At 37.0% G+C, this 127,169-nt stretch overlaps 2 protein-coding genes across 3 annotated transcripts; one reads left to right on the top strand and one right to left on the bottom strand.

The window, feature by feature from the left end:
* Nucleotides 1–14,033: 14,033 nt before the first annotated feature.
* Nucleotides 14,034–90,056, top strand: LOC121429627 (collagen alpha-5(IV) chain-like). Of its 2 annotated transcripts, none has more exons than XM_041626764.1 (38): nucleotides 14,034–14,409; nucleotides 18,605–18,661; nucleotides 30,680–30,769; nucleotides 31,192–31,344; nucleotides 31,956–32,033; nucleotides 35,647–35,724; nucleotides 37,754–37,816; nucleotides 40,484–40,561; nucleotides 45,940–46,038; nucleotides 51,214–51,267; nucleotides 52,888–52,950; nucleotides 54,611–54,709; nucleotides 56,491–56,544; nucleotides 58,907–59,015; nucleotides 59,965–60,069; nucleotides 60,474–60,650; nucleotides 61,541–61,672; nucleotides 61,836–62,014; nucleotides 62,337–62,519; nucleotides 63,368–63,536; nucleotides 65,227–65,331; nucleotides 67,390–67,601; nucleotides 68,870–69,023; nucleotides 69,380–69,493; nucleotides 70,719–70,889; nucleotides 71,484–71,573; nucleotides 71,873–72,034; nucleotides 72,691–72,879; nucleotides 75,361–75,494; nucleotides 76,657–76,774; nucleotides 78,979–79,158; nucleotides 79,756–79,809; nucleotides 80,607–80,792; nucleotides 81,438–81,740; nucleotides 82,703–82,909; nucleotides 83,936–84,148; nucleotides 85,599–85,891; nucleotides 87,325–90,056. In XM_041626764.1, exons 1-38 carry the CDS (start codon nucleotides 14,323–14,325, stop codon nucleotides 87,577–87,579), a joined length of 5,247 nt encoding a protein of 1,748 aa, XP_041482698.1. In that variant the 5' UTR covers nucleotides 14,034–14,322; the 3' UTR covers nucleotides 87,580–90,056. The 2 variants fall into 2 exon arrangements, with proteins under 2 accessions (XP_041482698.1, XP_041482697.1); XM_041626763.1 differs by lacking the exon at nucleotides 45,940–46,038 and adding an exon at nucleotides 46,186–46,287 and having other exon boundaries at nucleotides 14,035–14,409.
* A 4,050-nt stretch (nucleotides 90,057–94,106) lies between these two features.
* LOC121429992 (laccase-2-like) lies at nucleotides 94,107–123,241 on the bottom strand. Its single transcript, XM_041627261.1, has 10 exons — nucleotides 123,127–123,241; nucleotides 108,777–109,009; nucleotides 108,302–108,488; nucleotides 105,559–105,795; nucleotides 102,910–103,223; nucleotides 101,131–101,278; nucleotides 99,009–99,334; nucleotides 97,064–97,202; nucleotides 95,074–95,213; nucleotides 94,107–94,618 (listed from the first exon to the last, which is right to left on the bottom strand). The coding sequence occupies exons 1-10, from the start codon at nucleotides 123,176–123,178 to the stop codon at nucleotides 94,544–94,546; spliced, it is 1,851 nt and encodes a 616-aa protein (XP_041483195.1). The 5' UTR covers nucleotides 123,179–123,241; the 3' UTR covers nucleotides 94,107–94,543.
* Nucleotides 123,242–127,169: the final 3,928 nt, after the last annotated feature.

The raw sequence follows: 127,169 nt of genomic DNA, 5'->3' as shown, positions 1-127,169 counted from the left end.
TTTAGATTACGAAGAAAAAAACAATATGAACGATGGAGAGAAGCAAGTCCAAAGACCTGTCGAGAATGACCCCATCCCCATGTACACCCCCATATGCATGTCTACATCATGACAACCAAATGGTTATGATAAAAAAAAACTTTTTTTAAAAGAAATTCTTAAGAACTGCGTGCTGAAAACTTAATATTCAAACCATGAAAGGGAGAAGAGCACTTTTAGAGATCATGAAAGAGATGCGAATGTCACTAAATAAAATGATGAAATCTCGAAGAACTAGCTCAAAATGTTAGGCGCCATATATTGACTTGAAAACGGTGTGTTTTCAGCGTCGTTCGATCCTTTTGAACGGGACAACGAAAGTCGATGCGAGCGCAAGGAGCGTTAAACACAACAGGCCCGATATAAGCAAATGAATAATTATTAAGAAAATTATTTTTATTTTCCTTTTTTTCTTTCCACACTATGCTTCTCTTCCTTTCTCCCTCTTTCTATCCTTCCGCCGTTTTTGTTTTGATCAGTTGTTTTCCAGTCTCTTCGGAGGCACGTGCCCCCCCCCCCCGCCCGGAGTTTCGCCACTGGGAGGGCAGCAAGGGCGTCAAAAAATTCTATCCCTTTCCAAGGGTTACGAAAGAAGAAATTGTTTGCTCCAATATACAGCAAAAACTGTGATGATACTGGTGTACATGGAGACCATATTTACCAGTCATTTTACTACACTCTAAAAAAATATTGGGCAAAAATGCTCCATGAGGGTAATTAAGTGTCCAACCAACCAGTATTGGGCATTTCTATTTATCCAGTGTGGTGAAAATTTTCCCGTTCTTAAGTAATTGCTGCTTGTTTTGAAACCTTACAGGACAATATGCTTCCCGCATTGGGTAAAATACTGCCACAAATTGGTTGGACACAATAATTACCCTCGTGCTGGTTAAAATTTTACCAAATATTTTTTTTACAGTGTAGGCCTATGATGTTTAATGGACAGTGGAATTTTAAACCTATATAGGCCTAGCTTTGCTGTCATATTACACCCTTGTTGTTACTGTTACACGCTTTGGTGCACTGGCGGATGCAGGGGGCACAGCCGGCCCGTCCCCCCCCCCCTAGATAGGCACAATTAAAATTTATATTGTAAAAATGCCGTTAAAACAGAAGTGTTCCACCCCCCTCAGAGGTGAAGACCTATTTTGTTGACGAAATCCCCTTAATTTTTGGTTGAAACCCCTTTTTTTTTGCTTTTCAAATTTTTCCTCGGGAAAATGTGCCCCCCCCCTTTCAAAAAATCGTTCATCCGCCCCTCCTTTAAGGTATGTTTAATCTGTAGGACGTAATTTGATCAAATGGAGACGTGGTCCTCTAAGTTTATTTTCATTTGGTCCAATACCAGTTTGTCCAATTGCCAACTCGTCTAATATTATTTGGTCTACCATTAGTTCGTCCAATATCCACATCGTCCACTCACCATTTCGTGTTATAACAAGTCGGTCCAATAGCCATTTACGAGTAATCCATATACCATTTGGTCTAAATCAGACTACGTGTTAATTGGGCAAAGTGAATGAAAATAAAACGAATATAAGACCAACTGGTTATGAGACGAAATGGTCGTAGACGAACTGGTGGTTATATACGTATATGATCGGACCATATGGTAATTGGACCAAATCAGGGTTTGTAGGCGAAATCTTGATGGACGGAATGGCATTAGACTAAATGAGGGTAGACCATGTGGTGAGCGGACGAGTTGTCAGTGGTCAATTTGACAATATATCGTCCTCTAGGACACCATTTTTTGGTGTCAGTTTTACACCTCAGTTCATACTGTCTGCAAATTCGATAATTATGATTTTGGACAAAAAAAAAACATTCTGCCCTTTTTTGTTTTGCTTTAAAATAAAATTTATAGAAAAAATAACAGGATAGAGGGGAGAGAAATAGGGAGAAAGAAAGAAAAATAAATAAAAAGAAGAAACAAAAAATTTGCTCGTTTATTAACTCAGGTCTCAACGATGTTCCCATTCCTTTAAAGGACAAGACCACATTCGAAAAATGTTGATTTGAATAAATAGAGAAAAATCAAACAAACATAATGCTAAAAAAATCATCAAAATCGGATGTAAAATAAGAAAGTTATGACATAGTTTTGCTTAACTTCACAATATAGTTATATGTACATCCCGGTCGGTATGCAAATGAGGGAACTGATGACATCACTCACTATTTTCTTTGTATTTTATTATATGAAATATTCTAATTTTCTCCCCATTGTCCTGTGAAACAAAGTTTTATTTTTGTCCCTGAACATGTGGAATTACTACTGTCTAACATTCTATGGATCAGTCAAGTTGGTCCTTATTGTCAAATCTGTAAAAATTGCAATATTGTATAATTCAAACAATAAAAAAAAAGAAATAGTGAGTGAGGGACATCATCGACTCTCTCATTTGCGTGTTGACTAATTGTGCATGTACAAGCGAAACTTTAAGATGTCACAACTTTCTTATTTTACATCCGATTTTGATGGAATTTTCAGTTTTGTGCCTGTCTGATTTTTCTCTATTGATTCCAACCAACATTTTTGTGAGGTGGACTTGACCTTTGATAAAGTAATGTATTTGAATAATCAATTACTGGTATGGAGGTATGGCGAGCCAGACAACAATGCCAATTCAGGACAAGGAATTGGGACCTATGTACATTTCAGAATAGACAGGAATAATTGTTTCTGGGATTCAGTGGAACAACCAATGTAGATTGGTCTTATTTTAGAGGTGCATGCAGTCACGGTAGAGTAAAGAGCAAAAATATTTTAGGGGTCCAGACACGCCGTATGGGAAAACATTTCTAAAAATAAAAATAAAACTAAGAGTGAGCGAAGCGAGTGAACATTTTTTTTTTGCTTGGCTTTTTAATACAAAAATGTAATGCTGTGATAGATTTTGATATAATATTCAGGAAATAATATCACAGTACACTTTCCTTTTTGTCTACCCCCTTGTTTGGGGGGGGGGGGTGGGAAGGTGTGATTTTTTTTGGGGGGTAGAGGTTCATGGCCCCCTAAGCCCCCCCCCCCACACACACACATACCATCTGTACGCCAGTGCAGAGGTGAAATATTAAAGCAGATTTTTTTTAGACACTATAGGAAGCGAAAGTGTTGTCTGATTGAGTTCCCATCTTGGATGGTCTCGTGTTACTATCAATCTAGATTTCCCACGATCATATTAGATGGAGTGAAAATGAAGAGAAAGAGATGGAGAGGGGAAGGAGTAGAGAGATATATGTGAAGAGAGAGGAGGGGGAAGATAATTTTCAACTATTTATGAGATGGAGATGAAGAAGGGGGGAAAGTGATGGAGAGGGGGGGGGGAGGATTAAAGAGATATATGGGGAGGGGGAGATTATTTTCAACTATCGATGAGATGGAAAGATGGAGAAAAAGAAGAATAAGAAGGAAAAGAGTTGGAGAGGGGGAAGAGAGTCTAGAGAGAGAGAAAAGACCGCAAAAAAAAAGAAGATTAATTTGTAGAACTTGGCGGGGGAAGTTACTAACCCCAAAAGAGTTCCACAATCAAGGAGAAAAGAAAGATGGAAATGAAAGGGTGAGAAATGAAATATGAAATTATATTTTGGATATTATGATAGAATATGTAAAAAAAATCATAATTTAATTTCAAAAGGACTCCGTAGAAAATACATTATGTTCTATAATCTTTAAATGATTGACAGTTAGATCACTGTTTTGTTGATTAATTCTTACATTTCACTTTTCAATATGAACATGGGATGAATTTTCTCCAAATTTATGTGACACATTTTAATATGAATTTAAATAGTCTATGAAGACAATCCCGTCTACGATTATACCCCCCCCCCGGCTCGCGCTCCCTAAATTTGATCTCTTTCTTTCCTTGTCAATGGCATTTTCATACTCCTCCTATTAAGCTTGTATTCATAATCCGGAGTTTTCAATATCTATTGATTACAAAATAAGGCACTATAAGGAAGTGATTAAAACAGCAATTTGTAGTTCTGAGATTACAATATCTATTCAATTCAATGTAAACACTTCAGTCCTCAAAGCAAAGTATAATACCAGTGATTGCGTAACTCTCAACTTAAAGGTCAAGTCCACCCCGGATAAATGTTGCTTTTAATCAATAGAGAAAAAAAATCAAACAAGCATAACGCTAAAAATTTCATCAAAATCGTACGTTGAATAAGAAAGGTATATGACATATTAAAGTTTCGCTTATTTTCCAAAAACAGATGTATGCATAGTTTAGTGATAATTATTATGCAAATGACAGTCAGTGATGTCCCTCACTCACTTTTTTTTATTGTTTGAAAATTGAATTATAAAATATTTCATTTTTTACAGATTTGACAATAATGACCAACTTGACTGAACCATACAATGTTAAAACAGTAATTTCACATATTCAGGGGGCTTAAACTTTGTTTCACATGGCAAAGAGGAGAAAATAAAAATATTTCACATAATGAAAAACAAAAGAAATGGTGTGTGGATGATGCCATGTGTTGCCACATTTGCATACCGACCAGAATGTGCATATAACTGTTTTGTAAAATTAAGCAAAACTTTAAAATGTCATAACTTTCTTGTTTTACATCTGATTTTGATGAAATTTTGAGTGGTATGCTTGTTGGATTTTTCTCTTTTTATGTAAGTTGACTTTTTGTTGGGGTGAACTTGCTCTTTAAGTCAATAATTTCCCAGAGGAAAAAAAATTACATCAAATTACCTTTTTTTTGGTCGGGTTTGGTTTTTTAGCTTGTTCTTACTGTACTGTTTTTATTTGCAATCACTGAAATATTTTATTCAGTTTATTGTAAACGCTTTTGGGACTTCCATAACGCTTAAGACATTTCCAACTGTAAACAAAAAGAATAAAAAGGTAAGCGAACTTTATGTATTTCGTTGTTGTTATTACTGTTTTTTATGTTGTAACCATCTCTTTGTGTACGCCCAGAAAGAAAATTGCACAGAAGTTTGTACGATATAAAATTCTTTCTCTTGTCAAGTTACACATTTCTCTTTCCATAACCTCACAAAGGACCATTTTCTAAATCGATCTTATTAATAGCATCTATTCAACTTTTGTTTCCACTTCCTTTTTGCCCCTATTGTCATCATCCAGCTTTTGACATCTCCCGGAAGTGTTTCATTTCCGACTCCATTTTCTTTTTTTTTCTTTTTTAATTCTTAGCGTATTCCCGTGACGGTTTCTCCTCCGCACACGCCGCCGTCGTTCTCTTACAAATTCCATTGCCTCAATTTTCGGTTACTATTTCGTCATATACCACTGGGCGTAGTTAGCACATACTATAACCAAACGATAATCTGGTTTTGATATTGATACTCGCCATGGTCTCCCCTAAAATATGACGCGGCTTGATTTTTTTCCCAATTTTTTTCTCCCCCAAAACCATCTGGATAAAATTGAACCAAGTCAAGGGCAAGTCAGGTGTAACACCACTTTGACCTGTTCAAGCGTAGCCAAGAATGACATCAATATAGCCTAGGTTATGTGTACTGTGGTATAAGGGGGAGGGGTGGGCTTGGGGCTCTGGACCCCAAAGTTTCACGACCTAGAACAAAATTTTTAAAAAGGGGAAAAGAAGAAGTGTGCATGAAATATGCTATTTTCTGAACATATATTGTCAAAATCTTTCAAAAAATTATATTTGCATTTTCAAATGGATGGTAAAAAAAATCCATTGCTCGCGACTCTTTAGAATATTTACCTCTTTCTCTCTGCTGCGCCCCATCACTTATTTCTTTCATTGCGCTGCTGATATATAGAGGGGATGTAATAATAACAATAATAATAATAGCCAATTTTTATAACGCGCTTTTCCCAGAATGGCCCAAAGCGCGGTACAGCATATATACCCCGGTCATTGGATTCATTTCAATCAAGCACGACAAGTGCACACTTTCCACTCCCTGGGGAGCATATTCCTTGCATTCGTCGCAGCCACATTATATGGCAGTGGCAAAATCAAACATTCAGTATCTTTCACTTCCTACCGGGTACCCATTTAGCATCTGGGTCGAGAGTGGCAAAGTGTGGATTAACGCCTTGCCAAAGGACGCTAGACCGCAATGGGATTTGAACACACGACCTTCTATTTACAAGGCGAGAGTCAGAACCACTACACCACGGCTCTTCCATGTAGTTTGTTAAATCATGTTAAACATTTTTTTTGAAGGGGTGAGAAGGATCTAGTGATTTGTTTTTATGAATGCAATTAAAGGTGGACTGACCACCATGACAAGGAATCAAAATGTCCATTAAATGCCCATGCCGTAAACCAGATAAATGGGGCCGGCTACAGACACGGGCAGATCTTAGTATAAAGGGGATTTTACTTAAAATTAAATAATAATAACACACAGTTCTTGTATAGCGCATATCACAATTATCCATCTTCTATCTTTCTATCTATCTATCTATATATCTATCTATCTATCCATCCATCCATCCAGCCAGCCAGCCAGCGAGCCATCTATCTATCTATCTATCTACCCCCTTTCTTTCATTTTATTGTGCGTTTGTGTGCATGTGTAAATGTGTGCGTGAAGTCTGCCTCCCCCTTCCCGACCCCTCAGAGGCTGCGGAAACGCTTTCGAAGTGGGGGGGGGGGGGGCGGATCATGCCAAAAAATCACAATCATATGGTCATTTTTACGTTTTTGTATGGTTTTGGAAAAAAAATGAGGGGGGGCTTCAGGCCCCCCCCCCCCCCCTCTTCCGCGGCCCCTGCCCCTGGCTCTCCTCTTAAGATTCGGAGATTGCTGTCAAGACTCTCTGATCGTAATCAGGATAACATTCTTGTTACATTCCAACATGATCAGCCTAGGCAGAATATGAAAGTCATTACATAAATCAAAACTTACTTGGAACATTTCTGAGGAGTATTATTTTACACAAACAGAACGTCTAGACCTGCAATCACGTTTAGGAGCAATAACAATTATATAGGAGGCAACGGGACAGCCATTTCCCGTTCGTTACAACATAAAAATTTGACAAAAGACAAAAAGAGGAAAACATCATGAAAAAGAAAATTGATCGTGTTCCTTCTCAATACTATATCCTCGGATAATAATCTTAATCTCCTGACTTTTCCCCCAACACACAATTCAAAAATCCTCATATCACATATAGATCATGGTACATAGACAGCGTATATAATAACGTGGATAAGGTGAGCCATCAATGTTTCCTAATAAAAGCAAACTCTCAAATATAGTAGTTTTACCTATGTGCAAAACCCAGTTTCTTGTCAGGCGTATTTTCCAGGGGGGGGCTTCTCGGAGCTTAGACCCTTCTAAGATAAAATTACCCCATCATAAGGGGTTAAATAGTACATGCCAACTGAAAAACATGACTCCGTCTAGTCCAATACCTGACGAAAACCACCTGATTAGGAAATTACGAGCGAGCGGCGCGAGGGGGGACCTTTCTTTTTAGTGTTACATGTACAAGTTTGGTCATTATCATGATTATGGAATGGACACAAGTATGTTTTGCCACTTGAATTGTATTTCTTTTTTAAATTTGCTTTCTGTCAATTTTCTGCTTATGGCATTCGATGCGATTGGACGCAACGATCGAGGAAAATAGCACTTTACGTTTTTAAGGGAAAAATGATCACCATAAAAATACACGAAGTTCTTAAAACAAATCGATCACTTTGCTGAATTTGTTTGATTTGCATAATACCATGCATCTTCACTGATCTAGAAAACGCAGCGAGAGAGAGAGAGATAGAGAGAGAGGGGGGCAAAGTATACAGCAATTATTGTATGAAAAATGCTATTTAAGAATAAAATACGTAGGCCTCAGATTCAAGAATCGATTCGGGAACTTAATGTTTCTGAAAATTTGTTGAATAATTGCGTATGATTTGATCATTATTTTTTTAATAACATCTGTGGTTTTAACCTTTAAAAGGGAAAGTTCACCCTGACAAAAAGTTTATTGTAAAATAGCAGGAAAAATAACAAAAATATAGCCGAAGATTTGAAGAAAATCTATCAAAAAAAATCTAAAAAAGTTATTAGAATTTCAATTATTTGATTTGTGACGTCATATGCGAGCAGCTTAAAAAATCAATGAAATGTCATTTTCTCAGAAAATTGAAAATTGTTTTTATTGTATCTTTAGTATAGAAATACACAAATGATTTCACACCCTCTCCTAAAAAGAAAATAAAAAACAAGTCATCACGAACCATTAAAAAAAAATATGTATTTGATATTACATAACGTATCCGGGCGTTGTGGCGTGCGCCTTTAATCCAAGCTATGTGGGGAAGTTACAAATTGATGCAGAGGTTCGAGTTCGAGCCCTGGTCACGTCTTTCGGATGGTGACGTTAAAGGTCAGTCCCAGACGTACATAATCATATCTGATTGAAAAACGTCAAACAAAACTCAAATACACACCCACACGGGCAGCTGCTCGTTTATGACGCTACATATCAAAAACTTGAAATTATGATAACTTTCTTAATCGTCACTGGATTTTCCTCAAATCTTCACCAATATTTGTTTTAGTTCTACTTTTTAATTTTTTTATAACGTTTCCGTCAGGGTGAACTTCCCCTTAAATAATTATTATTGTTAAGTACACCAACATCCTTCAATGTCGTAGCAATTAAGATGTTTGTTGTTATTTTGGTCGAGAGTGGTTAGTATAGAGAATATAGAAATGTGTTAAAGTTGTAGTGACTTTGAAATGATGAAAGGCGAAAAAGAACCCATTCAGCTAAAAAGGAATAAAATAATAAATACTGTTATTTGATTTAACCTCGATCATCGATTCCATGGCTTCCTATACCAATTACTTTCTTCCCTATTTTATTTGGTTAGGCTAAACAAAATAATGAGCAATTGAATATTGAAAAACATTTCCACAGGTTACGAATAGTCTTTAAAAAAAATAGTAGAAATTACCAGATCATGTTATCCTTGTAAGCAAGCCAATTCTTTTGTTTCAGTATTGACCTACACAGTTAAAAAACCCTGATTTTACAGAAAAAAGAAGATTTTGCAGAAAGCAATAACAGTCAGAATCATTCTGTAAATTCATAAAACAGGAATTTTTCTGCAATATAACAGAACAGGTCTGTTTAAAAAGGGGAAAAGGGTGTTTTATTTAAGGAAATTTGTGAGATTCCATACACCAAATACCAATTTCCTGTAATTTTACATGATATAATTTAAGATTACGCAATCTGGTAAGATTACAGGTGTTCTCGAGACTCTGCTGCATGCAGGAACTTCTTGTATTTTTATGATACACTCTTCTAACAGTGTAGTAGTGGGTCCGTGGTCTCAGTAACTCTTGACCAATGCCATGCATGTTAGGCTCATTTAAATTTACACATTAGATTGACTAACTTCTTCTGGTAATTTGAAATGCCTTGTGTGTATGGGGGTCACTTGGGTTTCTTTACCCAACATCGGATGATTCCTGTCTGCCCATTGTAGAACACGGGTTACTAGCTTGTCGCATATAATCTCGTTGGGTAATAAATTTTATATCGCGAGGCGAATTCATTTTTCGCCATTATTATACTTTACCTCTGCGTAATATTTTCCTTTAAAGTGTCGTAATAAAATCAATAGATGAAAGTTAATTTGTGATTGAAACTAACAATTAACAGGTGTCTATGCCAGACGGGAAGCCGGGTTTCCTGCGGTGGGTTTTTTTTTATTTTCACGTCCAACAATTAACTCAGATGTTTCCAATCGACCTACAGCCATGTATTTGCCGCGCGGACAGGTCAAGTGAAAATAAACATTCCCGAATTCCTCTCACACAAACGGCCTACTTTGGTCAATATCAATGAAGCAAGGTATTAATTTAGGTAAATTTTAATTATTTAATTGTAACCTATTCATAAATCGTGTTGAAATAGGGAATTTTGGAGATGCTACTTAGGAGACAAGTTATTTAACTGCATAATTTAACAAGCACAACCGCGGATTTATCCCTGTCTGGCGCTAAATTTGCCACTTACGACCAGCTGTATGTAGAGCCACTTATGTAATAAAGGCTTCCATGTAACACAAAATCTAAATTGACATTTATTTTTGAATTGTTCATACTGATTGATATATTTTTTCATCAATCATTACAATGTCTTGATCCTTATTATTATTATACCATCAGCATCGCCATCTCCATCCTATTTATTATCATGAACTCTAAAAATTCGAATGTTAAATCAACACTTGAAAGGTTGGAAGAGTGACAACCTTTTGCAAATGTTACATCCAACCTTGTATAAGCTGAATCCAACATTTAAGTGTTGGGTAGAACCATTTTAAGTGGTAAATGCAACATTTAGAAAATGTTGTCACTCCTCCAACCTTTCAAATGTTAAGTTAACATTTCTTGTTTTTAGAGCGTGTTGTCCCGCCCCCTGATTAGTGCACACAAGTTTTTTAAAAGTTGCCTGGTTTTATAATATCGAAGCAAAATGTTCACTCGACAACTTTCTGAAGAAATGGCATTTGGTTATACTGCATTACCTTGATGCTCGTATGATAATGATACGTCATAATAATATCAAACCAGTTTTATACAAATCAATAAACTCTGCATTCTTCTTCTAAACGAATTTTCGCCATCGATACATTAATATCCAATTTTCTACTTTCCACTGGCGTAAAAATGGGAAGGGGGGGGGGCTGGGGGCCATGCCATAAAAAAAGTTCAGGATCAAGAACTAGAAGGAGAAAAGGGAAGAAAATTAGAAAAAGGAAAGAGTGAAATAGTATCTCATTTTCTGAAATAATATCTAAATCAAATTGTATTCTCAAAAGGAGCAATTGATTAAGGAAAAGCGGATAGTACAGTTTTTGAATAATTTCCGTTTTCCCCTGGGCCTTGACACCTTCCACTATTGCACATACCAAAGGACGTGGTTGGAAATTAATTATTGTCTTATGGGTGAAGGAAACAATATGGAAAAACAGAGACGAGACTACTAGAGGCCACTCTAAATAAATCGAGGTCAGCTGTAAAATGGTTTAATGATTCTCGTATGTTTGGTTGAAAAAGGTGGAAATTATAAGAGCTTTGATCGAGACTGCCAAGGCAAGTGTCAAGCAAATGACATTCCTTTTCAATTAAAATTTTATTCATTCATTACTTACACAGTAAGAACTGAAACAAGAAAATAAAATTCCCAGAACTTATTTGGAAAAAAGAGAAGAAATTAGCAACCTGGGTCAACATTGTCATGCTCGAAAGACATTATTTCTCGAAACCTTAGCCATTACTTGCCCTTTACCATAATAATAGTTATGTTAGAAAATCTAATCCTGAAAATACAAGAAGTTCCTGCAGCAGAGTCTCGAGAACACCTGTAATCTTACCAGATTGCGTAATCTTACAAGAAATTAGCAGTTGGTGTATTTGGAATCTTACAAATTTCCTTAAAGAAAACACCCTTTCCCCCTTTTTAAACAGACCTGTTCTGTTAAATTGCAGAAAAATCCTAATTTATGAATTTACAGAATGATTCTGTTATTGCTTCCTGCAAAATCTCCCTTTTTTCTGTAAAATCAGTGTTTTTTTTAACAGTGTATTTGCAAATCATTAGCTATAACATACCTATGTTTTTGCAAATTCCGTTTAAAACGCGTTCACTCTATAAAAAAAAAAGAGAGTAGAAATTTAACCAATATTGGGTATAAAGGGAACATGCATTTTTGCTGGGTTACCCCCCCCCCATGTTGGGCAAAATGCATGTTTGAAGGGTTGAAGAAGAAAAAGAAGTTCAGGAAGAAGAAGACGAAGAAGAACTAGAAGGAGGAGGAGAGGTAGAAGAATGAGAGGAAGATGAATAAAAAGTTGAAGAAGAAGAAGAAGGAGGAGAAGGAGAGGAAGAAAAAGGAGAGGAATATTAATAATGATAATAATAATAATAGCTGGATTTATAAAGTGCTTTTTGCCTGAAGGTACAAAGCGCTGCTATTATTACCCCGGCTTTAGCTCGAGCTACCATCACCGGCGCTCAGTGCATGCAAGGAATTACTTCTGCCGGGTACCCATTCACCTCACCTGGGTCGAGTGCAGCACAGTGTGGATAAATTTCTTGCTGAAGGAAAACACGCCATGGCTAGGATTCGAACCCACGACCCTCTGTGTCTAAGGCGAGAGTCAGAACCACTAGACCACGACGCACCCACAGAACAGAAGGAGAGGAAGAAGAAGGAGAGGAAGAAGAAGAAGAAGAGAAAGAAGAAGAAGAGGTACTATTTTCGCTAGTTTCATACTTGTGGGTACAACACCCTGAGAGATAGATTTGTTAAAAATATTACAAAGAGGGTTCACAATTAGATGAATAATATCTTTCACAACAACAGATGCGATGTCATCGTGCCCACATGATTTAGACGATTTTAACACATGAGTAAACTTAAGAATTTCAGAGGCAGAGGTGGGTCGAAGGAAAAGTGAAGCATTACCATGATTTCCATTTAGAAATCTAGAAAAGGAAAAATCAGTTTCAGGAATCTTCTCATTTATTTTTTTACCTATTCCAGCAAAATATTGATTGAACTTCTCAGCTATATGAAGGTCTGTGGTAAGATTTACATTTTCATAGTGCATATGATGTGGTATGGTAGGTTTTTTAGCTTTACCTAAAATATCATTAATATGGTTCCATGTCTTTTTTATGTCACCTTTTGCACATTGAAAAATATCAGAATAATGCTTTTGTTTTGAGCAACGTATCACATAAGTGAGTTTGTTTTTATAATTAGTATACTTCACTTTATTCCTTGGACTAGAACATTTTAAATATTTACAATATAATACATGTTTTCTTTTAATAGATTTAAGAATACCTTTAGTGATCCAAGGTTTCTTCACTCTTTGTTTTGAAGAATACTTTTCCAAAGGGAAGTGTGTATTGTATAATTTTGATATTGAATCAATAAAGATATCATAAGAAATGTTGGCATCATCTGTTTTATAAACTTCACTCCAATCTATGTCTCTGATATTATCTTTAAATAATATTATCTTTAAATAAGATATACTTCATATTATCTATTATGTTTTTTGTACAAATAAATGACAATTTATTTATTGATGTCAAGATTAGCCAACTTACAATCTCCATGAACAAAAGTCATTTCGTAATTGAATACTAATTAATAAAAAAATGGGAGGCTATATACTGTCTTTCATGGATATGGGGAGCATATTTTTTTTCTTAAAATTATTACCTGGATACGCAGTCTTAATATAGTATTCAATATTCGGAATTATTGTGGAGCATTTCAACTTAATGCATGTCATTAAGAAATGAATGAAAACAAACCAAATCATGTCTGGTTCACTGGCAGAAATATTGTCTATTTTTTAAAAACAGACAATAATAACGAGACACTAGACAGATTAAGCATAATCTATCAGACTAAATTATTTTCCTCTCTCTTTCCAAAACAGACATGACAGAGAGAGAGTATTTGTTTAACAATCCCACGCAATTTGTGACAGAAACAACACACTTAGAGTAGTCCGTCTATTTATTTTGTCCGCTTTTATTGCAATCCTTGTCGAAAATGAATTCATTTTGAAACGGAAAAAACGAACAATGTCGGACCAACTTCCTATTAAAAATTGACGCTACCGCTGTGCTGGGAACAAGAAGCTACCGATTGCTCTTAAAATTCTCCCAACGTTCCCTTCAAAACTTTTCTCAAATCGCCGTGTCAGATTGCAGATTGTTTGAATATTCATGAGGGTGATTCGACGCAGTAAATCCGCAGATATAAATTAACTCTCACATAAATGAGAAATATACTTATATGATATGATCATTGTGAAATGTTTGGCAGTTATACATCTTAAATGTATTTGAAAGCAAATAAGTAGTGCTAAATCATTGTTTTTTGGAGACGTTTGTTTATACTGGTAGATTTTGAAAAATAGTTCCGTCATCGGCACAGCGAGCTGAAAGCGTTCCTCGATTATCTCTCCACCCACCGGTATCTTGACTCTACATTGAGCTTACGACTCCGTCAATTTGTGCCTGGGAGATTTGCCCAACAGACGCCCGTGTAGTGAACAATGGGACGAGCGGTGTGTTAGCGGAATTCGCTTGAGTGGATACCCCGACACTGCAGGCTTGGAGTCTGAGAGCGTGCCGGAGCAGAGTGTTTGACTTCGGCGGGCAGAAGAGCCTTGCCAGTTTCATTTTATCCTCCTTTCTTGTCTGAAAGGACTATATTCTAGACTTGTGTAGATATTCATTTTTGAACTATGAAATACAGAGAAGTACTGGAAAGGCACGTTTTCGTGTGTCTCTCGCTACTATTAATTTTCTTCGCTTACTGGGCAGATGCTGCGGTGAGTTTTGTCAAATATCGAACTGTCATACTTTTATCATTGAAGTTTGAGGTTAAATTATTTATAACTTGCTTACAACAAATTTTCAGATGGTATGCTCGCATATACGACGCTTTGTTATGTTTAAATGGTATACCGTTTAATCTTTCTTGTACGAGTATTTGAAGATAACTATGTTCAGTTTTTCATAGATTTTTTTTGCTGATGAACGGACGCGGTGAAGAAAAGTCATTGCGTTGCATCGCAGGTTGGATGATTTGGGGAGGTTGCTGTTTTCATCACAAAACTCCCGCTGTTAGGGTTGGATTTTGACATGTTTGACAACCTTTTTTTCCCAAAAGAAAGGAATTCACAACTTTTCTAACGAACAATAGATGACTTTGGACCAGCCTGGAAAATCTTCAAAATTTGAATTGATTTACTTAGGCCTATGCAATGGTGGTATTATGATTGAGGAATTACTATTTTGACAAACTTTTTGTTGATATTTGAGGATTTGATTTCCTGCATATGCATTAATTATTATGATTTTTTTTATTCTTTAGTGTTTTTGTGGAAGTGTAATGATTGATATTATTCAATTCAGTAGATGAATAGTAAAAATTGAAAGTAACATTTATATTTGAGAAAGTTAAAAAAATGATTGTTTTACTCATTTTTGTCATGTTCAAGGTCAAGTTTGTTTTGACAGAAATTATGTCATTTTCCCCCATGTGTTTTTTTTAATTGTTTACATTCTGAAAATTGAAATAGATCGTCGTTATTTTCAGTGTTAGAATGGCCTCTGAATCAAAATGTCTCTGAACTGCTTAGAAGTGGAAAATAGATCTATGGGGTCTGCGAGCGGCAACTAGCGGCTCATGCATATTATGCAAATAGGCGGAGCCAGATCTGCATTGTTCCCGCCCACTTGGGCCTTTGAACTGCGATAGAGGTCATGGCGATGCCTCCAGCTGACTGGCTGGCTCACTCGCTGTTGAAATAGACTGATGGGTATAGTAACGTACTTGGGATTTTTTTTACTTCACACCACACAGGAAACTGTTGATTATGTGAAATTATTTTATGATTAGTTAATGGTTTCTCAATTTTCACAGGAGTTGATTGACTTGTTTGTCAGAAACAAACCTTGAAAAGGATATAAACAAAACCTTTCACTTTTTTTTGAATGATTGAGTTTTAGGCCCATTGCATTTTGTTGTTCTGTGTATGAGTAAAATATATCATTAGATTAATACTTGGATTGTTTAAGTACTTCATTCTTCATACCAGATTGAAAAATAAAATGTTCATTTAGATCATGATTTGAATAAAAAACAGTACAGTGAAATAGGCCCCATATTGAAAATCTGAATATATTATAATAACTTTATTTTATTTCACATATTATACCTATATCATTGTGAGTAGCCTACATATATTTTAACAATATGTACTTGTACTACATAGCACTATTACTTCACACATGTAATAAATATTTGGTCATTTGGAAAGATACATATTGTTTATTTTATCCCCAAAATGATTGTATTCCCACAGGCCTCGAGATATATATCTTTTGTAGGCCTAAAGTATAACACATGAAATAGGATGTAAACGTCTGGCTCAGGTGCAACCAACAACTTTTCACATCCTCTGAACCTGTGGACTAGTATTTAAAAAAAAAAATCTGATCCCCTAGTTAGTTGCATTCTGGGAACTGTGACCAGATGGTCCTGATTTTCCGAGGCTTTGGTAGTTGGCCCCTCTTGTCAGTTCCATCATGCAAATGGGGCATTTGATGGAACAGAGCCAAGGCATATTTTACCCAAAACAGGTTTCCTATTACTCCACATTACAAATCATTATTGGAGAGCCTGCCTTTCAAACTTGAACCCCTTGGGTCGAGGGCAGGATGATCCCATCTGTTTCTCATTTTCATCCCCCATTTCATCTCGGGTCGTTTTCAGTCATCCTCCCGAGTCCCTCCATTAGGAGAAGGGTGTATACTGTTCAGTGTCAGGGTGTTGAATTGTTAAGGGAAATTAATGTTCATGTGTGGCATGGATGTGATATTCTCCTTCAGGGACTACTAAAAAAATGAAAATGTCTCAATTATCTGGTGTCATGATGGATGAATGAGGGATGGTGCAGTCTTCTTTGTTCTAGAAAGTAAAAAAAAAGAACCCTCCATTCCATAGCTGTTTGTGGAGGGACTACTTTTGATCTGGTTTGAAGGCTTTTGAACAGTACCTGGCCTACCTGTATTTTGTTTATAAAACACCAGTAGAAAATTTGTACAAGTTTCTGCCTAAATATTGCCAAAATACAGAGGCCTTCAGAGTTTACCAATTATAATAATTTCATGTTGAAAAAATGTATTATTTGAATATCGCTGGTGCATACACGTATTGCCTTAATCACTTCGTCTCACGCACCACGAACCGTCCTCTCTGCGCACTTTGATGCGAAAGTTACTTTTGCAGAAAACGCATTTAAAGAAAAGTTTTTTTTTTAAACCAGCAATAAGTGCACCTACAAGGAGAGCAAATTATTTACCAGTGTCTTTGTTAAAAAGTTCAGGTTCCAAAGTTTCATCCCGTATCTTTATATTTTCTTGAAGTTAATTATTTATGCCACAGTTGGCAACGCAACAGAGAGGACGGTTCATGAAATAGATACAGTGCGCTTAACTTTCGCATCGAAGTGCGCAGAGAGGACGGTTCGTGGTGCGTGCGACGGCTTGCTTGTTTTAATTGCAGTTACAACTTCAAACAAAATTGACTTAACTGAAAAATAATTGAATATATATGATTTGAAAAAAAAGAAAATATAAATTTGTATACTATTTTTATTTCTTATATTGATTGTTATGGTGGAAAATTGCATTTATATTAATGTAGATCAATGTCTTCCACACATGCGGTGGTAATATGTTGTTATAATTTACAAAATTTGATCATTCCCTTTAAGATATAGGAGGGCAATATTAAAACTAATGCCTGGCAAAGTGGTTTTATGGGTCAGGGCAAGGGGCCTATCTGGTAGAGGCCTATATGTATAGCATGCATTCCTTTGGGGGTATATAGTTTATACTGGAAGCTTGGGAATGTCCTCTATCAGTCATCCAGCAGATGGTGTCTTCTATTTCAATGATATGAAAATATACCCAGGCCTGTTATCAGCTTTCTGTTGACAATTTAGTAATGTCTGAACTACAGACTACACTGTAAAAATATACCATTTGGCGCAAATCTTCATAGCTGAACAATATTCCTGTATAAGCTTAGCTACAACACAACAGCATCAATAAACAGGCTGGTTATGGGCTTACTGTTGACAAGGTAGTAGTGTCTGAACTGCAGACTACATAAAATATACATTGTAGGGCATATCAGGGTTGTCATCAGATATCTCTTGATAATTTGGTAATGTCTGGACTGTAGACTACACAACCTCATATAATTTTTTCATGGCTTTATCATAGATATATTTATAGGCCCTATTAAAATGTACCTTGCTTGTTATCTCAGTTGATTATTCAATAGGGACTGAACTACAGACTACTTCCTGTACACATTTTTCAATGTAAGCATAATTATAGGGCGTGGCCTGCTAGAGGCCTATTCCATGTTACATGGAGACACTATATTCTTAAAGGGGGTACTCCAGGCTGAAAAATAATATGGTCTGAACAGAGAAAGAAAATTTGACATTAACTGAGAATTTTATCAAAATTGGACAGAGAATAATCCCAGCCATGGCGTAATTTCCTTCAGCAAGAAACTGATCCATAATGTGCTGCACTCTACCCAGGTGAGGTAAATGGGTACCGGTAGGAAGTAATTCCTTAAAAAGCTGTGTGCGCTATGAACGCCTAGCTTAGCCGGGTAATATAGGAGCGCCTTGAGCACCTAATAAGGTGGATATGTGCGCAATATAAATACCCTATATTATTATTGGACAGAATAACAAATTATGACATTTTAAAGATTTGCATTATTTGATGAAAGAGTTCATGTCTGCATGTATTCATTGATTGGAAATTAGGCCTGTATGGCCTCCTTCATTTTCACTTGTTCATTTGTGTACATGCATATAGGGGCTATTCAAGTTAAGTTCAGGTGGCAATGGACTTAACTAGAAGTAATATATATAGACCAATGTGATGTTTGTACTAAAATACTGTTGATTTCTTTTCAATCTAATATTACAGGCCTGCGTAGGATGTCTATCAGCAACTTGTATATGCAATGGCACAAAAGGAGAAAGGGTAAGTTCTTTTCTGATCATAATATTTTTGTATAATTTTCCCAGAGAGAGGAGAAAAGGAAGATGTCCATTATGAATAATGATATCAATGATATATTTTAACAGCTATGTATCAAAATGATAGGTGTTACAGGGAAATTAAAATGAAAGGAAATTTAAAATGCTAAGATTGCTGATCTTGTAAATATCAAGAAATTATTTTTTTTTATAATGTTTCAGAATGATATAATAAAATGTTTTTTTAACAATCCTATTCTAAAGTTTTATTATTTGTTGCATTCATTGAAATGTGTGACAATAATATGGAAATATTAAAAAATCCATATTCCAATATAGATTTGTTGAAAATATATTTATTCCTTGTATGCCTATAACAACCTTTGCTGAACATAAAAATGTCTTAGGAATATAATATTTTGTTAATATTATGGAATACCATTGTGAGGCATTTTAGAAAGAATTATGGGCCTACATCTTGTACTTTCTGTATTTCAGCACAGGTCAGGAAACAAACAAAAACTTCAAAATTACATTTTTTATACTGTAATTCATGCAATTAATGCAATTTTTTTTAATATAAAAATACACGGCATGCAAAATGACACACAGCGAGGCAGATTGGTAATAAAGAGAGATGCTTCTCCACTTGATTTTGTATTACCAGGAAGCTAATATTGTCTTTGGAGACTACAAACAAAATTGAATTTATTTGTCAAATTCCATGCAACATATATTGTTCATGAACCCCTGAATCCTTAAACATTGAGGAAGGTCTAGCTAAGCGAAACACACAGAGTAGCTAAAATGTATTGCGGAACTTATGAGGGAGGCATGGGGAGATGGCCACTGTGTTCCAACAAGGAGGGAATTACAGGACCGGTCAGGGGCGCAGAGATTGGGTGTCGGATCGCAAGGTGGCGACCAAATTCACTTAACACTTCCAGTCTGGCTCTTCTGGTGTGTATAAGAATGTGTTTACAGTTAAGCCATTGTCTCCTGGAACGAGGTGGACTATGAGCAATGCATATGGGAGTAACAGAGTGGCGTCAGTCAAAGGGTTAATCGTGACTGGTATATGGGTTGTGGTTGGGATGGGTGGCTATCCCAGGATGGTTCCAATTAAGATGTCTGAAGTTCATGAAAGTTGGGTTGGGGTTGGTGGGGGGGGGGGGGGGAAGTGTTTCACATCTTTCCTTTTATGTTGTAATATTAAACCAAAATCATGTTCTGTTCCAAGGTGAGGTACATTGTATCAAGGTCACAAGTTAGCTATTGTGTAGCAACCAGCATTTACAGGCAACTGGAAAAATTGTCATGGGAAATATTAAAAAGAGATTGGTTGTGAGATACCTTTTGATGAACTCTCATGAGAATGGAGTGGGGAAGGAAGGGGGTTGATGTATGACCATTGAGATTGAAAGGGTTTGAATTTGATTGAGCAAGATGATATAGCTAGGTCATTGAAGGATTTTTGTCATAACTATGTAGGCAGGCCTACATGTGATTTTCTAGGCTTACCGCAACTGGTTCAAATATAGTTTATCCCTGGTTTTTATATCCATGGAGTTGCATGTGAGTAGAGAAACACCTGTTTGCGTGCTGCAGAATGTGATCCTCCAAACCCTTCGGAGGCCACACCCATCCTAAGGCTAAGTTCAGAGCTATAACAAGGCTACAGTCTTGACCCAACATTTGCCTACTAGCACAACGGGATGCCACATACCAAATGGTTTAAAGCTCAACCAATCATCAAAAAAGTAGGATTCGAAAATAATGTTGCGCATTGTTGTTTATTATTTTTATTACAGAATGATGCTAATTCTGATGTTTTCTTCGATTCATTTAAATAATCAGAGATAGAAAATTAAATTATACTTATAATGGATTGGCAATGAAAAAACATTAGAAAAAAATAAAGGGGCTCTGGGCCAATTTCCTCCAAGTACCTCCAGAGACCCTAAAAACTGACATACTATCCATCGCAACTGTAACACAAGCATTGGCTGTTGGGCTCAAAAGGTAGCCTTAGAATTTTTTTTGAATGATTTTTCAAACCTTAATTTTGATGTTGATTTTTTCCCCCAATAATCCCTCATTGGAGATTATGGGATATAATTGTAAAGAATCCAAAGAAAAACAACTACAAATTCTGAATGAAGGGCGTGGTTGGAATCTTATTTTTTGGTGAGGTGGGGTTGGGCATGAAATATCAGAATTCTCAGGCAAAGTAGATTTGCTGCTTGACCAACATAAGAAAGCTACATGTAGGTACCTCTTATGCCCCTAGATTGTACTATCTACATATACTTTCCCTTTAAGGACACTCTACGTGAACCTCAACGAAAATATTCCCAATCTTAGAAAAACATGCCTGATATCTCACTGGAATGCACCAACCCTTATCATGACAGGATGGGCTCTACTACAGTGTAGTAGGTGCTTTTTACTTTTTGAGAGTGAAGTTGCCTCAATTGGTAAAGCTTCTTCCTGTCAAACCAAAGATCGTGGGTTCGAGTCCACCCCGGGTGGATGATTGAAGCTACGCTGTATTGCGTTATGTGTAAAACGTCTCTCCCTTGTTCCATAGATGTAGGCTATGTAACAGTGGAAAACCTCCATCCCTAGGATAGGATGTTAAATGGAGGCCCCGTGTAGAGGAGAATCTCTACCTTTGCACGTTGAGAACCCGCTGCCGTCTAAGAGTAGGGGAAACCCTGGTGTAGTGGTCCACCTGCACTCCCCCAATCAGTTATAAAGTATTGGGAGGAGGGACCTGTGGGTCATAGCGATTCAGTTCGCTTTTTGCCTTCTACTGTAGGCACCAGTGATGCCAAACAAATAACAATAATAAGAATAATACTTGCTCGTTAGATACAAATAATGCCTGTAAATTACCAAAACACGTTCACACCTCAAAAGTCTTGATAATTTATTTTGTGCATTCACAATTACATGTATTTTATCCAGATAAAGTTCATGTAGATCCAATTTAGCAAAAAAGACTTTTGAATTCCTACACAGTTGTGAGCATCTTGCCATGCCAGCAATTACTTTACACATTTTAAATGGATATCACAAAGCTATGGACAGAAACTCGATCCTGAAATTTTCAGCCCATTCCATTCTTGGGAAGGGGGTTCATAAACTCTATTTTATTTTGACTAGGCACCCAATCAAATTGAATTTATCTAAAAATTGTTGGCTATTTATCCAATGAACAGATTCATATTTTGTAATATTCACATCATCACTGTCATATGGCACATGTATTAAATTGGTTTAGTGGCATCCACTTTTGAGGGATTTTAAATCAAAGATACTGTATGTTACAATGTCAAGTACTCTGCAGTAATGCAGTCTAAATTATGTTGGGCTTAATAGCAGCACAGCTGTATTATGTAACCAGGGGCCCGTTTCTTAAAGCTGTTAGTAAGTTAAGAACAACTTAAAGAACGACTGGTGATCCTTTCTTGTGGTAAATGATATTCACCATTAAATGTTCATTGACCAGTGATTATTTAGAGCGTAAGAAAGGTTTACCAGTTTTTAACTTACGAACAGCTTTTTGAAACATCCACCGGGAGCTCTAAACTGTCAAACTTCTCTCTTGCACATGTATGCTCTACTCTTCAGTGAATCTTTGTTGCATAATGTTACTTAAAAATAACCTGTTCATATCTACTCAAGATTAGATGATTTTAATTACTATTTGATGTGGGGAAACTGAGGGATGCATTAGATTTGCGCTCTTACTCTATATGCCTTTGAGCTATAAACAAAAGTAGGCCTTCGTAACTTTGCCATTGGGCTACAAACTACTTATCTACTTATAGTTGTATCCAGTTTGATAGAATTTCTTTTCCCCACGAGCTATCAAAATGTGTTTCGGAGTGAGGTCTACAAACATGTTTCCAAAGGTTGCATTTACCATACTCTTCTTACTGAGTCAGGAATTTAATCTGGATAAAATCGCCTCCCTGGTCAAGTAATGTAAAAGGGGCAGGATATTAAGGCCTAAGCAATGATAAAAGATGGACATCCATTTGTGTTAAAGGTTAATAATGTCATCAAGATATCTATTTCCTTTTTGTCAGAAGATGTGGGGCCTTTATGTGTGACTGTTCTCTCGATTAAACTTAACGTGTCAAACCTGTAAGGCCAGCTAGCAGTCCAGCACTAGTTTAGGTGCACAGCCAATCCTACCTCTTTTATTTTAGAACTACAAATCACAATGTGCTGGGTTTCCTACATTTTAGGGTTTATCCGTTTTTAGTTTATGGCCTAGTTTGTGAACACAGAGGCAGTTAGTAAAGGTTTCTAAAAGAAAAGTATATTTATTTGATTGTTGTAGAATATTCTGACATGTAAAATTGGCGATAACTTCTCGGTGGGAAATTGCCCTCCATCCTGACCCAAAATTTTATATGGGGGGGGGGGGGGGGGTGTTACTACCTTTGGACAGAGAACAGCATCTGTGAAAAAAAACCTGTAAAAAGTTATTTTTCCGCGGGTAGACTCTGAACGTGCGAAACTGAAAAGTCTGGTTACATAGAATGTAAAAAATTAAAAAAATGAGAATGAAGCCCCCGAAAAGGGAATAGGGCATAATTTGGAATTCTGGAGCCGCTGCAGAAAGAAAATTAGAGTGTGCAAATACAGCGGCCGGTCTTTAGATCCTCTTTTAGGGTGCTTTTTCTAGGAGGATTCTCGACTGATACTGTCCACTCTTCAATGGCAGTGATTCCCCCCTTATCCGATTATAATTATCCTTATTCTTCCTCCAAATAATCTGCCCCTAAGTTTATTATAACAAAGGATTACCAGGATTTGGAATTACTTTATAAAGTTGACCACTGGAAAAGAAGATTTATCAATTTTGTGCCCTCTTTTGTAGGTAAAAGAACAACCATGATGCACTTGACAAATTGAGAGGTTCAGAAAGTAACTTTGCATTTAGAAGTTTAGCTTGCATTCAAAGTCTAACTAGTCTAAAAATGGTGGAAATTTCCAAAATTTTATTGAACATTTGTTACCAGCACAGTACAGGGTGGTTAGAAGGCCGTCCCATTATGTCAGTAACATTTCCCCTATGGCTTTTTTCATTTTTATTCAAACTACCTATATGTAGCTGGTACAAAAAAATGTTGAAACGGCTATTTTGACTCGCTGTACGGCCTCCAAAGATAATCAATAATTTTCTTATGTGTTTTGCTATTTTTATATCCATGCTTTAAAAACGATTTTGTTTTTCCTGGATGAATATTAATGACTATAACCATTTATGGAACATATCCACACTCCATGCAGAAATACATATTCTTCTTATATGATTCAGTATTCAGAAAAATTAGTCCCAACTTTTTTCTTGTCATTTGATTTTTATGAAAAAGGGCAAGCATGATTCTGGGTTTTTCAGACTCATATTCCAATCGCCAAGGGAGTTGTAAACATGATTTACATTCTCCATAATATGACAGAAAAGTTCTCATGACAGAAAGAAACTTTTAAAAATAGTTCAGGGTTTTTATGACCTCTCATAATTGGATCTGTTCTTGAATTACATTCTCGTTGGATACATTGTAAACCTACATCAAAAGGAGGTTGCTAAAGATGTCACAACTATTTTTAAAAGCTTGTGTATGCATAATCATAATAGCTATTGCTCTACTGGTTCATTAAGGGTGTGTTTATGCTTCCATTGCGAGGACAGAATCAGCGATTTCAAACGTCGATTCAAAACTCCGATCGTAAACGTGGTTCTGGGAGTGCTGTTTATGCTTAACTTTTCAGAGCAAATCATGATCTCCAGCTGGCTTCGCATCGTAAAGCGAGGTCAAATTGGGCGCGCCTTTTTTCGAAAGTTTTTTTTTCCGATTGTTGTTATTACGTGGAGATAACATGGAGCAATACGACTGTATTTGCCCGCGGATTTTCATCTCACCGGAAGCATTTACCACATGACGTCATTTAAACACGTTTACGATCGTGGTTCTGTTTATACTTCCCTAGAAAGCCTGATTCTGGTCAAACGACGTTTACAAACGCACCTTTTTGTGAGTTTACGATTGGCGTTTTGAAACAGCGTTTAAATGAAAGTAAGCATGGACGTAACCGTGTTTTGGACTAATCACGTTTGGAAACGCTGATTCTGGCCTGAAAAGTGGAAGCATAAACACGGCCTAAATTAGCTTGCAATTTGACCCATGATTTGTTTTCCCTGCTATATGTTGAGATTCCCAAGCTCTGAATGAAAAAAACAAATAGATGCAGAAAATTGAGCAGTATTGATAGCTGCTACATTGTAAATAGACTTAATTAAAGACAAGTCCACCACAACAAAAAGTTGATTTGAATAAAAAGAGAACAAAAAAACAAGCATAACACTGAAAATTTATCAAAATCTGATGTAAGATAAGAAAGTTATAACATTTTAAAGTTTCGCTTAATTTTACAAAACAGGTGATTGTGCACATTCTGGTCGGTATGCAAATGAGGGAACTGATGACGTCATCCACTCACTATTTATTTTGTATTTTATTACATGAAATATTCTAATTTTCTCCTCATTGTCAAGTGAAAAAACAATTAATTCCTCCCAGACCATTTGGAATTAGCATTGTTTAATACTATATGGTTCAGTCAAGTTGGTCCTTGTCAAATCTTTAAAAAATAACTATTCAAACAATAAAAAACAAAAGAAATAGTGAGTGATAGACATCATTGACTGTCTCATTTGCATAACTGTTTTGTGCAAAATAAGCGAAACTTTAAAATGTCATAACTTTCTTATTTTAAATCCGATTTTGATGAAATTTTCAGCATTATGCTAGTTTGATTTTCCTCTATTCAAATCAACATTTTTCTGGGGTGGATTTGACCTTTAATGAAAAATAAGGAAGACCATTTGAAGTGGTGATCAAAATATGAAGTTGGAGCTTGTGACTTATTATTTGATCATTCAACCTTCTGCCCCTCTCTTTTCCTCAATTGGGTTTTATTTCCCTTCAAGCTTAAAGGTCAAGTCCACCTCAGAAAAATGTTGATTTGAATCAATAGAGAAAAATCAGACAAGCACAATGCTGAAAATTTCATCAAAATCGGATGTAAAATAAGAAAATTATGACATTTCAAAGTTTGCTTATTTTCAACAAAATAGTTATATGAACGAGCCAGTTACATCCAAATGAGAGAGTCGATGATGTCACTCACTCACTATTTCTTTTGTTTTTTATTGTTTGAATTATACAATATTTCAATTTTTACGAATTTGACGATTAGGACCTCCTTGCCTGAAGCACAAAATGTTAAAATAATCGAATTCCACGTGTTCAGGGAGGAATGAAACTTCATTTCACATGACAATGACGAGAAAATAAAAATATTTCATATTTCATATAATGAAATACAAAAGAAATAGTGAGTGAGTGATGTCATCAACTCTCTCATTTGGATGTAACTGGCTCATTCATATAACTATTTTGTTGAAAATAAGCGAAACTTTGAAATGTCATAACTTTCTTATTTTACATCCGATTTTGATGAAATTTTCAGTGTTATGCTTGTTGAATTTTTCTGTTTTTATTCAAATCAAGTTTTTGTTGGGGTGGACTTGTCCTTTAAGTAGAAAAAAATTCATAGACTTGAAATGAAACAGTGATTATTCAAGCAAGATAATAAGCACTTGTTCATTGTAAATGGTTATTCATACTCATTATGTAACTCAAGCAATTACTCATTGCAAAATAAGTGATATATAGTAGTGTACTTTTGATATGACAAGTCTGGACTGTCTGCTTAACCCTCTCAGGTTAAAGTACTAATGCATTAGACAAAGAAAAATAAAGAGCTAGCTACCTTTATTTACACAAACTCCATAAAAATGTCTACTGGTTAACTCTGTATAGACAAAAATTTCGCTTTCATCAACAAACCCTTCCTGAAAAACAAGTTTGTTTTTCAGCGTGCTGTGTAGGTTTTCTTTGGTAGGTCAGCATTATGTTTTCATCACTTAATCCAAACAAAACTTGTGAAGAACCTTCATTTAATATTGAGGCAACAAGAAATAGACAAAGTTATGTTAACTAAAATAAAGTGGACATTTAATGTAAATGGCCACCATGATGTATCCAAAGTCTCCAATTATTATTGAGACAAATATATGAGCTAGATTTTTCATTGGATTTTGTTTGTATTTTTTAAAGAATTTATTTATCTGTTTTATTCATTGTTTATTTATTTACTTTTTAAATTGATTTATTAATTTGTTAATTCTTGTTATTATTTTTAAGTAATTAATATCATTATTATCATTATCATTTTTTGGGGGGAATGGGATGTTTCCAGAGGGAGAGGGAAAAGATATTTACTTTTGACCTCATAAATCTTTTTGAAAGATATGAGGTCAACAGATCAGGTCCCTTACATGTACAGGGCCTTGGGGTGACATTGTGGCTCACAACGTTGGCTTGGAAGATCAAAGCAAATGTTTATAGGTGATGAATGGTTTTGATATTTTTACATGATTGCTGTGAAAGCATGAATGCTGTAAGCAAGCAACTAGAGGACCAACAGCATAAAGTCCTCTCCAAGGGACTGGGTAATTGGGATAAATGCCTTACCAAAGGGCACTAGCAAGTAGCACGCCAAGTGGGAAACGAACCTGCGTCACTGGAATCCGAATCCCTGACTCTTACCGACATTTATTAGCAAACTGGATATGCAATGATTTCATACCCATTCCTAAAAGGACAATAAAAAATAAGTCATCATGAACCATTAAAAAATGAAATTTATGCTTTTTGAAATTATATAACATATGGGACAGCTGCTCGTTTATGACAAACGAAAATCTTAATATTCTAATAATTTGTAATCTTTAATTGATTTTCTCCAAACCTTCAAATTTGTTAAAATTATTTTTTTTGCTATTTTTACAACACAGTTTTCATCAGGGTGAAATTCCCCTTTAAACTCATATTCTGGCGCTGCATTGTGCACTGCAAAATTAGATTAAGACTTGCCCATGGCCCAAACCTCATGTTTCATCTCATATTTAGCTTGTCATATGTCCTGCCATAGTTGGTAAGCTGTTGGACATATCTCTGGTCATATGTCAGATATGGATGTAGGACCTTGACCAGATAGAAGGAACTCGCTAATATATCCACAGAAACAGGAACTAGGGTCAGTCTCCATCAGACCCAGTTTATCAAGCCTGATCAGCCCTCATTTTAAAAGTTATGGTAATAGTCTATATTTTTACCAATAGGCATGATTTTTTTGCAGGGCGATAGTAAAAATTATTGCCCTTCCAAAGAAATAATTGGTAGGCCTAATATATTAAACAAACATTGACTGCTGTTCTATTCGGCTAATTGTAAAAAAAAATATAAATACCCCACAATGATCATAATAGTTGCAAGATCATTGAGGGGCAATGATTTTTACTAGTGCCCTCATAAGCAGTCAATATATGTATACTATTTTGAAAACAGGGCCAATGGTGACGGGTCGTGCAGGGCCCCCGGCCTAGCTGTGGGGATGGACAGCGTGGGAAAAACAGAAATGGATAATGACCCATGGCAATGGTTGCCAGTATGAAAATAAATGATCGGGCATCATATGTCATATCCCATCGTCACCTCTGCCATACCCTTGGCCGGGATCAGAGTTCCATTCACCGTGCCCAGCCCAATGTCGAATACCATCTTGGGACGCTTGTAGCTCTAAGATGTAATTAATGCATTCTCATGTCATAAGATATTTAGATCACATTCTAGAGATAGGAGTGGAGTCATCGGGTGTATGCGGAGTGGCTGTCTTGCAAGAAAGTTTGCATATTTTAATCTTCGTCTAGGGTACATTTCATGAACCTAAAGTCTAACAAAAAAATCTGGACCTATGATACGGTAGGCCTATATTTAAGCTATTTCAATTGCATAACATATGTTTAGGGAAATGCATAATGATTTGTAAGAAACTTGTTTGAACAATCTATTCCCCTCACTATTCCACTGATATAGAATAGATCTTGACAAAAATGAAATGAAGTCATTGTGAACGTAAAAAGCCCTATATCATCGGATTCCCTTTTGAAATATTCTTGTAGGAAAGGGTTGTAAATAGGGCCTATAATACTTTTTTTAAATCATCAAAGCCACCCCCAAGAAGGGTACTTGATGGGTTTTAGAACTGAAACTTCTCATTTTTTATATCAGTCTAGACACAAAGTGAAGTCTAGACATGCTCATTGAGTTTTCTCTGCGATCATCGGCCACCTCCAACAAGTTTCAATCCATCGCTACTTCTGCTACTACGGAAACCAAAAGATGTTTCGGCAAATTTACCGCATAAATGGGACGACTTTTGGGCAACACCCCGGTTTGCAACTTAACACTGATGTCCATCTGTTGATCCCATTTTATTTCCCAGCATAATAAAGAAAGTGGGTTCAACATAAAAATGACTGACTGGGGAAATACTGTAAATTTAGCCCTAAATAGTATAGCATCTGCTCTCTCTCTCTCTGTATCTGCAATGCCATTTGTTGTTGAGTACAGTTAACATGTCGGTCAATTAATTCAATTGGGATCTGTAGCAAGAAATGGTTCAGTTTGATTTTGAGAAAATTACTAGATTGGTCTCAAGTGGCTAAAGGTTAAGAATAGGCCTATTATTCTCCACTACAGCAAATGGACAAACTTAAAATGTTGATTTGAAATCATAGTCATCGAATGCAGTGTCTATATGAATAGCCTTTACCTCTAACACCCATTTTCTTAAATGATTTTTTCTATAAATTCAAATGAATCAAATCAATTTGAATGACAGAACAGCTCCAACAAGGTTTCATGAATTTGATAAAGCCTCCATGTGTAGGCCGAAACAGAAGGACAACGGATATTGTTCACCTAAGTTCAATTTCGGTCATGATTGTACAGTTCATGCGGTTCGTTTTGGCCCGCATTCCAGGCATACCAAACGTTACCTGTCTTTCACAGTTTACATGAAAACAGAAAAAATACTTTTTATACTCATACTGATATCTCACATATAATTGATACAAACATTTGTAACCAACATGGATGTAACCCTTGAAGTTTGGTTTCCGACTGAAATGAAACAAAGGATGTTGATGTTACCGATAAGGTATTACATGATGGCATCTCTCCTCTGGGCATGCCAATTATATTATACTCTGAATGAGAGCTCTGTGTAGTATTTTTGTACCTTTTATTTACCAAAGAAGTTTTGTCAGGCTAAAATCTGGTCAAGAAAATAAACAATGTCTGGATTTTGGAAGGTCAAAGGTCAAGAGATGTCTATATAGCCAAGCCTGGAAGTAATAAAGACATGGGGGAGATATCCAGAGGTGATGTGATCAATCTGGTTCGCTTTCAACTCCAGTTAACTATGGAATGGAAATATGTCGGATCGACCAGACCTCCCAAATTCTTGGCCTGAAAATGAGTTGCCAAAAAGGGAAGTTATGATAGCTCATTTAATGTAAATATACCTGAAGATCATATTTGTCTGGAAATCTTTATTAAGTATATGTTGTCAACAGAATCATGTTTCACAAAAGATGGCTCCCAATTGACTTGTACCATATTGGTAACGATTAGGAATTGTAACAGATTGTGATGTAGTCTTTTCTCCACATCAGACCCTTAACAGCCTACCTTGACAAAAGCTCTTTTCAAACCTTACTACCTGAAATTTCATGTTTACATCTGAAAGTTCTTATTATTTGCCGAACTTTTTTGTTATTAGTATTTCTTGATATTTTTCTTGTTATTATTAATCATGAATATAATTGTTATCTTTATTATGATTATTTTTATTGTTATTATTATTATTATCATTATTATTATTGTTAATGTTATTATTTTGTATTATTATTTTTATCATTGTTCTTGATATTGTTATCATAATTATCATCATCATCATATTACCTTAATTAATTAAAAAAAAGATAATTTTTTAACTTCTCAAGCAATTCTCTGTTTTATTCTTTCAGGGTGACAGGGGATTTATAGGTTTTCCTGGACCACCAGGCCCCCCTGGATTCCCAGGAGTAGAAGGCCCACCAGGATATAAAGGACAAAAGGTAAGTAACATCTATAGGGAATAATTGTCCTGGTATTGTGTCACAAATTACTCTTAGTCTAAGTTTCATAATAATCATAATAATATGTCCATTTATATAGTGCATTAATAATATAATTGACCCGGCTGTAGCTAAGCCGCCATATTAATACATGTAGGCGCCAAAGCGTTTAAGGAATAAATCCAACCAGGTACCGATTCACCTCACCTGGGTCGAGTGCAGCACAATGTGGATTAATTTCTTGCTGAAAAAATTTACGCCATGGCTGAGATTCGAACCCACGAACCTCTGTTTCAAAGTTCGGAAGCTAATCCATTGGGCCACAACGCTCTTCCCTATAAACTCTAGAGTACCTTTCTGATTTATACTTTTCCCTCTTCGAGATTCCTTAATACGGACCTCTTCTTCTTTAACTTCCGCAGGGAAATCTAGGAATTGCAGGATCTACAGGACCTAAAGGATTCAGAGGGAGCTTGGGTAATCCCGGTATTCCAGGGATCCCAGGAATTCCAGGAGAGCCAGGACAAGAAGGACCGCCTGGAGAACCTGGTATTCCTGGTTGCAATGGAACAAAGGTTTGTCAAAATACCCTTGTAAGAAAGTACCATACAGTACAATGATATTGCTATGGCATATTGCTGTGTAATTACTAGGGTACATTATGGTGCTTCTGTTTTTTTTTCAAATCGTACTTTCTGATTCTGTATGGTACTTCTGTGGTAGTACTATAGTACTAATGAATTTACCATGGTAATACTATGGTAAATTCTTACTTTTTACAAGGGATATCCAAGTCCTTTGGAAGTGTGGAGAGATGTTAATGGTACGTGATAAGTAATTTGCAATTACCAAATATTAATAGCTATGATTACTGTTAAATATTCATGATATTTCTCAAATCCATCTGCCCATTTAATGAATGACTGAATACTGCATTGTTATTGATATTCTCAATTAGCTGATTTTTATGGCAAATTATAATCCTAAAGTGTATTTAAGATTCATTCCCTGTCTTCCTTTATGTATTGTTTTCATTTGAATTTCTGAAACATAGACACAGGAAATGAGCTCAGAATTCAAAATTTTGGTATACTTAAACTGTTGGCCTTGCTACTTATAGACATCAGATTGTCTGCGTGTGGTCCAGGGGAGTAGTCTCAATTTTTTTCCTTTTTCATTTTTCCAGGGAGAAAGGGGTCCATCTGGACCAACAGGATTTGGACAACAAGGACCACCAGGACCAAGGGGAGATCCAGGACCACAGGTAGGCTTGTCCTATATTTAGGGCTACAATTTGGTCTTATTTGCGGTAGAACTGCCTTCAACCCAAGGTTGTGTTCTTCAAACTGGCATAGAGGATTTTCTATTCAATGGATGTAATCTTGTGTCTTATCTTGTCGAATGGTGTGTTTCTTCCTTTGTAATGATATTCTCTCTACTGTCTTCACCTTTTTTGTTAATCATTCTCTCTTTATCCTTGGATACCACCAGTTTCCACTTTAACTCTATATCTCTTTATTTTTCTCTCTCTTTTCCATCACCTTTTTTGTTACGATCTTTACGGTCCCCACTAGGCATGTATATATCTTGATATATGTGGCTATGTTTGTTCTCCCTATGGTGTAAATAGGAATGTGGGTGCGCTCAAAATGGAGTGCTGTACCCGCAACCTCAATACCAGACATGTTTTCAGCTAATAGAGCTATCACAGATATGAATCATCACCCACCAAAGGACCATGGCCTTATGTCACAAAACTAACAAATGCTACAGTTGAAGCGCTCAACCAATCAAACTGCAATCTTTCTGTACCTTATGAGCAGTGTCGTGCAACCTATAGTTCACAACAAGTCTTGTGACATGGGGTCCCTGAATGCTGCAGGTCATATGAAAATAGGTTTTCATCTCTTTTCCCTTGGGGTGCTGCCGAACAAAGCCTCATTTGTAGAGGAGATGGTTTGATCGCATCAACCTGTTCCTACATCCTATTGGTGAGGTCACGCAGGGAACCTTGAAAAACAGGCTTGTTTCTGTATCACTCACCCCCCTCACAAACTGATCATTGTTAATCCCCTCACTTCAGCCGAGGTGTATCTCATCACAGACAGGGTCCAAGGGAAAGCTTGTTTGGTATGAACACAGTGAAATAATTTGGTCACTGAAAGGTTAGAGCTGAAGAAAAAAAAATCTTCATTATTTCAATGTTCATCTCTGAAATTCCAAACCTTAACAATGTTAACCTGTAGTGACTGATTGGGTAAATTACTGGCGATTTCAAGACAGTTTGAAATGATTACAAATATCATCTTATGATGAAGCTATTTAACCTTAAATTAATTTTGCTCTAGTTTAAACTCTACATTAAAAAAAAATGGGGACACAATATCCTACTTGCAAATGTCGACTTGAGATCAGAAGAGTGAAGGAAAAATGTCAGCTGTTCTGAATCCATATTCATTCATTTTCTCCCAAATGTTGTCAAGGTGGGTCCTTTAATACAAGATTACGTTGATATTTGGTTGGAGTCAGGGTTGAAAGTAGTTAACCTATTTGATGAATATCAATCTGCTTCTAAATTGAATACACTTAGAATTGGAATGTATGGAACCAAAATATCAGTCTCTAGGAAGAGAGGTGGAGTGTCGAACAGAAGTACAAGTTGCCTAAGGCATAGAACAAAACTCCCATAGTTTAGCAAATCGTGTGTAGTTGTATCATTTTCTGATTGAAAGAAAAAAAATGTTAATGTAATTAGTTTATATAAAAGTGCTAGAGTTGAGGCTCATTGAATAGATGGGCCTTATAACTAGACCGATGTTCATGTGGACTAATGATTAGCATCATGTTGTGTGACCTATTTTGAAGGTTTCTATTGGTATTATTAAAAATATAAATCCAAGAGCAGGGTCTTTTTACGAAAAAAATAGCCCAGAAAACTTCAAATATTAGGCATGCACGTTTAGAAATGTGCAATATCAATTATATTGGGTGATAATAGGATACTTGTATAGGGGGCTCAGGGCCATAGGATATTCAGTGTAAACTGAAAAAAAATGTAGAAAAGTTGGGTTGGTGGGCTACAAAGTAACCCCTGGAAAAAAAGAGAGATTTTCCCCCTGGTTTATACCATTTAATCTCATTAATCATTGTTTATTTGCAATCTTCCTGTTTAGGACTATGCTGTCCAATTTGAATATATGTATGATGGCCTTTACCATATTCTGACCAAATAGATGCAGTTTCTTATATCAAGAATCAGGTTGAAACAAGCACTTTCTCTTTCACCTGTGGTGGCATTTATGATTCAATCAATTGTCCTCTTAATTCATTTTACCGTGACATGCAGGAATACAGGAAACAATTAACTTTAGATTCAGGAAGGTGCTCAAGATCACTGTATTTTTGTTTTTATACTTATTTTTGTTCTGGATGAGTGCCATTATCAATGTTGATGTAAGAGTCTGGTGGATTTAGAGACCTGTTCTTGTTGTTGTTATGACTGGGACAATGCTTAAAGAGATTTTCAAAATTTGTATATAGGAACCATAAAAAAACAGATATAGCAGGATAGATCTTTAAAGGACAATTAAAAAAAATTGTAAAGAAATTATAACTTCGTTTAAGATTATTGAACAAAAATAAATCTGGGACCCTCTGCATTAAAATTACTATTATAGTAACTTTGCCATCTGATGGTAACATCCCTGAAATCCTTGATTCTGATTGGCTGTTAAGCATCATTGCCTTGGTAGTTACCATTGTATGGCAAAGTTATTATAATATTAATTTTTATGCAATGTGGCCCTGATGGTGTGGTTACAGATACAATATTGTAATGTTCTTGTTTGTTCTTATCTAATTTGACAATCTACCAACTCGGTATGCTAATCAATAAGCCCATTCTTAATTATGATCAGAAGATTCTGCGCATGATCAGAGGAAGGTCATTGGTACTAAAGTGACATGGTGGTTTAAAATCTAATGAGATAAGCTCCAACTTTTGATGTTTTGATTATTCATATATTCTTTTGAATTGTGTTTTTCATTTACATCCACAAAATCCAACAATGCGTCCTCGAACGACTGGTAGGGCCATTTTTACAGTTTGCCAAAATACACTGTGCAACATGCTATAATATGCGTTCAAAGTAGGAATGCAACAAATACCTTCATAAAGTGTTCATTTGTGTGCTATTCTAGTCACCTGGTCTATTCAATTTCTTCATCCTGCTTTGTAAAGCATGCTTACCTAATACCTTGCGTTAAAACCTGCCTATCATAATGAAAGAAATGAAAGGTCATTTTACCAAATTGTCCATGAAGAAGCAGATCTTCACTAATATCTCTCAAAATTTAAAATTACCAAAAATTCTCTACATTGTAGAGGAATCAAGCTGTGGAATTATTTAAATAATGATATTAATAAAGTAAAACTCTAAATAAATTAAAAAAAACTTCTGAAAGTTGAATTTTTCTCCCAGTATGAAAACTCCTGCCAATAGCACACTGTAGGTCACTATGATTTATGATTATTACTTCTTATTTGTTTGTTTATTTCCCCTACATTTATAGACCATTGTTTCTTTTTTCTCTCTTCAAATTGTATTCCAATTTAATTTGTTGTTCACTCTTTATGTATGTCTTATATTTATTTGTATTTACTTGTATCATGGTCGTATCCCATCCACAATTTTTTTTATTGAAAACTTCCAAGGGCTCCAAATCCCATGTTATGTAATTTGTATATACCTGTATTTTTATGATTGATTGATTGAAATAAATTTTGAATTGAATTGAAGTAACTATGAACTGGTCTACTGTTGGTGAAATGCTCATGAATTAATTTCATTTTGATTTGGAATCTTTGTTTCGTGCAGGGACCGCCCGGTGAAACAACCTTCGGAGTCAAAGGAATCAAAGGAGAACCAGGAAGACCCGGCCGAGATGGTCATGACGTGAGCATTCTCTTTGCCATAGTTCATTCATTTTATTTGATAATAATAATAATATACAAAATTTATAAAGTGCTTTTCACAAAAGTTTCAAAGGACTAAGAAAGCATGGGGGAAAAAACACAATGTATCTCATACCCCTTTCATAAACCCAATTATGTGGCTTATGTGGGGAGGACCAGAGTTATCCGCATTATTTTGATGCTGCAATTATCCGCATTATAGCGGCATCGGAACCAGATTTTGACTTTATGAACGCATTTCCAAATAATGAGGATAATTGCCATGGTGCGGTCACAAGGTCACCCTTTTCCAGCGTAACCGCATCGGAGGGGGCGTGTGCAGTTGTCATGATGATTATCCGCCTTTTTCAGGACGGGCGCTCGTAAAAATAGTGCGGATTCTTTTCGGAGTTTGTGAACGCAATTTTTATTGAACTATCCACATTACTCTTAGGCAGCTAATTGGAGGATGGGTTTATGAAAGGGGTATCCGTAAAAGAACAACAAAGAAACAAAGTGAAAACACCATTATGAAAAATTAATTTTACGTACAAATAAAGAGATAACCGGCGAATATAAAACTTTCAAATATTCCTTTACTATGATACTCTTTAAAGCAGATATGAACTAATAGCACCATCTCGAGTCCTCAACTGCTCATACCTTGCCAGTTTCCTGACCCATAATGCTAGTGTAGTCTAGTATATAGCCTCACTTGAATGATAACATGTTAATTAACTACTCAATACATTTATACCGCAATGATAATGTTACCAAGTAGCAAAACAATTACATTTCCGCTCAGAACATTTAAGTATCTCTATGCTAATACAATTATAGGTCAATTTATTCTTTGTAGTATATTATTTATTTTATTTTATTTTTTTATTTCTGTTAAAAAACAAATAACAATACATATAAAATGATACATATGAATTGATAAAATAAAAAACGGGAGGATGGCCTTACTCAGCAGCGTCAATCATGGTGCTGCTGGTCTACCGAGGGGTCCTCATATAGCATAAAAGAAAATTACACAAATATAAATTATACACAATATAAAAATAACATACCAAAACAATAAGAAATAAAACTAATCGGTCATAACATCTACCCCCCACCCTCCTCTTACGTTAACACACCCTACATTCCAATGCTTAGGAATTTGAACAACAGAGAATAATGTACAGTCGGAGCCAATTAAAGATGTGGTCATTAACTACGTTATTAAATGAACTTTAAGACAGAACATTTAACATCACTTGGCAATTCATCGTGGTATTGGTATATCACGATCACATTATGTCAAACAGCTCTCGATCTTCAAAATACGGCTAAAATCAAGCAAAGTTAGCTCACCAAACAATCGGATGAACACAATATGTGAACTTCAGAGTACATTCCAGTAGTTAGCCAGACAGATTACAAAGATTTTAGCAAAAAATAAAGTCAAATTCGGGAGGTCAGGAACAGACATAACAGTTGTAGTGTCCATACGCCCTCTTAATGGAGATATCTCCTTGGCAGTATTAGATATTAGTAGATATTTGAAAACGTATATTTTAAGACTATGGCCCGTATTCTGAAATCAGGTTTAACTTAGACCAGAGTTTAACTCTGTACTAAAATTATGGGAAGCCAAAAGTGTCAATATTTTTATTAAGTTGTGTGTTTCTTATGTTCACCGTGTTCTTTCCTGATTCATCGATGGTGAAGACAGTCATCTATTTATACTTCCTACACAATTATGAATAATTTTGAGAGCCAAATGAGCTGAAATATGATATCTCTATTGTTGGCGATTTATGTAACAATTGGCCATCCATACTTAAACCACAACTTTAAACCTGACTTTAAGTTAAACCCGACTTCAGAATACGGGCCTATGTATTTATAACACACAGTCAGTGAGATACCTCCCACAGTTCACTCCCCTTTAAGAAAAAGCTTGTTTTCTCATTCATCTTTGTATGCTATCATTGTAATTGGAGATGTTTAGTTGATTTGTATATGGATTTATTTTGATATAGGGATTTGTTGGAGACCCGGGACCAACTGGTCCTAGAGGACCCACTGGAGATCCTGGTTTATTGGTAAGTATCTCAACTTTCCATTCCTGATCTATTATTCAGTCCATTAGTTAACATGTAGACACAATGTTAACCGCTTGTGAATACCGGTAAGTTGTATAGGGTATTAAAGTAAAGCTGCATTACCTTGCATCTTGCTGGATTATATGTAAGTTTGTTTGTTGGTCTAATGATAATAATGGTGGCTACTTATATAGCGCACAGGTCCACCTTTCGGTGCTCATGGCGCTTGGAAAAGGCACTGCTATTATTATTATTACCCCGGCTAAGCTAGGCAACCGATTAAGAGGCGAACACAGCTTCTTTACGAATTCCTTCCTGCCGGTACCCATTTACATCACCTGGGTCGAGTGCAGTACATTGTGGATGAATTTCTTGCTGAAAGAAATTACGCCATGGCTGGGATTTGAACCCACGACCCGCTGTTTCATAGTTCGGAGGCTAATCCAATGGGCCACATTAACGCTCCACAGAAAGTCTAGAAAGTTGGATGATGGGGATCATAATGAAACAAATGCATCCAGTAGGTAAAAGAAGGTGATAGACAAGAAAAGAAATGGAGTGAGATCAGGCAACAGATGAGAAAGAAGGGAGAGATTTAATAGAAGATAGTTGGGATGAGAGTTTGAAATTTGATAAGATGGGGGAATTCAGAATAAGTTGGAGAAAGACGGAGATGCAGGGATACGGGGAAGAAACATCAAAATTATTGGATATTATGAAACTATGGATTTGGATTAGGCTTAAAGGGGTGGTCCAGGCTGAAAGCATTTACAGCTTAATAAATAGAGTAGAATTCACTGAGCAAAATGCCGAAAATTTCGTCAAAATCGGACAACAAATAGCAAAGTTATTGAATTTTAAAGTTTAGTAATATTTTGTAAAAACAGTCGTCATGAATATTCATTAGGTGGGCTGATGATGTCACATCTCCACTTGTTCTTTTTTTTATTATATGAAATTAGGTTTATTCAAATTTTTTCCTCCAAGAACTAGAAAAATTGGATTGACAACTGATTTAGTGCATTAGATATTTATCGCTGCAACTTATTTCATTATAAGGGAGACATATTATTCACACAAGTATGAAATAATGAAAAAAATATGATTTTATGTAATAACATAAGAAAACGGAAAGTGGAGATGTGACATCATCAGCTTGCCTAATGAATATTCATTACAACTGTTTTCACAAAATATTGCTAAACTTTAAACTTCAATAACTTTATCATTTGTTATCCGATTTTGATGAAATTTTCAGCGTTTTGCTCAGTGAATTCTACTCTGTGTATTCAGACATAAATATTTTCAGCCTGGACCACCCCTTAAAGCATCAAAAGTAATACAGGAGAGTGAGAATGAGATTGGATAGGAAGAGAGAGAGAGATAGAGATAGAAAGAGCAGATGAAAAAAGGGTAGAAGTGAAGAGTAGAAGATAGATTGGGATGTGAGCTGTAACTTTGTTAAGAGATCTGTATAGGGGGAACACCATCTATGACCTGTCGCTAGCCATGTCAGATTCCAAACATTCCTCCAAATTGAAGTTCCATATGTGCCATATTTACTCATGTAATGCGATTACGAAGGTGATGAGTTTTGCACATGAACTCTTGGAAGATACTCAACCAACTGCGTGTACATCAGGGACAGGCGGACAACCATGAGTGGTCATTTATTCTGTCAATATTAACCCGCTTGCTTTCTCGATATTTTTTGTTCAAGAACCCTCTGCAATCCATCTGTTGAGAGCCCGAAGATCCTACCTCTGATCTCTCCAGACAGAGTTAACATCATCCTGTTTTAAAAGTTGCAAGAAACCAAAGTGCCACTCAAATTCATGTATCATGCCAAAATGAAGCCCCCAGAGCGTTTTAAGTGACAAAAACTGTTTAATCAAAGTCATTTGATTAAACGCCAATTTTGTTTGCGTTCAGTTGCAATTTGTCTTTCCCTCAATGCCCGTTTATGCTTGATTTTGGGAATTCTGTTTGATTTGCAATCCAATGTAAGTTCTTGTAACCCTCCCATCTATGTCATTCTGGCGAAGAATGGGAATGGTCAGTGAACCAGACCTTAAATTTCAATAATTTTTCGGGCAAGGCCTCTTTCTGTAGGATATGGGGGAAATAGGGCACTTTTATCCATGACCATAGCCTTTGATGGCATTGGATTAATTGAAGCTCCAGTGAACCACCAATTTTTTTTTGTTTGTTTGCAAAGTGATCAGTCGGTGTCAAATTCACTTCTGTTGAATGTCAGTGATGAAATTCTTCTTCTTCATCTTCTCCTCCATGGAGGAGCCGTGGTGTAGTGGTTCTGACTCTCGCCTTGTAAACAGAGGGTCGTGTGTTCGAATCCCACCACAGTCTGTCGTCCTTTGGCAAGGCGTTAATCCACAGTTTGCCACTCTCTACCCAGGTGCTAAATGGGTATCGTGTAGGATGAGAAAGACATTGTAGCTTGTCCAGTACTGTGTGCGCCTCACGGGCAACTGATTGGAATACTCCGCAGGGAGTTAAGGATGTGCACACATTGTATGCGGGAATGACTGATTGAATCTGATGAGCGGGGTAATAACATATCTGTAAAGCGCTTAGACACATCATTTCGATGTATTAAGCGCTATTTAAAAGCGGAGAATTATTATTATTATTTTTTTTAATCTTTAGGGCTCAAAAGGATCCAGAGGTTTTAAAGGAGAACCGGGTAAACATGAAGTCAGTTTTCGAGGGCCTAAAGGAGAAAAGGTAAGTCATTTCTTTGTGTACATCAAAAACAAATCCATCTTTACCGTAGGAACTTATATGTTAAATAAATTTGATAAGATGAAGTGAATATGAGACAAGATCAAATTGTATAATGCAAGATAAAGTTGTATTAAATATTTGAATATATTTCATAGGCTATGTAGATTTGAATCAGTGATAGGTCAATATGCCATCACGTGACCATAGCTGCAAAGATCCCATTCGTTATATTATAGGTTTTGACGTTGCCTCAGAATATATCTCTGTTATATTGTAAACTGCTGCATTATATTCACCAAGGCGGCGTCACTCGCTGCGTAATCATTCGTTTACTTAACGTACATGGTGGTGTTTACGCGTCGATTGCATGAAGAACGCGCTTGCTATATTTTTCCAAAATTATTCTATTATGACGGAGATGGATCAGAGCTGTAGCGAGCATTTCTAGTTAATCAGAGAACCAGATGATAAATGCAGTCTCAGATAGCAAATCTACATTGACTCTGTAATATAAGAAATATTGCCTGATTTATATTTTTAATAAATAGCATTTCAACTCTGAAGCTATACTTTCCCTCAGGAAAATACAAGCCCTTGGGGGAAAATATAACTCATTGGGGAAATGAAATGTTATATTCAAACTTGAGGTAGGCAATATCAGTATGATAATCTGCAGTGCAATGAATTTGAATGATCTTCATAAATTTGAGAGGGCTGATCCCAAAATCGTTTGTGAAAGATAGAAAAGGTAAAACTAACAAAAGGAAGTTAAATTATTATACAAATAATGCATGCAGCCAAGTGCGTTAGTGGAAATCCAGAGCACGCAAGGTTTCTTTAGATAGATGCCGCACTGTGCACGAGCCGCTTGCGGCGAGTGCCCAGTGTGCATCATCTGAAGAACCCGAGCTTTCTCTGCATTTACTTTAACGCACGACAGAGTGAGTGCATTATTTGTTTTATAAAATAGCAACACAGAAACAAATTTTTTAAAAGTTACAGTACAGTTTAGTTGGACTTCTACCGCACTGGTTTGCTCGTGCGTGCAATATCAATTTTCGTTGTGCACCTTTTGCACTGCCGTGCAGTGCACCAAAAAAGTTGGATGTCATGTGACGCATATTGGCCAATCACGATGCTTAAAAATACAGAGCTATTTTATAAATGTGTTCAGTAAACATGAATCGGCTACACTTAAAGAAATGGATTGAGTTTTAGATGAAAGTCACAGAAGTTACAAACCTAATATCGTAGACTTTCTTGTCATGAAATGGAGCTGTGGTCTCTTTAGACCTTTCATTAGTAAGTTATCCTATTGGATGTACATGTCGTAGGTCTTGCTGTAAAAAACCCATTTAATGCACAAGAAAAAAATATAGATTTGCTGGCAAACGGATATGAATCGTTAAATTGATAAAATCAAAATTAAGAAACAAAAGTACGAGGATTGAAGCAACCTGAAATTATGAACAGGGAGAAGTTTTGTTTAATTAACTTCCAGCAGTTAATTCTTGATTGAAAAAAGATTGGAATTTGCTATCAAAATATTCCTGATATTTGTCGGTCCCATTGCAGAAGTTTGGGCAATTGAGGAACTGTTCACTACCTGTTGTTTTTAAAGGTCAAATCCACCCCAATGAAATGTTGATTTGTAAGAATAGAGAAAAATCAAACTAGCATAATGCTGAAAATTTTATCAAAATCGGATGTAAAATAAGAAAGTTATGACATTTTAAAGTTTTGCTTACTTCTCACAAAACAGTGATATGCACATTCCAGTGACATGCAAATGAGACAGTCCATGATGTCCTCCACTATTTCTTTTGTTTTCTGTTGTTTGAATTATACAATATTTCATTTTTTACAGATTTGACAATACAGACTAACTTGACTGAACCATATACTATTAAACAATGCTAATTCCACATGGTCATGGAGAAAAAAACCTGTTGTTTCACTTGACAATGAGGAGAAAATTAGAATATTTCATATTTCATATTATAAAATACAAAGGAAATAGTGAGTGGATGACGTCATCAGTCTCCTCAATTGCATACCCACCAGGACGTGAATATAACTGTTTTGTTAAATTAAGCAAAACTTTAAAATGTCATAATTAACTTTCTTATTTCACATCCGATTTTGATAAAATTTTCAGTAGTGTTTTGCTTGTTGGATTCTTCTATTTTTTTATTCAAAACAACTTTATGTTGGGGTGGACCTGTCCTTTTATGATTTCGAATTATAATCGTAGCGATTCATTGGTGGCAGTAAGGGAGGAGACGGAATCGAAGGGGCAACGGCATGCCCCTTCAAGTGTTCTGTCTCCGAGGCTCCCAGGGGAATCAGATTTATCTTGCTAGACAACTTCGTTTGTTTTGTATCTTAATCATTTTGTTTTTGCTCATTTCTATACATGTTCTATAAGCAGTAAACATTCTTGTTTATGATCGTAGGATTTCTAACTAACAGACTATTTTCATTTCCAAGATAGCTCTGACCACTGTTTTAATCTCATGGTGAGACCAGGTAATTACTCATGCATCACCCCTTACCATCAGTTCCTCCCCCTCTCCTTGTCTGAGGTACCTCCTATAAAGCACTTCCTAGATATTTCCATTAAAATGTCTCTATACATAAAGCATCTGAAAATACATAATGATAAAAAAATTCAATGGAATATGGGGAACGCATTAAAATGTTTTTTAGACCTAATTCGGAATGATTATTTGACTATCGCAAAATTTGTTTAAACCAGTGGTGAATTTTTTTTCTTCATTTAACAAAATAAACCTGCTTGAACAATAAAGTAATCCATTGCAAATCCATAGTGAACAACACCCCATCTATTTTACAGTGGTGTTATTTTAAAGCCTTTGGAAAAAATCCTAAGAATTTAGATACTCTTTTTCTGTGATAGTCAGTATCCCTAGAAATAATTGAGAACAAATACCACGGTCACATTTGCTCTACGGCGGCCGTATGGCGAGGAGAAAACAGCCGTTTTAACAATTTTTTTTGGCCGGGGAGGGGGGGGGCAGTCAAATGTATTGCTATACAAATGCATGACCAAATTATTTCCAAATGCCCCTCTAAACGAGTTTTTCTTTGTGTGTCAAATAACCCTCTAAACAAGTTTTTTCGCGGGCTGATTTTAGATGTTTTGGCCGCAAAAAAGATTTGTACAATCTGGAAGAACTTTTCAGGAACGAGGAGGAAAAAGCCCCAGGGAAAAAGCTTGGGGAAAAAGCTAGCATACATTAAACTCATTTGGTTAGTCTTTAAAAGAAAAGCTTTGGAAAAAGAAAACGTAACCGAAATACGTTTGACCCCACAATTGACCATTTACCAGTCTTTCAAAGCCACCTCTTTTTAAAATCAGTGTTTTTGATACCCCTAACTAGTGCGCGTGGTCCGCGTCTAAAACAGGATAAACACCCCTTTAAACACGTTTTCTTCATCACACATGTGTACAGCAATATATTTGATTGGTTCCCCCCCCCGTTCGTGTCTCGCCCACCAGAGGTGAAGGCGAGACTTAGGGATCCAAATGTCGTGCGGCGTCCGTTGTCCGTCCGGCGTCTGTCGTCCGTCCGTCACAAACATGTAATGACACATAACTCCCAAACCGTAAGTTGCTTTTCAACCAAACTTGGGTGGTAGATGGACTTGGGGATCCTGCATGTTATGCTGCAGTCTGAAGTCACATGGTAAGGTCAAAGGTCAATTTCTGGTCAAGGTTAAAGTTTACATGCAAGACTCTCTTATGACACCTAACTCCACAACTGTTAGTCGTTTTTCAACCAAACTTGGATGGTAGATGGACTTGGGGGACCTGCATGTTATGCTGCAGTCTGAGGTCATATGGTAAGGTCAAAGGTCTTTTTCAGGTCAACGTTAAAGTTTACATGCAAGACTCTTATGACGCTTAACTCCGCAACCGTATGCCGTTTTTCAACCAAACTTGGATGGTAGATGGACTTGGGGGACCTGCATGTTATGCTGCAGTCTGAGGTCATATGGTAAGGTCAAAGGTCTTTTTCAGGTCAACGTTAAAGTTTACATGCAAGACTCTTATGACGCTTAACTCCGCAACCGTATGCCGTTTTTCAACCAAACTTGGTTGGTAGATGGACTTGGGGGACCTGTATGTTATGCTGCAGTCGGAGGTCACATAGGGCAAAGGTCATTTTCAGGTCAATGTTAAAGTTTACATGCAAGACTCTTATGACAACTAACTCCGCAACTGTATATTGCATTTCCACCAAACTTGGATGGTAGATTGACTTGGGGGACCTGTATGTTATGCTGCAGTCGGAGGTCACATGGTAAGGTCAAAGGTCATTTTAAGATCAACGTTATAGTTTACATGCAAGACTCTCTGATGACACCTCTCCAACCGCAACTGTAAGATGCATTTCCACCAAACTTGTGTGGTAGATGGACTTGGGGGACCTGCGTGTTGTGCTGCAGTAGGAGGTCACATGATAAGGTCAAAGGTCATTTTCAGGTCAACGTTAAAGTTTACTTGCAAGACTCTTATGACACCTAACTCGGCAACCGTAAGTCACATTTCCACCAAACTTGGATTTTAGATAGACCTGGGGGACGTGCATGTTATGCTGCAGTCAGAGGTCACATGGTAATTCAAAGGTCATTTCAGGTCAACATTAAAGTTTACATGCAAGACTCTCTTATGACACCTAACTCCACAACCTTAAGTTACTTTTCAACAAAACTTGGATGGTAGATGTACTTAGGCGACCTGCATTGTATGCTGCAGTTGGAGGTCACATGGTAAGGTCAAAGGTCATTTTCAGGTCAACATTAAAGTTTACGTGCAAGGCTCTTATGACAAGTGTTATTCCATCCCAGTCATTTCACAATGAAGTTTCAATATAATTCTCTTACGTGCCCTCGCAAATCACAATATTTCTGGTTATTTTCATAAGTGGGCGAGACACAAAATTTCTTTTGCCTTGTTTTTGTACCAGCTACATATAAGGATGGATTGGATTAAGACTATAAACAAAAGGGCTGTTTTTGACTCGCAGTACGGCCGCAGTAGAGCAAATGTGACAGAGGTACACATCATTCAAGGAAACAATAAAAGCTCCATGTATGATACAGGATGATTGTTCAAATTTTTACAGTCTTAATACTTTTCTGGCATGGGAATTCTTTTTTAATCTCCTAGTTTTCTCCAAACTTCATCAGAAAACATTCAGAAATTATGACAAAATGAACATTTTATTTAGATTCTGCATTTGCAATCCTGCTGTGAAAGTCCATTCACTCCATACTTTCTTCTGAGATGCATTTTCTTTGCAGCAGTTCGGAGTTGTCCATATATGGCATGATATTGTTTTTCCACACAGGGCGCTGAAGGACTTCAAGGCCCACCAGGTCACTGCCCTGAGAATCCAGCTGGTGGCCCAAACACTACCATTGCGGTGCCCGGGGACCGGGGCATAAAGGTACTGCTTCTCTGCTCGCTTAGCTAGATGCTTAGTTAGAGTGAGCTTGGAATGCGTTGGCTTGCCCAAAGGTCATGCACCAAGAGAAAGCCATGCATGTCATTTTGTTGTTGCACAATTTTCTTTTTCTTCTGATGAACACTGTAGGGTGATGTAGGTCTTCCAGGAAGAGCTGGTGAGTCCTGCAAGGGTCAGCCGTTCTCTGGGAACACTACCTTCGAGGGGCCAAAGGGGTCGGCAGGAGAAAAGGTAACCCTTCTATACCACCACCACCACCACGCTACCACTACCACGCCATCACCACCTTCACCACCACCATCATCTTCTCATCAATTTTATGTGTCCTCTCCTGCATGGTTTTAAGGTACCCTAACACAGGTTGCATCCATTGCTCTTGCTGCTCAGAGGCATTCTCTGAAGAGAATTTGCAAGATTGTTGCTTTAATCCACAGTGAAAAGTGGGTCGGACTTTTGTTATGGTACCTGAACCCACTTATCATTTTATGATGGGTGTAGCCTTTGAAACTGTTACTTTATTTCCAAACCCATCTTGTTGTACTGCCATAGAGTTACTTTCCCAACAGTATTCCTTCATCCAGATTATCTCCTTGGTTTAACCCTAACTTACCAGGGGGATTCCTTAAGAAGATGTGGATGAATCCTGACTATTCACTTATTAATCCTAACTTGATACCGACATTTAAGAAAATACATCACTGTGTAAATATTTTTTGACAGCGCTGACTTTATACTTTCAAATCTGGCGCAACTTTTGTGACCCCGGACATGCAGTAACAAAATTATGTAACATAAAGTAAATGCTTGTCAGACCTAAATTGCTCGAAAAAGTACATATCATGTACAAAGCTATCGCAAAATCTGTTTCATCTAAAATTCACAATTGAGGGATTATTCTCACTTTATTGACAATGGTCATTTTATTTGATGCTATTTATGCCAGAAATAATCTTCCCGATGATTATTTGGGAAAAACAATATTAAACATGCAGATATAAAACAGAGAATCATAAAAGAAATTAAACGAACAATGAAATACATAAGATATTAATTTTGGTACCTTATTTTTTTCTTTGCAGTCGTTAGGAATGCCACAAAGAATATTTTCACCAAAAATTAGCATTCTTGGAGCTTAAGTGAATTAGAGCAAAAAAGATGATTTCATGAATGAATAAGCAGAATTAATTCATGTAAACAAATCTAAGAATTTTGTGCATTTATCTTTGCAATGGCGTAGGTTATGTCATTCTCTCCTTTCTTGTGATTTTTTTTCACAATCGCACAATCCGAGGCCAAGATCAGGGGGGGGGGGTCTGATAAGCCCCCAAGGATTTTGAGCCCACAAAATAGCCCAGGTAAGTTAGGGTTAACACTCCAGAAGTGTAATTTTCTTTGTTTTTTTTTCTCCCACCAAGTAAAAGCAGATTTTGATAAACAATAGAGTCCTACTAAATATGGTACACTTTGTTGTAGAGTTTTTGGTTTTAACTTTTAAAACTGGTTTTAATTCTCCATAGAAGGCGTATATCCTCTGCAGTGGAGTTTCTTAACCATTAGTTCTTAAAACCTCTACAACTTTATGTTGGTCGGATAAGTTTTTATCATTTGTTAGGTCTTTGTAAAGTATTTGTGAGTTGATCCCAAACTTTTAAAAGTATCTGGTATTTTTGTTATCAAAAGCAGGAAATTTATGAGCAGAACTCATTGCCAATCAGTTCTACGTATTCTTCAGCTTGCTATGACATGTGTCGTGAATCAGACGTTGTACTTGTTTAATTATAGTTTTATATACATGTAAGGCAAGGTCCCTTCACTATGAAATCACGCTGTGATCTTTATGTAACATTTACTGCAAGTAATCTTATTCTAAAATATCTTTTGAACCACGAATGAATCCCGAAAATGATATTGAAATACTAATACACTTAAATTACTGGATATTTGTACTTTTTGTTGTAAATGACAGGCTTTATCATCATATGTTTTACATATTTTTTTTGAATTTTCAGTTTCACATTATACGATTGTATAGTTTATTTTTGTAGCAGATTATTCCATTTCCATTCATTTAGTTCTGTACTCTACATCGTATCTATACACATTCATATTTTGGGTGACTGTTTAATTTTGTCATAATGTAAAATCTACGTCCATACATTTATATGTTCATTATCATTGTGTGACAGTGTTTAATTTTGTCAAAATGTCACTTTATGTTATTCGTTGTAACATCAATGTAATACTGTTTATGTCATGTGTTATTTTCTGTTTCCATGTCATTTCTTTTTGTTTTGTCTTTCACTGTATATATATCATTGTTTTCATGTTAATTGATTTCAATCATTACATCAATATGATTTTCAATTTACAGCATTTCGGACTTGGGGGCATTAGAAAATAATTTTCTCCGATCAAGCTAAGCTAATCCTATCGGCATAGTGAATATAGACCAGATATGTATTTCTTTAAGATATTTACCGGTAGTTTATTTCAAGCAGTAATAAAAAAAATTAATGTTTGAATCAAATGCAAATGTATGTATTTTTTAAATAATAATAATTCTTACAGGAAGTAATGATCAAGCTTATGATATTCTAAACTTATGCTTGTTTTTTTTGATTCTCTGGAAATATATAGGCCTACTATTGATGCTAAGAAATAGCATTCTGTACATTGTAATCCTATGTACAATTGAAGAATTTCATGTATACACAAAAATAATATGAAACTATAGATCAATATCACATGGACCCTATGTAAAATTTCTTTTTAATACAAATGATTAGATGTTAAGATTTATGTTTCGAGTGATTTGTTTAAACTTCATGTCCAGCTTACAGTATATTTCATTTCATTTGTTCATACACTCTACAAACAAATCAGTCAAAAATGACCAGGTAATAGGGTCAGCTTGGTGCAACTGTTCTTTGAGTCATATTCGACTATTTTGTAGTCTTATTTTCCTAGAACAGAGTTATTTCTGACTAGAATATATGTCAGAAATGTGACTGTCAGTGATTGTCATATCAGTTGCACCCAACTGACTACTGGTCTAGTCAATTTGACTGATTTGATCTTATTTTTGTTCATATCATGTGATTTCTCTCCCACATATTTAATACTCATTTTTATTTTAATGATATTTCTATTATGTATCTTACAGTGTTTATTTTCTCCCTTCTCTTCCTTATAACAGTTATTTGTATTTTCCATTTCATGATATTTATATAGTGTTGGTTTGTTTTCATTCCTGTGTGTGTGTGCGTGTGCTTGTGATTTAATTATCATTTGCTTTATTTGGTCATTTGTATTTGTAAAGTTGCTTTATTTGATCATTCATATTTGTGAAGTAACTCATTAGAAGGTTTCATAATACTGACATATGTCAAATTATCATTGACATTGTCAATGATAAAAGATATACCTAGGAAGAAAAAACACTATGTAATGTTTGATAACATTTCAGTGATATCCACTACCTTTGACCTGTGTTGATGTTGTGAACCTAGACCATGATTAATTTGCATTTGTAAAATGATATTTTGAGATCCTTATCAAATCTCTAAATCAATATTTATTTCATTGCAAAATATAGTGAAAAGAAAATATCACAAGTCAGAAGTATAAGATTTTTTTTAATCATAAAAAAATAAAATAAAAATTGTTATGGTTTCAGGGCCTAATTATTTTATCGATAGAAATTGCAATGAAAGAAATCAAATGTTTCTGAAAGATAGAAATAAGGAAACGTACAACAAAGTTTGCAGATGTTAACTGTCATCTCATGAAGTGTGTTTGGGTTTATGTATGTGTATGCTACATCCTATCGTATACATTCGTAATTCCGAAGCTTCGTTATTCCAAAGGTTCGTTAATCTGAAAGCGAAATGAGGTTTGTTGTTCCGAAGGTTTGACAATCTGAAAATGAAATGAGATTCGTTGTTCCGAAGGTTCGTTGATCTGAAAGCGAAATGAGGTTCGTTTATCTGAAAACGAAATGACGTTCGTTGTTAATTTCGTTTTCGGACAAACAAGCCTTTGGAATTATGAACCTCATTTCGTTTTCGGATTAACGAACCTTTGGAATTACGAACATCATTTCGTTTTCGGACTAACGAACCTTCGGAATTATGACTCTCATTTCCTTTTCGGATTAACGAAGTTTCGGAATTACGAACCTTCGGAATTACGAAGTGTAACCACATCCTATATCCTATATACAGAGAGTTTGCTGGAACAAAGCATGGTAAAAAGCTCAGTCTGAGAATGAGGAGGCTGTTTGTCTCTTTGTCCTTGCTTTGCAACCTTTTTTTCTTGATTGTTGATCTGATAAGGATAAAGCATACTTTGGCAGTACCATTCAAAATGATAAATGATATCTCTGTATCTCTGGATGTTGAATTCACTCATTTTTTTGCCTTGTAATTACTGTGCCAGTCCGTTGATGTGTTTGTATTGCATGTGGTCGTGGGTGTGCGAGTGACTGAGTGGATTTTGTGCAGTTTTTATGTTCAGTAATTTGTGTGTCTCTATATCTGCATGCATCTTGTAATAATATTTTGTGTTTTGTCATATTTGCATAGATTATTTTATTTGAATTGCTTAATATTTGTACCCTGTATGTATAAATATATAGAAATTGTATAAATTTATATGTAAGACTAAAATTATTCTGTGAAATTTGATGTTTTTTCAGACATTCTGAAAAAGAAAATATCGCAAAATTCATTTTTAACATTTGGCAAGGAGTAAGAAATAAATTTTGGACATTAACCATACTACTTTAATGTTTGCTTAAAATTATTCTGATGAAATCTGAAATACAGTCCGAACACTGAATTATACAGCTATGGGGAATAATGTTTTCTTTAGTAGCCTGATGTAAAATTCATTGAGAAATCATCACCCCAATTTGGTTTTCAATTTTTAAATTAAAAATGCAAGTTTGGACTTGGAAAGCAAACATTGCATCAGCATCAATCAATTCGCTTTGTTGGAATAGTAAGAATTAATTTATTCCACTTATTTTGTGTCCCTTAATCTGTTGATTGCTGAAATGTTTGCTTCCCTTTGGCTTTGTGCTGGGATTAGCCAGTTCACCAGTGGGTTAATTTCTTTTTTCACTGAGTGATTTTTATTAATTTCCTTGTATTACAGGGAGAGCCGGGACAACCAGGACCTAGAGGATACAAAGGGGAAGTTGGAATGAAGGTTAGTCATGTAAAAATAATAATGATAATAATAATAATGATTATAATAATAATAATAATGATAATAATGATAATAATAATAATAATAATAATAATAATAATAATGGTATTTTATTCAAAGACTGTTCGCAGCAAGAGGTGAATTCAACATAAAACATAACAGTATCAAAATAGAATTATAAAAATACAAATCATGAAAAAATATACTATCATTAATACTTTGGGGGTTAATATGAATCAACAGAATATTTTCAAATATAAGTAAATGCAGAAGTTAATAATAATAATAATGATAATGATAATAATGATAGTAATGATAATAATAATCATAATAACAATAATAATAAAATAATAATAATAATAATAATAATAATAATAATAATAATATAGGATTTGTATAGTGCACGTATCCACTTACTACATGTAGGTGCTTAAGGCGCTCCTATGCAGGTCTACCGATTCTGGTGCGCACAGCTTTTTGAGGAATTGCTTCCTGCCGGTACCCATTGACCTCACCTGGGTCGAGTGCAGCACAGTTTGGTGAAATTTTTTGCTGAAGGAAAACATGCCATGGCTAGGATTTAAACCCATGACCCTCTGTTTGAAAGGCGAGTTTCAGAATCACTAGACAATGACGCAACCACACGGCGCGCATGTTATAAAATTATGTTTTCTAGATATAAGTAAAATCACCAACATATGATGGTAATGCTATTTGTGTGTCCTTCATTTGTTGAAAGGGGAATGAAACCTTTGAAACAAGTAGGCTTGTGTCAAAACATAAAAATCAAAGAATAAGAACAAAGAAAGTTTGAGAAAAATCGGACAAATAACAAGAAAGTTATGAGCATTTGAATATTGCAATCACTAATGCTATGGAGATCCTCATATTGGCAATAGGACAAGGATGTGTGATGTCACATGTGAACAACTTTCCCTGTGATGGACTATAAAATACCCTCAAAATGTCTCTTTTTGCTTTTTCTTATAGTTATACAAACTCTTTATCCATGATGTATTCTTTAAAAATCTGTACTACATGCCCTCATATAGAAAGAACACATGATCTATGGATGTGATAAAAGAGGCAATTTGAATGAAATATATACTAAAGTAATGGGGAGAGTTGTTCACAAGTGACATCACACATCTTTGTCGCATTGCCAATTTGCTATCTCCATAGCATTAGTGATCAAAATATTCAAATGCCCATAACTTTCTCATTATTTTTCTGATTTTTCTCAAACTTTCATCGATCTGTTTCTTTGATTTTTTCTGTTTTCACACAAGCTATCTTCTTCCAAGGGTTTCATTCTCCTTTAAACTTTCTTTGCTTTATATGATACTACTCTATGTGGGGATACAAAACATCAACACAGAATTTTGAAACTCATTAGATATGCTACAAAATTCATTCATAAATCACAAAAATGCTTGTTCTATGTCATTTCTTCATCAATTTCAATCCTGTTTCTGAAATTAAGAATAGTGTAAAATTTCATCGCGAGATGCCGGATGAGCTCCACATCATTGATGTGCTAGTTGTATTTTACATTTTGTGATGGAATATTGAAAGCCCGAGCTTGCTTGTTAAATCTTAAATATTTTGTTTGTATTTCAGGGTCCCCAAGGGCTTTCTGGTGAAAAAGGACAGAAGGGATCACCCGGTCCTCAGGGTGTTAGGGTAAGTGCTTATACATGTACTCCAAAGGGAGCGGAGAAAGTGCTGTATGTGTGTGTGTAGGTGATGGAATGTGTATGTGTGTTTTATATTTATCCAGTTAAAGTAAATTGTGCTTGAATTGAACAATTCAATCGAACAATTGAATTCATACCTTGTAATCCTGTGGAACTACATTCTTGAAATTTTTACTTGATGTCCTAACTGTATAAATACCAATGACTCTGTTAATAATTTTCAGGCTGAGGATGAGGTGCGACACCTCGAAACATGTTCCGTTCATTAAAATGTTATGTTCTATTCTTTACATTTGTGTTAAATTGTGCTTACACGTTACAGTATTTGAAAACTGTCTTTAGAATTGTGTAAATTTTGTGTATATGAAAAACTATGTATACCGTGTGATTGAAGGGATGCTGTGGGCTGAGAATATTTACCTCATACCTCAATAAATAGAGCAAAATTTCATCAAAATTGGATAACAAATAACAAAGTTATTGAATTTTAAAGTTTTGAATTTTAAAATTTTAAAGTCTAAAACAGTTATATTGCACGTCATTATGAATATTCATTTGGCGGCCTGATGATGTCACATTCCCACATTCCTTTTTCTTATGTTATTACATGAAATCATAAATGTTTCATTTTTTCATGCATGTGTAAATGATGTGTCTCCATCATGATGATATGAGTTGTGGCAATAAATAACTAATGCAAATCAGTTGTCAATCCAATTGTTTGAGTTCATGGTAGAAAATTTTTGAAAAAAAAACCTAATTTCATGTATTAAAAAAACAAACAAGTGAGGATATGACATCATCAGCCCACCTAATGAATATTCAGGAAGATATGCATCAAGACTATTTCACCAGAATAATGCAAAATGTTAAAATTCAGTAGCTTTGTTATTTGCAATCTGATTTGAATTTTACACTCTTATTGGAACATAAACATATTCAGCTTTGAGCATCCCTTTTATGTACATGTGTAAAATTTGTTTGTACTTGTGTGAATAATTTGTGCACAGAGTGTGTATGTTGTATAAAAGTTTTGATTACAGTCATGTGTGTGCATTCAGGTATGTAGTGTAAACATTGAATATACATTATTTGTATTGTTTGCATGTATACATCACACAGTGTCTGTACAATTTGTGTACAGTGTGTGTACATAAATTCCTTTGCAATTGTGCATAAACTGTATATGTAATGTGTGAACATGTATGTTCAATGTTTGTATTAAGTAGATACCGTATGTGCCATTGCAAAATGTACGCAAGTAATACATTGGCTTTGAATCAAATCACAGTGTTAATATGATATGTTTTTAAAACAATCAGATCGTTGTTTTTCTTTACTTTATTACAAGTTGGTGAATCCTTTGTTTGGGGGTGAGATTGGTCTATTCAAAGGATTAGAACATTATTATTATGAAGATAAGATAAAAAAAACTGTGATTTATTGCAGTGTTTTGTGATTTATCTTTCGATTCCATTGGTCACTACCCTGCTTTTCCACAGAGCTCATAAAATGAGTTACGAAAAATATGTACACGTACAAGTATGCAGAAACCATGCCTAATGTATACTATGGTGTTATATTTTTATGATTAATTTAGTGCTTTCAAATTTCATGATTTCAATAATGATTTCAATTTTTGACAGGGCAAGCCAGGTAAGAATGGCATCAACGGCAATCCCGGAGAAAAAGGAGCCAAGGGTGAACAAGGAACCTCTGGACCGCCTGGATTCAATGGGCTAACGGTGAGTATTTCTTGAAGGTTCCGATATTTCTATGAGCTTTAGATCTGCACAGACCGCACACAAACGTTGTTAGCCCTAACAATGTGCTAACACAGCATGCATTATTACTCAGATGATTCAACTATACATTCTCAAAGCCTGATATATTTGTATTATATGAGTGAATTAACCGCTTGACTGCTATAGGCTGTAATGCGCACTGACCCTCCTGGTGCTACTGAATGGGACTAACAAGTTAAATCTATTTGGGACTACAACCGACAGCAACTTGGGGGAAAATTTCTAAATAATCACATCACTTCCCTCATCACTATTTCCAATATCCATTAAAAAATCATACTCCCCTTCTGACTCGGATCTTTCACTAAATTTCGCACTCCTATCGTCAAAAGTTTCGTCAAAATCCTTCTAATTCACTGCCATTTTGAACTGAGCGTCGTACACTTTCACTATGGCAAAGTGAATACAAACATTTATAAATCACTGCAAAAGTTTTGATAACTTTTGTGGAATAGTGCCATGTGGTTTCCATAGTCTGAAATTTGATATACACATGCTGTTTTCATCATAGGGGTATTAACAGCGCAGTGCTGACGCCTCAAACAGAAGATAGGTCAAGCACGTAATATTACGTGCCTCACACAGATAGTGCGCTTGCCCAGCACGTAATATTACGTGCTACGCAGTCAAGTGGTTAAAGACCGACTTAATCAGGGGTGTGAGAGTTCAGATTTTTATCTAATAAATAATAATGATAAATTGGTTCTTATATAGTGCATAATCAATTTAAATTGCTCTATGTCCTTTGGACAAATCGCGCTCCAATATTACATATATCTGATTTGAGATTTTTGTTTGTTTTGATTTTCAGCTTATTTTTGGCTTTCCTTTTTGCAAAAAGTATGAGAGGTCTTTCTTTTTCAGACTTTTTCAACACTCTTCAGCTTTTTTCAGCTTTTTGTTTTGTGACCACTCACACCCCTGCTTGAAATGATGCTTGAAAAGATGCGATAGACTTTAAAAAAATGAGAGTATTTTTTCATTATTGTTAAAAAGAAATCTCTGTAAAGACACGTAATCTCACTCCTTTGCCACATCTTGGCTGAATTGATTTCCATTGGTTGAGTGGCATGAGAGAGCTATAAAAGCGTATTTCTTATTGGATATTGATTAAAAAATAGGTGTGTCTTATAGAGATAAAATGAAGATAAAATTGTTCTCAGAATACCGATTCTGAGAGATTTTAAGGGTATTTTATCTCACTGATATTAACAGAGATAAAATATTTTATTTTATCTGAGATAAAATTGATCTCAGAACACCACCCCAGGTTATTATTATATAGTGAAACCCTTTTTTTTATTCCTTGCATTATAAAGGGTGGATAAAGTACAAGATACACATTACAGCAATTTTGAAGTTCGAAATGAAAGTAATAATTTGTGTGTATAATAGTAACTAGAGTTTACAGTCTATTCATCCCACATAATAATAATAATTCTTTATTCGCTTCTTTAAAAAGCACATACAACAATATAATCATATACAAAATAAAACAACTTAACTTAATGACACACATACATAGACATAACCCCAAACGGGCCTGTGATGTTTTTTTTTTTTTTTTTTATTGGCTGAGAAATTTCACTCTCCTTTATAGGCTTGCACACTTTTGTTTGTGCTTTGGCATAAGTTGGCATTAAAATGATAATTTAAATTGAAAGAGATGCACAAAATCAAGAAATTATCTTTTGATTTGCTTGTATTATCAATCTTTACAGGGTCCAAAGGGAGATACAGGTCCTAAAGGAAGAGTTGGGCCACCAGGACCACCGGTAAGACCTTTTTTTCCTCTGCTCATATATTTTGTTATTAATATTATTATACATTTGTGAGAGGCATAACCAATACACAATGGATTACAGAGGTATTATTGACAGTTCGGTGGATTAAAGTAATCTATGGTGTCGAATCGGATTAAGTCTATTATTGATGTTACACAGGAGGTGTTTGGTCCTATGTCGGCAAGGTGTCGTCATGCCTCCCTAGTCAGAGTCTTTCATGAACTTCTCACAAATGAACTTGTATAACCTACACTAAATCACTTCACTTTGTACCTGAAGAATGGGAGCAGCGTTCTTGCTGTTCCTACGAAACAGATCTGTAGTGTAAGAAGTTACACTGATGTCTACTTGTTCATATATATATATATATATATTCATACCTTGATCAGTTCCGTCCACTACCGTCGTTTCACGCTTTCGGTGATCTTCAGGCAGACTGATGGTTTGACGACTTGGTTGAGTCTTCATGCTGCGATGGGTCGTCACACCTGATTGGTTTTCTGGGGGATCTTGGCCGGTGTCTGTGGCGGTACTTTGATATTATTTCTGATCTTTTGTTGATGCCCTGGCATTGAGCACTTTATGGAAACCTCAACCGACCCCTTACCAAGTGGATATATATATATATATATATATATCAGAGCTGCCAAGTAGTGCTGATTTTCCGTATTTAGTACTGAAAATAGAGAAGAATACTGATGGTTTCATGCAAAATGCTGATTTCTAAAGTTTAAGTCTATGTGTTGTCCTATGGTATTCCTGTGAAAATACAAATTTTCTCACCAAAATACTTTTTTTCAGCCTTGAAAATACTGAAATGTTCTGGTTCAGGTTGGCAGCTCTGTATATATATATATATATATATATATATATATATCTGTAGTAAACATATGTCTAAAATAATGCTTGCCCTTGCCCTTGCTTTTGTCCTGTTCCCATTCATGAAACATTGATTTATTTACTGTTTAGTTTGCAATAGACTGGTTTGTTTTCCCTATATCTGCCTGTCCATGTAGGAAAGAATTTGTGGAACCTCTAGTTCCCATACCCTTCCAACGTGCCACTGACTGGTTCATTTGTTTTTTTATGTCTGGTTGTCTTACATAGGAAGAGCACTTGATTAAAGGGGAAGTTCACCCCGACAAAAAGTTTATTGTAAAAATAGCAGAAAAAATAATAAACATATTGCTGAAGGTTTGAGAAAAATTCATCAAATAATTAAAAAGTTATTAGAATTTCAATTATTTGATTTGTGACGTCATATGCGAGCAGCATTCTTACATAGCGAATGGTAAAAAATCAATGAAATGTCATTTTCTCAGAAAATTGAAAATGGTTTTCACTGTACCTTTTGTATATCAATAGACAAATCATTTCACACCCGATCATGAATAGAAAACAAAATTAAGTCATCAGGAACCATACAAAATTTGAAATTCATGCATTTTATATTACATAACACATGGGGCAGCTGCTCGTTTATGACGTCACAAATCCAAAACTTTGAACTCTAATAACTTTCTTACTCTTTAACGGATTTTCCTCACACCTTAACCAATATTTTTTACTATTTTTCTGCTATTTTTACAACAAAGTTTTCTTCAGGGTGAACTTCCCCTTTAAACCTTTTTTTGAAAACTTACGAGGAATTCTTTACCAATATACCAATTTAACTTTGTGATTGTAACAACATCGAGACCTCTAAATCTAAATTATAGACCCACCTTTTCCAGCAACTTTGTGTATAATGTGTGACATATTGCGGAGCTCTCGCCTTTGAATGTTTTTTTACGGATAGATTGCGCTAAAAAAATACTGTTTAACATGATTTATTGCTGTACCTGTCGAATTTGCAATGGAATGGTTCATTTTCCTTATGTCTGCCTGTCCACATGGGAAAAGCATTTGTTGAACCTTTAGTTCTGATACCCTTTCAATGTGCAATGAACTGATTTTCCTTATGTGTGTCTGTCCACATAGGAAAAGTATTTTCTGACACCCTTTGTTCCAATGACGGTTCTACTTGGTTTGGACTGGATTCCTTGATTACTTCCAAATAGCATCAGTCTATCCAAGCACCCTTCCTTATGTGGAAGTTGAATACAACTCTCCTATCCATTGTCAATTCCCTTTGCATTTTCTTTTTGGTGATGCCTGTGTTCTACATATTGGAAGCAGCTAGGGGTGGGAAATGACACACCATCAAGATTAATGAACAGGTCCCTTCTATAGTTTATAATTGCTTAAAACAATTTGGTAATTGTCATAAGATTACATGATACATATCTTCTGTGCGGCAGCATTTAAATATAACTCGTAAAGTCGCATTGAACTCTTTTTGAAACACCCCCAGGGTCCCCCTATACCAGGAAGTGACAAAGGTACCAAAGGCTTCCCAGGACCTCCAGGACGTGATGGGCCTCCTGGACCAAGAGGATACCCTGGAGAGAAGGGAAGGACTGGTAAGTACTTCACTTCATTAATTTGTCCTAATGGCATACCGACCAGTGGTCTGCGCATTGATATTTATGCATGACTTGCAGTCAGACTGAACGTACGTGTGAAATTCTTCCATATAGTGTTTGATTTATGCTGATATATCAGTATTTGCCACTATTGTCCTACTTTTTCATTATTGCCAGCACTGTCACATGATAAATGTCACCACTATTATCATCTTCATCATTACCATCATCATCCTTTTTACTATGATCATTGTTATTATTATCACTATCATCATCAAAATCATTATCACCATTTGTAATCGCCATTATTGTTATCATCATCACCATCATCAGCATCATCATCACCATCAACATAATCATTTTCTTTATCAAAACCACCACCACCACCACCTCTGTCGCTGCCTCCACCAACACCACCAAAATATCACTACCACCACCGCCACCACCACCACCAAGATACCACTATAATCACCAACATATCACCACCACTAACACATCACCACCACTGCCGCTGCCGCCGCCGTCACCACCACCACCACCACCAACACATCACTACTGCCACCACCACTATCGCCATTCTCCTACAATCATCATTGCCACCACCATCCCAATCCCCATCATCATCTTCATCATCATCACTTTATCAAAATCTCCACCACCACCACTACCACCACAACCTCCACCACCACACCACACCACTATTACCACCACCAACATATCACCACCACCAATATATCACCCCCACCATCACCACTAACACATCACCACTGCCATCACAACACCACCACCACTGCTGCCGTCACCACCACCACCACCAACACATCACTACCACCACCATCACCACCACCACTATCACCATTCTCCTCCTCATCATTATCCCTTTCCCATCACGCCGTACTTATCATCATCATTTCTACTGTTTGAATCCCTTCAATCTTCCATTCAGGATATGATGGTTTACCTGGACAGCCAGGAGCACCTGGATCACCTGGAGACCGAGGAGTTCCTGGACCCATTGGTGTCGGAGAGAAAGGAGAACCCGGTGACCCAGGTGAGTGTACTACATACTAGTATGCTTTTCTGTGTTAGTGATAATCAGAATTAGCGATTTTGAGCTCAACATTTCCTGATTTTAAAAAGATAAGTTTACATTGATGTACCAGATCTAGATGTATGACAATATTTTGACAATTGACCTTGATATGGAAATAAATGGATATGATATGGAAATAAATGGATATGGAAATAAATGAAATGACAATTAACCTTGATTTTAAAGACTTTCTCATGAAATAATTGTTTGCTGCAACTACTGTCTTTTACTCTTAAGTTCTTATTTAAGTGATGGGGTTTCAAAAGTATTCACTACCATGTCACTTAAAGGACTCAATTTAGACTCCTTACTACAACTGACATTCATCTTGAATACACGCTGGTCTATCTTGTTTACCACAGGTATTCCTGGCATGCCAGGCCCTCAAGGATTTAATGGTTTACCAGGAAGAGATGGACCTAAAGGTGATAAAGGCATGGCTGGACTGACAATTCGAGGTCTCCCTGGGATGGATGGACGTCCAGGACCAGATGGACCAGCCGGACTGCCTGGACAAGTTGGGGATCCTGGACCTCAAGGTAGGCTTGGGCCTGGAAAATGGACGATTTCTGTTTTGACCTGTACAATCCATGAGCTGCCTAGATGCCTGTCTTGCATTATTTTTGTTTATTGTATGATATCACATGGGTCAATTTTGATATTGATTTTAGTTGATTGGACACAGTAAGGAATATGTGATTAGCCACCCCAAAACCAACAATAAATCACCCAAACTGAATTTTTGAGATTTTTAGTCAAATTAAAAAGCACATCCTAAGCTTTAAAATGTTGTTTAACTTGTCAAACTTGATTGATAATAACCCACAAAAGTTTTGGATTGAATGCAGAAGAAACTAATTAAAAGCTTCAGAAAGTAAGGAGAAAACAATGTTTGAAGTCTGGGGACCATTTCATCAACATTTTTGTCTGACAAGTTGTCAGATCTGACATCTTTCCCTGATTCTGATTGGCTGAGAGGCACTATTACTATAGTAAGTGTCGGATAAAATGGGACTTGTCGGATAAAACGTCCGACAAGTCCTTTCATGAAACGCTCCCCTGGGTTCATTCAAGCATGAGGTGTGCACACATTTTAGAACTCTAAAATTTGCAATTTGGACAGTATTAACTCTTTTGGTAAGCTATCTCTTCGATTTTTGCTTTATATTGAAGATCAAATTACTCTTTTGGCCATTTGCAGCGAACCTTTCCCGCCGACTTACTGTTGGTTTTGAGGTGGATTGTCAAATATTGCTTGAAATTTCCTAGGGTGTATCATCATTCTTACTACTGACTATACATCTGACTTCAGTTTTTTTAAACAACTGCCAATGTGATATTGTGCCCTCTAAATATTGATGTTTACGAATTGTCTATTGCAGCTGAGGTTAAATTGCTGTTGTTTTTGTTCATTTTTTATTACTTCTAGGTGTTCGTGGACCACCTGGAGATGGTTTACCTGGAGATCCTGGTCCTAAAGGACAGGCTGGACGTGATGGACCCCGTGGTTTGCCTGGTAGTGTGGGAGATCCTGGACCTCCAGGACTCTCTGGACCAGATGGTAAGACCCACAGATTCTCACAAACCTTGTAACATATAGCTCTGAGTTAATAGTTATATAGACCCAAATTTCCTTTCAGTCGTACCATCATACGATTCCATGAACAATTCAGATATCTTGTATTATATTGAATGAATGATTCTCTGTACCCTTGTAATCTCAGGCCCCAAGGGAGAACCCTGTGCTCCATGTCGCTCTGGGGAAATTGGACCCAAAGGAGATCCAGGACAGCGTGGAGATGTAGGACAGCCCGGCCAACCTGGTTTTAATGGAAATCCTGGACCAACCGGGCCTAAAGGAGACCGAGGTCCTCAGGGAAATATTGGTCGCGATGGACAAGATGTAAGTCTTGGATACCTATTAACAGTGTGTCATTAATAATTGTTAGTCCTGTTCTTAACCCTAAATAGACAGCACTATTTTGATGCCTCTTCTCAGCCTTACAATGCGTGATTGTGACGAAAATTGGCCCGGGTATTACCCAGGGCATAATCTACAAAATTGTATGATCAAATTCTTAAAGAAATCTTAGTACAGTACTAATTAATTCTGCTAATATTTTTGCGTAAAGAAAAAAAATTGCTTGAATTGACTCAACCTGAACTCTAAACTTGACTGGTTGAAAGGGTGAACTGATTGGAATGTTTATCTCCCTTGATTGCAGGGACCACAAGGGCCACCGGGTCCGACTGGACGACCAGGGAACAAAGGAGAACCAGGTCCTGAAGGAGAGCCAGGCTTTGCGGATCCAGGACCAATGGGTATCCCAGGAGACCCAGGACTGAAAGGAGACACTGGGCTGAAGGGAGAGCCTGGACCAGCATGTGACCCAGAACAGCTCAAAGTGGTAAGTCTTGGGTCAAGTTTTTCTGCCAACGTGTACACACCATGTTTCTGTTCAGATAAAAATGATGAGCACTGTGGCGTATCACAAAATGAGTTATCTAAAATGGAATTCAAACATCAAATGCTACTTTTGGGGGGAAAACATGTGTTCTCTTAGCATTTCAATCAGAGATTAGATGGCAATATTTACATGTAATCAAATCCTACTTGATTTTTTTACCATTAAAAAAGGCTTGTATGGGTGTTGTATTTGATTTTATGAATTATCTTTATTAGCTTCATATGTGTTAAGTAACAATACCTTCTTATTTTCAATTTTAGTTTCATTTCATATTTTTGTTTTAATTTAACTACATTTCTTTTTTCTTTAGTTGGTCTGAATTCAAAAGGACTACACTCTGAGATTTATTTCTTTAAATTCTAAATATAGTATTTTTTTTGTTGGATGATGTTTGATGATATGGTGAGGGACCACGTGTTGTTCATAGCTAATGAAGCTCGATTCTGAGGACCATATTCAGGGTTCCCAGCCCATCAGGGAAATCAGGGAAAATTGTTTTACTTTTTTACAGTCAGGGAAAAATCAGGGAAGATGATGAGAGAAAATACCTCAAATCAGGGAAAATGCCTCAAATGAGGGAAAAATCAGGGAAGTTTGATCAGCCCAAAAGTCGAAAACACAGTAGTCAGTCAGACTCTGTTATATTTTGTTGCAGATCAAAACAACATCAATTAAATTGGAGTCTAGAAAATGAGACTGAGACTGTTCCATGAGCACTAAAAAATTTATAATGTAGGCCTAAAGGTGAGGAATACAAATATGATTTATTTCTTCTTTGATGATGACAGGGCGATAGGGGACCTCCTGGACCTCCGGGGCCTCGAGGTAATGATGGATACCCTGGAGATCAGGGGCCAAAAGGAGATCGTGGACCACAAGGACCAAGTATCCGTGGAATGACTGGAGAAAAGGGAGACATTGGACCCAAAGGAGAACGTGGAAACTATGGACCCCCAGGTAAAGTGTGACAAAAGTTATCTGGGGCCTGTCTTACAAAGAGTCGCGATTGATCTGATCAATCGCAACTATGGATGGCCAGCAACGTCAACATCTATCATGCATGTTCGTTCAAAATATTTCCAGCAATGATGTATATTTATGCATTCATTGTTTTCTCGAAAATTCACTGCGCTTCTCTTTGTTTATAGACGACAGCGTGCAAATTTCCTGTAGAAAAAATTATGACACTGATGGATTTCCATAGAGTTACGCTTGATTGGATCAATCGTAACTGTTTGTAAGACAGGGCCCTGGAGATCTTTTAAAGGACACTCCAAATTGAAAAAACGATTTGATCAGATAAAGATGTATAATTCTTTATTTTGATAAAGGGCTATGCATTTCAGTAATGATGGTCAGTGATAAATATCTTTACAGTTGAAATTTGAAAATTTTGTCTTAGAAATAATGAAAATTATAAACTAAATATAATGGAAGAAGAGCATTGACATCACCATATGGAAGTGAAATTCCTACAACAACAGCCTTAAATGGGCAACAATAATTGATTTTCTATTCATTTCATGCTTTGAAATAAAGGACAAAACGCAGGAGTAATTTGATTATAAATGAACCAATTCAGTTGCCAATTTGCCAATGTGCCTTTTTAAACCTTGATCATGTTGTCTTAATGACATTGCCAATTTAGGATGTGTAATGATTAGTTTAAGTTTCACAGCTTGTTCTTAAGGGAGTGTATAATTACTGAGAATGGTATCAATTTTTCAGTACAATTTTCTCTTTCTAACAATGCTTTATTATACAAGTGATGCAAAGGTGTGCGTGCATTGAGAGGTTTTGTGAGCATAAGGTAACTGGAACTGTTCAACTCAAAAGGTGCAGCCGAGTGGGTTCAGATTTGTTTCCATAGTTACCGCACGCTAACCAGTCCTACCGATGCACAAACAAACCTGTGTATTATTTGTTTTATAGAATGGTGAAATTTTTTGACCAGAAATAATTTTTTTTACACCATGCATAAGTAATTACCAATTCATGGCTAGCCATGCATTAGTAATTACCAGATGCATGTCAAATTGAACTGATGCATGGTTGGCCATGCGTCGGTAATGGCTTATGCATGATGCCCATACTATAAATGTAATTGGTGGCATTCATGAAAATAGGAAACAAAAATAGTTTCTTCTTAAAGATGAATGCCAGTTATGGTACTGATCTCAAAATGAGTTTTTACAGAATCCAATTAAATAACCACCAATGTGTCTCTTTGTAGGAATAAAAAACATGTGCCAAATGATTCTGGAAGAAATTGTGTAATTGCTGAGAAATTAGCAAATAAGCACGGGATTCGGGTCAAGCGGCGGGCCGACATTCAAAGCAGTAATAATACACTGTCCCACATAGCCTTCTCTGTGTTGGTGATCTTCAGTGTGGAATTTTTTCAGCGTAGATTTCAAGATTTCATAAAGTTTATGTGACTGTACAAGATCTACATGTAGATCCTCGATGATATACTGACAAAAAAGCCTGGTTTACAGACTTTCTCATGAAATCAGTGTTTACTGCAACTACTTTCATTTAGCTTTAAGCACACTGTGCCTCTAAGGGGAATTAATTCTTGTGACTTGCAAACATTTTTGTTCTCACTTACATTGAATTGGTTTTCTTCTTGTTTGAATATCTGCAGGCGACAAAGGAGAAGTCATTTATCGAGATACTGGAGTGCAGGGACCTAAAGGAGAGCAAGGAACTCCTGGTCCTGCTGGAAATCCAGGACCTGCCGGAGCTACTGGTAAGTTAAATGGGGAGCCCATGTCTGTGAACCTGAAAAAATGAATTTTTGATTTCAAGGACAAGTCCACCCCAACAAAAAATTGATTTGAATAAAAAGAGAAAAATCCATCAAGCATAACATTGAAAATTTCATCAAAATTGGATGTAAAATAAGAAAGTTATGACAATTTAAAGATTTGCTTAATTTCACAAAACAGTTATATGCATATTCTGGCTGGTATGCAAATAAGGAGACTATGATGTCATCCACTCACTATTTCTTGTGTATTTTATTATATGAAATATTAAATATTTTCACCTCATTAACAAGTGATGCAACGATTAATTGCACCCCGAACATGTGGAATTAGCATTGTCCTATACTATATGGTTCAGTCAAGATGGTCCTTATTGTCAAATCTGTAAAAAATTAAATATTGTATAATTCAAACAATAAAAAACAAAAAAATAGTGAGTGATGGACATCATTGACTGACTGACCTCGTGGTGCATATCACCGTTATGTGAAAATTAAGCAAACTTCAAAATGTCATAACTTTTTTATTTTACACATGATTTTGATGAAATTTTTAGCATTATACTACAGTGCGTATCAAAAAAAGTTTACACTTAAAAAAAGTCCTGTAAAATTATACATTTGGAATTTCCTGAAGATTTTTCCACATTTCAACATTGGTACAGATCCATTTAATCAAATGACGATATAACTGTCGAAAAATATTTCTGCTTGAGTGAGTACCACTTACTTTTAAAAAGCTGGTGAAAAATGATTTGCGCAGAACTTCGAAATAGTTATGCAAATAAAAGTAGACCTTAATCATTAAGAACACGTGGAATTTAGCTAGTAAAATTTATTTGAAGATCTCTTTAACCTTTTTAAACTTGTTTCCTTTCCCAAAACCCTCCGAAGAGTGCATTGCACCCCACCCCACTCCCCCACACACCGAGGCCATCGTGACGATATTTGCTTTACACTGAGCTGTGAATTACATGAAATAACTTAGGCTTGATTTTCATTGTGTTAATCATTTTCAAGCTTGGGAAAAGTGTGGAGAAACAAGTATTAAATAAAAAATGAGAGTGTAAACCCACTTTAAATGATCAAAACTTAGTGAAAAAAATGCGAGAGATGTCTGATTTTAACTTTTCTTCAGATTCAGTTATGTCCTCAGATCCAGCTGGCACAAAAATGGTAAAGGTTGTGCTTACTAAGTGTTGAAATTTCAATTTGGGTGGAAAATTGTTACAAAATGGTTGAATGTATCCGTTTTATTTCAATTGACTGAAAGTGCAAGGGAAATGTATGAGAAATGTTTCACAAGGTAAGTTTGATTTCGCCCTTTCCCCTTGACACAGCGTGAAAACGAGCATTTCTGCGCAAACAGATTTCTGCGAGCTTTACAAAAATGGACAGTGCTCACTCAAGTGTAACATTCTGTCAAGACTTTTAACTTTGTGATATATGAGACCCTATTCCAAGATTATATGTCAAAAAATTACCCACATGTTGTATATTTTTTTAATTCCCAGAGTTTTTTCAAAGTGTAAACTTTTTTTTGATACGCATGGTAGTTTGATTTTTTCTCTATTTGTTTAAGCAAGTATTTTGCTGGGGTGGACTTAACCTTCAACAAGAATGTCATTATTTCAGAAAATCTCTTAATATTTTCCCTTACCCTCTTAAGAGTAAGTATTCCAAAGTATTCCAATGATTTTGTAATGATATTAGCAAAATACATGATTTATTTTGCAAAGAAATGTGGCCAGACATCTTGGATTGAAATAAACAATGGTACACCATGTCTGCACACCCATTCACCTGCACACACTCTTCAGGTTTTATTTTTACATGTAAATGAGAATGGCTGCATTTTAAGACTGTTCATGAAATGTCTAAAATTCAGCAAATGCCAGGAAATTCACAAAATGTTGGAAATCTTTGAATTTAATGAGTTTAAAAGCAGTATTTATCAAAAAAAAATTGAAATTTTCAAATGTATCTTGTGCACCCGCTCTATATCAAAATCCCATGGTTCTGCTTTTTTCCGACCCTCAGGACGTCCTGGACCTCCGGGTGATCTCGGCCCGTCGGGTCAGCAAGGCGAGAAGGGTGCCCAAGGACAGCCGGGACCACCAGGAAGCTCCATTCCAGGTACCCCAGGTGAGAAAGGCTACCAGGGTATCCCAGGTGATAGAGGACAACCCGGCCAACCAGGACCTAGTGGACCTCCGGGTACCCCAGGAATCCCTGGGGAAATCGGTGAAAAGGTAAGTACCTCTGGGACCTTCTGTCACGGTCGGTCTGATGGAATGTTGGATCTGGGGTCCATTGCAGAAAGAGTTGCGTTTAAATGCAAGTCAAAAAACCAATTGCAAGTCCCAAATGCCCGCTGTTGATTGGTTGAAATGAAGTTGCGCATGATTTTTAGAGTTGCGTTTGATTGCAACTATTTCTGCAACGGGCCCCACGGCCCCTTTCTTGCAACGAGTTGTGATAGATGGAAATCCATCAATATCATATTCTATCCTGCAGGAAGTATGCACAATGTCCTCTTGTTAACAAAGAGGATCATACAGAATTGTCAAGAAAGCAATGAATAATACTAATAATGATAATTAGACTTATATAGCGCTTTTTTCCAGAGGATACAAAACGCTGTTGATGACTTAAGACAAGTTAAGCTTTGAAATATAAGTGTATGTATTTATGTATGATTATATAAGTGTATAAGTGAATGTAAGAATACACATATCTAGAAAACTCTTTGTAAGACACCTGCATTTTACGTGTTGCTGTGGCTGGATTTCCGTAGTTGTGGTTGATTGGATCAATAATACTAATAATGATAATTAGACTTATATAGCGCTTTTTTCCAGATGATACAAAGCGCTGTTGATGACTTAAGACAAGTTAAGCTTTGAAATATAAGTGTATGTATTTATGTATGATTATATAAGTGTATAAGTGAATGTCAGAATACACATCATATCTAGAAAAGTCTTTGTAAGACACCTGCATTTTACGTGTTGCTGTGGCTGGATTTCCGTAGTTGTGGTTGATTGGATCGATCACAACTCTTTGTAAGACAGGACCCTGGTGAGTGTTTTGTGCGAAATTTTGAAAAAGCTGCATAGGCATGCTGCACAGAGTGTGTGGAGCGCACGCTCAAAATATGCGATGATGGCTTCCCGAAGAACGGCTATGTCCTCACTCACGCTAAAACCAGTTTAACGAGGCAAAGCGATCTTGAAAACTGCATCACGAGTTGTTTTTCTGAACCGGTTAGGAAGATGGCTTCCAAGACCACTTTGACCGTTTCCATTGCACGTTAAACTTGTTTCCACTTAATTAGTTTCCAGAAAACTAGTTTTAGGATGGTAGTGAGAACAGTGTTTACATGTAAAGTACCGTATGTTTTTGTCAATGTTAATAAAAAATTATTGTAAAATGTGAGCAAAATGAATTTCCACACTGTTATTAATGAATAAACCTGAATTGAATTGGTTTGCCAATGATTTGATGTATATTTATCTAGGGAGATATTGGCCCACAAGGAAACCCAGGTGGACAGGGACAACGTGGGTTACCAGGACAACCAGGTCAAAACGGCATTGAAGGAGCAAGGGGAAACATCGGTGACCCAGGACCAAGAGGTCGCGACGGTGTCCCTGGACAAAGCGGAGAAAAGGGTAAGGACGGAATGAAATTCTCTCCTTAATTTGCCAAGTTTGGGATAGATATCAGTAAAATTTGTCTGTATAAAGACTTTTTAGAGACAGCACAAACAGAAATCGTAACATGATTGGTAGAATTCTTGCTTGGATGTTTTTTGTTTATTTTGTGAATACAGCTCTGCCATTGACCTAATGCCAATATCATCTAATAAATGTACCTCAATATCGAGGTTGTTTGAAGAAACTCTTCAATGATTCAGTTGATAGAAACAACAAAAAAGTATTTTCTTAATTGTGAAGCCGGAACTAAGGAAGACTACATGTACGTATTGAAGGTTTTGAACGATGAAATTTTTGTCTTTTTTTTCAAGGTGAGGTTGGGTCTTCTGGTATACCCGGTGCCCCAGGAAGCAAGGGAGAACCTGGTCTATCTATCCCTGGTCTAGACGGACCACCTGGACCTTCAGGAAGAGATGGACCTCCGGGTAAATACTCGTTATTGATTATATGAAATCAATGTGATCAATTTTGATTGAATTAAGCTTTTGGTAGGCTGGTCCTAAAAATGTAGCTTTTTTCCCCCTAAGCAATATGCATGAGTATTTAGATCTTTTCTTTGACCCAAATTTTAGGTGACACCATGTTGAGAGTGACATTGTATGAAAGGACAAATTTCCAGCTTATGAGGATCTAAGTATTATGTAGTCTCAAAATAAAAAAGGTTTTGCATAATCGATAGAAAAACAGTGGAAGAAAATGCTGTATTATTGCACCTTTTCAGACTTCAAATATGTTTGTTTTTTATCAAATTATTTACTACAAGAGAAGGGAACGATATAACAGTTGAAGATTAACTCTTTCTAATGGTTCACTTATTCATTAAGGATAAATTGGTTGAATGCTGAGAGGAAGAAATTCACTACATTTTGTAGGGAGGAGGATTCATTCCCATGAGGACATGGATGAATCCTGTCTAATTACTCATTTTTCAATTTCATTTGAGAAAGAATTCTATGGAAAGCATTTAAGTAATATGAAATTTGAATTGATTGTATTGCCTTTGGATGTATTAACTTTGGCCAGATCTTAGTTTACGTACAATGTGAATATTGGTATTTGACTTCAAATGTGGTAACAAAACCATTGCATTGCAATTGATATGCATGCCAGTTGGTAGAAAAATGTATTATACATGTACGTAATGGACATTTTGATAAAACTGTGATCACACTGATGTCATTGGTAATTTGGAGATGAAACAGTGACATGGTGTGCTGATATTTAAAAAACCTACCATATTTTGGGTAATAATAATTATAATACATATGATTTATGTAGTCCATAAGTTCGATGATCAATGTGCTTAAAAGCAAATAAGATTTTAAAAATTATAGGTTCAAACTTTTGTGATGAAAATGTTTCCTAATTAACTGGTTATATACCAGCTTCGCATTTACCAGCAAAATCCTGTCCTGCCAAGTTCCTACGGGAGTTACCATGAACAGAAATATGTTATGGTTGTCTGCCAAAAAACACCACAAATATGTCTCCATCTAATGCTACTGGTAACTTTTAAAGAAATCTGGTGAAATATTAATATTCATGGTCAGGAAAACATTATTTGTTAAAATAAAATGTTTCAGTGTTGGCTCCCTCTGTAGATATTCATTAATTTTTAACTACATGTATTAATTTTCTGATTCTGATCAGGAGTGAATGGGGAACCTGGACCGCAGGGTCCACGTGGAGAGCCTGGTATAGCAGCTTTGAAAGGAGAAAGAGGACTACCTGGACCCCCAGGCCAGAACGGTCCTCCGGGTCCACCTGGAGACAATGGACTTCCTGGTAGTGATGGAGATCCTGGTCCTACTGGACAAATTGGTAAGAATTCCAAGAGTTGCAGAAATTGTGACACAACCCAGCCAATAAATGGTATACCAGTTCATTACTTCAGAGTTCTTTCAGATCATATTTTGCTCCTTATCTTTTTCTATTCTAAGTAACAAAATGATAGCTTTTTATACTAAGATATGATATTTATTTGTTCAGGTAAAGAATGCAGATTAAAAAAAAGGGAAAAAAAGGAGAACAAGATTTCTATCTTACATATTCCTCATCCCCTGCTAACTTACTTTGTTGTTGGCTTTGTAAAAAGCCGTTCAATGGATACTCTACCCAATGTCCTCTCTATGCCTTTATACTCTATGTCTATCTCTCTTTTAATCCAATGCCTAGACTTTACAAGTCTAAACCGACTTATTCCTTTCTTGATAGCTTTTTTGAATAATATACAGAGTACAATGTATATGATTTTGCCAGTCTGGCAGAATATTTACCCACGCTTCCCCCCCCCCCTGCTCTCTGTACGAGACGACCGTTGGATCAAAGCAAAGGGTGCCATATTGCTTTGTATTATTCTGATTAATTGATCAAGCATGTTGATTAAATCTTTTATTGGTCCTGTTCTTGATGCAGGTGTGAAAGGATCGCCTGGACCGCTTGGACCTGATGGAGCACAAGGACCGCCCGGAGCACCTGGACCTATTGGAGCACCTGGAGAAAAGGGTTGGTAGCTAATTTCCTCCATCAATAGGAACTCTTCCTTGGGTACTTTGCTCAGGCAGTCCAGGGACTATGACACCAAAATACAGAGACCTGGCAGGAATTTATTCCTTGAAACGCTTGTCCGTCGTAAATAATTACGGCCACCAGGCTTAAGCCGGGGTAATGAGACGTTATTGAATTGAATAACTTTATTGTCCATAAAGGAAAATATATGTGCTAAGAAGATATGTTTATTATTAGTATTATTATTATTATGATGTGTTACATATTGTTATTATGTTTCTTCCATTATTTTTCAGGGGAACGTGGTGGTATGGGAACACCAGGATCACCCGGGCCCGCTGGTTCACCAGGTGCAAAAGGAGAACCAGGACTCCCCGGACCAGGAGGTGAGAAGGGATCCCGTGGATCAGGAGGAGTTCCAGGACTCAAAGGAGAGCCAGGACCAACAGGAAGATCAGGTATAGTTTTTATTTTTCAGAGGACCTGAGACCTGTTCCATAAAGGACTTGCAACTGTTTTAACTTTGCCATTATGGCAACTACCATGGTAACTTGGTGCAGCAGTCAATCACAATCAAGGTTTCCATGGTAGTTGCCATAATGGCATAGTTACAACAGTTGCATGTACTTTATGAAACGGGCCCCTGACTTAGAGAATAACAGGAATATTTTTTGAAAAGATATTTGTCGCATATCTTCCTGATACTGTAACAAATGACTGCCTTTTCCGATTTTTATGATAATAATCCATAGAAGAGTTAAAATTATAAGCATACATGTAGCACTAGTAATGTCTATTATTCTTTGCATGGATATTTCTTATTTTTAGCCTACATGTAGCTCAACTCATTCTTATTAAGAATTGTGTTGTATCTCTGCATATCTGATGCAAAAGGAATTTCTAATTCGGAGGATAAAATATTCGTGTAGGCTTCCCCTTTTCTGTTAAAAGCATGAATTCAAACCTTGATATAGTATGTGATATTGTATTTTGTTCAATTTCTTGTTGCCTTTTTGAAGGTTCAAAACATTATATTCCAGCTGTAGACCTTATGAATTCTATTCACATCACTGAATGATTAATTCGATTCCATCTATATTCTATTTTACTCCAGGACCTCCGGGGTCTCCAGGTTCGATAGGTCTACCTGGACTAAACGGAGTGAAGGGAGAACCAGGAGTTCCAGGAGCCAATGGAATACCAGGAGCAAGGGGACCTAAAGGAGATCCTGGTCCACCTGGATTTAATGGACTTGAAGGTCCCAAAGGAGTCAAGGGAGATATTGGACCTAAAGGACAGATAGGTAGGTTAGAACTAGACCAAAAGCTTCAGTCTCTGCGTTATGTTGGCTGTTCCGCTGAACTGCGTTGGCTCCACTCACCAAATACAGAGACCAAAGTTCCAGCTGTCTACGTTAGGATCTGCTGCATTCTTTGGCATTCTTTCTCTATCCATTCTTGTCATGCCAGCACTAGTCGAAATAAGATAGTCAAGAAATATAAGAAAAAAATAGCCAAAAAATATAACAAAACATATATTTTTATGCTTTTTTTCCCCACACAAAATAGTGTAAAAATATGTAAAAAAAAAATATCAAAGAATTTTAAATAAAAAAATAGCACAAAAATAGTATGCGCGTTAAGAATAGAATTAAAATTGTATTTCTTTATACTTCACTTGTAAAAATAGTCTGTGAGTAGATTTTGTCTCACCTGCGAAGCAGAGTGAGACTATAGGCGCCGCTTTTCCGACGGCGGCGGCGGCGTCAACATCAAATCTTAACCTGAGGTTAAGTTTTTGAAATGATGTCATAACTTAGAAAGTATATGGACCTAGTTAATAAAACTTAGCCATTAGGTTAATCAAGTATTACTGAACATCCTATTAGAGTTTCATGTCACATGACCAAGGTCAAAGGTCATTTAGGGTCAATGAACTTAGACCATGTTGGAGGGATCAACATCGAAATCTTAACCTGAGGTTAAGTTTTTGAAATGTCATCATAACTTAGAAAATGTATGGACCTAGTTCATGAAACTTGGACATAAGGTTAATCAAGTATCACTGAACATCCTGCATGAGTTTCACGTCACATGTCCAAGGTCAAAGGTCATTTAGGGTCAATGAACTTTGGCCGAATTGCGGATATCTGTTGAATTCCCATCATAACTTTGAAAGTTTATGGATCTGATTCATGAAACTTGGACATAATAGTAATCAAGCATCACTGAACATTTTGTGCAAGTTTCAGGTCTCATGATTAAGGTCAAAGGTCATTTAGGGTCAATGAACTTTGGCCGAATTGGGGGTATCTGTTGAATTACCATCATAACTTTGAAAGTTTATTGGTCTAGTTCATTAAACTTGGATATTATAGTAATCAAGTATCTCTGAACATCCTGTGCGCATTTCAGGTCACATGACCAAGGTCAAAGGTCAATGAACTTTGGCCGAACTGGATGTATCTGTTGAATTACCATCATAACTTTGAAAGTTTATGGATCTGATTCATGAAACTTGTACATAAGAGTAATCAAGTATCACTGAACATCCTGTGCGAGTTTCAGGTCACATGATCAAGGTCACAGGTCATGTAAGGTCAATGAACTTTGGCCATGTTGGGGTTTTTTGTTGAATAACCATCATATCTCTGTAAGTTTATTGGTCTAGTTCATAAAAAGTGGACATAAGAGTAACCATGTATCACTGAACATCTTGTGCGAGTTAGAGTAGTATTCAAAGTCAGCACTGCTGCTATATTGAACCGCGTGGTGCAGGTGAGACGGCCAGAGGCATTCCACTTGTATTTCTATCATTTTGAAAATAATAAAAAATAGTCCCATAATACTAAAAATAGTCAAAAAATAGAGAGAAAATAGGGAAAAATATATTTCTCGCAGCAAAAAACTACTGGGGAGAGTTCACGCTTAATGTAAAAATAGCTGAAAAAAAAGAAGAAAAATATTTGTGAAGATTTGAGGAAAATCCTTTGATTCTTTCATTAGAATTTTAATTATTTGATTTGTATCGTCATACTGCATATGCAAGCAGCTTCCCCATATATCGTGTACTATATCAAAATCAAAGTCATTTTTTAAAGAAAATTGAAAAGGATTTTATTGTAATTTATATCTCAACAAACAAAATTATTTCACACCCGCTTCTGAAAGAAACCTTTTTTTATTCATGATTTATTAAGAAATGCAATTATCTATTTCATACTGCATGTACCAAAAATATCGGATATGGATAAATAAAGATGAACTTTGAACTTAACACATGATGTTATGATGGCAGCTCTCGTATATGATGTCACAAATGAAAAACCTAAAATTCTATTATCTTCATTAATGTTAGATGGATTTTTCTCAAAACTTTTACCAATGTTCTGGTATTTTACAACGATTTTATCTTCATGGTAAACTTTCCTTTTAATGTTATCGATGCAGACAAGAGTTTTACAGAGCTGCCAAAATTTAAAAAATAATGCAAATATGGCTATTGGATCAATGTTATTTCAGGTAATTTGTTTATTTTCAATCATTTTGTTAACACCAGAACGAGATGTACACATAGATTTTTTTTCATCTGCAAGAGAAGTGCGCATTTTAGCTTGCATGCACCTTGAGCGGCGCGATGAGCGCCATGCATTTTATTATGAAATACATGTGCAATTTTTTTGGGGGAAAATGCATTTTTTTAATCGCAGACTACAATTTTTCATTCCCAGAGGTTGGCAGGTGTGGTTTGAATGGCTCTGTTTGTTTTGTTATGCCAAATGTAGGATTTGCTGGACCTAAGGGAGACAGGGGTCAAGACGGAATCCCAGGACAGATTGGAGAGAAGGGTTTCCCTGGAAGGGGTGGCATTTCTGGACCCCAAGGACCCCCCGGTAGCCCCGGAGAACCTGGAAATGACGTAAGAAATTTTGATCTTTGAAAAGTTAAATGTTTAATACTGTACTGGAAGGGGGTGCATGCATGGGAGCGTTTCATAAAGGGACTTGTTGGACGTTTTTCCCCCCAACAGGTCCTGTTTTATCCAAAGGTTACCATGGTAATTGTGCTTCTCAGCCAATCAAAATCAAGGAGAGATGTCAGATGTAACAAGTTCTTGGAAAAAATGTTAATGAAACCCTCCCCTTCTAAAGAAATGGGGGCCTCGGGTGGGAATTTTTTTGGGGGATTACAGATGAATATGTGGGGATGTCGCGGTCTAGTGGTTTACACTCTTGTCTTTCAATCTTAGGGACGTGGGTTTGATTCCCTGCCATGGCGTGTTTTCTTTCAGCAAGAAATTACCCACATTGTGCTTCACTAATCCCAGGTGAGGTAAATAGGTACCGGCAGGAAGTAATTCCTCTAAAAGCTGTGAGCACCAGAACTGGCATTCGAGGTATGACTTCCTGCCAGTACCCATTTACCCCACCTGGGTTGGGTGCAGCACATCTGCAAATTATTTGATTGTTCGTTTTCTATGAAATTGATTGATTGTATTATAATATTATATTTCTCTTTGCCAATACTTCAGATTTTTCAACTATATGTTCTATATCTGATTGAAGGTTCAGGTTATATTTTATCATGTTTCATTATTCCATTGTAATATTCCTTTTTTTATCATGTATAGAGATTTTTAAAACATTATTTGAAGAGGATTCTACATAAGCACTTGCCTGGGGCACGTAAAGGTGATAGTTGGGCAAGTGTTTCGAAGTAAAGACCAAAACTACTTGCCCGAATTGGGCAAGCGAAATTCTCTCAGCAGAATTACCAAAATTAAAGTCGATATGATATGCCGACCCTAAATTTGGTCATGGCAGGAAAGATAAAATCACTTTGTAAAAAGAAATGCAAGAACAAGGTACATGTACATCAGTTCATGTCAGAAGAAAGAAAAAAAGGTCAATGGCTTCTAAAACCATATCATTTTCTTTTGAAGAAGTAAAATTTTTTCAGGAATTTTTTGGGCAAGTATATTCTAACTATTTAGAAGTTTACTTGCCCAACAGGGCAAGTGCATCTAAAAAGTTATGTAGCTTCCTGGGTTGAAAGCACTGATATTGTTATTATGTTTGTAGGGAGTGAACGGACAACCTGGACCTAGGGGAGAAAAGGGAGAAAAGGGATCTTATCTGAGGGTCCCATGTGAGAGCAGGCCTGGATTCAAAGGAGAACCTGGACCCGTTGGTGCAACTGGTAGGTGTTCTCTAGTATAAGAAAGTGTGCGTGTGTTTGAGTTTTGTCAGACGTGTATCAATCAGAAATGATTATTTACGTCTGAGACAGACCTTTAACGTCACCATCCGAAAGACATGACCAGGGCTCGAACCTCTGCATCAATTTGTTGCCTCCCCCACAGCTTGGATTACAGGTGCACGCCACAACGCTCAGTTTAACGCCTAGTCTAAGAAAGACTAGGGGCCCGCTTCGTAAAGAACTTACAACTGGGTACTGTTTCATGAAAGGTGTCAGCTCTGACAAGTTGTCTTTCTCTGACAGTTACCGTAGTGACAGTCAGAGGCCAGAGCTTCACGGCCAATCAAAACCAAGGAATTCACTGAAATAGCACTGACAATTAAGTCAGTGCTGACAACTTCCACGAAACACCCCCCGGTTGTAACATTGCCATTGTGGCAACTACCATGGTAACCTTGATTATGATTACCTGCTGGGCCCTGTCACCGTGGTAGATAAGAATATGCATTCAATCATACAATTGACACTGACCCTTAATCTATGGTAAGACTTGTGCAAAATAAAGTTGCGATCAATTGTAATGTTTTGTCATATCTCCCCCAGTTCCCTGTCAAATGGGAGATGATACAGTAGTACAAAAAAATCTTGACCATCAATCCTTGGTAAATCTTGTAAACATAAAGTTGCAATCAATTGTAATGATTTTGCATATCTCCCCCAGTTCCCTTTCACTTAAGAGATACAATCAATCACACCAGCAAGTAAAATGACAGTCTATGGTAAAATTTGTACAAAAAAAGTTTCAGTTATTTTTAAATTTCAATTATACCTTTTAGATCAATACACTAGGGTCCAATGGTCCTCATCAAGATCTCATACTTCTTACAAACAATACGATCAGGGTTCTTTCTCTTATGCAGCTTCATTTCTTTGGAACAATCTCCCCCTACAAAGTCCCAATGCTAACTGTGTTAATGCATTTAAAGTAATGCTTAAAACTCATCTTTTTAAATCTTAAATTGATCATATCATATGTATATTGGCTCATTTGATGGTATTTCTGTATTCATGATCTGGTGAGAAATAGTTGTAAATTGTAATATTAGTTTTGATACATTTTGTTGTGCAAAGTATTTCTATTTCTATTTCCTTTATACTTCATGATTTCCTTTCTCCTAACCGCTTCGAGGCAATTTGCGAATTTGCGGTATATAAAATTATTATTATTATCAATATCCCCATCTCCTTATCTTTTATCTTAGCTGACTTACATTGGTGTGTGAACGTTGTTTGACAATTCGTCGCACGCACCACGAACCGTCCTCTCTGCGCACTTTGATGCGAAAGTTAAGCGCATCTATTCCACGAACCGTCCTCTGTTACGTTGCCCACTGTGGTGTAAATAATTAACTTCAAGAAAATATAAAGATACGGGATGAAACTTTGGAACCTGAACATTTTAACGAAGGCACTGGTAAATAATTTGCTCTCCTAGTAGGTGCACTTATTGCTGGTTTAAAAAAAACTTTTCATTAAATGCGTTTTCTGCAAAAGTAACTTTCGCATAGAAGTGCGCAGAGAGGACGGTTCGTGGTGCGTGCAACGAATTATTGATGTGGGATGTCATATCATCACTTTGTGGTATCATACATGTAGCTGGCAATAACCGAGTCTCCAGAGTGCAGTACAGAGTGTATCAAAATACATTCAAAGTTCATCCAAATCCGGAGTGTATGGGGGGAGGGGAGGGGTGGGGTGTCTCTTCCATTGAAGTATCGACAGCACCCACAAGAAGAAAAAAAAACATGGAAAAAGGAATGTTGTCATAGGCTTGGATCACAAACTGTAGAAAATGCCAAAAATAGTAGAAACCCCCCCCTTAAAGTCATGACAAACTAAATGCAAAAAGGGTATGTCATTTGCACTAACTGTCGGACCTACCGTAGCAACATGAACAGAGAATCCTTCATGCAGAACCTTGATAAAAAGCCTGAAAGAAAGTCCAAGTAAAAGAAAAGGAATGCTAACACAGTGTTTAGGGTTTCCTGGCAGCCTACAATTGATTCTTAGTGTTGGGTGTCATTTTTAGGATGATTTTGGCAGGTATTGTTCTTGCCTGGATGGAAGTACCCCCCTCAATCTGACGGCTAATATGAAAAAAAATTGCATATTACAATGTTTCATTATATTTTTTCTTTAAACAGGTGAACCTGGAAACCCTGGTCCTGCTGGACTTTCAGGAACGCCAGGTGATCAAGGACCCGTAGGACCAGAGGGAAGACCAGGCCAACCTGGAACACCTGGACCTCCCGGAGCACCAGGACCAGATGGAGAACCTGGTCCTGCAGGCAGAGTTGGTGTTCCCGGTGACCCCGGACCAAGGGGTGAGAGTTCTTTGTGTGTTTTTGCGATTTTTGTGGTTGACATCTGCAGAAATCTTGCTCTTTGCCTTGATGGCAGAAGTGGGTTAGAATATTATGCGTCCATCATACTGTTATGTTTACTCCCCCTTCACATTTGTGTTTTGAGTATCTCCAACGAGATGGATATAGCGCCTTGTAAATTGTATTTTTCTTATTATCAACTTTATTATTATGATTACGACCACAAGCAGAAAGGTAATAGTGGATTTTCCAGAACTCGGTGTTGTACAAAAATGTCTAAGAATTTGGTTTCAAATCATTGCATTAAGAGGAGAGGGAAAAAAATATCTTGGGAACGCTGTTCCTAGCAAAACGTGTTCTATCTGAGAGATCGTTCCCTTTGAAATAACTCAAATCAAATAGTGTCTAGAAAGCAAGTTTGAGATTAAAGCATTACTTTGGAAACATATTTTCATATTTTAAAATTCATATGAAACGTCAGATGCATATTGTGTCATGTACTAGTGTGCTGTTGGTCTGAATGATGTTGCCAATTTACTCATCAGTGCATGTTCATGGAGAATACTGATATATCTCTTGCGTTTTTATGTCGTGCAGGAGATCGAGGAACCTACGGATCTCCAGGAGAAGATGGTGTTCCAGGAGTTAAAGGTTTGTACATTTATTTGGTTTCTTTCAATTGATCATGTTTTTGTTAAAAATTTTTTGCACATGTCGAGAACAAAAAGGAATATCCAGCCATTGGCCTCTAACTTTGATCAAAGCCACAGATGGTCTGGTCATTGTCAAATTCCTAAAAGAGCACCAAAGATCATTTGCTATTTCTGAAGAAGTTTTTGTCAGCTCTCCTTTCCATGTTTCTTCCAGATATCATATACTAGTAGATCTTAAGTTGGTTAGTGCACCTAGCTCATGAATTGGACGTAAATTCTTGATTTCTTGCTATATCTTACATAAGATGAATATCACAAAATGGTGGTGGGGGATGGGTGGGGCTTAGACTGAAGTCAAACAAACTATCTATTTATTTTGAACTAAAATCAATGTTTTGAACTACTTTGTTACATGTATGCTCCCAAATTAATCACAAACTTGTAAAAAATGAATACGCAAGGTCGGACTGCTTAACGAATATCTTAATTATCGTACAAGTGTGGTCCAGTGGTTAGAGCATTGGTCTCATAATCGCAAGGTTGTGAGTTCGAATCCCAACTCTGCCATTGTCTCCACTTTGATAAAAAGACCCGAGAGTGATCTCTGTCGTCTATAACATCAGCCATTATGACTAATTATCCCAGACGTAAAATGTTTCGTAGGTAATTGGTTATATACCAGCTTGGACGTTTACCAGCAAAATGCTGTCCAGCGGAGTTCCTACGGGAGTTACCATTAACAGAAACAGACGTGATTGACCATGATTGTGATTTTTTTTCTCCTTGCTCATGCAGGAGAACCAGGAGAAAATGGAGCCATGGGATTACCAGGAGGACCAGGTCTACCTGGCCCAGGAGGACCACCAGGAGACCGCGGATTCCCTGGAGTCCGAGGAGAGAAGGGTATTCCCGGAACCCCTGGTCTATCTGTTACCGGTATCAAGGGAGAACCGGGTTTCCCAGGAATTAAAGGTGACCCAGGTAAGAAGTGCTTTCTTCTTTTGATATATTTCGTTCAATTCTAATCAAGGGTCTGTAGTAATTTTTTGGAATGTATTTTTTATTATTAAGAGTATCTGCTTTGTATAAGCCTGTCTAAAGCTTTTTGTAATGGGTCAGCAATATGACTAATGCTCTTGTAACATTCTTATCTTACAAGTGTGTTGGTCATTGGATATTTATTTAGCCATGAGAACGTAAATTTGATATTTTTTCACCAGTTAGAATTCAAATTTTTATAAAGCTCTGTGTTATTACATATATACTTAATGAATTTGGTTACTAGATATTTGAAAGCTTCAGACGAAGGTTTTACCCTGTAATTTCTAGCCTATTCCATGTTTGAAAAGGGGTATTGTAAAAACAGAACAATACAAAAATATATTATTCTGATCGGGCGATCGATCAAAATAAATTTTGATGCAAAATCTGTATATTATCTTATATTATCCACTAATTTTTTAAGGGCAAACACATCGGATTTTCCAAAACTGAAATTATGCTTTAATCAGGCAAAAAATGAATTTGATAACAAAAGGTAGTAATAAAAGAAAGCAATTATGTATGCTGCAGATTTCCAATTTTCAATCTTCTGTTTCATGGTCCTCTGCCTTTCAACACCTACAGGTGTACCTGGTCGCGATGGCAATAATGGACCGATTGGTCTACCTGGCATGAAGGGAACTAAAGGAGAAGCAGGACGTCCTGGGCCCGCAGCACCGGTGCCACCAGTCATTCCTGGTCCAAAGGGAGAACCTGGTATTCCTGGAGCTAACGGAGACAGAGGAGAACCCGGAGAGCCTGGTCAACCTGGTAGACCTGGATTCCAAGGCAGGCCAGGAGAGCCAGGAGCTCCAGGTCTTAACGGTCAAACGGGAGACCCAGGTGCACCTGGATTCCAAGGACTCAAAGGAAGCAAGGGAGAACCTGGTAAGAAAAAGCCATATGAAATGACATACAGATGACTCTGCCCAGGACCTCTAAAACATGGGCCCCGTCTTACAATGAGTTGCAATTGATCCGCTCAAGAACAACTATGTAGAGCCCGCAACGTCAACATCTAAAATGCATGTTTATTCAAATCATATTCTAGATTCTGTATATTCATACATATATCATATTCTTGACAATTCACTGTGTTTCTTTGTTTACAAAAGACATTGTGCAGATTTTCTGAAGAAAAAATTATGACAATGATGGATTTCCATAGAGTTGGTGTTGATTGGATCTTTCGTGACTCTTTGTAAGATGGGTCCTGTTCAACTTGGGAAGAGCCTGGTGTAGTGGTTCTGACCCTTGCTTTGTAATCAGAGGGTCATGTGTTCAAATCCCACTGCGACCTAGTGTCCTATGGCAAGGCATCGATCCACACTTTGCCGCTCTGTACCCAGGTGCTACATTGGGACTGGATAGGATATGAAAGTCGTTGTAGCTCCTCTAGCATTGTGTGTGCCTCATTGGCGACTTGCAGGAATATTCCCCAGGGAGTGGTGGATATGCATATGTTATGTGTGGGAATGACTGATTGAATCTGGGGCAATAAGAGAAGTTAAGGTTTAAGGTTATACAGATGTGAAGAGGTTGATCAGAGAAATATTGGGAGTTTGCTAAAAAGACCAGGAGGGGGAGCAATAGATTGAAGCCAGTCTGTGTTCTGGATTTTTGAATGACATAGGAAGGAGCAGCTGCCGGGTGAAGAGAGTATGTAGATCTTTTTTTGCTGAAATAGTGAAGAGATGTAAAAAGATAGTGTGATTGACAAAGATTTATAGGTTTGAACAAGTATTTGATAATGTATTCTATGGGAAGCAGGTTTCCTGCCAAAAGATGTTGCCTTACTCTATTTATTTCCAACTGCTGTTATCTTGAAACTTTTGTTTCAATTCTTGCAGGTCCAGCTCCAGATTTTGATATGAAGGGGGTGAAGGGAGAACGTGGTCTGCCCGGTCCAGAAGGTCCTCAAGGTCCACCAGGACGAGATGGCCGTCCAGGGCCCATAGGACCTCCAGGATTGACAGGAGAGAAAGGATCACCTGGTATCCAGGGTAACCCTGGAGTCAGTGGAGTTCCAGGAGACCCAGGCACCAAGGGAGAACAAGGTATGTAGGGAGAATGGAAACCAGGGGGGGGGTTAACATTGACTATTGATTGTCATTTTCAGGTCCCCACACTAGTCGAAATAAGATTTTTTTTGCTATTTTTCCCCCCATACAAAAAAGTGTAGAAATATGTAAAAAATATAAAAGAAATACAAAAAAAAAATATATATTTTGCAGCTATTTTTTCTCCTGAAATTAGACAAAAAAAATATTGAAAATGGAACTAAAATAGGGAAAATATAGCTTAAAAATAGATAAAAACTTGTTTGATCTAAAAAAAAGAATAGATAGAAAATAGCCTTGCTAACGTGGCAATTGGTTGAAAAAAATAGCAAAGAAAATAGTATGCGTTTTAGAAATAGAAATGAAATAGCCTATTCTTATTATATTTCACCTGTAAATATAGCAAAAAAATAGTCTGTGAGTAAAAATTTTTTTTTTCTACTTCATTTGTAAAAATAATTAAAAAAATAGTCCTGTTTTACTAAAAAATAGTAAAAAAATAGAAAGAAATTAAGGAAAAAATTTATTTTCTCGCAATAAAAAACTAGAAGGGCAGAGACTGGACTTGAGGGTTAAAAAGGTATGTAGGGAGGCAGGACACCCTGTCTCATAATGCTTGTTATCAATTGCAAGTTCATCAATTCTCTTATTAACTACTGTACTGAAATCCTGCCATTTAATTGGCCAATAATTGATTTGTCAGAGATTTGAAAACTTTCGTTTAAAATCACGGGCCTGAGGGAAAATATGCTGTGTCGGGAGAATCTGCCCGATTTTATGGGTTTGTGTACCTAAATCTCCTGTTATGAAGTACCAAATAAATCCTCTTATTTGGTTGGTCAATAGCTGATTTGTTGCAAATTTGTAAATATCTGTTTGAAATCTGAAGGTATCGTTTGGATTTCGGTTCTTTCATGAATGCGCTCTCATATTGAACAGGCAATTGATGCAGACCAAAAATATGCGTTTTTGCAGAATCACTAGAACACTCTTTATAACACATTGAATGGTTACTCTTACCAGGATTCCGTGGGCTGAACGGTCTACCGGGAGACCCCGGTTTCCCCGGACCCAAGGGAGAGGCAGGTATCCCCGGATCTTCATCTGGATTCTTCATCACCCGTCACAGCCAAACGACTTCCATCCCTCAGTGTCCACAGGGAACAGCCAAGATGTGGCACGGGTACAGCTTGCTCTATGTCCAGGGTAACGAGCAGGCCCACGGACAGGACTTAGGTAAGAATCCAGGGGACAGTTTCATAAAGTTGTTCGTAATTTAAGAGCGACTTTAAGAATGACGTGATCCTTTTTTATGCTCGAGACCATCGCCAATTAATCTACCATTTACCACAAGAAAGGATCACCAGTTCTTAAAGTCGCTCTTAACTTACGAACTGCTTTATGAAACATCCACCAGGGGGTTGAACTTAAATTGTGAATGACTCAACCCTAGTAGGCTGGTGTGGTGGAAATCTACCCCCTTGATTTTTTTCTCGATAAATCTGCCGCGCAAATTTTTTTGACTGCATCGCTCAATGAGTGATAACTTTGAAGTCTTGCTTAACTTTTGAGACCAAATTTGCGACTCCCGGGCACGCGGTTACGAAATTAGCCAACATTTTGAAAGTGGATGCCAGATCTAAAATTGCTAAAAAGCATGAATTTTGAAAATTTGAATTGCTGAAAATGTGGACAAAACTCCCAGGAATCAAAGCAAAATGTATTGAAATAATACCATGCATTAGTGGATACTGTCCGGGATAAATGTGTGCAATATTTAGGATGTGTTTTTAAAGTTGAGAACTTATGTTTTGCTATGGTTTTCACTGTTTACAATTGTATGTTCTGGGGCCCGTTGCAGAGAGAGTTGCAATCAGTCGCAAACTCTAAAAATCATGCGCAACTTGATATTCAACCAATCAACAGCTCGCATTTGGGACTTGCGATTGATTTTTTGACTTGCGTTTAAATGCAACTCTTTCTGCAACGGGCCCCTGCACATGTTACCTGTGAACATGAAATTTTCTGTTTAGACTAGCAGAGAGCACAGAGGGAACACTTTGAAAAACAAAATACTTAAAGCCTGTGTATAAATTTGGTAAAGGGTCAATAATGTGATTGATAATCGAATATCATCTAATATGACAGTTTTACTGAAATGTAGAGACCGTTAGATATTTTTCCAACTGCACTTCTCTGAGAAAATTTCAAATATTCAAATCTTGGATATATAGTGCCCTCTCTCGGCGATGCTTGTTTTAAATTTAAAAAATGGGCATTCAAGCACTTATCTTATAAATTTAGTGATTAGATATCCAAAAGTTACAGACAAAGAACATATCTTGAAAGTTTCAGCCCATTCCATGATTTAGAATAGGATTTAATTGAAAGACAAAAACACACAGATATTTTAATTAGATCGGGTGACCCGATCAAGTTAAATTTCCATGTAAAATCGCAAAATTTATCCTGTAAAACACATTTTCATTTCATATCCTCCACATCATAACTGTTATAGGGCATATCCATTCATATTAGCTAGCAATGAATTGGAATAGTGATAGGTGCATTTTGGTGGATTTACCAAAACTATACACAAGCTTTAAGACTTAGCATTGATGAATTTTGCAGAGATTTAGCATGTCTTATCAAATGATGGAAATTGTTGCTATTTTTTCCTTTATAGGTAAACCGGGCAGTTGTTTGAAGCGTTTCAGCACGATGCCATTCCTCTTCTGTAACATTAACAACGTCTGTCATGTAGCGTCGCGTAACGACTACTCTTACTGGCTCTCGACGACGGAGCCGATGCCGATGAACATGGCCCCGATCCGTGGCGGTCAGCTACAGCCTTTCATCAGTAGGTGCGTGGTGTGTGAAGCCCCAGCCCAGGTGCTGACCGTACACAGCCAGACGGTCAACATCCCCGAGTGCCCGCAGAGATGGTCAGTCTTGTGGATCGGATACAGTTTTATGATGGTGAGTTCAGACATAACAATTTACGTTGCTCTGCTGGTCAATTTTGCCAAGATAACCATGTGACTGGACACCAAGCCACATTTGTGTGGAAATGTGTAATACTGGGCTGGACTTCAAGTCAAAAGACAAAATGGCACTTATCGTGTTTGATAACGTACATGTATCTTGAGAAAAGTGTAAAATTGTGCTTGATTTGTATTACTTTATATTACTTTGTACTTTGTTTTGAATGGAAATGGAATAGAGAATTGAAATTGAATTGAAATTGAAAATTCACATATTTCTATTCATGTTCTTTGATAATCCAATCTTTTACAAGGAATGGACTATGTAAACTTTGTGTAGAGTGTGATGTCGAACTTGAGGCCAGCGTGCTTTTTCATAAAGCTGTTCATAAGTTTAGAGTGACTTTATGAACGACTGGTGATCCTTTCTGGTGGTATATGATATTCAGGTTTAGCGCCTCTAAATATTCATTATTATTATCACTGGTTTGTATTTAGGTCCCCAAGAAAGTATCACCAGTAACGTGTAAAGTCACTCTTAACTTTCCAAAAGCTTTATGAAACACCCACCAGATGGATGAGATAAAATTGCAGTTGTTATGTAATTGTTTGAATTGTTTCCTGGGGTATCATATCCACCGTCGTATACAAATTAATGAAGAAATCCATCATACGAAATGCAGTTAAGGATCCAAACGGGGTGTAAGGATGCACACCTCCTCTACATTTTTAGAATCACTCATTTGATGATTTCAAATATGGTGTTGAAATATGGTGTGACAACACCAACACCAGCCAGAACTTTAAATGAGGCCAGTGTTGGCATTGACCTCAGAAAATATGACATATTTTTGGCAGTTTGTGTTGAGTACTGGTGTTGAATGTTGTTTGCTGAACCAAGCATTACAGCTAGTGCTGACAATCATTGTGTAATTTCCCCATTCACCAACACCAACCCCCAGGGTTTGGGAAAATCATGATTTCAAGGTCGCAGTTGGTGTTGGAGATTTGAACCTCATGAACATGTGGCGAACAGGATGAAACATCGCCATAAAAATCGCTCTTACACTTAAAATGAGTACAAATCATTAGATCTTCATACCTTTTAATGAACAATAATATTTATTTTTTTGCCGTTGGAGCTCGGTTCAGCACCTTTTTCACTCTCTCAACACTAACACCAACACTGAACACCACACCAAATCACTCTTTGAATATACATACATACTGATGTAGCTCAATTCTAAGCATATTGTCAGCAGCACCCCATCTATTCCCCCCCAAAAAAATTGCCCTTTTCACCCCCTCTACTTTGAAATCGAGGACCTGCCACTGAAATGAATGTGCAATTTTCAACCATCGCAAGAAGGTTGTGTATGGAATTACCTTTCTTGGATAATACCATGGGGATTTATGTTCCTTTTTCAGCACACGGGAGCTGGAGCAGAGGGATCTGGACAGATGCTTTCCTCGCCAGGTTCCTGTTTGGAGGACTTCCGCTCCTCGCCGTTCATCGAATGCCACGGCGACGGCAAATGCAACTACTACGCCACCACCTTCAGCTTCTGGCTAAGCACCATCACCGGCAATGCGCAATTCACCATGCCGGAATCAGAGACACTCAAGGCAGGATCTCTGAGAACGCGAGTCAGTAGATGCGCCGTGTGCCTCAGAGATCAGTAAAATAATATTAACTATCAACCGCCAAACCCTCACAATAATCCTTAGGAGACTTCTAGAAAGACAGCCCAAGCCTCTTGCCATCAATAAAATCTATAACTCCTGCCAGTTTGAAGATTGCGACAATAGCATGTTGTAGCTGTAGGTTAGATAGAGAGTGAAGCATATTTATGATCGTTTTACAGTAGTTCTTTTCGTACTGTTCTCATTTGCTATGCTTAGACATACCGTCTTGCCTTTCTCTCTGCTATGGATGCAAGTCAAGTGCCTCCCAGTTTGTACAAATCCATCCCCGTCATCTCGTTTATTATCTTTTCATCATGAAAGAGGGCTTGTCTGTTCCCATATTGAGCTAGTTTAATCTCAAAGACAAGAGGTTGTGTTTTTAAAATCATCAGGTTTAGTGTCTTCTATGTGTGTGTCTCCCAGCTGGCACCTAATTCTTATCGAATTGTTGTGTAAAATTCATTTATTTATAGCTAAGGGATTAACATTTTTTTTATTATCTTTTGTGTTTTGCTTCCCCATGTGCATATTACTATGAAACATAAAAACATACTATTTGTATCGGAGGGATGAATGTCAACTGCCCAATCAACAGTTAATACTCTCCATGCCTGCATGATTTCTTTCACTGTTGGGGTTTTGTTCAATATTTGATTTTGTTCGCCAGAGAAGCTATAGCAAGAAATTACTCTAGATTTGTAGGACACTAAAAGATGGCTGCCATTTTTATACATACATGTACTTAAATAGAATTCTGTACAGTTATTATTTCATACTAGGTTTTGTACAGCTTAGGGATTGAGTTCTAAAATCAGTTGTGTGATCCCCGACTGTCCGTTTTATCTTATATACATAGATGTCAGGAAATAGTTGTGTGAAGTGCTACCGTGATACAATTTTTTTAATGCAGGTGCAAATGTTATTTGTACCTTTTGAAATCTACATCATTTAATAAGCGTCAGTGTTCAAATTTTTGGGCAGCACTGCAACATATAGATTTGAGACTGTATTTATTAACACAATTTTGGTACAACAATTTTTTTAACGCTTTATTACAGTGCTCTTGTATTAGCATTGATCATGTAACAGTATAAGCTAAATAGCTTGTGTATTATATAAATGTTAGCATCTATCATATCTATTACATCACTGTGCTTCACAAAATCATGTTTTTTAATCATTTTGAATGAAGTCATCTGCAGTGTTTAGCCAGTATGATGACAAGCAGGATAACTCTCTATGACTCAATGTGCTGGACTATATCGTTCTTTCTTTCCAAGGAAATGTCATACATTTCACATACCATTGTGCCTCTCTCTCTGTTTACTTATCAATATCACTCAGATTTCATATTCAAATATGCTGCATATATAGTAGAAGGTGCCATTATGTCCTCGCATCCATTTTATCTTGTTATCCAGCCTTTGGTGTGCCAATGTCTCCCATGCAAAGATTGTATTCTGGTAATGATAGAAATGAGGGGGGCCATGGGGAAGACAGAAATATTAAGCGATTATTATTCTGAAGCAATATAAATGAAAGCTTCTCTGTAAATTTGGAAATGATCGTGCTCAGAATGAGAATGACGGACTATCCAAGATATGTACAATGAGCAGGAATTGATGGTAGAAATCAGATGTTGCCGAACATAGCATTGTTTTAAGGATCTGGCATTGGTTACATCAAGCTGGCATCAGTGTGTGATGAACATTTTCAAATCAACATCGGGGAGTTCCGTTTCTGTATTTAATCCACCATTACGATTAGATAAGTAAGGTAATTTTAGCAAACATCTATTTATCTCCCGTGCTGCTTTATACTATTTATAATCTTTGTATGGCAACTCTTTAGGAATTGAGGATAGCAAATGCTATGATCTGGCAAAAGACAAGTTAGACAGCATTCCTGTTAATGCTCTCTTGCAAGGTTTGGATTTATATCAATTAAGGGTTCATAAATTTTGTTATTGTTAATTATTTGATAAGCTTCAGGGAATATGAAACTTTCAATTCACGAATTTGATATATTTGTTCAACGGTGAATAACTGATAAAATAAATATATGCAAGGTTAAAAATGAATCATGCTTATCAATTAAGATTGAGATTGAGTGTTTCATTGTAATTATCACCGTAATTATCTCACATTTCTTTCAAAGACAATGCATATTTTGTTGAGTCATTTATGTAATTGCATAATTAAATATATGCATGTCATTGTTCAATAAATCTTGCGTGTTATCTTTATAGCCTTGTCAATGTCAACTTCAATCTTCAATACTTAAATTTCTTCACATTTCAAGTTCAACAGTAATTTATCTCAGAATTATCACTTGAATTATTATGTCTGTGAATTTTGTATGGTGCTTAATTAAAGCACGTTGCAGCCTTTGAAGTACAAGATTTGAACACATTATTTTTATTGTAAAAAGTGTATCTCTCAAAATGGTGCTATTAAAGATACAACTCCGAGTAATTTATTATTTTTGTAATTGCTGTCTTTTTTTTTGAGAATGATGTTTCCTGTATATCTTAGAACATGCCCACACAGCCACACACACACACTTACTTTTTTTTTTTTTTAACAAGTACACCTTTACCATTAATGCATATAGCATTTCCATTTATTTGAAAGCAAGATAAAAGAGCATTGTAGATTAAATGCCTTGCTCACGGGCATAGGTGCCGCGGCCGGGGATCGAACCCCCAACTTTCCATGTATAGCCAGGCGCCTTGACCACTCGGCCATGGCACACACACCCTCATTCACTACCACACACACACACACACACACCCACCCACCCTCATTTTCAAATGCATGGATACTGACTGATAGTCTCCCATTCTGGAAACTCTTGTTGAATGCTTGATGATCATTATTAATTTTTTTCTTCAAATTCCAAAAAAACATACACCGTTAGCAAATAAGAACATACTGACAATAATTACATGTACATTCACCGTTTTACGAAGTAATAGAATAACGTTAAATATGAGGAACGTAAACTCGGCATTGTGGCGTGCACCTGTAATCTGAGCTGTGGTTACAAATAGATGAAGAGGTTCGAGCTTTGGTCACGTCTTTCTGATGGTGACGTTAAAGGCCGGTCCAGACGTAAATAATCATATCTGATAGATACACGTCTGACAAAACTCATACACGTACACACACACACACACGCTCACCTTATTCATATGCCAACGAGGAGGTCCTTTCATTCTGCAAATCAAAATGTCTTTAACTGTCAAAAAAGTAAAAGGAAATTCTCTGCCCCACTTCTGTGGATTTCTCCAGCTTCCACTAGTTTTATCCCTAATATCACATTATTCATATAACAATTAAAGCCTTATCTAATGAAAAAAAAACACATTCAACATACATGTAGCTCCATGCAATTACAGATACTTTGATATTTTATCATTCGTTGAATAATTTATAATTCATTTTTGTTTGTACCTTAGCGCTTTGTAATGAATATCATGAAAAGTACTCTATAAGATCAAGTACTTATCATTTAAATCGATAAAAAAGTTCTCATTCATTACGAGACTAGTGATCCATAACGTAATTTGACGTGCATTTGCGGAAGGTGAGGCTTCTTTGTTACGAAGTACGGAGCCTTTAAAGTGCCACCGATTTGAAAACTTGGCGAGATACTCTATCTTGTCATGTCGACATAACAACACCTTATTATGTCGAATTGGCGAGATACGTTATCTCACCAAGTCGACTTAAAAAAGTTATGTCGACATGGCGAGATACGTTTTCTTGCCAAGTTGAATTATAAAACGTTATATGTCAACAAAGCGAGACATTTTATCGTGCTAAGTCGACTTATAAAACATGATATGTCGACATGGCAAGATATGAAGTGTCCAAGGCCCGGCGAGAGTTCAAATATCTCGCCAAGTTGACATATACCTTTTTCTAAGTCGACTTAATTGGCAAAATAAAATATCTCGCCATGTTGACTAATAACTTTTTATAAGTCAACTTGGCAAGATAACGTATCTCGCCATGTCGACTTATAAAAGGTTATATGTCGACATGGCAAGATAAAGTATCTCGTCAAGTCGTAAAGTCGATGGCACTTTAAAGGCTCCGTAACGAAGGGCTTTAGACAAAAGATTATTACAAAAGGTTATGCCTAAAACCAGGGGGTTAAAAAGATGGAGCGACAACCAAATGTAAATTAATTCATGTAGCTTTCGAATTTCTGTAGAAGTAAAAATGCCGGTATTTTTTTTTCATGGGAAAACAAAGTGATTTATGTTGAAAATAGATAATTGCGAATATTTCCAATTTTATTTGATCACAAAATGTGGATATTAGAGACATGACGAGATATATCTCAAAACCTTATTAGGTCCTGAAATTGGTTGGAATATTGTATGACAAGAGTTTCAAAATATGAAAACCCTCAGAATTTAACAATTTTTAAACAAACATTTTTATAGATATCCCCCGGGAAATGTCCACACACTTCTACATTACACGCACACACACAAAATAAGATTAGTTTTCAACTGAACATTTATTTCCAAAGATAAAAGCATTAATATAATTTCAAAATATTAACAATACAATGGAGGTAGCCACTCTGTAAGCATTGCTTGTGACGAGTGCACCGTGACATATACACAATAAAAACATAACACATAAAAAACTTATCCATACAAAAGTACATTACATAACAAGGGGGAAAATAAGCGCAACTCAAAATACATTATATCAAATGAGAAAGTAAAAAAAATATCGTCAAACCAATCGGCCCTCGGGGGGGGGGGGCACTCAGTATATAATGCATAGTGGGTATGTGCCGCGGAGGGGACCCCCATTTTTACACCCAAATTTCCGTTCCAAGGCATATCATTTTTGTCTTATTGAGAAAAAGAAAGAAACCCGCTCCAAAGCTTGGCATATTGTTCTTATTGAGAAAAAGAAAGAAACCCGCTCCAAAGCTTGGCATATTTTTCGTTACGCCGTTCCAGTCGCATTGATCTGCTGCAAATTTGGTGAAAAGCGGCCGCCGAGCGCTGTCCGACCATCGTCTCTACGCGAGCGCACCCGGCGGAGGCCGCGCAAGCTGCATCATGCACGCATGCCCGTTCCATAGGGCACGTACTCACATGCCGGCGATCCGTTCCAAGGACCCCCGTTTTCACAAAATTGTAGTTCCGAAACCCGTTCCGAGGACCCTCCTTTTTACCGCGGCACACCCCTACCATTTTTTTGGTCGAGTGCCCCCCCCCGGGATCGGCCCACAACTGTAACTAAACAAATATCTCAATTTAGGGACCGGATGTAATTTTTTTTTAAGTTTAAGGGAATATATCTATTTGTCATGTCGCAGTTGTGGCCACAATCATTGATTTCGGTGCCTCGGGTCGGGAACTCTGAGTAGATACCCAGCAAACATAAAACGTTTTCAGAACGTTTTAAAAACGTTTTATTCAGGTCCCGTAGGTCCTCGTCTGAAATAAACATTTAGAAAACGTTCATATAACGTCCAAGTTGGACTTTCAATTTGTGAAAAAACAATGGTTCCAAAAAGAACGTTTTTAAACGTTCTTTGGACGTTACAAAATGGAACGTTTTAATCAAAACGTTCACAAAACGTTTTATTTGGAACCTTATAACGAGACATATTTTATTGAACGTTTTATGAACGTTCTTAAAACGTCCAAATAGGACTTTATGCAAATGAGTGGTAATTTGCATATAATACGTTAGACATATTGAAATAAACGCTTTTAATGAGTTCTTTTCTATTTAGCAGTAATTAATTCATGCTTTTCGTGTTTCGTTTTATTGTAATATTGTTCTGAAACACACTCAAAGATTAAAAAACACTAATTCAGTCTTGGAATGTACTAACATAACAAAAAAAATAATAACTAACCATTACAGACGATACTTTCAATAAACTATAAATTTACTGAAGCAATATTTAGAGTTAAATCCAAATGAATCCCACTCAAGTCTGCCCTTTAAGCATGATTTGATTGGAGACACTTCACTCTTAAGTGCCATTCCACAATTTAGCCAAGAGCTTGAGGTGCAAATAATAACATGTTTTTATTCATTACATTGTTTACATAAGTTTTTAATAGGTTCTCCAAACGTTCCTATAGAACGTTTTCTGAACGTTCCAAAGGTTTTCTGGACGTCCGCAAAACGTTTTTTGGAACGTTTTAAAGGTTTTCTGGACGTCCGCAGAACGTCCATGGAACGTTCCAAAGGTTTTTTAAAGGTTTTCTGGACGTCCGTAGAACGTCCACAGAACGTTGTAAAAGGTTCCAAAGGTTTTCTACAGGTCCTTAAAAATTTTCGAAAGGTTATTTTTAGGTTTTAAACGTTTAAAAAACGTTTTCTAAACGTCCATTTGGAACGTTTTATTAACGTCCAAAACCTTCCACAAAAGGACGTTTTCTAAACGTTTTGACAAAACGTCCATAGAACGAACTTGGAACGTTCTTAAAACGTTCAGAAAACGTCCAATTGTTAGCTGGGTATACGTCAAAGATAGAGGTAGCCATTAGAATTTTAAGTTCCTGATTTGTGACGCCATATGTTATGTAAAATATATGAAACAAAGTTATACACAAATTGATTAACTAATCAATCAGTAATGATATTAACTCGTGCTGACTTATGCACCTTGGACTCACTGAAACAATCAGCAAAAATTATCCAATGTTCATTAACATACATAGTATAAATCTCTTCAAAACTAAAGATCGAGAATACAAATTAATTTCAATTAATCATATTTGTATCACTCTAATTATTGCAAGCAATACCAGTAACAACATGAAAAAATGTACGCTATATGAATCGTAGCATTCAATCAACAGCGATGGCACCTTTGCCCCAAGGGCATACATCGAGCGATGACAAGCCACCTAGAGCCTGGGGTCAGGGATTTTTGCGAGTGTAAAAAAGCACATTTGTCACGGATATCAGTTGCAAGAAGGCATAGATTCTGGATACGTGGGAAGTGGTCCCTCAACATGAAACACCATCGCCATACCCAGCTGCAAAGGAAAAATAAAATAAATAATCACGGTCATTAATGATATTGATCATGAGTCTGTATATTGTTTATTAAAATATCTATTCATCTTTCATATTTATCTATTAACAACAACACAACAGAATGTATCAGGAGGTAATAATGATTATAGTTCATATCTGAAGTTTCGGTATAGGCGTAAGTAGAAAAAAAAACACTATTGTGGAATAAAATGTGTTGCACTCAACCCAGGTGAGGACAATGTTAACCGGGAGGAAGTATTTTCTCAAAAAGTTGTGTGTATGGAATCGGAAACTTAGCTTAGTAGGGGTACTGGGGCGCCGCGCCGTGATTACGTAACAATGTGACATGTGCGCTTTACATTATCCTATTATCATTATTGTTTTTGTTTTTAGTATCATTATTATTATTATCATCAGCATTATCATTATTATTGCATGAATGATGTTAACTCACCGCAAAATGGGTGTCAAAATGACAATGCATCAGCCACCAGCCAGGGTTATCGGCTCTAAATCTTCCTATCACGTATCCACCTGCTGGGATCATAATGGTATCCTTCCGCGGCGGATTCTTCAGGTTTCGTCGGATTTGACCTGTTAATAAAGCAAATAATCATTGTTGTTGAAGGTAAGGTGATGGCCAAACTAGCTCTTCGAAGTGAGCTGGATGTAGCTATATTTCTGATGCGAAGCTTAACCCTGGGGGGGGGGGAGGAGGGGCTGATTCAGCCCCCCTCAACATTTTTCGCGATAAATAGGCCGCTCGAAATTTTTTAACCGCGTCGCTCGCTGACTTTTTCCTTTCAAGTCTTGCGCAAATTTTGATACCAAATTTGTGACCCCCGGGTACGCGGTTCCGAAATTATGCAACATTTTGTATGTGCATGCAGACCCCAAATTACTCAAAAACATGAATTTGAGTACAAATCCAATTCAATTAGTGTGTTTAGCCAAAATTCATAAATGTAGCATTATTTTTCCTCTTACTGCTTAAAATCAATTAATTTCATCTTGTTAATGGTCAAAATAAAGTTCCCGACAATTTCCATTGAAAAAAACAATAAAAAACAAAAGTCGAAAAACAAAGAAATACATAAGAAATTTAGAAAACAATAGAATAAATAAGAAAATAAATGTTTTATTGAATTTTTTGAAAAATAAATTTGATCAGATGGCTATGTAGAGTATGTGAAAAAAATAGCATTTTAGGGGCATTATTTTATTAATAACAGCAAACTTATGATTTTACGTATAAATAAGCCTAATTAATGAGCAATGAGATTTTTTCGCAGAATTTGGTATTACAGTTTTGCAGATAATGCAATGGGTAACGCGCATGCCAATTTTCGCGATCGACGGCCGAGATCATGAGGGGGGGGGGGGGGCTGATTCACCCCAGTCTTCTTAGGCATCGAGATAGCCCAGTCTATTTAGGGTTAAGAGAGTATATCAAGCTCGCAGAACTGATATCTCTTCATCTGAAATCTACAGACGTTCATATTCCACATCTGGAAGTATTTACATTCTAGTCTCGAGGAAGATTAGTGCAGACACTATACATGCTCCTCAAGTGCTAAATTAGCACTTTTTTATTTTTAGAGCGTTATTTTATGACATCTCTTTAAATCTAGGTGATCTTCTGCAAAATACCAATAAAGATTTATGATGTTCTGATATCAAGATTTATTCAAAGTGGATTGATATAATTTGGAAAACAAGTCTTTATCGTTTAAAATAAACATTCAGATCATTCAAAAGCAAGGATTTGATTTTTTTCAACCTCTATCGTCTCCTCTCCTTGTGAAATCTTTTTTTACCTTCATTTACACTTCCATGAAATTTCGGCTTAATTTGACTATTCAGTTGTCACGATATTACCTTCCCTTATCGTTGTTTCTCCATGTAACATTAGTGTGGGTTTTGATTTATTTTTCTATTCAGTGATTCCATGAATTACAATCAAAGAGTCAATGTTCTGTTTTGTCTTTTTGTTCCAGAACCAACGGCGTAAATCCAAGTGCTGTTCAGGGGATGATTATTGTTTCATCCGCCAACTTGGAAAAAAATGACGTTACAGATTAAAAATACGCCAATGTCCAGGACCTTTCTTAGTGCCTTTTCACATGTGCATTCTACATCATCATTGATGATTGCATTTCGTCTTTAGAATCATCGGACCTTTCACATGGAAAATTCGTACCGTTATTTGAGTGACACTTACTCTTAACTGGAATTCACCTCCGGAGTAGAATTTGAATTTGTGATTGTGATTAGCGTTCGTGATTCTAGTTTGGTTTCACACTTGCTAAAAATTCGCCATTGGCCTCATTTTTCACTGGACTCATCAGTCAAATTACGATTTTTTTGTTACCGTGTGAAAGGGCGGATAGATCAAAGAACTATCTTGATAATGTTGATTAAGAAACACAGTGCTAGATAAAGACCTTTGGCATCAAGCCGTTTAAAATCCTCTGTAGTAAAATTGTCCCACGCTTTAGCCATGCCTACGATGTCTAGATAGTAACCATGTATATGCATTGGATGTATCCCAGGTCCGTTGTTGATATAGACCAGCTCCACTACCTATTGATCAAGACAGAAGACAAATATCTGTTAAAGGAGCGTACCCAGAGGGGGGGGGGCAGTCAAATATATTGCTGTACACACGCGTGTCCAAGGAATTTCCAAACACCCCCTAAACGATCGAGTTTTTCTCTGTGTGCAAATAACCCCCTAAACAATTTTTTTCGCGTGCTTTATTTACACATTTTGGCCCCTAAACAAGTTGTTGCCAAAATATGACCTCGGTGAAAAAGCTTGGGGGGGAATACCCTAAACACGTTTGGTTAGTTTAAAAAAAACATTGACCATTGACCAGTCTTTCAAAACCACCCTTTTTCTAGAAAATCGGTGTTTTTGATATCCTTAACGAGTCCACGCGCGGACCGCGTCCAAAACTGAAATAAATCCCTTTCAACGCGTTTTTTTTTTGGTCACGCGTGTGTACAGCAATATATTTGACTGCCCCCCCCCCCTCCGGAGGAGCGTACAACCTCGGTCATGTGTTATGTAATATAAAATGTATGAATTTCAAATTTTGTATGGTTCCTGATGACTTAATTTTGTTTTCTTTCATGATCGGGTGTGAAATGATATGTATTTATGTAGGAATGCTGCTCGCATATGACGTCACAAATCAAATAATTGAAATTCTAATAACTTTTTAATTATTTGATGAATTTTTCTCAAACCTTCGGCAATATTTTTTATTTTTTTTTGCTATTTTTACGATAAACTTTTTGTCAGGGTGAACTTCCCCTTTAAATGCTGTGTATGAGAGAAGATAAATATAAGTAAAACACAAAGGTCATGATGGAGAAAAGTGTGAAAGAAATTTGGACAAGGAATTTTAAAAGCCATTTTAAAATCAAGACTTTGTAAATTTGGGGTTCACCTTTCAATTAGGCCACGTTCTTTATTATCATCAGGGATTTGTGATTCTGTACTAAATACATATCCTCAGGTGCAGCAATCAAAATATAACACATGTAACATTTCCTATTAAACTGAAAAAAAAATTGTAGTAAAATAACATTCTAACCTAATCACAATGACATACCCGATGCAGTTAATTTGAAGCATCCATAGGTTTAATGATTACCATTTTTACAACTTTTAACAGTTATAACTTTCTTAATTTTTGTTCATTACCGTTCAAACTTTTGCTGGAGAATCCCATTAATAGCCTACCGAACAGACCTAAATATTCCTTCCATATATATATAGCGTTTTAGATTCGTTTTGAAGAAGAATAACACATTATGTAATTAATGAAAAAAAGAATGTCCAATGGCGGGTAAAAATGGGAGAAATTGTTTAAAAATTCTTAGTAATTCAAATTGACGAGTGTCTTTCTTGGCGCGAGCAATGTACGTTACCTTCGTCAAGTTTTTGTTTTGATACATCGGTGTTATGCTGCCATCTGTAACACTTTGGTGTTGTGTTCAAGCTGAATATTGTTAATTTCAGGGTGTGGCCAGGGTCTACGGTGTCAGATTGAACACCCTGGCAGTCGTTACAGTGTATAGTTTACCTACTCAAAATCATATTGGACCATACTATATGAGGACGATGTGTAACTACGATGATGACAAACCTCACCTTCAGTGGCGGATTCAGTGAGGGTGCACACCCCCCTCCCCCATTTGAGAGGCACAAAGTAAATTTTTAGGGCAATAATGTCAAAGCTAGGATCTTTATTGTTTGTTGTCAATTTTTTCCTTGAACAAAATGACCTCGAATTAGTAGTGAAACATTTTTGTTGGTCAATTTTTTCCTGTTAAAAATGCCCCCTTTTTTGTTGGAAAACCTGAATCTGCCCCTTCTCACCTTATTGTACTTGATGTCTATCCGATGTAGACATTCGCACGCATCTCGTGAGCAGTCTTTGCCCGATGCCCGAAGCGAGTCCTCGTTGCACCAGAGCGCCTCGTCGACTTCTTCCCAATGGGAGAGCAAGGTCGTCCCAGGAATCTTCATGGTGATGTTGTTGATGACGGGAAGATTCGAGTTACCGCTGAAGGTATCGGGGCGGCCAGCTCGTTCGTAGGGGTAAAAGATAGGATGGTAAAGAGATTTTGCCCCGTTGCGAAGGACGACGGCCAGTTCAAGGTAGTGAGTGACATCAGCGTGGCTTAAGTCATCCTGTTTTTCTTCTGAAAAACCAATAAAAGATTTAAAATTCTATGCAGGTTTAATGTTCGTCGCTTGGTTTCTTTGTTGGTCAAATCCGATATATCTTGTATCTTTTCTTTTAGTAAAATACATTATTAGCGAGCCGTTTTGAATGCTACCCTTACACCAACGACATCAACTCCAAACCGACCGATAATGTCATTCTTAAAAAAGAGTAATGGCTTTAGTCGGTTTTAGGAATCGGTTTCGTTGATGTGACTAAATACCACCTTTTATTTTTTTTTTTTTTTGGGGGGGGCAATATCGTGTGCAAACATGCAACGCCCCCTCCCCTGTAAGATGGGAGGGTTCCGGTGCCACAACCTGTATTTTCCTGTTTGGTTTTAAACTTTTTGCTAAAAGATTTATAAAGAGAGTTTAACTATTATATGATATAAAAATCATATTTCTTGTCATCCTATTCTTTTTATATAGTACAATAGTCCTATACTTTGCTCTAAAAATCAAGTAATCTGGAAGTATTTTACTTGTACCTGATGTACGAAAATGTTTTCAACTTCTCTGCGGAAGGGATTTACAGATTATAGGCTTTATGCAGAGCTGCTAATCTGAATAGAATATTGCAGTATGTAAAAGCTGAAAATTACTTTTTGGTGGGGAAATCAGTATTTTCATTGAAATACCATAGGACAACACATCGACCTAAACTTTAGAAATAGGTATTTAACATTAAACATCAGTATTCTTCCCATTTGTCAGTACTAAGTATTGAAAATCAATGTACATAGTTTGCAGTTAGGGGCCCGTTGCAGAAAGAGTTGCGTTTAAACGCAAGTCAAAAAATCAATCGCAAGTCCCAAATGCGCGCTGTTGATTGGTTGAAAATCAAGTTGCGCAAGACTTTAAGAGTTGCGATTGATTACAACTCTTTCTCCAACGGGCCCCTGTTTAATGGAAAAGGACCTGAGATTATAAGGACCATAGTCTATTTCATCTCGAGAGAATCAGACCTTATGACATCCAGTTGCATCGTCTCTCAGTTGGCTCAACGTTAGAATCTCATGTTAATTAATCACTGAAATATTTATCATTCGTCAAAGAGTAGGGTGTTCACCCGGTGTATTGCACCTACCAGCTCCGGCAAACCTCACTAGTATAATTTATTTATTTATTTATATTTATTTATTCACACATATTTAAACAGGTTCACAAGATCAGAGATAAAATTACTGTTTTGCATCTTGGTCCTGGTGTATAAAAAGACATGATAAAATAGTAATTACAATGATAGGCATATATCAAAGAGCAGGGTAAGACATATTTCAGCATAATACAAGTTCAACATGAAAACATTATTGATCATCTTATTATTAATGTTTTCTTGCAACACCCCCCCCCCCCCAATACACCAGAAGAAGGTCTAGGCCCGTTGCAGAAAGAGTTGCAATAAATCGCATCTCTAACAATCATGCGCAATTCGATTTTCAGCCAATCAACAGCGCGCATTGGGTCTTCCGATTGATTGTTTGACTTGCGTTTAAACGCAACTCTTTCTGCAACAGGCCCCTGTACAAACTATTATAGGACAAAAAAAATGATAAATAGAACAGAGTCTTGGGGGGTGTTGCAAGCAAACATCTGCAATCAATTGCAAATATTCTATTGCAATTTTACAGTTGATTGATCACTTTTAACTAGCAAATCAGATTACACAATTACAAATTTGCAATTAATTGCACGGCATGTGCTTGATTTAGGGAACGAAAATAGACTTGCAATCGATCGCACGATTCTTGCAACGCCCCATTAGGCCTACCTGCGTCGACGAGATCGGCCACCATTACCGTATCAGGACCACGTAGTGACGTCAGTGGATTGAGAACCTTGCCTTGTGCTCTCAGATTCTTATCACTCTTTGGTCTGGTACCGGAAGGTGTACCTGCGTAGCGTAGAATGCCAAGCTCCTGCAAAGACATGAAAAGAAACGATAACATTCATTGTATTTAGTGATTAGCAGGGGCCTGTTGCAGAACGAGTTGCGTTTAAACGCTAGTCAAAATACCAAGCGCAAGTCCCAAATACGGGTGCCTCATTGGCTGAAAATCAAGTTGCGCAAGATTTTTTGAGTCGCGTTTGATGGCAACTCTTTCTGCAACGGGCCCTAGGACATGTAATCTTGCAGAATACGATTGATGATTATTGGGAAGCATTGTCACCGCGACTGAGGACGGATCCAAGAACATGGTAAAGTATTGAAAATGTCCGTCATATGACAATGAACATCTGAGAGGCCTTTGGCGAACATTCGTTGGTGAACCGGAGCAGCAGTTTCGTTTTGGGGATAAAGAAAAATTGCAGATATTGTCGTTTTTCCAGGGTCCAAGACCGCAAGACGGAACTGCAGATTAAATTGAGCAATTTTCGACAAAGACTTCTTGGATGCTTTGTTATAATGGGCCAGCATTTCACAAGTTTTCTATGTTCTTGGTGTGAGACTCCCAAGTGGAGCGCCATGAAAATCCTGAGATGTGGATATTGTGTGCGGGTGATCATGAGGGTGTGTGTGTGTGTGTGTGTGGGGGGGGTGTTGGGGGTTTGTGTAGTGTGTTTCGATTCGTATGAAGGCACTATACTTGTCAATCAGAATATGACTAGTGACGTCTGGGACCATCAAATTCAAGGTCATTATCAAGGACGCGTTACCCAGGGCTCGAACAACGGACCTGATTTAAAATGATCTTTCACTCATAGAACGTGACAAGCATTTTTGGAAATTACTTGTCGGATGTTTCATCCGAAAAGTTATGTGTTATCCGACAGTTATCATTATATCGACAGTGCTTCCCAGCCAGTCAATAGGCCTATCAAGGAAAGCTGTCTGACGATGATGACTTTTTAACATTTTAAACTTTCGCTTAATTTCACAAAACAGTTATAAGTACATCCTGGTTGGCGTTTATAAAGCTGTTCGTAAGATACGAATGACTTTACGCGCGACTGGTCACCCTTTCTTATGGTGATATATTTATGTAATTAAAGTTATGACCTAAGAAGATGTTCCAGTTGTGCGTAAAATCGTTTGTAACTTTACGAACAGCTTTATGAAACACCCACCTGGTCGGTATGCAAATGAGTGGACTGATTACATCATCCACTCACTATATTGTGCTGTATTTCATTATATGAAATATGAAAAGATTTTAATTTTCTCCCCATCGTCGTGTAATAAAAAATGTTAATCCTTCCTAAACATGTAAATTACCATTGTTTAAACATTTTGTGGTTCAGTCTATATAGTCGATCATTATGGTGAAATCTGTACAAATTAAAATGTCATAGTGATTAAAGTACCCCATCGGCCCTCATATTTTCAAGGAATCGAGTAGCGCATGTAACTGTGTTGTGAAAAGTAAGCGAAACTTTAAAATGTCATAACTTTCTTATTGTAAATCCGATTCGTATGAAATTTTCAGCGTTATATTTGTTTGACGTTTCTCTATTCCAAATCAACATCTTTTCTGGGGTGGACTTGTAATATTTAACGGTGAGTTTAGTTTAAATAAAAAGGGTTATTTTGAAGAAGGAGGAAAATTACCTGATGCTGTGCACAAGTCATCTCGCCAGCAACCCGTATCCAATAATTAGTAGACTCCTGGTCAGCATTTAGGACAAAATCATATCTCTCTCCAGAAAAGACGGTGATCCTGTCAACATCGACTGGGTTCACTGGGGCGCCATCCATTGCTATCACCTTCAACCGATGATTATCGACAGAGATCGTCAACGGGCAAATGTCATTGGCCGCACTTATAACCCGGAAGCGATACGTCGTGCCTGAATGGACATACACGACATGATGATCGACTGATGCAGTGATGTTTTCAGAGTTTGTGAGTTGTTGATTTGTTCCTATAGGAAAAGAAATTATGTTTTGTTAATATCATATTACGTAGGAAAAATCTTATGAAACTAGAGATATTTTACAGATAAGGAAACAAAAATTCCATACTTTATCGATGTGTCTCATCTCCATTGGTTCTCTTGATGTGAAATCAATTAATCCTGTTGGAAAGAAGACAGTGCCACACAGAGTGCTCACAGTATCCCATAATGTGTTAACGGTGTGCATTACATTGCTCCACAGTGGGTTTATATAGTGTAGTGTTTACAGTGTCCCACAGTGTGTCTCACAGTGTGCACCACAGGGTTCAACAGTGGGTTCATAGTGTAGTGTTCACAGTGTGTATCACAGTGTTCCATAGTGGGTTCATAGTGTAGTGTTCACAGTGTGTCCCACAGTGGGTTCATAGTGTAGTGTTCACAGTGTGTACCACAGTGGGTTCATAGTGTAGTGTTCACAGTGTGTACCAAAGTGGTTTCATAGTGTAGTGTTCAGAGTGTAACACAGTGTGTTCAAAGTCTACCACAGTGGGTTCATAATGTGGTGTTCACAGTGTCCCACAATGTGTTCACAGTGTGTTCCAAAGTAGGCTCATAGTGTAGTGTTCGCAGTGTAACACATTATGTTTACAGTGTACCACAGTGGGTTCATAGTGTAGTGCTCACAGTGTCCCACAGTGTATCTCACAGTGTGCCACAGCGGGTTCATAATGTAGTGTCCACAGTGTAACACAGTTTACCACAGTGGGTTTACAGTGTAGTGTTCACAGTGTACCACAGTGGGTTTATAGTGTAGTGTTCACAGTGTAACGCAGTGTGTTCACAGTGTCTCACAATGGGTTCATAATGTAGTGTTCACAGTGTGCCACAGTAAGTTCACTCTGTTGCAAAGTGTGTTTACGGTGTATCTCACTGTATTTGTCACTGTGTGTTCACATAGAGGATATTTGAAGATGTGACTGTTAAAGGCATGTGTTATCATTGATTAGAGTTTAATGAAAGCTGCACTGCAAGTACCGCTCGCCACATTTGAATGCGATATGTTACAGGAATGAAGCCGGAAAAAAATGCGCCCGATAAACATTATTTTAGTACTTCATAAAGAGAAATATAAAAATAGTTTCCTCCCATACACTAACATGTGTTATATAATGGACGTCAGTGGTTGTACTAATCTCCTCAGAAGAATTTGTTATTATAGAGTTTTCGCATTTTACTACGGAACCGCTCTCTGGAACGCGCCGATTCCTAAAAAATGTAAGTCAAATCACAATGGAATGCTGAGAGGCTTTTGTCGAAAGTTGGTGGACCGGGACAGCAGCGTAATCTCTTGACACTGGTCGACGACATATTTGCAATTGTTCGTCCGGTGCAAATCTTCGGATGATCTGCTGTCCCGGTCCACCAACTTTCGAAAAAAGGCCTCTAGCTGATCTCTCCATTGTGATTTAAAGGACAAGTCCACCCCCAACAAAAACTTGATTTGAATAAAAAGACAAAAATCAGACAAGCATAACACTGAAAATTTCATCAAAATCGGATGTAAAATAAGAAAGTTATAGCATTTTGAATTTTCGCTTATTTTCAGCAAAACAGTTACATGAACGAGTCAGTTACATGCAAATGAGAGAGTTGATGACATTACTCACTCACTATTTCTTTTGTATTTTATCATATGAAATATGAAATATTTTGATTTTCTCGCCATTGTCATGTGAAATGAAGTTTCATTCCTCCCCGAACACGTGGAATTCCATTATTTATAATTTTGTGCTTCAGGCAAGGAGGTCCTAATCGTCAAATTCGTAAAAATTGAAATATTGTATAATTCAAACAATAAAAAAACAAAAGAAATAGTGAGTGAATGACATCATCGACTGTCTCATTTGGATGTAACTGGCTCGTTCGTATAACTATTTTGTTGAAAATAAGCGAAACTTCAAAATGTCATAACTTTCTTAGTTTACATCCGATTTTGATGAAATTGTCAGCATTGTGCTTGTCTGATTTTTCTCTATTGATTCAAATCAACATTTCTCTGAGGTGGACTTGACCTTTAACTTGCATTTTCAAGGATTTGGTGCATTGCACAGAGCGGCTTCATAGTAAATGCGAAAACTCTCTAATGTGGGACACACGGCGGGAATATCTTGTGCTTTACTTTAATTTGTCTATTGCTCCAGCTCTCCGGAATAGACAAAATAAAAAAAAGCTATGATATCCCCTCATCGCACCAGATTTCATTTCTAAAATATTTCCATAATCTATGTTGTTGAAGGGGGCGACCACTTTACCAATATCTCTTTGTTTTTTGTAAGATAATGCCCGAATTAGAGCAACACACCTCTTCCATTTATCAATATTCCATCATTTAGATCAATCTCAACGCCGCTCTGTTCAGCAGTAGCAATCGTCATGGCGGTGGCCTTTGCCCATTCCTTGATAATGATCACGTGGTGTGGATCATCATGCTCGTACAACGTTCGGTGGGGATCGGATTCCGGTGATTGCCGAACAATTACCGAACCAAATATCCCGTCGGCACGGTGGAGGCCAGCGTGTGAGTGCCACCAGTGGGTACCTGTGTGATAAAAAGGACGGTAGAGAAGACGTAATCCGGAAGCACTGACTCAAATTTGACACCTAAACCAATTATCCCATTGCTGGGGTGAACAATAGACACCAAGGCCCGTATTCGGAAGTCGGGTTTAAGTTAAACTCTAGTTTAAAGTTGTGGTTTAACTATGGATAGCCAATAGTGACACGAATAATCTAACAGAAGAATGTTAATGTGTCACCTCATTTTTCTCTCAAATCATTCTTCATTGTTTCGGAAGGATAAATAAAATAGTTTTCCTTACCATGGCCTTTTGGGTGTATATATATATATTTTTTTTACATAAATGAAAAAGGTTTGATATTCATTCCTTTGTTAAAACTTTTGCCAGAAAATCGCAAACAAAATAGTAGTACCATACAGGGGCGTCGATCCATTTTTTCAGATGGGGGGGGGGGGGCAAAATCATTAACGTTCCAAAGGCGCTCGATCGTATAAAACAACCACACACATACACACCTATATATATATAATCCACACTGTTTCCATGTGAATATATCATTGTGTCTATATAAAATAGAGTAGCTTAAGTAGCAATTTTTACGTTACTTACGTGAAAGAATCATTTCATTTTTGTGTAGGATATGAGAGGTCTAGGAGGAGGAAGGGGAGCAAGTGGTAAAGAAAGAAAGACAGAGAGAGAGGGAGAGAGAGAGAGAGGGGGTGGGGTGAATTATTGTGCTATCTTTAAATAATAGACTATCAATACTAGGATCCACATTGTCTGGCAACTTTGTATCAGATTTCTTTCATTGCACTCTCGCACACTTGCACTTTTATCAACATAATTATAACTTTCCCATTTGAATTTTTCTTTCCCTATCAACTTTTTGGGTAATATTCCTATTATTTTGTGCAATAAAAGATAAGTCTCTTTTAATTGCGCTGTTTGTCTGGTTTTCCTCCTCCTTTCCTTTTGAGGCCTTTATCTATTTCAAGACCTAAGCTTAAAGGGGAAGTTCACCCTGAAGAAAACTTTAATTTAAAAATAGCAGAAAAAATAGTAAAAAATATTGGTGCAGTTTTGAGGAAAATCCGTTATAGAGTAAGAAAGTTATTAGAGTTCAAAATTTGGGATTTGTGACGTCATAAACGAGCAGCTTCCGCATGTGTTATGTAATATAAAATATATGAATTTCAAATTTTGTATGGTTCCTGATGACTTAATTTTGTTTTCTTTTCATGATCGGGTGTGAAACGATTTTTCTATTGATATACAAAAGGTACAGTGAAAACCATTTTCAATTTTCTGAGAAAATGACATTTCGTTGATATTTAACCATTCGCTATGTAGGAATACTGCTCACATATGACGTCACAAATCAAATAATTGAAATTCTAATAACTTTTTAATTATTTGATAAATTTTTCTCAAACCTTCGGCAATATTTTTATTATTTTTTTCTGCTATTTTTACAATAAACTTTTTGTCAGGGTGAACTTCCCCTTTAAGGTGGAGGTCTTCCACATTTCAAAACGTATTATGTCGATGTATGTATATTATTTTTTTTCTTATATTTGTTTTAATAATAAAAAAAGAAGAATTTATCAGGTATAAATATATTTCAATTACATGTATATTGTTAGAATGTTTTTTTATGCATATGTTATTAATTATGTCATTTGCTTATTGTTAAGTTATGCTAAGAAAATTGATTACACTTGTACATACTTTTGTTATTGGAGTGTGGAAATAAATAAATCAAATCAAAACCATTTTTATTTTTATTAATTTCGATTTACATTTAATTCAATAGTAAACAGGATCTTAGGAAAGATAGTATAGTTTTTGCTTGAAAGTTTGAGGTGGCTGGTTGATTTGGATTCTCGGAAAAGTAATGAAGTGGTACGAGTGTGGGGGGGGGGGCTATGTGTGTATGGGTGCATTATGTGGCAGGGGTATACAGATAGGGGGCTTGGGGCGCTTGTCCCCCTAGCCCCCCCCAAAAAAGATATCATATCAAAGTTTTTCCTCCCTCGCCGAGCTGACTCGAAACTTTTTTAAAATGAATTTTGCCCAATACGCCATATCTGGCCCCCTAAAATTTTTCGCTCATTACGCCACTGTAATGTGGGCGTCGCGCCGCGTTCGAATTTACTCGCGTTTTGAATCTTGATTGTCAGTGGAAGGGATAAGCTGCCCCGCCTCCTCATTTTTTTTAATGAAATCGTGCACCACCCCCAGCGGCGTACCTAGGATTTTCCAAAAGGGGGGCAAATTTTTTGGAGGATATTTCGTCGGTGAAAAATTTGATAGGCAAAGGAAAAAAAGGTCTTTTGGTTCAAAAGAGGGGGCACACGTCTGTTTTCATTGCATTACAAATTATTCATTTTGCTTCTCAAAGGGGGGGGGGCACGTCCCCTGGATCAGTTGTGACTCGTCAGGGGGGGCACTCTGCCCCCATGCCTTCCCCCCTTAGGTTCGCTACTGCCACCCCCTTCCTGGATAGAGAGGATGATACTATCATACCTGGTTGTGTTGCTGTGAACTCGTAGGTGAAGTCATGGGCGGCATTGATGGGACACTGGGTCACCCTTGACACCCCATCCATATACTGTGTGCCCCTCATATGAAACCCGTGCCAGTGTAGAGATTCCCCTTCCTCGTTCTGCATCCGGTTGTGCACGTGGACCTTGATGATATCATCTTTGCAAACCTAAGAATGAAAATAGAAAATGGAATAGGCTATTTAAAAATTAACTTCAGGAGAGTACTGCGACTGATGCATTCAACCTGCAACATTGCATGGGTAAAGGTTGTTTTGTATTTATTGATTTTCAGTGGGCCATTGGAAAAGCAATGCGACCGAAACGAATAGATTCATATTCGGTCACCCGGATACGACGTCAAGGTATTCCACGGTTAACCGAGTAGACGGGTCTTTGCGTAACCAGTCATGGGTGTGCCATTCAGCGGAAACGACTAAATGTAAAACTAGAGTCACCTGAATACTCGGTCCGGGTAGTCGACGGTTAACCGAGTAGACGGGTCTAGCGTAACCGGCCATGGGTATGCAGTGAGGCCGATGGCAATCGAACTCGTTGAACGGACATTGGTAGCAAGCACGTGACATGGAGTAGTACGATTCCACCGTCCAGTCATACTCGCACGTCATCGGCTCATGGTCGTCCTTGCATTCCCGTAAACATGGATGATCAAGATCGTTTATCCAATAACCTGAAAGAAGAAAAAGCAGGCCTAATAACAGTTTTACTTACATCAAAGATACTACAAGGGGGAGATCGGACAGCACATAGGGCGCGCAATGAAACGCTCGGGAAGAGCGCCCTACAGCGTTGAGTAATGCCCCTTTCACAAAATTAATGGTGGTGCGACTGCACAACTGTTGCGATTGTGAGCAACCTAAGGCCTGGGGGCGTTTCATCAACATTTTCGTCCGACAAGTTGTCAGATCTGACGACTTTTCGTGGTTTTGATTGACTGAGAAGCACTGTTACTATGGTAACTGTCGGATAAAACAGAACTTGTCGGATAAAACGTCTGACAAGTCCTTTCATGAAACCCTCCCAGGTCACAGCACCCGAGCGTTGTTGGAGCGGTCGTGGAGCAGAGAGAAAAAAAATCATCACCACTCGCTACCGACCATTCACCATTTTCGATTGCGATTGTTATTTTTTTGTTTTCGACTTTTCCCCAATTTTGTGAACGAAATTCGACCCCCTCTCCCTACCGCTCCATGACCGCTCCAACAACTCTCGGGCGGTGTGACCAGGCCTATGTGTCAGGGTTATTATTCCATCAACTTATTGACATACCTACTCGAGTAACATCGCATTCTGAAACAATAATAGATTTGATATTTTGTACTGATCCGGAAAAACACAGTATAACAGGTGTATACACGACATCTTTCAGTGATCACTATCTTGTATTTACTGTTTATGGTAATAAGTGTTCAAAATCTGTTGAAAATATTATCGAATGGAGAGATTTCAAGCATCTGAATACCGAAGAATTTCATAGTGACCTAACGGAACAAAATCTTGATAAAATATTTAACTTCAATAATACTAATGAAGCATGGAAATTTTGGTATACAAAAATAATGTCATGTGTGAATAAACATATACCGTATAGAAGAAAGCGTCTAAGAAAAAACCCATGCCCCTGGGTAACCGGGGACATCATAGTCTTAATGAATAAGCGCGATCACTGTCTTAGACAGGCTAGAAAAACTTCCTCACCAGTTCACTGGAATGAATATAAATCTTTGAAAAAACAAGTTAGATATGAACTCAAAAGAGCAAAAACCAACTACATGGATTATCTCCTCAATGATAATCATACGGCCCCGAATGCTCTCTGGAATGTTATGAAAACCATCACTAAAGGACCAAGACAAAGTGAAAAACACATTGCCTTGGTAGCAGAGAACGGTATTGATATCTCCGAGCCTAAGGAGGTGGCAGATTGCTTTAATGATTATTTTACCAACTCGATCGAAGAACTTGTGGGTGAAATTAATAGTGCAAATGAAATCTCTCCATTTTCCTTGACATCTCAATATGATGTTCGCACTGAAAACGTAGAATACAATGCACCATTGATTACTCACGACTTTGTGGTAAATACTATCAATAATCTCTCGTGCAAGAAAGCTACTGGACATGATAACTTGTCTGTAAAACTGTTAAAACTTTTAATTACAGTCCCTATCGTTCTGTCTACGCTTGTTTATATCTTGAACCTATCATTAAATGAAGGACTGTTTCCAACCGAATGGAAAACTGCTAGAATTCAACCAATTCCCAAATCAGGTGATAAAGCATTTGTTCAGAATTATAGACCGATAGCTATTTTACCTGTGCTCTCGAAGATCATTGAAAGAGCTGTAAGTTCAAGCCTTCTTAAACATCTTCTTCAACAAGAAATACTGTCTCCAAATCAGTTTGGCTTCAGGCCTAATCATTCATGCGAGACAGCACTACTTTGTATGGTTGATGATTGGTCGAAGCAGGTAGATAATGGGAGACTGAACGGTGTTGCATTCATTGACTTACGTCGTGCTTTCGACACCGTAGACCATTCGCTTCTCCTCAATAAACTTAAATCATGTGGCTGCTCTCGATCGTGTTTAAAATGGTTTGAGTCGTACTTAGTAAATCGCAGACAATTCGTTTCTATTGGTAATGAAAAGTCTTCTACAAAAGAAATTAATGTAGGTGTCCCTCAGGGCTCAATTCTTGCCCGGTTCTGTTCTCACTATTTATCAATGACTTGCCGAATCATGTTACTAGTGCCTCAGTGTATATGTACGCAGATGACACTACTATTTCAGTATCTGGTAAGACTAAAACAGAGGTCGAAACCAATCTAACCCAGGCACTATACGAGACCTATTCATGGATAAGAAATAACAAACTGATCTTAAACTATAATAAAACAAAAGTAATGCTTTTAGGCTCAAAACAAAAACTAAGTACTACTCATAATCAGCAAATATCAATAAATATACATGGCTGTACTCTAGAATGTAAAAATGAAGTGAAGTGTTTGGGCGTAACAATCGATAATTGCCTTGACTTTAAGCAACATACCAATTCAATTTCAAACCTTATCAAACGTAAGCTTGGAATTATTCGCAGGAATAAACATTATTTTAATCAATCTCAACTTTCCAAACTTTATTGGGTATATGTCATTCCCCATATCCTTTATTGTTCTAATGTTTGGTTTGGAAGATCAGAAGGAAATTATGACACGCTTAACAGGTTACATAAAAGGGCAGCGTATCTGATATCAAATCGCACATGGATGACACGTTCTGAAATCGTGTTTAAAGAACTAAATTGGCCCTCTCTATACAAAGTTCTCCATAGAGCCGCATGTGTTCTTATGTATAAGTGTGTCAATAAATTATCGCCCGCCATTTTATACGATAGACTTTCATTTGTCGATGATGTCTCTTCTAGAACCACACGTAGTTCTGACAAATTGCTCTTGAGATTGCCAAAATGTCGTACGACCTTCTACCAAAAATCTTTCCTATTTTCAGGCTCTCTCACTTGGAACAAACTGCCTGAACATATAAGATTTTCAAGATCTGTTCATTCCTTTAAATTCCAACTTAAACACATATAGACAAATCATATCGTTCATTTTAATCATTATACAATACACTTATCATACACTATTCTATTGTCCGTGCCGTTCCTATAGTACATTTGGTATCGATTGCTGCTCATTTCTTGTCTTTCTGTTATTACCACTTATTATCTAGACATTGAAACGTGTTGTGTTTTATTTGTTTTGTTTTTTTATCTTTTTATCTTGATGTATATAAGTGATAAAATTATCAAATGATGCAATATGTCTTCTGCTTGTTTTTTTTGTTTTTTTAATTCCAAAAGTAAATTTATTAGTACTGTATAATACATTGCCTTGTGTTTTAACGATCTTTCATCTTTTTAAATGCTTATATATAATCACAGAGCCCTGAGGTAGACCAGCTTTTAATGTTAATATTTTGCATATTTTTATCATGTATCTTGCCATCTGTAACTCGTAACACATTTTCGTATTTTTACCTTGTATTTATTCCCTTTTTCTGTATCTCATAATGTCCTGTTACTATGTTTTTCGTGCATTGTATGTATTTTAATGCTGATCAGGCCACTCTGTATAAATATTCGAGAATAAATAAATAAATAAATAAATAAATATATATTGTGACCAAGTGATCGCAATCGGTCACACGAGCAATTGTGAAATTAAGCCCCTTTATGGCGCTGTCACACCTTGGCGTTTTAGACAGCGTATGCCCGACGTATGAGGAATTTGGCGAATGCGCTGGCGTACGTCGAATACGTTACGGGTAAGTTTTGCATACGTTAAGAGTACGCTAAAACACGCTGGTATACGTCGTCATATGGCGAGGTCGTCGAAAAATTTTGTGCAAGCACAAAATTTTTCGACGTATGCCAGCGTATGGCTCATACGTCCCGCATACGCGGGCCATAAGTTGTAGGCAAGTTACGCGATCGTTGATACACGTTGACACACGTTACTCATAAGTCGATGTACGTCGAGATAATGTCCAGCGTACCCTAAAACTTACTTCTAACCTATGAGTAACGTGCTTTGAACGTATGTGTAACTTAACTCCAACGTATATTGACGTATGAAGACGTATGAAGACGTGCTCCGGACGACCACAAAACTTACTGAACGTGTTTATAACTTACAGCTACCGTATAATGGCGTATTGACAACGTTTATAGGAATTGGTATATAAAGGTGGGGGACTTCTTGGCAGCGTTCTTCGAAGTTTTCTTCGGCATGGCGGTGGTGTTGATACGGTGATGTATCGTGCGGTTATGATTTGAATAGTCGAGCGGCAGCCTTTTTATAGGCTACGACACGTGTTCGTCAGCGATACGCTGCCGCGCGCTATGCGTAAGTTAGGCTATCGTAGGGCATAAGTTGTGTACGCCAGCAATACGCTAAGCATTCGTTGGAATACGTTACTTATAAGTTAACGAAGCGTTCGATATAAGTTACTAATACGTTATGTATACGTCCAACTCGTTATGAATACGCTAAGTATACGCCCAGAGTTGAAAAAAAATCAAAGTTCAGCGTATGCCGACGTTTTAGAGAAATTTTGATACGTCGGGCATACGCTGTCTAAAACGCCAAGGTGTGACAGCGCCATTAGCAGCGACCTTTTTTACCTTTGCGTATCGCGATCTGGCTGTAAATTATGGGAGAAATGGTGAAGGGGTGAAGAATAGAGATGAATATATTTCGGAGCTTTCTGGCTTTATAAAAGGTGGTATTATTCCCTTAGGCCGCCCTTGTGCCCTCTTCCAAATCCCTTCTCTCGTTTTCCCCATATGTTTTGATACACAGCTTGATGCCGATGTGCGAAGGTCTACTTATGCCCCTTTCGTAAACCCATCATCCTATTAGCCGCCTAAGAGTAATGCGGATAATTCAATAAAAATTGCGTTCACAAACTCTGAAAAATAATCCGCACTATTTTTCGAGCGCCCGTCCTGAAAAGGCGGATAATCGTCATGGCAAATGCACACACCCCTTCCGATGCGGTTGTGTTGGAAAAGGTTGACCTTGTGACCGCACCATGGCAATTATCCGCATTACTTTTGAAATTCGTTCATAAACTCAAAGGCCCGAATTCACGAAAAACCTAGCTCCTGGTTTTTTGGTGGTTTAAACCCCCTCCTGGTTTAAACTTCCTTTGTGAACTCGGGCCAAAATCTGATCCCGATGCCGCTATTATGCGGATAATTGCAGCATCAAAATAATGCGGATAACTCTGGTCCTCCTCCGATTTTACGACCAAATTATGCTGCTATATAGCCGCATAATTGGGTTTATGAAAGGGGTATACTCTACGCGAGTGGGCTAGTATTTTTGCTTACATCGATCTCTTCTGTACAACCTCATCATCATTCTACAACAGCCATTCCAATGAATAAAATTGCAAAAGCGATTCGATGATACTGTATAGTTATTTTTCTGTTGTTTTGTTTAAATTGAAATGGTGAGATTGAATTGAATCAGAAAATCCGACTGCTTTACTATTTGAAAGAAAGTAAATCATTCTAAATTTACAATTATCTAAAATGGAAATAGGACGGAAATAAACAGGCCGTGTCGAACATGATAAGGCAATCTTTCGCTTAGTTGACATACCATGAAGCAGTCACATTTGCTATTTTTTTTAAATTTCCATTTGTTTGAATGTAGGATAAAAGAACCGATTGCCGATTAAATTCCTTGCTCACGGGCATTAGGGCCGTGGGCACTTCCACCATATTGATAACGAACAATGCAATATAACGCAAACATATACGGCTTTAATTCTGATTAGAGTGACTTGCCGACACTGACTAATAATAAAGTTACGCCGAGATTATAAGGGTCATAAAAAAGGAAGGAAAATCGTTTACGTAAAGCCCGTCTCATACCATGCTTGCGATCCGAATTCAAAATTAATTGTGATAACATTTGATATGGATATTCGATTTTATTACGGATCAGTATCGAAGCTTAAAAGTGCCACCGAGATGTTGAGATAATTCTCTTGGGAAGTCGATATCTTGATAGCAAAAGATCAGATGACGAGATCCTGGATCTCATCATGTCGACATCTTTTAGAAGAGCTGATGAGATGACAAGATCCCGGATCTCATCATGTCAACATCTTTTAGAAGAGATGATGAGATGACAAGATCCCGGATCTCGTCATGTCAACATCTTTTGGAAGAGATAATGAGATGACAAGATCCCGGATCTCGTCATGTCGTCATCTTTTAGAAGAGATGATGAGATGACAAGATCCCGGATCTCATCATGTCAACATCTTGTAGAAGAGATGATGAGATGACAAGATCCCGGATCTCATCATGTCAACATCTTTTAGAAGAGATGATGAGATGACAAGATCCAGGACTCATCATGTCACCATCTTTTAGAAATGATGATCAGATGACAAGATTCCGGATCTCATCATGTCGACATCTTTTAGAAATGATGATCAGATGACAAGATCCCGGATCTCGTCATGTCGACATCTTTTAGAAGAAATGGTCAGATGACAAGATCTTTGATCCATGATCATGTCATCTAATCATCTCTTCTTAAAGATGTAGACATGACGAGTTACGAGATCATGACATCTGATCATCTCTTCCACTGGATGCAGACATGACGAGATCCAAGATCTTGTCATCTGATCATCTCTTCTACAAGATGTCAACATGATGAGATCCGAGATCTTGTCATCTCATCTCTTCTAAAAGATGTTGACATGATGAGTTCCGGGATCTTGTCATCTCATCATCTCTTCTAAAAGATGTTGACATGATGAGATCCGGGATCTCGTTATCTCATCATCTCTCATAAAGATGGTGACATGATGAGATCCAGGATCTTGTCATCTCATCATCTCTTCTTAAAGATGTTGACATGATGAGATCCGGGATCTTGTCATTTCATCATCTCTTCGAAAAGATGTTGACATGATGAGATTCGGGATCTTGTCATCTCATTATATCTTCTAAAAGATGTCGACATGATGAGATCTGGGATCTCGTCATCTTATCTTTTGCTATCAAGATGTCGACTTCCCGAGATAATAATCTCAACATCTCGGTGGCACTTTTAAGCTTCCATAGATCAGAGTTCTGAATAGTGAAATCGAAATTCAGTCCTATTAGATCCTCCCTGAATAAAATCAAAACAAATTTCCAAATTTTAATGACTTCGTCATCGGCTGGGACCAATGGGCTTGCCGCAAAGTAAAATATGATTATATTTTTCCTAACAACATGCCAATCTTTAAATAAAATTATTTTTATTCCTTGGATCTTTCATTTTAATGCAAAGTGCTATTTTTTAAACATCGTGTCGCACCGGATCGCTTGGTGTGAGACGGGCTTAAGAGACTCCATCGCTTTCCCACACCGCAGTCAACCAAGAACAGCAAAATAGTAATTTGTTCATCCGGCGCACTGTTATTTTCCAGCATAACCATAACCATGAATCTAGCGATTCACACATGTCACTTGCATTTTGTTATTTTTCTACATGATATCTCTTCATCCCCGAATATGTTTTTTTTTTGTATTTCTCTGCCTCAGATTGCTATGTAATCTGACTTCTGTACGTGTGACCTATTTCTTTAGAGAATGAATTAATGTCAATAAGCCACACAGCAAAAACTGTGGTGTTAACCAGTGTACATAGAGGACCACACCAGTTATTTTACACCGGTGTTAAATTGGTGGTGTTAGTTTTACACCTATAGGTGTTATTACAACACCTTTGGTTGTTACATTTACACTTTTTGGTGTTATGTTCAATTTCTAGGGTGTAATTTTAACACCTCAGTTTTTTACAGTGCATCGTCAATGAGGCATACCGACCTTTTACACGGTAAAAAAAATCGAAATTTGAATGATTCTAGTGAAAAATAAGGTTAATGACGAAATTTTAGCAAATGTAAAATCAAACTAGGTCATGCATGACTAGAATCACGAACGCCTGCAGTCATCATTACAATGACGATTTAAGATTAAGGGTCAAGTCCACCTCAGAAAAATGTTGATTTGAAACAATAAAGCAAAATCAGACATGCACAATGCTGAAAATTTCTTCAAAATCGGATGTAAAATAAGAAAGTTATGACATTTCAAAGTTTCGCTTATTTTCAACAAAAAAGTTATATGAACGAGCCAGTTACATCCAAATGAGAGAGTCGATGATGTCACTCACTCACTCACTCACTCACTATTTCTTTTGTTTTTTATTGTTTGAATTATACAATATTTCAATTTTTACGAATTTGACGATTAGGACCTCCTTGCCTGAAGCACAAAAGGCTAAACTAATGGAACTCCACGTGTTCAGGGCAAAATAAAACTTTGTTTCACAGGACAATGATGAGAACATTAGAATATTTCATATTTTATATAAAAAATACAAAAGAAATAGTGAGTGTGTGATGTCATCAACTCTTTCATTTGGATGTAACTGGCTCGTTCATATAACTATTTTGTTGAAAATAAGCGAAACTTTAAAATGCCATAACTTTCTTATTTTACATCCGATTTTGATGAAATTTTCAGTTATGCAATTATATGAACGAGCCAGTTACATCCCAATGAGAGAGTCGATGATGTCACTCACTCACTATTTCTTTTGTTTTTTATTGTTTGAATTATACAATATTTCAATTTTTACGAATTTGACGATTAGGACCTCCTTGCCTGAAGCACAAAAGGCTAAACTAATGGAACTCCACGTGTTCAGGGCAAAATAAAACTTTGTTTCACAGGACAATGATGAGAACATTAGAATATTTCATATTTTATATAAAAAATACAAAAGAAATAGTGTGTGATGTCATCAACTCTTTCATTTGGATGTAACTGGCTCGTTCATATAACTATTTTGTTGAAAATAAGCGAAACTTTAAAATGCCATAACTTTCTTATTTTACATCCGATTTTGATGACATTTTGAGTGTTATGCTTGTTGAATTTTTCTCTTTTTATTCAACTCAAGTTTTTGTTGGGGTGGACTTGTCCTTTAACGTTTGAAAATGCCCCTATAATAGGCGTGTACCAAACATTGATTAAGTTTTTATGTTTGTAGCACGTAATGCTGATATGCACAATAATTATGGGAAGGAAGAATTCGTTATATTGCGGTAATGTGCACTTTCTATAGCATTGTATATTCACGGCTTATATTTTCACAGCGACTTAACACATAAACATAACGTAGGATATTGTCACGCAATTTCAACCTGGAAATCACCCTGGGCAAATGATTATTTCCTCCATACATACTAAAACATACAGAAATGTTGTACGTATACCACATTAATGATAACTGCGGGTGATGATTCATTCAGCAAGGAAATAGGTCACAGATAAAAAGGGCCAGTGTTGAGTTTACCGCTTGAGGGATACGCCAATAACAAAAGTTCTCTAGAAGAAAAAGATCATACTGCAGAAAAATTAATAAAATGTGACTGACTGGGTTGCCACTACGGATGCAAAGGAGCGAATCGCAAGATATTAGGGGGATTTCGCAACACTACGCAGACTCTTTTTGGAACGTAGGCAATCTATTGTCAAAAGCTCTTCATGACAAAGGAGTCTTTGTCGAAAAAACAGTGAATCAAAACAGCAGTGTCGTCCAGGGCCCGTTGTACAAAGAGTTACGATTGATCCGATCAATCGCAACTATGGACGGCCAGCAACGTAAACATCTACTATGCATGTTTGTTCAAAATATTCTCTAGCTGTGATGTATATTCATGCATTCATTGTTTTCTTGAAAATTCACTGCGCTTCTCTTGGCATAAAAAGGACACTGCAAAATTTTCGGAGAAAAAGTTATGACACACATTTATGATTGATCTTATCAATCTTAACTCTTTGTACAACAGGGCCCGGGACTCAGGACAAACGACAAATTTGTATTTTTGTCAGTTGTCCAGGTTCACCAATTTTCGACAAGACCTGTCAGCTGTTTATTACGTGATTTGTTGGGCAGTTTCAATATATTTACTATGTTGTAGAATACGTCCCCTTTTCAGTTCTGAAACACGCTTTTTATAGCAATGCTGGAATAAAATTGTGCCTTAACCCTTTCTCCATTAAGTTTGTTCTTGGTAGTACGGGTCTTGTGGCCTCTTGGTTAGAGCATTGGACTCTTAAGCCTGTATTCTGAAGTCGGGTTTAATTTAGACCATAGTCTGTGCTAAAATTATGGGAAGCCAAACGTGTCAAAATTTTGTTTACAGTGAATGCTTCTCATGATTACTAAAATCGCAACGCTCTGGAACTGACGACAAATGGTCACACCGCCCGAGCGTTGTTGGAGCGGTCGTGGAGCGGAGAGAAAAAAATCATCACCATTCGCTATACCGTTCACCATTTTCGATTTCGATTGTTTTTTTTTTTTTTTTCGATTTTTCCCCAATTTTGAGAGCCTTGACCCTCTTTCCCTACCGCTCCACGACCGCTCCAACAATGCTCGGGCGGTGTGACCAGGCCTTAAAATGGGGTCTCCGGAACTCTTACGACTCCGCGCCGATGAGCTTGCCGCCCCGACCGGCTGAGTAGTTCATCGTTGGTACTATGGGTCAGTCACATCAATAGCACAGGCTACAAATCGTACAAAACGATTGCGTTATATCGCATTGTGCAGTTTCGATCAGTAGGTTTTCGGAAACATATAAGCATTTATTCTGCAAATGTGTAAAAGTAGGAGATTTGTGGGAACGGAGTAGTAATTTGTTCAGCCTTCAAATTCTCGAAAAACTAAGCTGTATGTAACTAAGTACATACTGGTCTCGAGGAAACAACCGAAAACATACAATTACTTAATCATATCATTTCGCTAATCAAATATTTAATATATCAAGGGAGAGGGAAGGGTAAACCACCAACTCCTGAAGAGATAAGGGAAAAGCTATTCATTAGCAAAGAAGAAGAAAAGAAAATTGCATTAGAGTGTAATACGTTAACGCGACACTATAAAAAATGGGAAATGGGAATTTCTTTTATATATTAATAATATAATTAATTGCTCCTCAGTTTTACTATTTTCATTATTTGCTGATGATACCACTGTTACACTTACTAAAAAAATAATGATCTTATATCATCAGCAAATGATGAATTGGATAAACTACATAAATGGTTCGTTTGTAATAAACTACTCTTGAATTCTGAGAAGACCAAGTATATAATTTTTCGAGGAAGAGACAGGACGGTTCCTCTGAATATTACTAATCTTATTATTGGTGGTAATATAATCTCTAAAGTTGACAGTATCCAATTTTTAGGTGTCTTTTTAAATGAATATCTTTCTTGGAAACCCCATCTCAAATCAGTTTGTACTAAAATATCAAGATCTATAGGGGTTCTCTGCAGACTTAGACTTTTTATGCCTCAGACTATTTTGACTTCTTTATATAACAGTATTATTCTTCCACACTTAAACTACTGCAATATTGTCTGGGGTCACACATTTAAAACCCACTTAGATAAGTTATGCATTCTACAAAAGAAAGCAATCCGAATTATATGTAATGCTGCATTTAAAAGTCATTCCAAACCGCTATTTACCCAATTAAACATTTTACCATTGAATGGATTAATATCATTGAATTCTCTTGTTTTCATGTATAAGTTCCACACTAAAATTTTACCTCCTACCTTGAGAGATATTTTTGTTCCAAATTCATCAATTCATGCTTACAATACTCGTCAATGTGATCTCATTCGTCTCCCTCAAGTTCGAACTTCTGTTGTTTCTAATTCATTTAAAATGACTTTCCCTAAATTATGGAACAAACTTCCCAATGACATTAAAAACAGCTCCACTATTACTAGATTTAAAAAGTTGTGCAGGGCAATGTTAACCTCTTAACCTTCTGAAATTACCAATGTATTTTTTTTTCTGCATGAGTGTGTTATTATGATTGTGTTTTTTTTATTTTTAATTTATTGATATATGTTATCCGGTGGCCCCTTCTATTTTTCTCCGGGGTCACCTTACCATCATTGTAATTTCTGATTCATTGTTGTTAATTTGTTTGTATTGTTTTTGTATTTGATGGTTTAACAATAAATTGAATTGAATAGAATTGAATTGAATATATAAAGGTTTTAAAACATTAACCAAAATAAAAGGGATGGGGAAGGGAGGGGTGCCCCTCGTCTGCCCGTGCATGGAGTCGATCAATCACTGTCACTGTAAACTGTCCTCTGTCCTGTCTGTTATTGGTAAGTTGTTGTTATTTTTCTTTTGTTTATTGTTCCTGTCTTTTTTTTCTCTCTCTCCTTTATGTGTATAGTTTTTTTTCTGTCTATTTCTCCTGTTTGTTGCTGTTGGTGTGTTAGTTTGTTTAACTTCGGGGTCTGATAGAGGGGGGGGGGGGGCTCATGGGGCGAGAGAATACTCAATATACATTCATTCTTTCAGTTTGCGTAGCTGGTACGTTTTTTTCTTATTATTTGCTTTAGCTGCGTACATTGAAATGTTATTTTTGCATGATTTCGGATTATGTCTCTGTTCCGATACAATGCCTGCTGTGTTTATTACAGTGTTAGTTGATTTGTGTATTCACAGCTGCAATATCACTTTTGTTTTATATTTCCTTGAATATTTATGCATGGAATTTATTTGAATGAATAATGAAGATCACGACAAAATATATAGTGGTGCCGTGGCCAAGTGGTCTAGGCGCCCGACTACACGATGAAAGTCCTGGGTTCGATCCCCGGCGGCGGCACCTATGCCTGTGAGCAAGGCATTTGATCTACAATGCTATTTTATCCTAACATTCAAATAGATGGAAATGTTATACGCATTCTTGGTAACTAGGTGGGCAGTTGTCTTGTATGTTTTAAAAAAAACAGTGGAGGTGCAGTGGCCGAGTGTTTCTAAAGCGCCTGTTAGACACGTGAAAGTCCGGGGTTCGACTACGGCCACGGCACTAATATAATGCCCGTGAGCAAGGCTCTTTTATTCTACATTCACATAATTATGGATATGTTCTACGCATTATGTGTGGACTTGTGTGTGTTAAACAAAGTTCACTAGTTTGTGTGACTGCTTTGTAATGCGCAATTATATTATAGTTTTTCCTATCACAAAGTGACCTGTCAAATTTCCGCCTTATTTCCATTCATACATCAGTTCAGTTCAGTTCAATTTATTTATTTTCTCAGCATAAAAAAAATGATATATATACAATGTGTACATGCAGGAATGGCAAATAGTATCAGAGAAAATTTGAAACTACAGAAAAGTTTATAAAAACTTTGTGAGTAGCGTTCCCAGTACATTGAAAGGCATTAATATTAAAAATAATAATAATAATGCACACACAGCATCAACAAACACCAGTAAACACACAGGGAGGGTGGGGCGGTAAATGTATGAGATTGAAGCAAGGAGAAAGGAAACAAATTATTTTGCATATTCATTTATATACATTCTTCTTAACTTAGATTTAAATGACGTTATTGTTGTTGAGTACTTAATTCCATCGGGGAGATTATTCGAAATGTGTGGGCCATAATGCCTTATTGAATTTACGATAATTTGTGTTTTAACCTTGGGATAATGAAAATTATTACTTGAGCGAGTGTTGTGACAATGAACGGAATTGTTATTTAAAAAAAATACGGGATATGCATGTACATCTACCATGATTGATTGTGTTCCCGTTAAAACTCGTAGGGATATTTGGATTGGATTCAATTCAATCTCATATTTTCAACATGAAAACCTAAAAGCAAAAACAGAGAAATAACTTTCATCAAAATATTTTTTTTTCAATGTTATTTGGACATGTTGGAATAGGTGTAGTCACGGTAATTTCTGGTAAATGCATAATACAAGTGGCACTCACTTTCAAGAATATTATTTTCTCTGTGTATCAGCAGATTACTGTTAGTACAAAAACGTTTTATTTCCTAGGTATCTTTGTCATGTTTGTAATGACATGAATGATGTGATGTTCTATTCTAAACCATGTTATATCTAAAAGAAAAATAACCTTTGAGATATCTATTATAACCGTGAGGTGTGACACTTCAGACATGCTTCATGCGTGGTGGAAAAATACATTAACTTACTTTTGTGGATTGGATAGCTTGCTTATTTCTCAGAATATGAACCTTGCAAATAGATAATTCTTAATAATTGTATTTTTTTTTAAGTAATGGCATACAAAGTGAAAAAGTCTAATCAACCCAACGGCCTGGTAAATCACTTACCCTTTGAGATAGACAATGCTAAGATCATGATAAACCAGAAGAATTCCTCCATTTTTATTTGTTTAGAACCAGGAAATGGAGATCACGAGGAATACCACGTCAAATCACCAGAGTCCTAGTTTGGAATAAAAAACAACAAAACAACAAAAACTGACTTTTGTGAATTGTAATATTGCTGTGACAAGTTAGTATTCAAGAAAGAGGATAAGTTCATACACTGTAAAATCTGTGGTGTTAAAACTGGCACCAATTGGTGTTAATAGAGGACCACACCCTGAGGTGTTAAAATAACACCCAAGAGATTGAAAATAACACCAAAGAGTGTAAATGTAACAACCACATGTGTTGTAATAACACCTATAGGTGTCAAACTAACACCACCAACTTAACACCGGTGTAAAGCCCCTTTCACAATTGACGTACGACCTGTTTACGACCGCCTGCAACAGGTTTTTCTTGTTGTTGCACGATCGATCCCTTGGTGTCTTGCGAGCGGCTCGCAGTCGTTGTAGACGATTGCACGAACTCGAGGTGGTCGGAGGTGGTCGTGACTGGTCGCATCTGAACTTTGAACATGTTCAAAATCCGAACGCGATCAAATACGATTGATTCACTCGCATCAGGTCGTACCATCGGTCGGGCGATCATCGTGTGAGTGTTGTTCAACGTTGTACGACTTGGTGCGAGAGGTGGCACAACTAAGTATAGTCGCATTTAGTCGACTGGAGGTCGTACAACACTTGTACATGTGCTAGAGACCTACAGAGACCAGTCTTGCGACTGGGTGCGATAATATAAGACTGTTGCAAGACCGATCGATATTACGGCTTACAACATTCCACTACCGTTGCATTCGCACGTATGCGACCGTTCAGCCCCTTTCACAATTGACTTCCGACCAGTTTACGACCGCCTGCAACAGTTTTTTCTTGTTGTTGCACGATCGATCTCTTGGTGTCTTGCGAGCACTCGCAGTCGTTGTAGACGGTCGCACGAACTCGAGGTGGTCGTGACTGGTCACATCTGAATTTTGAACATGTTCAAAATCCGAACGCGATCAAATACGATCGATTCATTCGCATCAGGCCGTACCCGGGGTCGTACCATCGGTCGAGCGATCATCGTGCGAGTGTTGTTCAACGTTGTACGACTTGGTGCGAGAGGTGGCACAACTAAGTAGTCGCATTTACTTGACTGGAGGTCGTACAACACTTGCACATGTGCAAGCGACCTACATGTACAGAGACCTGTCTTGCGACTGGGTGCGACTATTGCAAGACCAATCGCAACGGCTTACAACATTGCACTACCGTTTCATTCGCATGTATGCGACCGTTCCACTCGCAATCCCTCGTGCAACACTCGCATGTGATCGCACGAACACAATAAGAGCATATGCGACTTACTCGTGCAACGGGGTTTACTGGGGTTTTTTTGTTGTACGACAGCTGTTGCAACTGTGAAAGCCTCTGTGCGATCTTATGAGATGACTAGCGATTGTTGCCTGTTGCAGCCTGTCGCACGACCAAAAGGTCGCAAATGGTCGTACGTCAATTGTGAAAGGGGCTTAAAATAACTGGTGTGGTCCTCTATGTACACCGGTTAACACCACAGTTTTTACTGTGTGCGCGCCACAAAATAATGCGGTTATGACTAAAACGTTTCCCTTACAACCCCCAATTCCTAAGACTGGTTTAATTACAAAAGCACATCAAGATTAATTTTATATAGAAATGTGCTTATGACTAATAACAGTCCTCGATCATGATTGATCAATAACATCAAGAGCCCGTAACACAAATCTTAGCAATAATCGTAGAACACTTTTATACGATTGATTCCATTGACTACAATGTACAATCAATCGTAAAAATCAAGCGTACGATCAATAGCTAACCTTTGTGTTGCGGGACCCTGGGCCTACTAATATGCCAACTCGGCATCAAAGCAGTAAAGTAATTAAAAAAATGCCAGCGATCAACCAACGACGAACGTACATCTCGTGATTTTGAATAAACAAGATTTTAGATTTATGAATGCGTGCAAGTATGTGCGCAAATGAGTCTGTGTGTGTGGGCGTTTGGATGATGATGGTGTAATGATTTGTTTTTGATAACTTCGTTGACAGTAACTATTGTTATCCCAAGGCCATTGTCATACACAATGGTGCTCAAAACTTAGTGAACCCCACTTGAAAAATGAACATTTGAAATGCGCGAGTTCTGTCATGTTTTAGATATTAAATTGTGAAGTCAGGTGATAAAGTAAACATTCAATTAAGTTTGTTTCTTTGGGTTCACCGAACATTGTGGTGTCGTTGTTTACATTCCACACTTAGCACGGAGAAGTACAATTTGTGGTGGGATTCACTAACTTATCGGGTCGTGTGGTCCTCTGGTTAGAGCATTGGACTCATAATCGCAAGGTTGTGAGTTCGAATCCCCACTCTGCCATTGTCTCCACTTTGAAAAAAAAGCTCGAAAGTAATATCTGCAGTCTATATGGTCAGCCATTATGACTGGTTAGCCTAGACGTAGAAGGTTTCATAGGTAATTTGTTACATTAACAGCTTGGCGTCTACCAGCAAAGTGCTGTCCTGCCGAGTTCCTACGGGAGTTACCATAAACATAAACAAAAACAGAAACTTTTGAGCACAACTGTGTATAACCGTTGAACACATTGCTTGTACAAAAATAAAAACAGGTAAAATGGTTATTTCCACAACCGGGAGACAACTGAAATGGTATAAAATTGCCTAAGTAAAAACAAAAGGCGCTTTATTTTTAGCCCTGGATACCTGAAAATTGTATCAAAATTGTCAAGTGGAAAAGGGTACCCCTTCCAACCCTAGAGACGTGAGAAACCTTTTTTTTTCACCCTATCATGAAGATTATTTGGACCATTGTCTTAACAGGGGAAATATGAAAATATTTGTGAAGGTCACTTTGAGATGGAATGATGATTACCTGTCTTGAGTCTATATGAATCCTTATACGTGAAAAGATCGCGCCGTGATGTTTCGTAACTTTTTTTTCCTTTTGAAAGTCTCTCGCAACCAAATTTGCGACGCGGGAGGTTATACCGATTCTGAAGTTACGTAACGTTTTTTAAGTATGTCAGACCCAAGATTGCTCAAAAAAACATTATTTCGTGTATAAATCATATACAAATTCTGTATGTATAAAGCTGACATTTATAAAGATATTATAATTTTCATTTTTACTGATTAAAAGCAATGGATTTCATTTATTCATGACTGAAATACATGTAGTGTTGCCGACGATTTACATCGAAAAAAAACCCCACTGAAAAACATTAATTAGAAAAACAAGAAAAGCATAACATACATAAAGGTGATTGCCCAATTTTAAGGTCTGCATATAAAACATTTCCTCTCCGTGCTTACGTTCGCATTAGTGGATTCGTGAGATATGCCTGCTCTTCATTAATTCCTAAAATCAGTCCTTAAAATTTCCCTTTTTTCTGAGCTGAATATCAAAAGTTTTCAGCTCGCGCTTCACGCTAGTATCATTTGGTCAGTGAAATATGCATGGTCTTCGTGAATGTATACAAACAAGCCTTAAAATGTCCCTCTTCAGGTCTGAAATTCCTCAGCTCGCGATTCGCGCTCGCAATATTTGATTAGTGAGATGCGTACGTTAATCATGATTACAACGACTACGAGAGCTTCATGTGTTTATATGTAATTCTAACAAAATCAGCAAGTGCTTGGCAATCCCATTAGATTTTTTTTTAATTTGTTTTTGGTGAGATATATACTTTTAATGGATTCCTTTAATACAGTCCTTTAAATGTTCCAGTTTGTTGTCGATATATACGAAAATTTCAGCTCGCGCTTCGCGCTCGTATTGTTTGTTTAGCGAGACAGGTGCGTATGATTAATGGCAAATAAAGAAATTGCCTGTTGTGTCCCATTTTATGTTTGAATATCAAAGATTTTCAGGTCGCGCGTCGCGCTCGTTTTTGCACTCGCATTCTTTGATCAAGGAGATACATATCCGTTTAATGGCTCTGTCCTTGAA

Source organism: Lytechinus variegatus, chromosome 16, assembly GCF_018143015.1.
Source record: "Lytechinus variegatus isolate NC3 chromosome 16, Lvar_3.0, whole genome shotgun sequence".
NCBI classification, from domain to species: Eukaryota; Metazoa; Echinodermata; class Echinoidea; order Temnopleuroida; family Toxopneustidae; genus Lytechinus; species Lytechinus variegatus.
The sequence above is the reverse complement of the archived record's forward strand: the minus strand, read 5'-3'. Positions and strand labels throughout refer to the sequence as shown.

Bases quoted from the DNA above. Each gene is read 5' to 3' on its own strand.
- LOC121429627 (XM_041626763.1), top strand. From the start codon at position 14,323: ATGAAATACAGAGAAGTACTGGAAAGGCACGTTTTCGTGTGTCTCTCG. The intron at 31,345-31,955 runs GTTTGTCAAAAT...TCATTTTTCCAG, and splicing joins CTGGTTGCAATGGAACAAAG to GGAGAAAGGGGTCCATCTGG. The intron at 85,892-87,324 runs GTGAGTTCAGAC...TTCCTTTTTCAG, and splicing joins TCGGATACAGTTTTATGATG to CACACGGGAGCTGGAGCAGA.
- LOC121429992 (XM_041627261.1), bottom strand. From the start codon at position 123,178: ATGGAGGAATTCTTCTGGTTTATCATGATCTTAGCATTGTCTATCTCA. The intron at 108,489-108,776 runs GTGACTCTAGTT...TTTCATTCTTAG, and splicing joins TACCCGGACCGAGTATTCAG to GTTTGCAAAGATGATATCAT. The intron at 94,619-95,073 runs GTGAGTTAACAT...TTTCCTTTGCAG, and splicing joins ATTTTGACACCCATTTTGCG to CTGGGTATGGCGATGGTGTT.